The 123,044-nt window shown below is 39.4% G+C and overlaps 1 protein-coding gene across 1 annotated transcript; it reads left to right on the top strand.

Moving 5' to 3' along the window:
- Positions 1–9,208: 9,208 nt before the first annotated feature.
- Positions 9,209–122,063, top strand: kiaa1549la (KIAA1549-like a). Its single transcript, XM_073472740.1, has 23 exons — positions 9,209–9,461; positions 59,229–59,969; positions 61,171–61,980; positions 62,711–62,826; positions 67,146–67,368; positions 71,036–71,169; positions 72,093–72,261; positions 79,981–80,040; positions 80,943–81,103; positions 82,946–83,117; positions 86,551–86,711; positions 88,769–88,804; positions 96,152–96,345; positions 103,641–103,786; positions 110,183–110,307; positions 111,957–112,174; positions 114,091–114,223; positions 116,605–116,846; positions 117,105–117,273; positions 118,998–119,095; positions 121,532–121,677; positions 121,768–121,922; positions 122,034–122,063. The coding sequence occupies exons 1-23, from the start codon at positions 9,209–9,211 to the stop codon at positions 122,061–122,063; spliced, it is 4,692 nt and encodes a 1,563-aa protein (XP_073328841.1).
- The last annotated feature ends 981 nt before the right edge of the window (positions 122,064–123,044 follow it).

Here is a 123,044-nt window from a genome sequence, read left to right as displayed (position 1 = left end):
TAAATGGGCTTGCAGCACTTAACTTTCAGACTCTGAATACGGCAGGCTTATTGGATGGATATGAGGATAATGCTTGTGGTTATGTTTTAATATTGTTGGACTCGGTTTGCTTTCTAACTCAGAGAATGGATTTACTTTAGCTACAGGCTGCACATTTAGGGCTTTGACTGAATGAGCTTTTTATGTACATAAAGAGTGATTTGATATTTTGATAATCGATTTCTATTCACTATAGTACTTAATTCATAACAGTATTGTCACTGTTTACTGTAACTGCAATACAATCTAGATAGCCTCTGGGTTGCTGTGTTTTTATCGTTTTGCATTTAGGCTAGACCTGCATTAATGCATTTATGTTTTAGTTTTTGGGAGTGGCATAGACTAAAAAAATTTTTTTGTGTTTTATTTCTAAATGCTTCTCAGTGTTTGAAATAACCTATCAACTTACAGTATCATTGCTGGGCTATGAGTGTTAGAGGTGTATCAATAATTGTTTCAAATATTCGTGTGTGACGATTACCTTTTGTTCATGTATTGAAGCCTGTTTCTCAGTTTTGATACATTCCTTCAGGGTGGATGCATAGCCTTGATTTTCTTGGTTTTGTTTGATTTCCAGTGTGTAGTAGAGCTGCGTCTTTACCTGTCATATCAGCTGGTATTTTACTCCAATCAGCACCAAAGACTGTTTATTAATCATTTCTGAAGCATGGTCGATACTATTTCTCCTTTCACCTCCAGCATACTGTTGCAGTTATCAACATTGGAATATATTGTGAGATCTCTATTTTAAAAATGAGGTTGAGGTTTTATTTTTCTGAGCTATGTTTGGCAAATTGTATTTGGAATGTATAGATAATAAGCTGCTATGTACTGATTATCTGCCACTTCGTAGCTGTGAATTTAGAGGATTAATCTGATTCTAGCCTGCATTCTTTCTTTTGTATTGTAGTTTTCACGACGACTAGATACAATAGAAGTGGGTTTTATTTTAAAATATATTGAATGCTATTCCTATATGCTAGTGCCTCTGTATATTGGCTTTGTTGTTTTGAAGTGATTGTAAACTGCTGTAATGGAAGTTATGAGTTTCTTTTCTTTTAAATTTTGTTGCTTTTTGGTGTGTGTGTGTGTTTGTTTTTGTGCGTGTGCATTTAGCATCAGTATTTCAAACGTAGGCTGGGTTCACTCTTGGATTCTGTAACCGGTGTGTCGTTGATGTATTATCGTTTTCTTCTGATGATATGGCTTTTTTTTCTGTCATGGACTGTATTCGCAGCTCTTTGTACTGTACAACTAGTGCCTTTCTTCAAACGTGGCTGACGGATGACGTCTTGCATTGATATCAAAGCAGTTGGAAAAATGTGTAGACTAGTTCCTTACAAGGGGATCAACTCCTATTTTCACATCACGAAACCCCAAAGTTCTTTGTTTGTTAGACTAAGATGAGGTCTGAAAACAATCTTTTTTTACAGAATCCTAAGAAAAGTACAAGTCAGGGAATGTTTTATTGCGCTCACCAAGAACACCGTGCAGTACTCAAGAACATAGGGCCTCAATATACACAAATGCAAAGCTTTATTCTCACACCTTGAATGTATTTGTGGAAATCGAGACGGTTTTTGGTTTGCAAATGAGTTATTTGTTGCATTTCTGATGGCTACACAGAGTTTTCTCTCATTTTGTGATTGGGTTGTTGATAGTTCCTGTATGCAGCTATTACCATAGGTAGTTATCATCATGTGTTTCAGTCAGGGGTTTTTTCAAAATGCTTTATCCATCAATCATACTCAAAGTTTAGGTCCAAAGCTGTCCCATCCTTATCTTCAAAAGCATACTGCTGCCACTGTGACAAAGATATTTGTTCAGTGTCTTGTCATGAGAAACTATTCTTGTTTTTCCAAGATCCTACAAGAAACGATTTTAGTAAAAATGAAATAATTTGGTATCTAGTAATAAGGAGAAAATCTGTCATAGTAACATGAAAAATATCTTGTTAGAACATGAAAAGGATCCTGGGAAAAACTATTAATGTTTCTCATTTTAAGTACAAATATTTGTCATGGTGGCAGCAGTACGCTGCCGTACTCATTTACGTAATGTACTACATTGTAATGGTTTTGCTTTGTTGCTTGTAATGGTTGGTGTATTTTGTGTACTCGTCTAATATGCTACTGTGTTGACGATCCTTAGACAAACAAGAGGCTGCACTGTTCGGCTTGGAGTGCAGCGTAGAATTATAACTGATAGGTGTGTGTCACGGAGCAGTAATCTGTACTTTGAGGAAAATGTGCATTTTTTTTCACCCTGTAGTGTGGCATCTCTCCTCTATTCCCATACGTCTATGTACTTTATGTCAGCTCAGCACCTGTGATGAAATGAACACATGTCCCATGCTGTGATCCCGCCCCCACTTTGGATTGAGGGCTTGGGATAGATAATCCTGCCTCCCTGGGGCCTTTACGCTGACATTCTTAAAGTCACCAGTAGATCACAGTCCCAGATCCAAAGCTCAAAAAGCACATGGAGCCCAGCAGCCTTAAGTAACAAAGCAGGCCTGATGACTGTTAAATAAATGTAAATCATTAGGGGGAAATTCAGCTTACTGTTCTCTAAAAAATAAACAGGAATCATTTTTTGGGATATGGCAATAAACAAGGATTGGGGTCCAGTCTATGTTCATCAATTCTTAACAGGGTAGGCTGTAGTCTGCTGTCAGAAAATACGTTTCTAGTCCCTGTAGGCCTGCTTTTACTGGGACCTCACATGACGATTACCAGCTCAACAAACATGGGTCTGGGCATCTCATTTGGGTACTGGGCTGAAAAATAAAAAGTGCGACATTTGACTCCTAAGACATGTTTTGAGGTAGATTTTGTACCACAACTATCTAATTATCTGGTTGACATTTATTGTATTTAGACACAATTATGTAGACATGATTGCTAAATTGAAACTGTTACTGTTCTAAATATGTGTAGATCTGTGTGGCTTTATGATTTTATGTTTTGATTTTTCTTAAATGCTACACTAGTTTGACATGTAGCAACTGCACTGTGCAATATACAACAATATGAGGACTGGGAAAATGATTATTGTTTGGATGTAATAATGTGTGTCTTACCAGTTTGCGGTCGTTTAATTTTCCCCCCTCTAGTTCTCAGTGAGTTTCAATGTGACCAAGCCTTATGTACTTTGTCACAAAAAGCGGGTTCCTTCTTGGTGACTCTTATTGGTGAGTGTCAAATTATGAATTGATGGTGTACTATGTCAAGATTCACTTTGAATTAAAAAAGATCTTTTGCTTCAGTCACTGTTGTCTTTCTTGATGATACTTTCTTGATTGCCGCTGCCATGTGGTAGTAATGGCAGAGGTTAACAGACGTTATGTATGTTTGTATATTTAAATGTCAATAATTTTATTTCAATAATATTTACACATTTATCACCAAGGTTTCTGTCCATGTAGCTATTTACCTAAATGAAGCTGCCACATTCTTTTTGTGGAAAGTATAGTAATATATTAACATAGAAATGATGGTAACCTCTTTGGTTCTACTGGTCAATGGTGTAATTTCCAAAAGAGATTGCATTTCAAAATTGTACATTTGTCCCCTCACTTTTATTGTTTCAGGTTGTTTTTCTTACTCAAATCTCTTTGAACTTTGTCCTCTTACTGCCAAGCCGCCAAAGTCCAGAGAAGAGAAGATCTGAGATGCTAATAATGTTAGGTACATGTCGGAGTTGCCCTCAGCTCAAAGCAATGAGCTTAACGAGCAGCAGGGAGCAATGCAAGACTGCTTTGCCTTGGGGTTCACTGCTCAGGCTGCACTACAGTAACAATTATAAAGGCTGGGGCTGTACGCAGAACTTGGCTTGAAAAGGCACTGCCAACTTTGTTTTCAGTTTAATATTTAATCTATATTTTTGTTTACAGTTAATATGTGCCTTAAAAAACAAACAACAGAACTGAACACTATTAAATGCAAGTGAAGCACGGTGCTACTACAATACAAAGGTCTGCATATTATTTGTAGTATTTGTTTTCTTGAGTGTAAGCTTGCTACAGATGCTCTATTTGTGTGCTGATAGCAGATATGTGACTCAAGACTTTGTCTCAAACAAGTCGCAAGTCAAGTCACTTTTTCCCCACCTGGGAAACAGCAGTCTCACCTGCAGTTTCTGCTGTTAATAAAGAGAAAGGACAAGGTATTAGTTCCTGTCTAGTAATGATTATATTGATTGATTTATTTAATCTGTACTAAAATTATGAAAAAATGTAATTCTTATCCTTATGTTCTTATAGAGTATATAATCATTGAAAATTTGTAAAATAATTGTATTTTATGAATATTTCATAAAAGCTTATTTATTTCCTAATTCTTCTCAATCATATAACCAATCGCTTCAAAAGTGTTAAACCAAAAAAAATAAAACACTTAAAAAAACTTAAATGAAAACAGATGCCATCTTATCTCAAGACAAGACACAAGTCTTAAACATCAAAGTCAAGTTGAATGTCAAGTCATGTATTTTCTGTCAAGTTAAGCTGCAAGTCATCAGAACAGTGACTAGAGTCCACATCTCTGGCTCATACTGACCTTGATATTTGAGGGTGTTAAAGGGAAGGACATTTAAACATCAGAAAAGAAAAAAAATCTTCATTGATTGATTTTAATGACTTAATAAACAAACTGTCCTCACACCTGACCTTCACATTTGCAGGACCCATTTAAGCTGCCACCTTTCTAGCTTCAAACGCTGTTCTGGGGGCCTGATCTCGCTCTTAGGACTTGGTTATTCAGTGATGGAAAGATATTCATGACAAAGATTTTTGAGTTTGTATTATTACCTTAACAATATTGTAAATATTACCTTTCTGAGTTTGAATGTCTTTCCCAAAACTACATAGTGCACCTTTAAATGTCTTTAATGCAATTTCATGTCACTTGTTGGCCACCTGCTGACACCAATACACCTGTTATGAGCTGCTGTAACATATATCTAACAATATAGGCCAATACGTACGGAAGCCCTAAAGGGCCACGCATTCATATATTTTATTTCCTCCGTTTTCCCGTGATGACGATTTAATTTCATTTGTTTTCTCAAGATCTCAAGTTATTATCTCGAAATAACAACTGCCGTTTTCCCGAGATAACGGGATAATTTTCTCGAGATCTCGAGTCGTTAACTACATAGCTGACCAGCAATGAGGTCCCGGGCGTCTCCATAATCTCAGGCCGATCATATCACAGTCATTATCTCGAGATCTCGAATTAATTATATCGTTATCTCGGGAGAACAAAGTTTCGTTATCTCGAGATCTTGAGAAAATTAATGAAATTAACTCGTTATCACGGGAAAACGGAGGAAATAAAATGTATGAATGCATGGCCCTTTAGGGCTTCCGTAAATAGGTTTGCATGTTTATCTAACTCTGTTTCTTAGTCTTTAACATGTTAAGTGAATGTGTTGCTCTGCCCCTGTTTCATTTCGAAAAAGCAAAGTGAATGCTGACATTTAGCACGTTGGCTAATAACGTCAAGCTTTTAGAAGAAACTTTAAACCTTACCTTGTTTTATAGGCATGGGTTCGGCTACATTAAAATGGAAACAAACTCAAACCTACCCGCGATAACAAGTTAATTTCATTTGTTTTCTCGAGATCTCGAGTTATTATCTCGAAATAACAACTGCCGTTTTCCCAAGATAACGGGATAATTTTCTCGAGATCTCGAGATAACGAAACTTTGTTCTCCCGAGATAACGACATAATTAATTCGAGATCTTGAGATAATGACTGTGATATGATCGGCCTGAGATTATGGAGACGCCGGGACCTCGTAGCTGGTCAGCTATGTAGTTAATGACAACATCAGGCTCACTTAGATTGCACCACCGATATAGCTGAAGCCTTGCTAACCGTCTTTTTAGATTACGCACACTAATGTGTATATTATCTGTAAAAGCAAGGCATAATGCTATTTCAGCCTGTGTCAGGCCTTGATTGAAGAGATATGTGACGCGGTGATCGATATGCTCCTGCTCCTCTGACATTGCTACACTGAATGATGTTTCCTGCAATGATTTAATATACTACACTATCGTTTTGTTTTCTCAAGATCTCGAATTAATTATATCGTTATCTCGGGAAAACAAAGTTTCGTTATCTCGAGATCTCGAGAAAATTATCCCATTATCTCGGGAAAACGGCAGTTGTTATTTCGAGATAATAACTCAAGATCTCAAGAAAACAAATGAAATTAACTCGTTATCACGGGAAAACGGAGGAAATAAAATGTATGAATGCATGGCCCTTTAGGGCTTCCGTACAAAAGTGTCACTTAAATACACTTTTTTCACTGCGCACATCTGCAGGTGTAACTCACAGGCTAATGTGACTAGCTGCGTCGCATTATCGCAATGCAGGCTCGTTAGCTCCACCTGCAGCACGAGAGCGGACAGCGTGTGGCGCCAAAACCAACGTCTCTGCTGCCGTCAGTCAACTCACATTCAAGTTCTCCACACAGATAAACAACAGGCTGGTGAGATATTTGCTTTACCTAGGGCCAGAATATCACACATTAATCTGAATATTTTCATTCCAGTGAGCAATTGCTGTCAGTCTCCCATGAAAAGCGTAGTCTGTGACAAAGTACTAAACGAGCAATTTATTTTACAGGCTGTTGTTGTGAATGTCATAAAAGCTGATTACTGTCGGCTTTTTGCTGACAGGGCCTCAGGTCCTGTTGTCCGCGTTATGACCGAAATGATCTAGCCTTGTTATTATTATTATTATTATCATTGTTTGTTTGTGTGTGTGTGTGTGTGCGTGTGTCCGTGTGTGTCCCTATTATAATTAGTCTGTTGCGTTTTGTTAAGGTCGGCAAAAGTTAGTCTTATGCTAACGTTTTTTGTGATGCTAAAGACAGGCTGGTCAGATAGGCAGTTTAAGGCTAATGCATTGTGATTACACAACACAGTGTTTGAATGTAGGGTCCTACAGAGAGTGTCCCAGCCACAAAATAATGATCACACCATTATTTTATTTTACAGTAAATAGGCCACAACAAGAAGAGGACTAACAATGAGTCGTGTTTCTCCCCGGGGATGGTTGTCATCCTACTTTCGTGACGGTGTCCAGGCAGTGTGACTGTGCCCTGAGCTCCCACCAGGGGCCGCCTGTCTCCTGCTGGACTCAGATCTGCCGGAACACATCTTACAGCAGAGCAGCGCTGGCGTCACTGCGTGTCTTGATCCTTGGTCCCTTAATGATGCAGCGGGCTTTATGTACGGTTTATTACAGAGGAAGCACGGATTCAAGCGAGTTGTCTCATCTCCCTTCTCTGTTTTTTTTTTTTTTTTTTAGAGGTGGAGTAATTACTCTGAGCGTTACGACCAGCCTGTTCCTGCCATTTTCAACATAATTACACCAAACACGCAAGCTGTCTCTACCTGCTAGGAAGTGCGTCAAGCTAACCGCCAGTTAGTCATAACAAGACCGGAAGTTGGGTAGGTTACCTATTAAAAGTGAAAGCTGTCCATTTATCTTTCCACAAAGTAAAGATTGTCATTTACAGAACAAAAATATATGATCTAAAGCGGCACTGTGTAGTTTTGGGTAAGAAATTCAAACTCAGAATTTTACAATATATATAGAAATATATTTAGCCTATATTTACAATTCTAAAAAAAAAGAAGTAAAGGTCAAAATTGTGATATCCTTTATGGTTTATTTAGTTTGTTAAGGCATAAAAAAACAGTCAATGAAGATCTTTCTCTTGATTAAAGTGTCTTCCCCAAAACTACACAGTGCACTTTTAACAATCAGTGCTAAAGACAACTTGGACCAAAGGTAACTGTGCTCACAGGCTTTAGCTTCATATAGAGCTCTTGTGAGAAGCCGCCAGAAAGTCAAGTGTCACGGTATTTATGTTGGAAGGTTTCAGCGAGGGTACAAACATTTCTTGTTAGTGCTCCAACTCACATGTGCAATTTTTACCTTACATACGCCCAGCATTTCACAAGCTAATCTATATTGTAGCCCTACTTTAATCATAAAGATTAACAGATCCAGATGTGTTAAGAATAATTCCCTTGGGACAGCACCACTGAGGGTAAACATACACCGTCATCTTTGTTGATCATGCTTGAACGGGTACTCCAGCTATTGTGCTTCCATAAAGTTGAGGTGCTCCCAAGAGCCAGATTTAAAACAGAATGGGTAAAATGACATGAGTAGAAACTGAGATATGGGTGTGCTGAAAATGCTGATTCCTACATTACATCCATAATGCCGCTTGATCACGTTTAAATGTGTTGTCTCCAAACCCAGACAATCCTAATAACATCATCATGATCTTCTCAGCTATGCCAGAGCCATTTCCCAGCCCGACCAATACTTGATTTTTGGGGCTGATGTCGATACCGATATTGGGGACTAAAAAATAATCCAGTATTGATATATTGGCCAGTATTCTGGTATAGAAATTTTTTCCAATGATCCCTCAAATGTGGCTATCAAACATTTGTGTGAAAGATACATAGCTACATAATGAAGGCAGGATAACTTACAAATAAACAATCAACTTTATTGTCCAAAATTACATCACTGGACTAAAGCAGTTAGCTGGTCATTTACTAATTTTAAATTACCTAAGCATCTTATTTTTCATTTGTTCTGTCAAATCAAAAATTTAAAAAAGCTTCTGCACATCAGTTTTCAGACAACATACATGGATACCCGTTCTGACAGGCCAATATGGGCCGACCTATAAATCTGTCAGCCTCTGAGCCAACTTGTTGAAAAGGCTGATTTGTAGGCTACCTATACTAGACAGACAGTGAAGTGCCTCTTTAACCACACCATGCACTTCAAACAACTTCAACGTGTTTATTTTGAAGGCAGCAGAAGCTTGTTTCCGGTCCTGTCCCAGTGTATTGATGCATCTGCCAGCAGAGATGGAGAGCGCTCTGCGGTCGCAGTAGGGACATCAGACTTCACAGCGCGCGTACACACAGAAACAGACACAGTGAGACGCGTGAAGGAAAAATAAAAATCTCTTTGTCTTCTCATCGATCCCCACAGCCTCCAGCCGGCTCATGGAGAGGGGAGCCCTGCTTGTCCGCACCGGGCGCACGTTGATCGGATGCCTTTCACCACAGCAGCGCCGTTAGATGATTTCCATTCAGGATTAATTGGTTGACCAATGGCTCCCAAACATGCGCCCCTCTCCAGCAGCGGCACCAGTGGCCCCCGGGTTGGAGGTGTAAATAGGCCGAATAAAGGAGCTTCCTGCTTTTCTTCTCCGGCGCCATGGATCATGAATGCGGGGATGGTGGCCGTCTGTTCGCCGAGGAACGGGAAGAGGACGCGGGCACTGGATGGGATGCTGGCCCGGTGGATTGTGACCATCGGCGCGGTGCTGATGCTGATGATGCAGAGCTCATTGGCCGCTGACGGTAAGAGACTGATGCTGTTTTATCTTTCAACCTGTAAGAGTGGTCCTTTTATTCCTTATTATCAAACAAATCATAAACACCACATGAGCCTGTGTGGCGCTGAATACTCTGACTCCCATTTCAGTCTCAAGATGGCTTGATATCCTCATATTATATTATTAATGCAGTTATTTATTAGGCAGTTGAGGAGAAAATACGTGTGTGGAAGATTTCATCAGACTCTGTTAGATGTAAATGATAACCATTGAAAACAACAGCTGGGTTGTACAAGATATGGGGGTCATTTTGATGCGTCCCGAGCTGTTTTCGTGATCTCTGAGGGCTTTGTTGTTGTTTTTATGGCCTATATATTTTTTTGTAATTCGATGTATTGCTCTTACTGCTTTTAAATATGGTTGTCATTCATGTAAAACATCGGTGTGGTCGCACAAAGGCCCTAACCGATGTCACGTCCCCAAACACGCAGCCGGAGCGCACGGTGGACCGCCGCGCCGCCACTAGGCTACACACTGACCGCGGCCGTGCCTTTGCATTCAGGAGGAAACTTTTTATTCATTCATGAAGCATTGAGCCCCGAGGTCGCCAACCTCGAACAACATCCATAGGGGACGTTTCATAGTCGGCACGGATAAATAATTGATGATCTCCGTGTCTCACAGCCATCCAAGGAAAACACAAAAATAGCATCAAAGACGTTTACATATTTGAGTCATACTGCTTTGACTACGGCTCTTAAAGAGGACAAGACATTTTTAAACCTCAGTAAACAGACACGTTTGTGGTCTTTATAATATTGACAATAAAACGGAATATATATAGTTTTGATCCCTACTTTGACATTATTTTGCCATTATGTATTATTATTTAAACTCTACAAACATGTTTTATTAAAGGGACACATTTTTTTTAAAGAACTGCAATGTGCTTGACTGAGCTCTCTGGCAGCTTAAGCCTGAACTCCAACAACCTCCAGGCGTCACTGTTTTTTCATTAGCATTCCGTTTTGACTTGGTTAAATCTGGGACGAGTCAAGTTTGAACTGATTGTGTTTGTGACAAGTTCTTCAATAACAAATGAATATCAAGCGGCTGAAGTTTTAAAAATATCTATCAGCTTTTCTCAATCATAATGACCCAAAAAAAAACAAACCAAAAGAAAAATATAAGTCTGTATGTATGTTAGTTGTCACTCTACATTCTAAAGTACACTATGTACAAATACAAAGAGGCTAAGTCAGCTCCTGCCGAAGCTCTGCTTTAAATATCCTAACATATTTTAGGTCAACATCACGTTTCATCACATTTCATACAGAGTGAATACGCTTCATGTCATCTTTGATAATAATTGTATTTCAACTGACCTGAACGAAACCCTTGACTGTTTACCATTTGTGATGGCAACTTTGCAATGCAGTGGCCCTCAGGTCCCCATAATACCCTTCTCCTTACTACTAGGCCCTAAATGTCACTTGAGATCTATTCATTGGGAGGTATTTGAAGATCTTGTAGTGTCACGGATAAATTGAAAGAGACTGCTCTTTCATCTATTGAAATTATTTACTTCCATGGACAACAAAATAATACCTTCGTAGGCAAACAAAATTTGGCACCACATAACAATGTATCATGCTTAAACACACCGCGCACATCCACCCAGCAGTCCCACAATACTTTATAAAATAAGAAGCCTTTGACATCATCCTCCTCATTTTTCTTAGAGTAATATGAGGACAAAAGCTGAGCAAATGGCCCGTTTCTGTTTTACACTGACATCAAGTCTGGTTAAATTGTTGAATGGTTTAGTGGCAGCTCTGCAGGCTTGATTCATATTTTGATAAGCATTTAAGTGATTGACTGGCTTAACTTGCGCACTGGGAGTCTGAAAGTCAGAAGAACACTCTCTCAGTACCACCGTAGCAATCTCTCTTATTAACTCTCAAATTGGAAAATAATGAAATACTGACTCCTCCTGCCACTGCTCCTCACTGTGTCATTTGAGGGTAATGTCTGCACCCCTATGATTAGCACAAATGCACTGAACGCATGTCTCCTTGTGAGGCTCTGGTTTGACAATGAAAGCAGCAATACAGAATATGGAGAAGATTGCCAAAGTATTTGGAAAAAGACAGTTTATCTGCCCAGCCTACCCGTTTAAATCAGAGCAAATCGCCCACTCACTCTCAACATATCCTCTTTTATATCATGCTGCTGTGCCACTTAAAAGCGAGCTTTTCCACAGTATGGCTTGGGGAGATTTGACTTTTTCTCTCTTACCTGGTTACTCAAGCATTCAGCTGTTTCAGGTCTTTGTAGAGAAAACGTTCCCAATGTATTTTTGTATTCTCCATCTCCATTTATAACAAAAAAAGAGATGTTTTGGAGGCTGATTCCTAGCTGGTGTGTGTGTACGTGTGCGTGAGCATTTGTGTCTGCGGGCACACACAGAATATGTGTGAGTGTGTGTGTGTAGTTGTTTTCTTTAATAGGTCTACAGAGATCTTCATCCTCAGTCAATAGCTGAAATCTATTGGTCCGTGTTACCATGGGAACAGATCAGCAGCTAGTGCTTTACTCACAGTGTGTCTGTGTTTGTCAGCCAGGGATTGAAATAACATCTGAGTAAGTGTCAAGTCTGTTACCTAATAATCAGCGCTCTCTGAAGCACTGGGAGATTCGAACTCAAACCTTTCCAGCTGTTAAACATCCGACTCTCTGGTCATCTGAGTCATCCAGTGCTGTTGCTTTCTTAGAATTAAACATCATTTGTGTATGTGACCCTTTTCTCACATCTTTCTATACTCTAAATCTGCTAAAGACAGTTCAAGTTAAACCAGTAGCATAACAGCATTTCTTGCCACAATTTAGATTTACCAGTGATTTCGAGAGGGCTCTGGGGACTATAGGAAGATAACAACATTGGGCTGCAGCCAGTAACTAATTTGTTAAAAATTAATAAGAGCATGTCGCAGGATGGGAGATCATCTTTTCTTTTCATACTTTTCCTCCCATAAATCTGTAATAAAAATATCTGAAAAGTCTAATGTTATAGTTGCTGAAGACAACATATAAATATGAGAACATGAATTATAAAGACATACATCAAACCAAAAGATCATGCAAGTAATGGTAAGACTAAAACAAATAAGTCTGGGTATTATTCGCGAATGTTTGATATTGCCAATATGATATCTAAGTTTTTCATCCGGTTAACAAAACTTTTTTCGTTACTTCATTTTAACTTTTACAAACTACTCTTGATTTAACAAGAAGCAAAAGTTCTCCAATATAAAAACTGTGCCTGAGTGAAATACAGTCTAAAATTATGATTTAAGTCTATGAATGGCTTTAGGGCTGAACTAAATTATTATTTTCATTGTCGATTATTTTCTCGATTAACCTAGTTGTTTGGTCTATAAAATGTCAGAAAATGTTGAAAAATACAGGTTTTTACAAAAAAGCACAAAATGAAGTCAGGGTTTCGTCCAGGATTTTTTTAAACCATGGGGGAGGTCTGCCCGGGTGGAAGAGGGGGGGTGACGATGACGACGATGAACATCGTAAACATCTGTTTGAGTTTGGAGAAACCTGAAGCGATGACACGTCTTATGTGTTTCATCAAAAAAACGCAGTGACTGCTCTGATGCTGTAACTGCAATTCATTTTAAGATGTTTTAAACCAAAAGCCTACCCCACTTGATTTTCATGATATTGGGAAGGACGGTGCATTCGCTTACTGACTGAGCACAAAACGACATGTTAACATATAGTATTTTATTGGCTTCTAATGAAGGAATCAGACAAACCCTTGTAGTCTAATAACCGGGGCGGGACAGTGAGGCATTGAATAGCTGGCGACATTGCTAAATCTTCTGCTTATAATAATTTATTTGCTGTCATCAATGAAAATGATCGATTGTGCTGTTTGTGTACGGTGTAGCCTGGCTCCTGTCTGTTTCCTGTGGATTCTGAGAGTGAAGGAGTTGGCCGAGGATCAGAGCTCTTTAGAGTCTGCACTCTCACAAACCTGATTAAAAGTTTAGTGTCTGTACACAGACCCAAAAGTTTCTTGTGATGCATCTGACTGTTAGCTGTTGTGTTACCCGCTTATACAAGAGAGAAGGAAAGAAAGAAAGAGAGCCGGTAATCAGTTACATTCAGACACGCTCTGAGGGTGAATTTAATTGTGATTGCATGGTCGATACTATTTCAGCTCAAAGAAAAGATTGGCACTGAGGTGGTCTTTGAGCATGCTGCTGTACCACATCCATTCAATCACACACACACACGCACGCACGCACGCACGCACGCACGCACACACACACACACACACACACACACACACACAGTCAACAGTGAGATCAGGATGTTTAAAGCTGATTTGGAAACAGAAATATTGTAACAACGACTCATACCCAATCTGGGGTTGCATTGAATGATTAAAACAATATAATCTGTAAATATTTATCTTGGCGGAGCTTTAATAAATGTGACAGGATAATGACTTTACTGTGTATTCTTCTGCATATGTCAATTTTCAGTAGTTTTGACTCATAACTGTGGTGATTTCCACAAGGTTCATGGAGCACTTAAGCGCAGAGCTCGTGCTTAATGCATGGAGACTGTCAGATGTGGAAACTTTGATGACGGTTGACAGATGAGAACGCTTGCTGTGCTACAACCAGCTTTATTTGATGTCAGCTACTTTGCTTCATAAGGATTCTCACTCACACACCATCGCTCAGTTCATCGGTTTAGAAACCCTGACAAATTGAATGAATGGCAGCACACTCCGTTCTGTCCTCCTCAGCAATGAAGTAAATAACATTTCCGATATTCATTCCAAAAAGTTCCCTGAAGCCACAGTTCACTTCTGCTCAATTTCACTTGTGTCAAACCTTGTCTCTTAAATGTATTAAGAAGGATATGTCACAGAAAATTGGAAAATAAAGCACAGTGCTGTGGTTAGTTTGGTAAAAGCTAAGAGATGTTTTCCAGACTATAATGGCAACACTCAGGATCCGTACATAGGATCCTCACTCTCTTATTTTCTATTCTGTTATACATTTTTGTGGACCATAGACACAAAACCATCCTTCATAGCTTAAAGAATCAGGATTGTAGTGGAGTGGAAGTCTCCTGATGTACAATTTTAAGGGACTTCAAGTTTTTCTGTGGATACGCTATAAATATCAGTTTCATAGAGATGTAATCATAAGAGTTAAGTACGGTTCCGGTCATTAATCAGAAGAACAAGAAATTTTCACACTAAATAAAGAGAAAAGAGAGAAAATAATCGACAGATTAATCAACAATGAAAATAATTGATGATCAGGATCTATATCAGACCGATACATTATCTACCTAATATTGAGAATTTATATTGTCGGCGATATTGGTACTGGTTAAATTCTAGCCAATGAAGCCAAATTGCTTTCATTTACTTAATAAGCGCAGCATCTAGACATTTCGATACAATGGGCAGATGTTTTTTATAGTATCAGAGGAAGACAACGACTGCAATTTGCAATACATGTTCTGCAAGGGTTCTTAACCCTTGGAAAAAGAAGGGAAAAATCTCCAAGTTTTAACACAACAAATCTTATTAGAGCTGTGGAATAAAATAATCAATTTCTGCTCACTACATCTTAGCCTTTCTTACCCTCAGGTGTGCAAAAACTAAAAGTTAGGACCTTCTTTTTAAAATATTACTGGTTATCGGTATCGCCACGAGAAGCAGATAATTATCCATTATTGGTATCAGCTGAACAAAATCCATATTGTGCGTCCCTATAGATGAGAAGTCTTATATTGTTATTAATTATCACATTTAAACCATGGCCACAATCTCTATTTCATTCAATAAACACCTGAAAGCCCTTTGTAAGCAAATATTTTGTATCTTTGTCTTTTGTATGCTATGTCTTTCCACAAGTGAATCAAGAAAGCAGACAGGAAGAGACCGAGGCTAAATGTTTCCAAACACTCAGTATCATTACCTCAGTCTCATGCTAGATGTTGGAAGACATTTCATCAAGATGAGTGACAAGAGTTGGAGCAGAAACCTGACAAGAGAGGGAGGAGAACAGCATGATCAATAGTTACTGCCTCAAGGATAAAAGTTTCATGTTGCAGCTTTAATTTATGCCAGCTACTCAAACTCAGACCCCAGCTTTCCACCTTTGCCTCATCATACTGCTCCATTGTTTCCCATGTCTGAAAGAGCTCAGGTGATCAGAGGTGTAGCAGTGCATCTAAGAGGAGGATTGCAGTTGGAATTGATCCAAGGCCAAAGACCCTGCATGTGGTCCCAGAGGCGGGGGGCGCGAGCACTGCATCATCCCTGCACATGTTCTTGGCATTAAAGCAGCAGTGGCTCTTTTTGCATCGCTCCGCTTGGCTGATCTCTGCTCTGTACTTCTTTGTGCTGCTCTGATTATGCACTGCTGGAGCTTTTCACACCAACAAGGAAATAGAAATCGGATGGAAGTTTTGCCTATTACATTCTACAGCAAACATACAAGGCAGAACTATGAGAGTATTTGGAAGGCATTCATCAGAATGCAGTAGAAACGTAATTAAATTATAAATGTTAATGATGCTGAATAAGAAAAATGTTTTAGAATAAGATGCTTGATGCTTTTTTTGCCTAACACTCCCATTTTCTCATAGTGTTGTCAGTCTTATGTTCTCGTTCATGACACATCTGTACCTCAGAGGTCTTCGTCACTGCAGGTGACAGTCATTTCTCCCACTGTTGCCAGGCAGAAACACAGAGAAGCAGCTTTATTATACAAGGAAGATAAGCTCTGATGATAGGACTCTGCTCTAGTTGCGACTTGTATTTGTGATTGTGACCAAGCGAGCCAGGCTGAATGTCTGACAGAGAGTCCTTATCTGAGCTGTTATGCACCTCAGCCTTTTACCCTCTTTCACACACATAACTGCGCGTACACACATACACACACACACACACACACACACACACACACACACACACACACACACACACACACACACACACACACACACTCTCGACTCAAAGCACTCACTTTCATCAGTGTAACAGACATCTCCTCTCTGCTGCATTGTGGAGCAAATAATTTCTGGAACGTGTGTGTGTGTGTTTGAGTGAGGAATATGGAGAGAGACTGGAAGTCAGATGGGGGAGAGAGAGGTTTCATATGCAGATCATATTTCCCCAGCTTGTACATTTAATACATTATGCATGGCAGGGCCCTGTTACAAATCATACGGGTAGGCAGAAGCCTTTTTGGATAAATTGATTTTTATAATCCCAATTAGCCACACTTTGTATTTTTCTAATCTGTGGGGGCTGCAAGAGGTTGCGTGTTTCCTCGCTGGTGTGTTTTCGGAAGGTTAATTATTTTCCGACAGTCTCATGCGAGAAGCACTTTGATGTACAAAGGCGTCTATACATGAGAACACTTCTCATGTTCAAAGCTCATTCATGTGTGCACACAGTACACAATGTGGAGTCAGGCGATGCAGTTTGTAAAGTGTGTCCAGAGAGAGTTCACAGCATGGACTTCTACATGCAGAAGTGTGCAGGTTTTTTAGTAAACTAGAGACATCTGCGTGTGTGCATGCTTCATGTTTCCCTCCAGATGTTGTGTCATGTTAGACAGGTGCTGCATTTCCATTGCTCTGTTTGTTGACCAGTGAACCTCTGCAGTGTGTGTAACAAGGAAAAAGAGTAAAATTGATATTTCTTAGAGGGTCAGTTCACACCAATTAGGCACTGACACACACACACACACATACACACACACACACACACACACACACACACACACACACACACACACACACACACACACACACACACACACACACTTTGGTGCAAAGAAAATATAATTTCTTACATAACTTTAGTTTAACGTTTATTTGCAGAGGTTTTGAGATACCCAGACCTTTCAGGTTGCTTATGTGCTACAGAAAAGGTAAACAGTGATGACAAAGGTTTTTTTGTTTAGTTTTTTTCTTTTTGATAATCCTTTCGAGACTAAATTAACAGCTGTATGACAGCTTTTCACACCTCCTGCATATTATTGCAATCTTGTGAAAACCATTTATCTATGTATATGTATACCATTTATATATGGATATATTTACATTGTGGCTGTGTGCAAAATTCCTCCCTTGTTCACTCATGCACCACTCACTTTACAATGAACAATCAATAATTCACTCCACAGTGAACAGTCAATACAAAAACAGAGTAGGACGTCTATAAAATAGACCGGATTGGCATTATGGGATTGTTGGCACAAAGTAATGAACGTGCCATGAAAACTAGTGTTCTAGTGTAGAACACAGTCCTAGTGTTGTTCATGCTGACTCTCTGTAACACTTTCATCACGTGGTGTAGAGTAACACCTGTGATTTTCCTACTGTGACGAGTCCAAATGTCTGCTGCGATAAAGACCAATAAGTAGGCTACACAATGTGTGGTCACCTCATGAACAGAGGTCCAATCATCCAGTAAAGTTCACAATACCTGCAGAGTACGCAGAGAACAACACATCTTTTGAAATTGTCTAATTATTTTTTATGGTTGAGTAATTGGAGAATTTTCTATTGTCTTCAGTTAATCTGAATCTGAATTAACAAATTCAAAGATACATAGATTTTAAAAGACGATATATTTACATTCCTTTTTTTGGTAATTAAAATTTAAGTACTTAAAATTTTACTTAAAATGAACTTTGTTTTGTGTGTATAGCTCAGTGTGCTATATGTTCAATCTTCCCATGCAGAGACTGATTGATCATGTTTGTCCTGTATTGATTACTAATATTATTGATTGTTTAAAGTCAAACTTTACTTTAACACATTATAAATTATCATATAAACTGACATGTTCATGATATTTCAAAATGCTGACATGTATATGAGAAAAGGACTGTTCGAGATGGACTAATAATTACAAGATTGAGGTGGCTGCAGGTTTTTAGATCCAGGCGAAAAGAAACTAATGGACATTTGGACATTATTCAGTCAGAGGTCAGTTTCATAAAAATCAGGTAAGAAAATCAATTTTGTACCAGCAAGTTGCGAGAATTGTTCAGTGCTGGTGGAGATTTTTTGCTGTTAGGAGTTTTGTCTAGGTGCGTGATTGAATTGACATGAAAAGGTTTAGGCATGACCCCATCCTGAAATGATTTTCATGAGGTGGCGAACCCACCTGTACAGGCAACAGATAATAGATGGAGAATGATAGAGAGCACACACTGTCCCTGGTAATAACAACTTGAGAGATGAAGTGTCAACCCTGGAATTGGAAATGTCCTTTCGGAGTCGGGGTGGACGTGCGAAGCCTGAATGACAGCGCCGTAAGAGTTTCATATCCTGATTGGTTAAATAGGAAGTGAAGAGACAAATGCCAAATGTGGAAAAGACTGACAGCATGAGACAAAAACAGAAAGCGGAGTAAAAGAAGCTGACTTCCTGACTCAATAATTCCATCACTCCACAGCAGCGTCATCATCACCATCACCATCATTAGCACTGTTGTCATCATCAGTCCTCTCATTGCCATATCTATTCAAAGAAACGAAAACCACAGATTTTAGTCACATAGAATAGGTAAGAGATGAAGAAAGACTCTGTCCTTTTTCGCCCTTCAGAGTCTGCATGTTGCTTTTCATACAATGTGGCCTTAGTTGAAGCCTATAAAAGAAGAATTTGAGACCCCTTGAGAGATCTCTCCACACTTTTGCCTTCAGCCAGCGGACCCTGAAAAAATATAATTTTTCGTCTGTCCCTGAAATAAAATGAAATGAAAATGAGATACATTGCTTCTGTCTGAACTCCCTGCTGTACTTGTGAAGCTTTTACTGTATAAAATCAGACTGATTGTGGAGTGCGCCTTCAAAAGTGTTTTTGCAACGGGACTCACTCTGCCATCCTGTCTTCAAGGTGTGTTTGTATCATTCATTTGAGCCTAGTCTCAAGTCGTTCTGCTATTCAATTCAAAATCTGCCGCTTTAGAAAATCTTCCAGGACACAGGAAATTCAATCCAGCATGTGATGACTGTGAGAAAAATCAATTTGTTCAGATGAATCCTTTTCAGATGAGGCTTTTTTTTAGCTAGACATTGAAGAGTTCCTCATACCCACAGGAGGTTGTTTCAGCCTCCAAACAGGCCAACAGACAGGCGGCAGGGATTTGTTTCTGCTGTAGCATCTGAAAGAAAAAGAAGGGGGAGAGGGAAGGAAAGCGAGAGACAGAATGAAAATTTAATCAGCCCTCGCTTCTTAAGGGTTGACTGGGAGCGAGAAGGATTTATAGTTGCTTGGTCTCCTCTCCTTCAACTCACCATGTATCAGTGCAGCTGCTCAGCTCCCTCCTTTACTCCTTCACTGTGTGCACCCGTCTGTCCAAGTGTCTTTCCATCAGTGTGCGTGATGTGTCATGTGGCCTTGAACTCACAGTTGCGTGTGTGTAACAGCCACATTTCTTTCTCCTTTCTCAGTATGCTATTCAGGAGTAAGCTTCATTCACTGCGGCTGCATTGGTTTCAGAGAAAGAGGACCTGGGTCTGTAGTATTTGGTATTGTTCCTAACTGTAATAACTAGGCACTCACTAAGTTATTTGCTGAGATGTAAGAACAGGGAGACATCACTAAAAATACGTCAGGCATGTCAAGAAACACAAAAGGTTGGACGATGAGGCAAGTTTTAACCAACACAGTAGGAAACCAAATTACTCAAGAAGAGAAAACAAAGGCAAACTGAAAAATGTGTAGCAGTTCATGGGCTGGCATAATTGGTGGTTTGACAAATGCTGACGGTTGAGGTGGATGGTTGGGCTTGGAAGCAGCTGTTGTTGACATGGTAGGCCGATGCTTCTTTCCTGTCACCTACAAACTATCAACATCACAACCGTTTTTATAATAGTGATGTTAAACTCTTGTGGAAAAATTGTTGCATTTTTCCTGTTGGATTATTATTGACATTTTTGTTGTGCTCACTTTCAGTTTAAACGTGTAGTCTAGATAAACTGTTGGCTTAAAGAGTAAATTCACCCAAAAATCAAAATTCAGTCATTATCAACATAATTTAACACAAACCTATCCCCTGACAGAATGTTAATATTAAACGGCTCTGAAAAATCTCTAATGAAATGTAGGGATGCACCGATGCATCGGTTGAACATCGGTATCGGCCGATGTTCGCCTCGTTAACTGCCATCGGCCATCGGCAAATAAATATGACATTCACCGATGGCGGTGGCCGATGATTATATGTTGATTTACGCGTCGCGTGAATGCTGTGCTCAGGAGAAACCATTCTTTTGTCCTTTTTTCTTTTTTGGCGATGTAACTGCCGAGACGGAAGAGGGCGCTCGCATATGTTGATTTACGCATCCCGTGAATTACGTGCAAGCTGACCAGAAAAGGAAAAATGAAGCCGCCAAGAAAGCGCAAACAGCCACAGTAAGACTCAGACGTTAATTGACATGGCGTTTGAGAAAGCCAAACAGCTGCCTACAGACAGCGCCAAAGCTAAACAAATAACCAGCAAGGTGATGGAGTTCATCGCGTTAGATGACCAGCCTTTCTCTGTAGTGGAGGACGTGGGGTTTCGGAGTCTGATGGAGTTTATGGAGCCACGCCACACCCTGCCCAGCCGACGTCACTTTGCCGAGGTCTGTCTCCCCGAAATCCACAACATTGTGGCCACACACATTCATGAGCTACTGGCCCGTGACATCGCTGCAATCAGTTTTACCACCGATATATGGAGTTCAGATGTCAGCCCCGTGAGCATGCTTAGCCTCACGGCACAGTGGATCGACAAGGACTTCAACCTGATGAAGGCAGTGTTACACTCCCAGGAGTTCACAGGTACCCACTCAGCACCTGCCATCTCAGGGGCATTTGAGCTATGACGGATAGTGGTCTGGCTAGTTTTGGCTGCATGACACACACACTGCAACTGGCAGTCCATGATGGTGTTTTTAGCCAGCGCAGCATTACAGATGTTGCGACTATTTGCCGAAAAATAGTCGGCCACTTTAAACACTCACCCCTCGCCTATTCGCGTCTTCAGGCTGTGCAGATCCAGTTGGGGATGAAACCAAAAAGGCTACAGCAAGATGTTTCCACTCGTTGGAACAGTACCTTTTACATGATGGAGAGCTTGTTGGAACAAAAGCGCGTACTTGCTACATATGGCGCAGACTACGACCTCCCCGCCACTCTCAGTGTGCACCAGTTTTGTTTCATAAATTTGTCTGATTGAATTTGTGCTCATTCAAATATAGTATGATGAAGAGCTGAAAGACTTTTAAAATAGTTCTGTAATGTTTCTGTGGTACAAAAGAGGGACTAAATAATAAAAAGAAAAAACATCGGCATCGGCCATCGGCCAAGTTGTTATTTTAAACATCGGTATCGGCCCAGAATTTCACAATCGGTGCATCCCTAATGAAATGTAATGATGATCACTGAGAGCCATCTAGAGCCTCACAGATATATTGGTCCTATCACAGATATATCAGTAATGGTGGATAAGATCCTGCCTCCTTCACATATCTTTGTCACAACAGTTTGATAACCACATCTGAGGGATCATTGTGTGTAAATTGGCTGATATATTGATATCGGAATGTTTAATCCCTAATATCGGTATCGGTCGGGCTCTAGAGCCAACCTCTCTGTTTAGACAGGAGTGCCCTGATCACACTCACACAGTTACACACATTCACACCTGGAAGCTTCCCAGTGCAATTCTGGAGCAGTTGTGGATTAAAAGCCTTGCTCAAGAGCACCTCTGTGCTGGTATTGAAGGATGGGCCAGCACTGTTGTATTTGTCCCATAGATTATGGCTATATCAAACAAAGTATGTGTTGGGTAAGGTTATGATCATAGCTAATATAATAAGAACAAAACAACAAAACAACAAAACAACAATAATGAATAATTGGATTGGGACAGGGCTTGAACACCATATTTCAGCTCAAAAGACCCATCTGAATATGATGATATAACAGCTGCAGTGTGGTGATATTAGCCTAAAATTACTTTACTTTTTTCATTAGATAAGCTCATGTTTATTTCAATATGTCTCCTCTGTTTCCATGGTGATGTTTGAAATATTCTCTCTCTGTGATGGGAATATGAAGATGCATATAAACAGCTTATCCCGAATTTGACCTCTGCCAGGATTTTGTGTATTATCCTGCACACTCAGTGCATGTAAATAGCAGCAAAATCTAAGCGCCTTCAAAACCGGGGTAATTCAGGCCACAACATGTTTGGATGACAGATAAACGGTAATATTCAGAAATTATATTGAGCTTAAATGTCAGTCGAATCATTAAAAAATTATATTACGTTTCAATGCATTTCATTTGAGGTTAAAATCAAAGTCCTGCAATCAGCAGCAATTAAGTGAATCCATTTCCACATGGCAGCTTGTTTTCCTCATTATGTCTGTTTGCTGGACCGAGGTTGCATTGCTGTTTAAACAGAACAATTGCTTTCGATGAGGAAGGTAATTATTTCCCCTGGGTTAATCAAAGTCAACCCGTATAGTTCTGACCTCCCCACACACTCTGCCGTCTGCAGACCAGCCCGCAGAAAAAATCTTCTCTGAATATTCATAACTGTGCATAATCATACATGCTGTTCAAGACCTAGTTTAGGTGTGAAGAAGCTGTAAGATGCCAATGCACTCAACAACCCAGATTAGATTGTGGGTTTGTGATGTTGAAATGTTAAAAAAAAGAAACACAAAAAAACAAAACGAAACAGTATGCCCGTTGGTTCAGATGGCTGCATGAAATTCAGAGTGAAGATCATAGGCAGTTAGCTACAGAGGCATTATGAAGCCTGGGCCTAAGTTTAAGCACTGAGAGCCTAAGATGAAAGATGAAAACAGTGGAGAACAGTGTCTTTGGTTGAATTTTTCTATGCTAGGAATGAAGTAAAGTGGTGTTTCTGAGTTCTGCAGTAAAATCACTTTTTTTTAGAGACTTTAGAAGTCTGTGATGTCTTCTTAACAGGCACAAACTGTCAGTGAGGATGTTGAACTCTGTCACATACTGTGTATGTGCATGATTTTATGGTTCAGACAGTTACATAACGGGTAGAGACTAATTAGTGTCGACTTTATTCTCTTTACTGTAGTTTAAAGAACTGCAGAGACTTTATTTTCATCAACATCCCCCTCTTCAACATCTCAACATCATCATAGGGAGGAGGCAGCAGTGACACAGTATGAGTCAGATTAGGGATAACGACGACTACGCTAAATCAGATTAATGTCTACAGCCAGTAATGAAATGGCACTTTGTACTCACACCATATGTGCCTTTATAAAACACACACACACATTAGTACACACACATAGAGAGTGTGCCACCACAGGGGACACAGTAAGGGCAAACACACATCAGATGCTCAGGGCCAATCAAATTCACTCAGTGCACTTATTGGCTTGTGCACAGTCACATGGTGCATCCTGCAGCAGTTTTGGCATGTGTTTTACTGAAAAATCAATACTGTGTACACACAGCCACAAATACTGTATACGCACACACACACACGCACACACACACACGCACACACACACACACACACACACACACACACAACCACACACACACACACACACACAAATGTTTAAAAATCATCAGCCAAAGTGCTAGAACAACCCACTATGATTATTGCTTTTGCATAAGCGCGTGTGTATCTGAGTGAGTGAGTGTCTGAGTGTGTATGAGTGTTCACTTGTGTGACGACACGAGTGTGATGTGTTCTGTTTTGAGGGTGTACTTCAGTTAATAGGAATTCATAAGCAAATTAGTGATTTCAACCTCCCTGTGTGTTTAATGTGTATAGAGCAGTAAGTATGTGTGCGTGTGTGTGTGTGTGTGTGTGTGTGTGTGTGTGTGTGTGTGTGTGTGTGTGTAAAGGGGGTTAAACCAGAGGTTGCCAGGCTGCCGTGCTGAATCATCCCCATATGGCTCACCTCTCATCAGGAACCCCATCTGGCTGCTGAAATACTTTCTCTGTCCATCCATCCATCCATCCATCCATCCCCTACTTCATCTACCTCTAATCTACCTCAACCTTACTCCTTCCCCTCCTCTTTCTTTTAATCTTTCTCTCTGTCTCAGGTTCCTCCTAGTTACTGAACATTTTAGTAATTCCTTCCTCTCGCTCTCCTTTTGCTCTCCCTCTTTGTATGTTTTATTTCTCTCTCTCCACTCTTACCCTCCTCCTTAATCTCCTTCTCATCATTGTCCATCTTTTTGCTCTCTTCCTCCCTTTTCTTCTCAATCTCCTCCTCCTCTTTCATTTTTTCCTCCTCCTGGACCATTAGTTTGGTGAGTTCCTGGGGAAAAAGGAAAGAACAGTATATATTGATTATATATATATATATATATATATATATTAGGGCTGTCAATCGATTAAAATATTTAATCGCGATTAATCGCATGATGATCATAGTTAATCGCGATTAATCACAAATTAATCGCATATTTTTCATCGGTACATTAAATTGATTTTTTCAAATTGTAATACTTTTTTCAACATGAAAATAGACAAATGCTTGCTTTGTGCAAAAACAGGTTTATTTATTGCTACAATGAGAAATACTCAGTTCAAGTAACTAACATATGCAAACTGCATAGTAATGTTTATTACACAGTAGTAGCGGATTATTTCTCGCAGACCGTCGTCCTCCACAATACTTATCGGCCTGCACGCTGTAGCCACCCATTTAGCGACTGCTTTTGTAAGTTTGCGGCTTGTAGAGTCGTCCACCTGTTTCCCTTTCAAATTATCCAGCGTGGTTTGCTTCATGCGAGGAGGGGGCGCCGGCGTCTCTGCATCCGCTGTGTGCTTGGCCGACAAGTGGTATTTGAGACTTGACGTACTCCGGTGGTAGGTAAATTCACGGTGACAATAAATACAAATGACTTTTGTCCTGTCACGAGAGCCATCTGGCAAGACTTTGTAGCTGAATTTGCCATTCAAAATACTACCACTTTCCATTACTGCTCACGGGGATGTAGTCTGTTGGCGGCATCGACCTCGGCGCATTGCTTCCTGGTTTTCCAAGCTACGGAATGGCCCGAGGTTCAAATGTCACTACGTTAATCGCGCGTTAAAAAAAATAGTGCCGTTAAAGGCATGCTGCGTTAACGCGTTAATAACGCGTTAACTTTGACAGCCTTAATATATATATATATATATATATATATATATATATATATATATATATATATATGTAAATATGATTATTTTGAAGTAAAGTGATGATCTGAGGCAGCATACCTGCAGCTGTAGCCTGTATGGCTAGAGATGAGGTTAGAGGATGTGATGGAACTCCTCTCACATCCTGATAGGTTTTTATAGTACATTGATTACTGAATGGAAAACTATTCAATTTCTCACAAGGATCACTTCAGTCATTAGGATGCATCCTCTGGGAACCATCAATGTCTGTACAATATTTTTCAGAATCTATCACGGAGATGTTGAGATATTTCACTTGTTGGCTCTAGGTGAAGAGTCAGGGCTTCACCAAATACAGGAAAGATGAATCCTCTGGAGAATGTGAATGCCTGTATAAAATTTAATGACAATCCAAACCACAGTTTGTTGAGATATCTCAGTGTGGACCCAAGTGGTGTAACGAACAATTGGCAGACCGACATCGGCATCCTGAGAGCCAAACTACTCATCTATCTTAAAACATGTGGAAAGGCCCCTCACATCAGTATTTATCTGTTTATATTCACTGTCTGTCTGAAGTGAGTAAACTTAATACTCTCCATGAAATGCATCCAAATATTAGTATTTATATCCATCCAAAGACTGGATTTAACACTTACACTTTTCACTACAATACTCCATTGGTGTTATTATGTGCTACTGAAGAAATAATTGTTTTTTCTGTTTGCTGAAAAAGGTATTTGGGTCACTCCATGCCAACTCATGAGTGCTTCCCAGGTCATGTCGTGGATTTTCTTCAGAAACTTCATGTTGAAACTATTAAATTCATTGGACCTTGTATAATCCTACAGCTGTACTCTATACTTTTTAAGTTATGGATGTTAAAAGTTTGGTCATTTCAAGTTGTGAGATGCAAATTTCCAAAACCCAATGAAAAACAGACTCAATAGGTATCAGACAGATAAAAACCTTGAAGTCAACGCTGTACAAATATACACTGATGAAATAAAACCACTGAATGTGACATTACCGCCAGTGAAACATGTTTTTTTAAAATCAGCACTTTCTTGACCAGCTGCATCATTAACAGCAAAAACAACATGAAAACAAGACTTATTTCCTCAGCGAGTCCCCCAGTTTAGGGCTACCAGGCTACCAGGCTTTTTCCAAAGTGAGCCCCTCTGCTTCCTCTAATCAAGGGAGTAGGTTTGATTTTGAGATTGGTGGGGACACAAAAGTGCTCCAAGGCAGCACTCCTGGTGGATCAGTTTCCTTAGGAATAAACCACAATATAAATTTGACATCTGTATAGCAACTACTGTAAACACATACACACTAGTAATACATGATGAGGCCTCTTAGAACACCAGACTTGATATAAAGCTCTGATTTTAAAGCCACATGGGTGAAGCATTGCTATTCAGATCATCATCACACTAACATTTGTCACAGTGCTGAATCTCATGACTAACATATCCATCATTATTTAACCTCACCTGTGAATTTCCAGCCTCTCCTCCAGCTTCTCCTCCTCTATCTCCTCCAGCCTCTCCTTCTCTACCTCCTCCTGCCTCTCTTCCTTCATCTGCTCCAGCCTCTCCTTCTCTACCTCCTCCTGCCTCTCTTCCTTCATCTGCTCCAGCCTCTCCTTCTCTACCTCCTCCTGCCTCTCTTCCTCTACCTTCTCTGGCCTCTCCTCCTCCATCTCCTCCAGCCTCTCTGCTGTCTGTCACCTTACAAAAATATGTTGATGCATGACATGAACAGATACATTAGGGATACAATGATCATAGAGCTTGATGGTACAGTTTTTGCCTGAGCAAAAAAGGCTTTTACTAAATATTAAGATTACTTAATATTAATTAATTATATTTTATAATTATAAAATCACATGATCATCTAGAATCTGAGGTTTTATTGTATTTCCACCACAAATTTTCTTTATTTGTGTTTTTAAACCGTTGCTCTCTTCTACACAAATACATGAAAATAAGAATTAAAAATAACTTTAAAAAAGTGTATCTCTTTGGCATTAAATATTCTTTTATTCAATATCTGTATTGTTGAGCCTCTACCTATACACCCTTGAAGTAACTTACACTTTGACTCCTAAAGAAGTCTCTTATATCCAGTTTTCTTTTCTTTTGACATCCTTCAAATCCTATACAGCACACACGCACGCACACACGTACACGCACGCAAACAGACACAAACACAAATGTAAATGACGCCACTGATATTAAAATCCATCTAGCTGACGTGACCCAGGAAGAACAAATGCCGAACATGTTGACAACTTACACTCGTAGTTGCAGATAACATGCGCTGCCTCTCGTCCGGTCCAACTAGCAGGTTGCAGGTAGTTTTTACAAGCAGAAAGAGTGACAGTGGGGACAGCCAATCACATGTAAGTTAGCGAGAAACCGGCAGCCGATCAGGGAGCGGTATTTAGGTTAGAGGCGGGACTTCTAGCAGAGACCGACATTTAACCCTTTGTGTGCCATAATCATTGACTAAACACAGCGGACAGCGGTTGTATTGATAGTGACAACACAGTAGCGGCTGAATATTGGTAGGGACGTGTCCCTAGCGTCCCTACCCAATTCTACGCCCTTGCCTCTAATATAGAAGACACACACGCTGTCGCCTGATTGTTTTGAATGTTGTCTCACACTCTGCCGCTCGTCTCTGTCTAGTTACAGCCATGATGGATGGTTCCCTCTAACTGTAGCATGTGTTAGGGCCGGACTCTGCAGGACTTGATGCATGGATACAGACTGTACAGGTGTTGCGTGTGTGTGTATGTGTGTGTGTCCTCTTTGATAGGTAGATGTCGCTGAAGAATGCAAGTCCTTTTCTATTCTATTTATGTTTTTTCAAAATGACCAGAAACAGAGGCCCCCTCTTAGATAGTGGAGAAATTTAGTGCCCTGTTAGCAATATTGACATGTGTGTGTGTGTGTGTGTGTGATGTCTTTGTGTGTCACACTACAAAGAGGCCTGTCCTCCTTTCAGACATTCCTCAGAGGAAATGGTGATCTTCGATAATTTGACAGTTTCCACATGTTCTTAGAAAAGCAGCACTTTCCAGCTGACAAACACATGACAGGAAGGCAAAACCAGATGTGACTGGATTTTAAAGTAATTTGAAATCTGCTCTCCATATAAAAGTGAAAGGCTGACATGGTAGGAGTGAAATCACAGAGACAATTTTGTGGATTTTGTGTACTTTGTTTTGTGCTGTACATTATAGTTACGTTAATTCGGACAGAAAAACACTAAGAATTGGAAAATCTATAAAACTGAGTTAGATTATCTTCACCAGAATTAGAAATTGAACCATAAACAAACTCATGTCATTCATTGTTGAGTTTGAGATGGTGTGATCTGCCTTTTGAATACTACTGGCTGCATGTGTTTATGTAATGGCATACTGATTTTAATTAATTATAGTTCTATTCATGCTTTGGCAGTGTGGATATTTTTGTTCAAACAATGGATCATGACCATGTGTAACACATACACATAGTATACAGAGATTCATTACCCAATTCTGCAGTTCCCCTCAGCTCTAAGGAGTGTGTAGTGTAGCTCGTTGTTTTGGTTCCACTGCACTTAGGAGGCCTTTTAGAGCAAGAAAGCTCAGAATAAAAGCTCAGAATACTACCTGAACAGCACCAAACGACTGACCGACATGGTTGCAGCATTTAGATGGTAGAGAGCCAGCTATTTTTCTCAGGGGCTGGTGGAGACCAAAACAGAGCTAAAAGGAGAGTAAACAATAGGAATTATATTCATCATTCATCTGTATATAGGGAACTGTTTTTTACAGCTTGTTATGCTGTATGCTTGTTATGTTATTTTGTCTCAGAAACAGATAGTGTTATAAAAAGTTATAGGTTTTTAACGTATAAATTCACCAATTTTCTATTTACACATTTTTAAAATCTCCACATACAAACCAATGTATTTTCAATGGAATTTAAAATTAATTTTCTACCTGAAATCACCTGCATGTCAAGCAATAATCCAAACCTTTTTTATGCAACTTTCAGTCTTAGTTTGTTTTTATGAGACAACATTAAAGCACAATCCTTTGATGAGGTAAAACTGAGGCTCTCACACTATTTTATCAGTGTGTCTCTGATATTGCTGTCCGGATTCAATAAAACAATATTGAATTTCCCCCCAGTGACAGATCCCTGCTCCAAAAACAGACACTACTTAATCTAACAGACTCTGGCTCTCCATTTTACCTTTAGCAGGGTTGAAAATTGAAACCTTAAAATAAAACAAACTGCACTGTGTGTTGTTGTGTGGAGGCAGAGCACCACTAAAAGCCACTAAGAGGTATTTTGGAGCGTTCAATGACCCGTGTAGTGTATTGGGAAACATCAGCAGCTGTTTCCCGAACTTATCAAAGTTTGTCCGAACCAACAGTAGCAGTTCATCGACTTTGGACAATGTGCACTTCAAGTGGAATAACTTTTTGACATTTAAACTCCAATACCCAGAAATTCTGTAAGGTGATGTCAGTCAGTCGCATCCAGTATGTTCAAGTTTACCATCATAGCTTATTAGTCTTTGATGCTTTTGCTATGTTCACATCATCAGGACCTTTCTTCATTCATCATTTTCTGACATACAGCTATAAAACTGTCTTCCTCTGGGATATAAACAGTGTATACCAAAGGGGACTATAAAGGAGCCAGGTTTTGCCTGGACAGAGCAATTCTCCCTGCAGTACAGTTGACAAATTGGACTTGTCACTTTGTGTGGGTGGAGAAGATTTCCTACCAGTGACCATACCCAGCAAACAGGCAACACTGTGGGCTGTGTGATAGGCAGGGATGATTCCCAACTTGGAAAACCTTCCCAGTGGCTTGTTAAACCTGAATAGGCTGGTTTATTTGGTCACTCTGGGACAGCGTAAAAAACAGCTGTAAACACAGAACTGACATATTATCAATTTTAAGTTCTTAAGACAGTTACCTATTTGCATATTCAGCAGATACAGAGCAACATTGGCATTCATTTGGAGTCACGTTTCTGTCCAACTGGTGAACTCTTAGATTTATTCTTGTATTAACTCTATTTTGGAATCCTCCAACTCCTGAGGGAAATACCACACTGCTTAGGTGCAAAATGCTTGACAATTTTTGCAAGCTAGGTGCTAACTAGCTGGTGAACTAGCTAGTTGCCAGGCAGGTAGTTCCCAATGGATTTTTGGAGCTTCCTCCCAGGAAGCAGCTGCCTGCCTCATCTGAAAACAAAACTGATGAGAGTGTGAAGAGTAAACAAAAATAATGAGGGTTGTTAAACCAAAACAAGAAAATGTGCTACAGAATTAACGGTGCAGAGTTAGGTCAAGTTTGTCACTTCAATTGACTTCTTTGACACATACATTGTCATTACATCAATTGTTATTATTTATATAGTAGCCTTCAGACCTCCAGTGGAAGCGAAACATCACTTCAGTTACTATATCTTCAAATAAAAGACTGTAAGCTTGACATCAACAACTTTCAGCAACTTCCCTCAAAACTTGGCTTCATTTCCGTAGGGAGCATAAAATTCTGATAAATCCACAAACTCTTCTTCACTAAGACAACACTTCACTACTGCTACACTATCAAATGCAAATGTGCAGCAGCAAACGATACTCAAACATACACTCACATTTGGCTGGAGACAATCCAGCTTTCGATTTTTCTCACAAAAATGTGCTCTTCTTACTGACCAGTGTGGCAGAAAGGTCTTAGGTCACTGATGAAACTTTGGAAACTCTTTCTTTTTTTAACTGTTTGAATGTTTTGTGCATGTTTATGTTGTTGACGCAAGTGAATCTCCTGAGGTTTGTTCAGACTTTTCAGATACAATTGTTCTATTTTACTTACTCTGCTTCTCTTTTTAACCACATTCTTTTTTAGTTTGAACAGTTGCTTTGTTGAGCCTCAGGGATTGGTCCTGGTGCTGGAAAATACTGTTTCAGAGGATGAGCAGCACTGACCCATGATGCACTGGGCTCCTCTTTCCTTTTTGGTTAGCAGTACAAAGTTCTCTGTTCTGCTTCAAAAACTGCTCCATTTTCTCTACAGTCTTTAATGTCAAAACTTCTTCACTTTTTTTCACAGACTGTTAATTAAAAATCTTTGCTTTGCTCCACAGCAAGTTCAATTTCTCAGCCTTTCTCACATAACTCTTGCCTTCTGCTTTAATTATACCCTGTTTACACTTTGGTTTTAAGTTACATTTGCTTAAATCCATTTTTTAATCCAAATCTTTGCCTACTGGGGTTGTGATGAATTTTGTCTGCAGTGCCAGGTTGCCTGACAGATTTATTGGTACACAGCACTTAATTGGATTCACATAGTCCACAGTTCTACTGTGAGATTGTTGGCTAAATCCAAATGTGTGACTTGTTTCCTTCCTGGTATTTTCATATGCTTCCTGTTTGTTTTAAAAAAGATTAAAAATTGTGTTCAGGCTGTAGATTAATCAACACCTTAACAAGTGTGCTTTCCTCCTCTCTCAAACATCTGTTTTATTCTACTCTGTGTTCTCTGTTGACTCGAGGTGGCTGAGATTCTTTAAAAACCTGAGAAACCTTCAGTGTTTTAGTTGTGATGCTGCTGAGATGGCAAAGGTGAAGGCTGAAAAAGACAAAGCCTTTGAAACCATCAGAGAAACAAACAAGGCCTCATCCATTAATTCACCTTATACTATGCCCACACTCACCCACCCACCCACACACACTCACACACCCACACATATATGAGCACTTCCACAACGATCCGTCATCATCTGTCATCATAGAGTTGCTGTCACGCAAGCGAGGCCTCAGCAGCAGCAGGTTGGCTCTGGTAAATGAAGCAAGAGATGGGATCAGAGCTGGCGTATATGCATGAGTACGCGTCTGTGTGTGTGTTTTTTCTTAAATTTGAATGTGTTTCCTGTTCTTAGACTTCTGTAAGTCTCTGTGCTCCTGTGTGAGTTGTCCTCTATTTTCCATGTTTGTGTGTCTGCATCTGTGTGTGTCACTCCATCCCTGCTCTGATTGTTTATGTTTGCGCGCATGGATGTCTGGGTTTCTATGTGTGTGTATGTGCCTGGATTTGTCATTGTCTTTGTGTGTGTGTGTGTGTGTGTGTGCCTGAGTAAATGGATTTAGGCAGATGATGTAATAGTTTTTGTCCCCTTGTGTGTTGCTCCACATGAGCTAAAGGCTTTGGAGTTCTGTGTGTGGCACATAAACACACACTGATGTACAGTGTGTGTTTGTGTGTGCATGCCTGTGCGTGTGTGTATGCGTCTGTGTCAGGCAATTTCACTAGATGCATCTTGTTAAAAAAGACAGGAAGGTACTCAGCTTAACGAAACCATAATCCCTAATTGTTTGAAGTGCGGTATTAAAATGCTGAATCTCATGTTGACGTAAAATGATGTAGCTAGATGTTTTTTTTTTTGGTTTATTCTTTGAAAGAGTGTGTGTGAACTCAAAGAGAAAGCTGCACCCAATATTGAAGATGGATTTTAATATGTTTACAGCTATTTACAAGGCCAAGTGGTGTGTATTTTAACAACCATTACAGCCAATAAATAAAACATAAATTTGCATAATTGAAGCTGACATCACTGACTGGTCTGGAGAAAAGAGGTGAAATCCTTCATCCTGAACCTTTATCAGGTTTATTGTTCTGCTGCTCTGCAGTCACTGAGCTGCAGTGTTTCGTCAACTTGCATAATTTTAGCTGAAAGGACAACAGAAATGTGTAGCGTAGAGGCTAAATACAGTCTTTTTATTCTTTTTAATTCATTTAGCTTTCTGTTTCTGTACCAGACTCTAATGCATATGATCCACAGTCTCCACATGTTGTGCAGAATGACCAGTTTAGGGAGCGGATTAGAACATATTAGATAACAGAGAGAATCAATTGACCTTTTCTGCTCCCATTATCTACAGCACAGTGAGCAACAGTATTTCCATGATGAAGAGAGGCTGTACGGTATTGTAAGTGACGAGGGCTTTTTAGCAGCGGTTTGAGAAAATGAAATTCAAAATGGATGTGCCTCACATAGTAAATTAATAATGGAATGATAAAAGTGAAAGCTTATGACGCAGAAGAACCTTCTGCTCTTTGTGCCTCTGTGTCTTTGTGCGCCTGTGGGTTGACACATGCATGAGTTGATCTTCGTGGAAAACAAAATAAATTGTTTCTGTTATCGACGGATGACCTTTTTTTACTCAATCTCTTGTTGTATCTGAAATATCAAATCCTGCAGTGAGTATAATGGGCTTAATGCAAGAACAAAACACGTTTGTTCTTACGTGGCATGTGTGAGTGATTTAAGAGAATTCGTAGCATTCACTAATTTTCCCATAGTATAAATGTTTACTCATGAAATTCTCAAGTGGTGTCAGTCCAGGTCATGTAAAGACTTGCTAAAACAGACATAAAATTTGTTTACTTTAAGAATTGTAATTTGTCAATCTAAATTAATTCGTTTTTGAGTTTAAATATATTAAAATCAACTAAAATAAAAAAATAAAATGAAGTTAATCTATAAAATGAATAATGTATCACCCTCTTCATGATTTGCAAGTTTAATGAGAGGTTTTTATGTGCAGACATTCATCATTCCCAAAGGATAAATTCCAGTGACTTTTGGTGATCCTCTGACTTTTCTCTAGCTCCACCATCAATTTACATTTGTGGTGTTGAGTGAAGTGTCTTAATAACTAGCAGATGGATCACCATAGGTACCCACCGATTGAGTACACAAATTCTTGCCCACTCAGAATGAAGACTAATGTTTGTGATCTATTAACTTCTCATCTGGTGCCATCATCAGGTCAAATTTTCAGTTAATTCAATATAATTTTGTCTAACAAAGTACTTGTAAAACTAATGACATTCCCATCAGCCTCAGCTAGACTTGTTTTAAAGGTTAACTCCACGAATTTTACACATCAAAGTATGTTTAAAGGTCTTGCATAGTTGGGGAGTACTAATGGATTTGTGACAGAAGTAGTATAAAGCCTTTTTGTTGCTTCAGAGGAAGCTGCATGTAATCTGATAAATTGCCTCCAGTGATGTCACTCAGTGGCTAAATTGCATTGAGAGTAATGTAGGTGTCAAGTTTTAAAAAGGAAGAAGAATTGTCCATAATGAGTCCAACAGTGTTGTAGGAGTGCAGTGCTAGACCAGGGGACTGCTTTTCAAAACGTATTTTATCAGATTACATGCAGCTTTCTCTGGAGCCACAAAAGGCTTGAAAGTACTTTTTTTCTCACACGCAGTAAAACTCCCCAAGACCTATAATGTGTAAACTTGGATTACCCTTTATGTGCTCTGCAGTAAATGATAGCATGTTAAACTAAGGTGGTGACCATGGTAATCATTACAAGTACCAAAGCTGTATAGCACCTTTATAGCATATCATTTTGAGGTTTGGCATGGCAACTTAGAAAATTCCATAGTTGTGAGGAAATGTCTCTCACTCACAACTCATGGTATTAATGCATGCACCAAGGCCAACCTGATCATGAACAGGTGGCATTTATTAAGTTGAAAAGAAACAAATGGAAAGAACATTTGTTATTGAAAGGATTGAAAAACAACAGGTGTAGTGACAGTGGTGGAGAAAGGTAACATCACACACCATAAAGACTTGTCTCGGATAAACTTCTCTTAAAAGTCTTCTCTGACCTCCTGCAGTTTATCTGCAGACTCATGTCCAGAGTGACGGTGCCATAATCTCCCTGCTCCATGGGCCATGCCAACATTTTAAAAAAGAGAATTGTTTTTGCTTCCTCTAAATGCTTTCAACACCATCCAGCCCCTCCCGCTGGGGGAATCTGCTCAGGACAGCGAGTGTTAAGGCCCCCATGGTGTCCAGGACTATAGATGGTCATGCTGGCAGCCAGTGGTTCATGAGCCTCCACAGCTCGTGTGTATAAGCCATGTGTGTCAGAGATGTCTCTAAAATCCAATGAATAGCAATAAGCATTGATGCTTGAATTTATTTGGTTTTAATCTGTGTTGTTTGATATTTTGGGTTTGTTGAGTTTTTTTGAGTCTTTTAAGATATGAGAATGGAAAAAGTACACAAAAACTGTATGATAAATATAAAACGAAAATCTCCACAGTCATTGCCAAGACTGCTCAGTCTCAGTATGTAGAAAACAAATTCAGAATTCCTGCAAACTTTTATCTTAGTCTGCCTTTAGGATGGAGGCAGCTCTATATGTGTGAAACATTGATTTGAGCTTAACTAAGGTTCTTGCTAGTATAGCTGATAATAAAGCCTGAAATAGAAGTCAACCAATAGTGGTATTTTTACTTTTTTCACAAGGTAGATTTTAAAACTCTAAATAAATTAATATCTGAAAGTTGACAAGTCTCTACTTAAAGGAATAGTTCACTCTAGAATGAAATTCAGTCATTATTGTCTCACCCTCATGCTGATGAGAAGTCCGGTGTAGTATTTACATCCAGCTGTGAGCGACCGAAACTTTGAAACTCACAGCAGGATGTAAATACCGGTGTGTATCTATCGCGAGTCTTGTTGATCTTGTCTGGCGCGGCTTCCGTAGTGCAATCGGCTGTGAGGGAGACTCGCGTGCACGTGGGAGCGTGCCTCCAGGCAAATATAGTATAGTGACTGTTTAGGCTAGAAAAATGTACTAAATGACGTCGTTTTGAGTAAACTCTGGATGTCGCCACGTCAGGACACTTGGATTGCAGCCGACGAGCAGTATGGAGGAATATTACAAAGTTTTTGTGTAGTTTTATGGACCTTTTCGTCTCGGACGCTGCAGGAGGGTACCCCGGCGGGTCTCCAGCTGCACTTTGAGGAATAAGAAACTACACCGGACTTGAAGGTGAGGGTGAGTCGATAATGACTGAATTTCGTTCTAGAGTGAACTATTCCTTTAAGCCACTTTCTGATTGTAGCACACAGAGTTCATCAGCAACTGTCACAAAACTGTAGATGTTCAAACCCTCTGAACATTCTGAGCACTTGTAGATCTTTTAGTACTTTTTTTAGGAATTTTGCTTTTTCCAAGGTCAGGAATGAGCTGTAAAGCTCAAATGTCAAGCTCCAGAACAAGTGAGCAAGTGGACTTTGAGTTGGGATTGTTTTATCGCCTGCTGTTTCCAAGGTCAAGAATGAACTCACTATTAAAAAGAGATTGACAGGATTGTCATTTGTGGCATGTGTGAGGCTTGTTGCTGTTTACTGACATGCACATGTTGACAAGTGGATTCAATGTTGTCAGTGGCATCACTGGTCGGGATAAATGTGTTATTGATTGGTTAATACAGGATACGCATTATTTCTATCATTATATCAGAGAGATTCTTATTTTTATTTTATTTTTGTACCATTGACACTTGTTAAAGAGAGATTACTTTAGGCCTATTAAAGCATGTCGAGTCTTTGGTTATAGAGTAGAGAGAGATATTTTGTTGTAGATTAATTTTTAACTGTAAAACCTAATTTTCTATTGATAGAGGAAACCCGATATGTTTCAGATACACGTTTTGAACAGCACGACATAACGTTAGCTTAGGTAATAATGCCCAGGTAATTTTCTGCCATGACTCTTTTCTGGTTACATTTTCAGATGAGTATATTAAACTATTTTCAAAAGAAGAGAAAGGTTCCAGAGGAAGAGAGTCAGGTAACGTTACATAAAGGAGAGGCTCAATGTTCTTGATTTATTATCGTGATGTTATTCCCTCAAGTCAATAGAAATGATAATGATGTGTACCGTGATAAGTGTAATATTTAAATATTCCAGTTTCAGTATAGACTAGTTTAGTTATTTAACTTGGAAATATATCTTTAATTTGTTGTTGTTGTTGTGTTTGTTGTTTTGGCCTAGTGATACTGCAAGATCCTATTTTCAATTATTATTTTCAATTATTATTTTCAATTCATGTACTGGAAACCCTATAGTAAATAATGTATTTAGAAAAACATTCAGTTTGAAATAGTCATAATTTCACATTTCAAAATTCATGTTGTCGTCGTCATCGTCACCCCACCTCTTCCACCCGGGCAGACCTCCCCCACGGTTTAAAAAAATCCTGGAGGAAACCCTGAAGCCAAAAAAAAGGCATCAGAGAAGAGTGTTTTAATAAGTGGTCTGCCTTTGTTGCAATCCTCTGTTCAGTCTGTGCTGTCCTTACATCAAATACTGCCCCCGCTGTTCATGTCCCTAAGTCCGTCTTGCGTAGGCATTTGATGCACACATCTAAGCTTCAAAGGGTGCAGGCAGTAATGTCTGACATATGTGTGGTAATAATCATGTAAATTCTTAGACAAAGCAAGTGTATCAGTACTCTATATGAAGGGTTTGGGGGAAAAATAAATCAGAGACAGTAATTAAATTGAAGCAAATGTAACAGTTTTCTGAACAAGCATTGACTGTTACAATAATGTATAGGTACAATAATTAGCCAATGCTAAAATAAAACATGGTGTGGCAGTAATACAAATGAAAGGTTTCATCAAGTCATGTGTGTAAACGGGCTAACATTAGCTAACATTAGCCACCATGAGCTACTGGCCATGGTCAAGTACAACTCTAGCAGCAAAACCTGTGTGTTGAACTGAGCTGGAATGTGTTTAATTCTTTTAGTTGAGTTCTCAGCTGGAAGAGGAAGATCAAGTTATTTCTCTTTCCAATTTACATAGTCTTGGTTTTTTGGCTCAAGAAAATTGTCAGTTTATATGTAACAGGAAAAGTCACATTTAATTTCTTCATGATACTTGAATATACATAGTAAAACAGACTGTGTAGTGTGTATGGTCGATTGAATGTTTCCATCTGTGGTGTTATTAGTGCTGTTGGACCTGTGTATCAGATATCAACAACGAGACACAAAATGACTGAAAAGCTGCCAACGAACTGGGGAGGAATATGGATAATCATCTCCGACAGTAAATATCCTCCCTACTGTCAGTGACATGCTGGCTGTTCAGCATCGAGCTGAGTTTCAGGTGGTTACCTCCCTCCCACAGCAGCTACAACACTGGCCAGATGGGAGGTTGTTGAGCACAGCTCCAGCATTAGATTCAGCCAGCTGGAGTGTATTGAGAAGTGTTTAGGAATGGATGCAGGATCTGTCGCCTCCTGCATCACAGCCCCAGCTCAGTCTGAGCTTGTCTCTACACAGCTACAGCTAATCTCCAACCCTGCTGGAGATCAGAGATGTTGCTTTCAAATATGTTTGAGTCAAGCTTCCACATTTTGATGGGTTTTTTTTTGGAAGTTGTTGTTGGTGGCTATTCATCGGTAGGCATCTTGATCTGCTGAGATTCGGCATGTGACTTTTGCCACACGCCCTGCCCTCTCTGCATTGAATAATCCAAACTGTTTTGAGAAGTATTTGAGACTTATAGCACAATTTTGAAAATACTTTAAACCTTACAATGTGTGTGTGACAGATGGAAAGACAGAGGAATAAGTGGAGATAGAGTGGTGTTTTGTGTACTTGACTACTTAAAACTGTGTATGAAGGCAGGGATAGAGTGTGTGTGCCCAGTATAAGTCTATTTTTGCCAATAAAAATGTGAGTCTGTCTGAGTGTTCATGAGTGGCCAACTGTTCCTGTGCTGAAGTCTCCTTCTACGCCTCAGAATAAATGTCTGCTGGCTTGTACAAGTTTATATGTGTGTGTGTTTTGGGTGTGCATGTGTCAATTAAGGTCTGTGTGCTCATGTGCATGTGTGTGTGTACGTGCACATCAAAGCAGCCCAGGATGTCTCCCCAGTTTTGTTTATGCTAGACTGGCTGACCTACCAAGTGCCCCAGAGCTGTCACATGACTGTGTCAGCCAGTCACATGGGACCCTGCGACAGAGCAGCGCAGATGAGGCGCCATGCTGCCTTCTGCCTGCCTGCGTGTGCTTGTCTTAATTTTTGCATGACTGGATACTGTTATATTTCTTACTTGTGTGTGTGTGTCTGTGTCTGTGTAGCAATGTGCATTCTCCACTCACTGAACTTCTCAGATCAGGCTCTGTTGGTTCAAGTGTGTGTAGACGGTGTGTTTTCACAAAATCATCCAACTGAATCCTAAAGGTAAACTTCCTCCTAGAAATTCAGGTTGTTCACAGAAACCCTGGCTTCATTTTTGTGTACTGGTGCGGATCGTTTCTCATCATCCACAGGGTTGTGAATATGTTAATACAAAATCTAATTTAAAAATTGAAGGGTTCAGCAGTCTGTCATAATTTGCTATTACTGACCATAAAATGACCTATCCTGTTGTGTGGAGTGGTGTAGCAGACTTTAGACCTATCTTATACCTAGACTCTCAGTCTGAGAAGGTTGTTGTTTCTCACAATTATACAAAAAATCTCTCATTTGTCACATACTAAAAAACACAATTTGTTATAGTAATACATTTATATATATGTGTGTGTGTGTGTGTGTGTGTGTGTGTAATTAAAAACAATAAGCTCATCATGCATGCTCAGAATGTTTTTCTCTGGTATTTGACGTATCGTTAATGTAGACTTTATTGCCACCTACTTGCCAGACATTTGAGGATGCGTTTTGCGATGCGTTTGAGCACTTGGAATAATTTTGGGATTCTCATTTGTACAGACAGCTTTTTAAAACAAGGGTTGTGTGGAGAGATTTTTTGTTTTTTAAAATATGTGTGGACAGTGACAATGTGCACTAAGTGATAGCACCTTCACAGGAAACTAAAATCAATTTTATAATTAGATTTTAAAGCGAGACAATGAACCGTTTGAAAGAAAAACTAACACCTTCCTCCTCCTTTAAAAATGGAAAATTTAATTCAGTAGCAATTAAACAAGCTCTTGCTTAACTCTACACTACAGGCTTTTGCTGATCTGGTTTGACCGCTCCTGATCAAATGGTGAACTGTTTTCAAATTCTGTTCTTGCCAAATTTGGTGAGATATTGCTATGTAACTGAGATTACTGGGTTGCATTGACCTCTACTTTTGCTACTGCTACACTATGTTTTATCATGTCAGAAATAAGCATTTTTTAATCACAAAAGTAAAAGAAGTAAATGCACTGCTCCTCTTGAAGGCACATATTTGTTCTTTCCTGCTTGTGGTCCTGTCTGCTTGCTCTATGTAAGATCGGCAAATGAAGTTTTTAAAGCTACTGAGTCACCACTGTAAATTGTAGACAGTCTTGCTTCAGTGTACAGTAATTTGATTTACATTTTTATGAAGTTTTTAACATTTTCTCAGATACAAACTTATATCTTTGAAATAGTTGGTCTGACAAAATAAGTGTGATTTGTGGTAATCACTGTTGAAAGAAGTGTTTACTGCAGGAAATAAATGTAACATCAGCCAGATGGAGACTGTTAATTAATCTATGACCTCTATTAGCCTTCAATAAAAGCATGAACAGCAACAAGTGCTTAGCGCATATTAGGCTGTTGTTCCCTCTGAGTTGCCTGTCAGACAGCAGCCTCCTACACAGCTGATGATTGCTGGACATTTCTCCTGCAATGAGCCAAGCACTGGTGATCAAAACATGACACCATGATGGTTGGTCCCCACAGCTAGGCAACTAGCACACTGAGAAACTACAGGTTTCTTAGCAATATCAGTCAGACAGCAGGAAGACATGTTAAAGCTTCCCCGGGAGCCAGGCAAAAACAGGCAGCAGCCAGGCAGCCTAAAAAAATGCCAGACACTGCCAGATGCCTGATAAGAAGCAAAGCAGTCTGCCAGGCAGTTAGATACCAACCAGGCAATAATAGATATCCCAATGGACTGCCATGTATTAGTTTGCTTCCTGTTAGGCACCGGGCAGTTTCCAGCAGCCTACAAGGCGGTATTCTTATTACACTGCTGCCAACTTTCTGACATGTCTGGAAAGCAGTGAAATAATAATCTGCCACTAGCTGTTTGATACCTGTGGTTATTTTTGACCTCCAACAGTGCTGTTCTCCTTTAAAGGTGCAATGTGTAATGATGTTGATGTATATAAACTTATACAATAATGATGTCTAAACATTAAAAAAATGAACTCACATTATCAACAGCATGTAAAGAAATAATAGTGTTGACCATCTGTCAAAGATGTCTGTGTACTGTGTTGCAGAGATAAGTGACTGAAGCTAGTATGCTAATTAGCTAACCTGGCCCGTCCTGTCTTGTTAAACCACTTTGTACCTTAAGAGATGACAGTCCAATAGTCCCCGTGGTTTCAGCTGGGTATGGGCTGGCTAGTTTGCTACTTAGTCTAATTAGTAAACAAAATAAACTCAATATAAATAGAATGACAAGGAAGGATATATTCTTACACCCATTTCCTTCCTAAACAGGAACAAACAATTACACACCCTCTGAGTTCACGTTGCTTATAAAACATCCTATATTCAAAATCCACAGAAATTACATATAACTGACCAAAACGGTCTTGGTTTGTGTTTCCACAATCACTACTGGTTTGGTTGAACAAATCATCAATTTACCGAGTAAGATGTGAAAATATTCCGACTGACTGCCGTATCTTCTTGTCTCTGAATATGTAGTCCTGGTCAGAGCCTGTGCAAATTACCTGTCTGTCACGGAGGCTGTGTCTGGTCCCCATCTTGTGTCCAGCCATATTTAAGTATTTAGTATATTTGAGTCTATTGTTGACGGAAGTGGACCGCAGCCACGTCAATCTACACAGAGCAGATTGAGCCAGACAGGAAGTCAGACTGTGGAACGGCATTATTCTATCCTGTCAATTTTCAAATAAAACACCTGGTCATTCAGCGAGTCTGATCTGTATCATTTACCCAAACCAAATATTCACTTTCACTCACTGCCTGGCAATTTCTTTTTAACTCATATATTGTGTTTTTCATTTTAAGTCCTTAGTGTTTAACTCAAGGTCAGATGGATTGCCACAAAACATTTGTTAACACAGGTCATTATAAATATGGTCAGTACTGTACATACCACAGCTGAGCCCAAATTGCCATGAAATTACACAATGTTGTCCATTTGTTGTGTTTGGTTGTATTGTTGATAATCTTCACTATAACACAGCATTTTGTCCAGTCAAGAATCAGCCTGAAAGCTAACATGTCAGGGCAGAAAAATAATGAAATCTAATCTTACTAATAATGTTTAAACATTTCTCAGGGGCAGTAAAACAAATCCATGTGTGGAAAAGTAGTGTGTGACGATGGCTTGCTGTGTAGAGGATAGAGGGTTGGATATTTTGATGTAGGTCACTCAGTAGGGGGGCAAAACTGCTGAGCCCACATCAAACAGATGACCATACAGCCTGAAGTCTTAATATAATCTCCAGTTAACTCTTATCAGTTTAGTTTACATCACCACTGATCCCGTCTAATAATATATGTCCTCTATAGCTATAATGCTGCATTTTGATTTTGTCTGTTTTCTTTCTGTAGTGTTCAGTGTTCATGCAGCCAACTAATCCTCATAATTCCCCAGTCATAATAATTTTATTATGACAGATTAATAAGCAATTTATGGGTCAATTTATCATTTGTCTTTGAAATGTTGCCACAGTCTGTTAAGCCCTCGTATGCGTTTTCATCCTGCCATTAAAAATGATGTGTAATGCTGCCTCTTATCATAAGCTGTGTGAATGCAGGGCACTGAAGCGACTACAGGTTGGTCTGATCGGATTTCTGAAAAATGCTGAGGGTGATTGTCATCTTGTGGTTTATTCTGACTGGAAGCCAAGAATATCTTTGCAGTTTCCTTTATTTTATCAGCGCATATTTTCGGTCCATAAATCCATGACAGTGTAATTTTCTCCCTAGTTTTTAAATGACATGAATTCATTTTGTGCTCTGCTCGCTTGCAAGGACAAAAGTTGTTGCGTGAAATTGATATTGTTTTGATAATATCATGGCACCTTGTCGTTACAGCTGTATTCCGAGGCGATACACGACAAACAGGACAGACGTCACTCTGTTTCCTTCTTTATCTATGGTAATGGTTACCCTGGTGACAGCATCCCTGCGGTTGCTGTAGAGACCCAGCAGCAGAAGCAGCCCTGCTGTCAAGCTGAACGAGGCTGTTGATTTACTGTTACCGCAAATAGGTTCAGGCTCTGCACTGACTCTTTTCATCTAATGATAGGCGGGGCATTTTGATGGCATTTGTTGTTATGATGTAATAGGTTGACATCTTTTATTGAAAGCAACTTGTGACGGTTAGTCTTTTTAACAGGACCCAAAAGCAGCCAATCAGAGTGGGAGAAGGTCTAAGGGAATTTATTGACAAACTCAGTGGAAGGGCCGGCAATAATTAGTTGGTGTAGAAGCTGGCAGGGTGGAGATGTAGCGGAGGAGTCTGTGGGTAAAGGAGAGGAGGTGCTGGTGGCTAGGCTCAAAGAGATCCAGGGTGATTCGAGGCTGGTGGCAGATGTGCGTGAGGCTGGGAGGCTGGTGGCTTGAGGTTGGTGCTCGTGGTTAAGGCCGAGGATAAACAAAAGTTAGTTTGGTCACAAAATACAAGCGGGCAAAAAGACTAAGGCTGGGCTCAAAATAATTCATCCACCACGATGAGTACAATCTGGCAGCGAGTGAGAAGTAGACCAGGGTTTTTAAGTGAGAGATAATGATGAGATGCGCTGCAGGTGTGTGAGGCAGGAGCTCAAGACCTCTAGGGGAAACCACACCCAGCCTCGGAACGCACCTCTGAAACACACACAGGAAAACAAACACCAAGCACGGAAAAAACCCACACAGCACGACTCAGGTAATGCATTCAGGTATAGACTGGGAATCTCAGATTATTAGCACATTATAATTATACATTATAGTTTTTTTTTTCCTAACTCTTTGATTTGGAAGACATTGGGCTATCCAAGCCTTGCTATGCTGAAAGTGTCCTGAAGTAGAAACTGAACATGTTTGGTTCAAAAAGCTCTCTCTGTTTGTTCACTATAATACATGTCTGAAACCGAAAAAGGAGCAATAATTTTCAGTCCTCCTAGCAATATCCAGTAGGTACAAACTGCATGACACAGAGCTTGACACAGCAATTCTTTCATGTTAGGGCCAGAATTGACCCAAGCACCCAGAATGTTCGACTTAAACAGCTGTGAAAAATGACATTTCAGCTTGACATTTTGTGACTTTTTGTGCTTTCCCATCCCCATACCAGCCCAAAGAACACACACACACACACACACACGCACACGCACGCACGCACACACACACACACACACACACACACACACACACACACACACACACACACACACACACACAAACAGAAGTAGAAATTTACTCAGCCTCATGTAAAGTATAAAAGTATATCGATAGCCTGTTGAAGGGAGGGACAATATTCTTTTTTTAAGTACTTTATTTATTCATTTTCAAAACATCCAGGTACATAACAACCCAAACAATTACCCCTTCTTTCCCACCCCCCTCCCCCAAAGTAGGTTAGGGAGAAAAAGAAAGAAAAAAGACAGATAAAAGGAAAAAAAAAGAAGAAAGAAAGAAAAAAAAAAAAAAAAAGGGTGAAAGTTGTACTCTACTGTATTACAGTTTCTATGGCCATCCATGACTGTATACAATTATATACATTTGTGTAAATTATGGACAAATAAATACTCAATGGTTGCCATATTTGATGGAATCTGTCTGATTTTCGTAATAACTCAAATCGAATTTTTTCCATATATAAAATATTTGAGAACTCAGTGAGCCAGGCTTCAAAACATGGGGATGTTTCTTTGTTCCAGACTTTAAGAATAATTTTCTTTGCAACAACCATTCCATACTGTATTGATAAGGCTTTCCAGCGACTAAGAGTATCAAGCTGGTGAGACCAGCCAAAGATACCTGTCTCTGGGTCTGGCGTGAGATCATATCCGTAAACCTCAGAGTAGAAATGGAAAACATCATGCCAAAATCTACCAAGTTTGTTACAAAACCAGAACATGTGTGCCAGTGTACCATCAGTCTGTTTACATTTTACACATAATGGTGAAGTGGATGCATAGAATGAATGCAGTTTAACACGTGAATAATGGAGTCTATGTATAACCTTATACTGTATTAGCTGATGTCTTGAATTAACTGAACATGTATGTATGCTATGAAGACATTTACGCCATGCATCTTCTGAAATGGTGGTACCTATATCCTTCTCCCAGGACTCTCTCAGATATTGCGTACTTGGAGCAGTTTGAACTGCAAACACATTTACAAACATGGACACCAGCTTTTTGGTCTCAGGTTTCTTTGTTATAAGAGAGTAGATTTCATCTGGCGAGTTATAGGTTTCAAAGTTTGAGATGTTTGCTCTAGTATAGTTCCTGATTTGCAAGTATCTGAAAAAGTGAGATGCTTGTAAATCAAATTTTCTTTTAAGTTGGTCAAATGAGGCAAAAACATTGTCAATATACAAATCTTTCAGAGTAACCAGACCTTTCCCTCTCCAGGAAGAGAAAACAGAATCTGACTGAGAGGGGCGAAATGCATGATTGTGACAAATGGGGGCAAAAATAGAAGTGTTAGTTAAATTAAATGTTTTTTTAATCTGGTACCACACCTTTAATGAATGTTCTACTATAACCCCAATCCCTTTAAATGGTCCAGGCCTTCTCTTTGCTGTATTGAGTAGTGCTGGGAGGGAGGTACCAGTGAGGTCCTGTTCTATGGCAAGCCATGATGGTGTAGTAGCATTAAGTTCTGTCGGATAAGCTTGCTGCCAATACACAAGTGCTCGTGCATTAGCTGCCCAATAATAATGTTGAAATAAAGGGAGCGTCAGTCCACCCAGTTCCTTTGGCTTACAGAGGTGCTTCTTACTTATTCGATGTGGTTTGTATCCCCAAACGAAAGGCATAGTGATTGAGTCCAATGTTTTAAAAAATTTTTTAGACAGAAAGATGGGTACATTCTGAAATATGTATAGGAATCTAGGTAAGGTCACCATTTTTATAGCATTAATTCTGCCGATCATTGACATGGGCAGTGTTCGCCAAAGTTCAATATCAGTTTTAAGTTTATCAATCAGAGCCTTGAAGTTCAGTGTATAGAGCTGATCAAATTGTTTGGGGATTGTAGTGCCAAGATATTTAACATGGGTGGTCCCCTTTACGGGTAGATTTCTGAGAAAGTTGGGATTTAAGTCCTCACTCAGAGGCATAAATTCACATTTCTGCCAGTTTACAGTATATCCTGATAGCTTACCAAAGGTTTTAATTTGATCCAATAAAGCTGGAAAAGATTTTTCAGGCTGCGACAAGAACAGGATCACGTCATCAGCGTACAACGCTATATAATGATCTAATTTACCCAGATGTATAGGGATAATTTTTGGATTACATCTAATACTTATTGCAAGGGGCTCAATACACAAAGCAAACAACAGAGGGCTTAGGGGGCAACCCTGTCTAACACCACGGTGCAGGTTGAAAGGGTGAGATCTGTCTGAGTTGGTAAGGATTGATGCAGTTGGATACGCATAAAGCATCTCTACCCATGAGCTAAAACTTTCACCCAGGCCAAATTCTCTGATTGTTAAAAGCATATATTTCCAATCTACCTGATCAAATGCCTTGTGCGCGTCAAGTGTAAGTATTGCAGATTTTGACTTGTTTTGTTTGCTATATACAATATTCAGTAATCTACGGACATTAAAAAAAGAAAATCTCCTGGGAATAAACCCCACCTGGTCTGGGTGTATAATAGTTGCAACATGTTTATTCAATCTATTAGCTAGGATTTTGGAAAAGACTTTGAGGTCACTCCCGAGAAGAGCAATAGGCCGATAAGACGATGGATCAGTCTGATCTTTATCTTTTTTCAATATTAAAGAGATGTTTGACGTATATAATGAGTCTGGTAGTTTTTTATTCCTTATCGATTCTTTAAACATTCTCAATAATAGAGGGGCCACATCATCAATAAATGCTTTATAAAAGTCAATGCCCAGGCCATCAGGACCAGGTGACTTTCCACTCGGAAAATCCTTTATAGCCGTGAAAACCTCCTGTAAAGTAATTTCCGCATTGAGTTCATTTTGTGCATCACAGTCTATTTTAGGAAGCGAAAGGGAGCGCACGAATTGAAGAGTATCCCCTTCTGTTGCGGAGGTTTGGGATTTATATAAATTTTCATAAAAGTCCCTGAAGCACTTATTAATTTCAACAGGGTCTGTAACAATAGAGCTTGTCTGACTTTTAATTTCGTGAATAGCCCTGCTAGCTTGTGCTCCTCGTAGCTGGCGTGAAAGAAGAGGGCCAGGTTTATCTCCCAATTCAAAATGTTTGTGCCTCACTTTCAACAACAAAGTATTAATTTGTTGAGAGAGAATACAGTTATATTCATGCTTTAACTTAACGATTTCCTTCAATAAAGGTGAGGATGGAGCCTCTCTATACTGTTTTTCAAGGAGGGTAAGCTGTGGATCTATAACTGATAATCTCTGTCTCCTCTGTTTTTTTTGTGCAGTTTCATAGGATATGACAAAACCTCTTATCACAACCTTAAAGGCCTCCCACAGTGTTGAATCTGAAACATCACCTGTATCATTAAAAGCTAAATAGTCCTTTATCGAAAGCGAGCATTTTTCCAAAAATATTTTGTCATTAAGAAGACTTGGATTGAATCGCCAATTATAGTGTGTTTTTTTCCATCCGAAGTCCATGCCTACAGAAACTGGGCTGTGGTCTGAAACTAAGATATTGTGATATTTAGATGACTTAATAAATGCTGTCAACTTAGAATCAATTAAGAAGTAATCAATCCTTGTGTATGTATTGTGAACTTGTGAGAAAAAGGAATATTCTTTCCCTGTGGGATTGTGAATCCTCCAGATATCAAGCAGATTAAGCGACTTCATTAGATTATTCAGCATATTTGTGGAGTCCGAAGGATTAACTGGGCGAAGTGAGGACCTGTCTAAAATGGTGTCTAAGACGCAGTTGAAATCACCACCTGCAATCAAGTTGGTTGTTGCTAGGTCAGGTATCAGCCGGAAAACACCTCGAAAAAACCCAGGGTTGTCAAAGTTTGGTGCATATAAGTTAAGGAGGGTAACGTGAACAGACAAAATTTTGCCAGTCACAATTATGAAACGACCATTTGGATCTGATTTAGTTGAAATGTGTTGGAAGGGAATATTCTTTTTGATTAAAACTGCCACACCACGTGCCTTGGCTGAAAAGGTTGACGGGTTGTTTAAACCTCTGACATTCCAAGAAGTTAGATTAACAATGTTATTCCTATGATCATTCGTTGGGCCACTCATGACACCGCTACCACATAAAAAAGGAAGATGCCATTGTATTCAAACAAAAAAAATGAGTACAACGTGAACCAAACTGATAGAACATACCCTTCGAACTCCCTACTTTGCCCCCCCCTCACCAAAAAAAAAGGGTAATATAAACCCCACATGGCAGCGGAGCTGCTGAGAAAGGAGCCTGTACATGCGGTAAAGCACCTAACAAAGCAAACTAACATTATCCCCCATATCAACTCCTTGCCACTCTCCTGTAAGTGAATTATAAACCCTCCTTATAAATCAGGTAATATGCATTTTGAAACCTATTTTCAAAAAAAAAAAAAAAAAATTAAGAACAAGAGACAAGAGTAACAAATGTAAGTAACAAAGCAAATTTTAAAGACTGCCTTTTTCCCTTTTTTTTCTTTTTTTTCTTTTTTTTTTTTTTCCTCAAAAGCGCATAATGTCTAAGATATGAGCCAATCATAGTAGAACTGACAGCAATAACCAAAAGTGACCTTACACATACGTCATAATGTTAAGGCAAACTATGTGAACGTAAAGTCTGAGTAGTGCAATTATTGCAAAAACACGTTGGCTTTTGCCTCACCGTTCATTTTGTCCATCCATAGTGAGAATATCCACACCTGTGCAGGTAAGCCTGGCTCTTGATCCAGTCGCACTGGCGGCATCCGGTCACTCGGCATTGCCAGCTGCTGAAGGCTGTATGTGTCTGTCAGCGTAGGTGGCTGCCTCTTTTGCTGATTCAAATATCTTGGTTTGACCAGCATGAGTAAAAATCAGGCGTGCAGGAAACAGGAACCCATGGCGGATACCGGCCTCCTTAAGTTTCAGTCGAACTGCATCAAACTCCTTGCGGTCCTTCATCACTTCTGCTGTGAGGTCTGGAAAGATGCTAATGCGCTGCCCCTCGTAGTTTAGCGGACCATCGTTGCGAGCCACTCGGATTATCTTCTCTTTCACGGTGTCGTGATGTATCCTGGCGATCATAATGCGTGGTCAGTTGCTTGGAGCGCCGATGCGGTGGGCACGGTCCACTTTAATCCCCTGGGGGAAATGCGCGGCTCCGAGGAGTTTAGGCAGCAAGTCAGACACAAACGTAGTTGGGGAGCCTCTCTCAATTTTCTCTGGCAGACCCACAATTTTAATATTTTGTCTCCTCGAGCGGCCCTCTAGATCGTTCACTTTGGCTTTCAGGAGTTTGTTTTGTGCACACAGGTCATCGTGGCTTTTTTCCAGGTCGGCCAGGCGTCCATCAAACTCACCGTGCCAGTCTTCCAGGTTTATAATGCGAGAGGTGTTGGAGGCGACGGCAGTTTTAAGCCCAGCGAGAGTTGTCTCCAAGTTGTCAAACCTCGCGTTCATCGAGTTTTCCATCCGTCTAATGGCCCACAGGATGGGCGACAGAGAGGGCTCCTCGTCTAGTGCATCTGTTATAGCATGCACAGGGCTGGTGGAGCCAGGTGAGCTAGCGTTAGCATTAGCAGGCTCGATCGACGGATTGTCTTCAGTCTCTGAGAGAGACTCTGGTGTTTTTGGAGTCGGTTTCCTGGTTTTAACCATTCTTCGAGATGTTAGAAACGGATTTCACCGTCAAAAAGTGCAGAAAAGGAGAGTTAAATACTTATATCAAGTTGTAGTGGAGGAGCTGATGGAAAACACAACCTTCTACATCGCTGGCTCTCTAGCCAAGGGAGGGACAATATTCTGTAATGCTGCAGGATTTAATTCTTTTTTAAATCATTTTTAAACTGTTACAGTATTATATCATAAACATTTCTTCCATGCAAATTAACTCATACCAAAGTAGGACATTCTAACATTAATCTTATGTTGCATCAGGTTGAGCTTGGTACAATGGAAATGTAAAAAAATGTATCATAAATGGAAAAATCAATTCTAATCAATACCATGATGTAAACCCAGAACCTTAAGCAGGAAATATAAACGAATTCATGAAAACTATAAATTTCAAACAAAAAAAAAGACCAAAACCTTGATGGCATGATGCAGTGTACTTGTCCAATACTTGTTTTGATAGCTCTAACAAACAGAAATGGGTCAACAGTACATAACCTGAAGAACTGTAGGCCTGATGGTTCAGCTCGAAATTGCTAACAGAAGCTAATAGTAATTGACAGGTGTAGCAGCGTTGCTGTAGTGTTACTCATGAAACAAACAAATGGGCATCAGACTGAGTTAATCATCATTGGCTACATGTTGTGACAATGGATCTTCACTGAGAGGATAGTGCACATAAATTGAAATAATTGGCACCATACAGTGTTTGACTTACATTTACATTCCACTGAGCTCAATTTGACATCATATTATAGTATTACATCAGTTGTTAATATTAAGTCAGCTGCCAAGTCAAGGCAAAGCAACTCCTATCTGATGTCCCAGGAGAAATAACATCAAGTCAGGTTTAGAATAATTGGTAATAATTAGTAAGTCTTTGTTTAAAGCCAAGGTTAAGTCCTCCTCATAACAATTGAGTTTATGAATGTTTCTGGTTTGTGCTTTATTATTGAATAGATTAGACTAGTAGACTGCACAAACAACTTTCTCTCATTAAATATGAAAAGATTAGGAGAATATTACAGAAATATACTATTTAAATTAGGGATGCACGATACCATTTTTTTCAAACTGAGTACGGGTATTTTCATTTGTGTACTTGCCGATACCGAGTACCGATACCAATATTTCTACCACAAAAATAACTATTAGGTTACAGATGCACTGAATTGGAAGACAGGATTTTTTTTCTTCTCTGCTTGTTACAACAAATGATAATAAACTAAATAAATATAAATAATCATCATTTCCTGTGTCAACAAAAAGCCTCCACATCGGCACTGTCTTCACATTTGACAAAATGAAACAAAATATCAATGAAATTTGACAAATTAAACAATGAAACTTATTACACAGTTAACACAGTCAACTTAATATCTCAATTAAACTATTACACAGTCTCCACATTTGAATCAAACTAAATATAAATTGAACTAGTCACACACAGTCACACAGAGACACACACAGTCACACACAGTAACACACACACAATCACACACACACAGTCACGCACAGTCACACACAATCACACACACACAGTCACACAGAGACACACACAGTCACACACACACACACACACCTGGGATTGAGTAGCATTGCGATGCTGTAGAGTGGGTTTTCCTCCATGTCAGAAAATCGCTTTCTAAGGTTTCCTTCATGGTTTTGACCTCATGGTCCACATCAGTCTCCTTTGTAGAAATCTGTGCAGCACAGTGACCGCTGGAATGACGTCTGTGGCCATGGCATCTGAAGAGTTAACTTTTCGTGTTAACTCCTCGAACAGACCCAGAACAGTTAGCGTCTTCTCCAGCAGTGTCCACTGGTGAGCCATGAGAGTATCAGGGAGTCCATATTCGTTAGCGAACTCTGTATACTGAGCTTTATCATGCGTCTTCAGATGTTTTATCAAATTACTGGTATTAAAAGACGTATTCTCCTTTCCTCCCCTCGACACCTTAGCAGCACATAGCTTGCAGTCTGCCTTACTTCTGTCGTTGTCCCTTATCTTGAAATAGGTCCACACTGCTGACATGATGCTTGCTTTCCTATGTCGTCAGTTCAACTTTCTCCTAACCATGCTGATTCTGGTTCGCTCGACATCTCCCCCTAGACACTGACAAGCTGCCCTCTGATCGCGGTCTTCAGTTTCATGCAATGTACGGCCTAATGCAATAAAGTGGTATCGGTGCGTGGTATCAATGAATTTTTGCGAGTACAAGTATATGAGCGCAGTATCGGCCCGATGCCAGTATCAGTATCGGTGCATCCCTAATTTAAATCTTTAAATTGATATTTAAATCCAAATATCTTTCAAAAATATTTGTGAGATACAAGAAATTCTTCCCTTTTTCTTTTCTATTACGTATCTGAGCTACAGATTTCCTCCTTCTCTTCCTCCTGTTTCTCCTGTGTTTTCAAAAGCCCGCGCTATAGGGCCTCAATTATTTTAGATGTACCAAATACCAGTTCAGACTTCCAAAATCTTCAAGTTGGACTTGATCAAATTTGACTTGTTCAAGAGCGTACACCTGTACGCACTGTACCTGCTGGAAGACAATAGTTTTTTCTGCATGACCATGTCTGGTGACAGTGTACAGGTATCTACAGAATCTGTGTGCGTGTGTGTGTTTCTGTATGTGTGTGTGTCCTTTTCAAATGCTGAAACAGAATCAGAAATACTTTATTGATCTCTGAAGAGGAAACTGGATACATTACTGATGCTTATGATGCAACTTAGACTCACACAACTGTGTGTGAATTGGCTACATTGGCTGACGAGGTATGGCAGAGGACACACCCTGGCTTTGCTTTGAGGAAAAAGTGGAAAAAAAAGAAATAATGAGAGAGAAATTTATGAGTATAATCTTCAAATGACCTACTTTCTGATTTTATATAACTTATTTCACCTAAAAATGTACTTCCCTTTTATATTCACTGTCATAATGTTTTGTTGCATTCAGTTCACACATTTGGTAGCTGTTGTCGTCAGGCAGTTTTTCTCACACTTTGGCAATTCTTTTGAGCATTACTGAGAAAAGATGGCACACTTCCCCTTAACTCTTCTCACTATCAACTGCTCAGAGAATCAAAACTTCTCTACATGCAGTGGGAGAAATTAGTTGAAACACAATGTTTTTGATACCTGGGTATCATAATAATGATGATAGATGTCACACGTCGCCTTGCCATGATATCGTGCCATCCATCCATCCTGACACATTCTTTGTGCTCCATCTCACACAAACAGATGGACAATCTGGATCACTATGGTGTTGTCAGTCCCTGTCAAAGCGACAGCCCTGGTCACTCTAATTTGTTGGCAAATATGAAAACCCACAAATGCCTGACTAAAGAAAAAAAAATGAACATGAAAAATATCTGGTAATTTTTTCAGTATTGACATTACATTGATCCTCCTTCCATTGTCATCCATTGATCTGTTTACCTGGCCATCCATCCATTTGACAATCCATCTAAATTGTTCCCTGTTCTCGCCTCCACACAGACAGATGGATGCCCTGAATAGTTCCAGGAAATGGTTACATGTCCATCCTGTTGGATGGCCTCACTCTGTTGGACAAGGCCTACTGGCTTAGGACCATCATTACTCCCACTGAGTCTCGTACTACATCGAGTATATCTGCGCTTTGACTGGCTACCAGCACTCCCACTCTAACCACAAAGGCTTGAGGGAAAATCAATCAGTCATTTAAACACATTGGCACTGAAAAAAAGAGTCCTATTTTCTCATCCTCATACGCTTCACTCTTCTCATCAGGGACCTTACACACGTGGTTGGGACGTATGCCTGCTATTTTTCTCGCCTTTTAGAAATGAACTCAACTCAAAACCCACAACTACTGAACTTCAACACATTGGCAAGTATTTTATGTAAAAAAATATACTCGCCTATCTTCTTATTAGGAAATATTGTCAATGAGTCAAATGACTGTAAGACAAAATTATTATTTGTAGAGCTGGGCTCTTAAGTAAGTAAAGTTGTTCCAGTCAACAGTATTAAGAGTCTGCAGTCATGCTAGGAGCTCTGTGAGGCTGTACTTTGGGCAAAATTGTCATCATGCAAACATGCTTGCAATGACAATGCTATTACATGGTATTACAGGTATTACATGACCATGGCATTAGTATAGCTTGTTAACGTTCAGTAGTAAGCATAAAGTAATGTAACTAGTTTTTCCGGTATTTGGTCATACTGTATATCAAAGTTTGGACCAACTGACCAAAATTGCCATCCATAGAGCTATCATGCTAGTGTGGTCAAAGATCTTACAAATAACATTTTGTTTTGGGTGAGGTAACATTTATTCCGACAGAAAATGACAAATTTTACTGTGAGAGAGACTTGAATTTATCCTACACAGCAGTATGAAGCACTGGACAGGTTACAAAAGACGAGTGTGCTGTGTACAATTTACCACTGTTACTCATATGATTCATTCAAATGTGAGTATAAAATCACTTGGTTTGTCCTTGTTGTCATTTGGGGCTGCCAACTCATAAAGTTCTCTGGTGTGTCTTTGAGATAAGATATGGAGCTACACTTAGTAACTTCTGCTACCTAAGTGCTAGTTGGTTGTAACTGTTAACCTGATTTCTGAAAGTTTGACAGACTTTCACTGCCACTAAATCTTGGAATAACAATCTGTACAGACATTATTCTGTGTTCACGGTAACATACAGTGTACGAGTGGAGATTGTGAAGGCATTGTTTTTCTGCCCAGCTTTCAGCACATGGTGTTCTTTTGTTTCATCACTTTCAGAGGCTGCGCGATTTTCTGCCAGTGACTGTAACTCACACCACTATTTTGCTTTGACTAATGAGGTGAATCTACATCGTCTTCATTATTGTGTTTCATGAGACTCTGTACTGCAGCCCAGTTATATAAATTAGACTAGACAGTCTGGTGTGGTTCTGTAAAAAAATTGTGCCCAGAACAGCTCTAAGATGGAGATTAAGACGTATTATTTTTCATCTGTCCTGTTTAATTATAGCTATAATGAAAACTTGCCACCAGTTGGCTTGTTGGCAGATTAAGCTAACCAGACTCCCCCCCCCCCCCCCATTTTTCCCTCTGAGCTTCATGAAACTGAGAACCAGCTGGCTCAGTACCATTTGCCCACTTCCTAACCACCTGTCCTGCTCACAACATGGATCATCTCTGCTTGGCCCTCAGCTCCAAGTAAACTACACAGCACTGTGGAGGGCAAAGCCATGGCCATAGACTGTAGGCATCTAGCATTATGCTATTGCTGGCACCTGGGAACAGCTAATCTGAATGGTCAGAAAGCTTGTAGTGACCTGGCAAGGCTTTACAGGGTTGTGTTGGCATCTACAGAAATTCAGTGGTGACACAAAGCCAACTGGCAATGCACTATGGTCAATAAATAACATGACACTAGTCTAAAGCCTTGTAAATGGCCAGTAGTGCTTTGTACACCATTTCCATGTGATGATTTTCATAATCTGCTGTAAGCTGAATGTTCTCACACAGAAATAGGCAAATAAATGCCCTGTGTGTTTTGTCCAAATAGATAAAGCAGGTCAGTCCTGCTCTGATCCACATTTATCCATCTTTAATCCACACTTTCTGTTCTACCAACCATCCATCATCCATCCTGTCCATATTTGTTCTCAGTGGAGGTTCTTCTATCCTAGCGTTTTGACAGAGGTCTGATGGTAGAGTCACATATGTTGCTCTCAGCCAGAGCAGGTGGCTAGCTGTTAGAGGAGAAAACACTCAAAACACTGCTAACAGTTATGCATATGGTACAGTCATTCTATCCATCCCACCATCCATCAATCCATTCAGTAATCCCTCTGTCTATCCATTCATCCTTCCATCACTCTGCTCAAACAAATTGACAATATGTTCTATTATCAACCAATTTCTATTGTAGTAATGGTATGCTATGGTATTCTTTTGGTTAGGGCATGGATTGGTGCTAGAACAATTTTTAAGAAGAAACTTAACACACTTAACTTAAACACTAAAGGTGAGAATCATTGGTACATTGTCACTTAGGACATAAAAACACATACAAGAAAAAAAGAAAAGAAATGAATTTGAATGAATATGTAGTGTAAATATATACCCAAATCAGAGCAGGCAAGACCTTCATTTAAAGTGTAACTCTCGCCAAAATGCAACCTAGGCTTTTTTTGTGAATGTACCCGAGTCAAACCTTCGTGTAAAAGCATAATTACGACGAAAAAGACACTTTTAAGATTTACCGTAGTTTTGTTTTCAGGTCAAAATCATTTTCAATTGCGTGCTAGGGGCAATTGTATGGTAGCATCAAAATCGCTATTTTTAAAACACTAAGAAGACTCAACACAACATGAAACTTTGCTCATAGTATCACCAGGGTCTCTACACACCTTAGCAGTAGCAGTAGCCGTCCTGCCAGTCGAGAAGAGTCGATCCCTGAGTGCGGCGTAACATGGAGGAGAGAGCTCCATGTTACGCCGCACTCAGGGATTGAAGCATCTCGCCTGGCAGTACGGTGGCGAGCGGAGCAAGCTACTACTAACGTGAGTTGTTCAAAAACCTTCTTTTTAGTAAAGTCTGTGTACACAAACAATGTTCTCAATGCTTGTGTTCATGTGTAGAGACCCTGGTTGTATATGTATATATATATATATATATATATATATATGTGTGTGTGTGTGTGTGTGTGTGTGTATATATATATATAAATATGTATATGTATGTGTAAATATACGTATGTATTTTCAGCTAATTTTAACAATCATGTTCCTGTACTCTCCCTGCAGTGTACAAGTAATTACCCCAGCCTTTTCTAGCTTTGCCATTCTCTACTCTCTCAAACTGCAGGGCTTCCGGACTTTTTTGTTATCTTTTTTAAGGATGCTTTTTAAACTGAAATGTGTGGAATAAGTAGCAAACTCCTTTAAGGAATAACATCGCGTAGGTTGTTGGTGAATAAATGCTACAGCCAATTTCCAGTGTCATGTTTGCCCACTGCTGATTAAAATGAAGGGTGTTATACTGTTTGTATATGGAGTTAGCAACAACTTCAACCCAGGCTCACCTAAGGTGGACATACTGTTCTCATTTGAGCGACAAGCTGCTTCCCTGACCAAGACACTGGGCCACTGGGCCTAACAACTGTCTAAAGTGACTAAAGGAGCACTGCTGACACAAACCTAGATGGTGGATAAGGTGAAATATAAACTGTCAATAAATTAATTACCTCTTTTAATGACATATATGATATGACATCCTATAACAAGGGACAGATTGCTCAGTGGTGGTAGTTAATAGCAGGGTAGTTTCAATGCTTTATAGCAGGTGTCCAGAGGATATCCAGCAGCTAAGCCTCAAGCTGGTTCTATAAAGCCTCTCTTGCTCACAACCGCTGTCTTTTAATTAACCGATCCTCCACAGAGACATAGTGAGCGTGGGAAGTGTGCGACACACATGCACACTGAACACATTTGCAGGATGAAATGAGTGTGCGCTGGAGCAAAAAGAAAAAAACAAAAACAACTCTGCCTTGGACTCACTTCCCTCTTATGATATTTTACGTCAAGTACAGGATAAACTCAACATCAGCATGGAGCAACGCCAAAACCAAACCTTTCTACTTCAGAACAAATGAGCAGATGGAACAAACTGTGCCACCCAGTGAGGCAGTCAGAGAGTCAGTCAGACGGTCAGCCTTGTTATTTCTCATCATTCAGTCCCACTAAAGCAAGGTGCCTTTGAGACTGAATGTATTAGGCAGGATAATCGCCTAAGTCTGCCAAACCTTCAGGCTTTGTTGAGCTACAGAGAAGATGAAGACAGTTCACAGAATGGAGATAAAGACCGAGGCAAAATGCTTTGACTGGATGCTATCTTTGCTACTCCATTTCCATAATCTGAGTCATTTGGTGTCAAATTTAAAAAATGAAAAATGACTTCACAATACTGTCATTACATACAAATAACTCACACAGAACTTTGCGTAGGAACCATATTTCTGTGTCATCAGTACTGTTCTGAGTTATTAGCTGAGCTGGAGCCTGAGTGATTGTGTATGTTCTAGGAATAATAAATCCACAGGCTAGCATGGCTAACCCAACAGATCAGATTAGTATCTGTGAAATTACAGCTCTGATTAGGGTGTATGTGAGTGTGTGTGTGTCCTAATTTATGCTGTCTGGAACATCTAAATTAATTCCCTATGCTTTATCCTCTAAAAACACAAGTGACCTACTTTAGACATTATTACTATTGTACCACAATCCCTTCGGATACGTGTGTGAGACAGAGGGGAGAAAGAGGAAGAATATGCATATGTGTGTGTATTTGCCCAAGAGTAAAAGTGAAGTGCGTATGCTCTCATTCCCAATGTGTGTGAGTGCAAGCAGGGCAGTTTTAAATCACCCGGCAGCTGGACAGTTGTCGTGGCATTATGAGGACTAATGATTCGAGAAATTCAGCTGTGTGTGTGTGTGTGTGTGTGTGCGGTGTGTGTGTGTGTGAGTGAGTGCGAGTGCGTGTGTTTGTGTGTATGGAGGCTCATATTCGATGAATTGCACAAAGAAAAGAAACTGAAGTCATTGTCCAGGCTGTGGGGTGGATGACTCAAAGACTGTTCACAATGTTTATGCTGGCCAGAACTCCTAATTATTAAACACTATTTCTGCTTTCCTTTCTCCATTTCCCTGTCCCTTATGTTTTCTACAGCTGATGGAGGTCACCATGAGTCAATGAGACGGGTTGTCTTTCCTCTAGACCCCGCAGTGCCCTCCCACCTCCCAGCTACCCCTGATACTGGAGACAGAGCTGGGGCTAAAGACAAAGATGCGATAGTTGGGACTGATGTCGATCTTGGAGCTGGACCCGGAGCTTGGCCTGAGGGTAAAGTGTTTGCTGGGGCCAGAGCAGCAGTTTGGACTGAAACAGAAGCCGAAGTTCGTGCTGGGGCAGGTGGCAAAGTCTTTGCGGAGACTGAGATTATGAGGGGAACCGGCGCCTGGGCAGAAGTCGGGGCTGACTGGAGACCGAGGGCCACAGAGGGTGGTGACCTGCCAAGCATGCCCAGGGAGCCGGCTGCCTGGCTGGGGCAGCAGACGCGTCGAGTGGGCCAAAGAGAGACGGCAGCCTCTTTATCAGTCCCCACCATGCTGGCAGAGACAGTGGAGCTGCAGGCACCAGTGTTACGAAAACCTTTAGGACTGTTGTCTAAAGCTGCTTGGACCAAAAGCTCCTCTTCATCATCATCCAAGACCTCCTCCTCTTCCGCCTCCTCCTCTACAACAAAAGCATCTTCTTTGCCATCCTCCTCCTCTTCCTCTCCCTCTTCCTCCTCTTCTTCCTCCTCCTCTTCACCTAGTAACAGAGAGAGTCAGACAGCAGCATCAGGCAACGTCTCTCTGGTTGATGTCAACAGCAACTCCTCCAACAGCAACATTAGCTCCACTTTGGGTATGGTTCAGGGCTGTTTTGTCATTTAAAGATATTTCAACTTTTGCCTTTTACAGTGTAATTAATCATTCACCAAACCATCAGTCTTCATTTTTAATAACCATTGTCATCACAATGTAATTTTTCAGCATGGCAACCTAAACAACCATCTTCATCATCCCACCGCCAGCATCATCATTTTGTCATCACCTTTGTCATATTGCCATCATCATTATATCACCACCTTTGTCATCATCATCTTCATCAACAGCATCCCCTTTGTCATCATCATGACCACAACCATGTCCTGTCCCATGCCACTTCCTTCATGTCTCCCGACTTCCTGTCATTCCAGTGAATAAAAATGACATCATCAATAAGGTATTTCTTTCACATGTAGTTTAGCTGCCGACACAAGAATGAACAAAAGCTAATATTCCGTTTTCAGTATCTCCTATCACATCGATTCATATCACAGTCACAATACAACACGTCCTCATGCAGTGATACAAGGAGAGGATAAGCAGGAAACTGAATCTTTCTCAGTCTGAAAGGATTGATTGCCTCTCTCGTTCACTCCAGCCTCCTTTACACCTCTCATCGACATGTATCTGATTTTTCATTGTGTTGTCTAGAGATGATTTAGATGGATTAAATGAACCCCTGACATTAAAATGCTTCTCTGATTTGCACATTGAAATTGGCTCTCTATTTCATGCAAACTACTTCTTATTGACAAAATCCTCCTGATCCTCTTTGTTCATCATTGGGGATAAATCTGACAATTCAGTTTTGACAAGTTTTTTATTAACCGGCCAACTGTCTCATTTGCATTACTTTCTTCATATTGGGATCCCTTTGCTGGACGCTGTGGTTTGTAGCAAACGTTACTCAAACTGGATTATTTGTCGGGGACTATTTTAAGCCAATGATTAATGCACATTTGGTCTAGTGAGTATTGTCAGCAGGTTGGTGTATCTGGGATTGACTCAAAATAACTACTGCATGTGTTTTCATGGTAATGAAGAAACATTTTGGATAACAATGGAGCTCTGTGACAGATCAACAAGATACATCAGGCTTCACAGGCTGAACAGTCTTAAGAGGATATATTCATTGTTAGTTTTGGTCTTTTCAAGGCAGTAGTTGACAAACTTTGGAATGTCAGTAGACATCCTTTAATATCATGATTTCCAATGTTTTTCTACTTTTCTCCCTGCAGAGGATTCGGTGAGCAGCTTGCCAGCCTGGGATCTCCCCACTGTCCCCGAGTCGCTCCTGTCCACAGTGGGTGACCACGATGTCACACTTCCTGCCAATGTCACCAGCCCTTTCTCCACCCACCAGTGGAACACCACTGTGCCCGTGCACACCAGAAACACCTCACGGCACACAACCACATCAGCCACCACTCTATCACCCACCACCACCTCAACTTTATCGTTATCCAGCACAGCAAGAGCACAAACACCATCAACAGCCACCACAGTCTCTAACACCACAAGCCAGGACACTGTGACCAATGACAATCTTCAGCTGACGACAGTAACCACGACGACGCCCTCAACGACCACTCTTACTGTGACTGCTACTGAAATGAAGACCCAGGCGATGAACACTAGGAGCGACATAACAGCACCAACAAACACCACTGCTGCTACAACCGTACAGCAAACAATGAGCCTCAAACCGACCACAGCAGCTACAACTCAGCCTACAACCACCACAACAACCACACCTCCCACGACTACCACCACTACTACTGTTGCCCCAACCACCAGCACCACCACTACTCCACCCACTACTACTACAACTACTACACCTGCAACAACAACTACTACTACTACTACTGCTGCCACCACCACAACTACTACCACTACAACCACAACAACAAAGGTACCTGCCACCACTGTGTTCATCCCCGTCCAAACCACGCCACCTCCAACCACGACCACAGAACCTCCATCCAGTACCAGTGCAGAGGAAGGTCCTCTACCATGCAACGTGACCGAAAAGTACTGGGTCAGAACAGGTATGAGACTGAAACCCTATCACTATGATTGATAGAATAATGATGTATTTCTCAGACATTTAGACATGTGTGGGAGATAAAGAACAGAGATTGAAAAGAGTAACCTGAATGGTTAAAACATCAGGGCATTATCCAAAACAACACTGTTACCTCAGTTCCTGCATGTCCCTTATCAAATTACCTACAACATACTGTACATTATTTACAGGCAGGCTCAGTCAAAAAAAAAAAAATATTACAAAGAAATGATGAATAATCATGAAATGCCATTTCAGAAGCTCAGGCACAATGTACCTATTATATGTCCACAATGTAATTACATGCTCACAAATTAATTAAAACTTGCACAAAACGGGCAGATTTTCCTCAAGCATGAACACTTAGATTAATAGGAAGCTGGAGACTGTAACCTTTGATTACATTTACCAGAGTATTTAGGCCTTTACTGGAGTTGGCTGCAGCTTCGCAAAGTGGCAAAGGAGACAATTAGCCAGAGACCAAAGTCCAAGCTCCTGTGTCCTTAAGTGTCCTTAGGCAAGATATATGAATGCCCACCAGCTCCGTGGTGCTTGGGGTGGATCAATAAAGCTTTATATTATTATTATTTGAGGCAACAAATCTGGTTTGGTGGAAGTGGAATTTGTCACAGATTTTTAACAAGCTGAATATGAACACTGTACACAATCGCCAAGCTTTGATTTTCATTTTTAATTTTATTTTCCCTTCACAGTTCTGTCCATTGAGATGCGTAGGAACCGCCTGGACCTGATCCTGAAACAGAACCTCTCTAAAGGACTGAGCCACGCCCTGCAGAGAGCTCTGAATGACTCCACAGCCTCAGCACAGGTCAGCGTTTCTTATAGGTTCAGTAACCACAGGTTAGTGGCTTGTTAGCGCAGCTCACTAGCTCATAACCACAGGTCGATAGCCAATAACCACAGGTCAGTGACAAGTAAATAGGTACAGGGGGAATAAAAACTGTTTACTAGTAAATGGACTTGCTTTTCTATAGCGCTGTTCCAGTCTACTGACAGCTGAAAGGGCTACAACACTTGTCACATACACCAATGCACACCTAGGTGAGGTTAGGTGTGCAGCAAAAGTTGCCATGGCAGTTTACCCTGGTAAGAAGTGAACCGCCGTCATAGCTCTGAAAACCAAGGGTAAGTTACCTTGCTGTGCACAAATCCTGCTTTGTAGTACCGGTCTCAGTTGTCAATGGAATGTAAATAAAGGTTGCAGGCTAGTAAGCGGATGTCGGTGGCTAGAAAATATGGGTCAGCGGCATGTAAATAAAGGTCACAGCCAGTGGCTTGTAAATAGGGGTGCAGAGGACGTTCATTTTGTACTAAGTATAAAAGTTGTCTCACCAGAAGAACATTTGCAGATGTAAAATAGTTTTCAGAGCTTTTGAATATAATATACAATTTTTACCTTTGCATTCAATATACTCAACTCCAACAGGTCTATACACTCTTGGGGTAAATTAGATGACCACAAGTGTCTTTCTGCTTCATTACACTGAGTAAAAGTGCTTTTCTATGTAATGCAAATAAGATAATCTGAATTTTACATTTTAATTTTGCCACAGTGTTTGCTCTTCATATGTGCAGATATCCTATTTTTGAGTGTGTCATCATTTGACAGCCTTCATTAAATTATTCATAATTTTCCCGTCCTGCTCATTCACCTCACAAGGACTGATCTGAGTGGTGCTAGAGACAAACTGAGAGAGGTGACTAATGCAGACAGCGTTTGATTGTGAATAGAAATAACCTGTTGAATAATAATAATTGCTCAGAGAGGTTACACACACACACACACACACACACACACACACACACACACACACACACACACACACACACACTTACAAACATTGCTAATGGAAAAGAAGTCCAGAATAAATTCTTTTGCCTGGATCATAGCAGTGCGGTTGAAGTGTTTTTGTCTCTGTTTTGTTTGTCCAACCTCTCTTATGTTCCTTTTCAACTGAGACTATTTGTATTTCTTCTTTATCTTCTCTGTTTCTCTTCTTTCTCTGAAATGTTCACCCTCGTCCTTCGTGTTTCTCAATATTTACATTTCTCATATTGCTCCCTTCACCATTCCTCCTATCCGATTGCTCCCTCGGTTCAAGTCGATTGATTTTCTGCCAACCTGTCTGTCTCTCCTTTCTGTTGGTCTGCGTGTTGTGCCTGCCCGCCTTCCTGTCTGTCCACCTGCCTCCCTTCATCTCGCTGTCTGTCTGTCTTCTGTCTTCATCTGCCTGCTTTTTCTATTTTTATCCAGTTGTTTGTGAGCCTGCACAGAGAGTGACTAAGAGTCTCTAAGCTCCAGTCCACTTTCATCTACCCCCTGCCACACACACACACATACACACACATACACACACATATACACTCTTCTGTTTTCAGCCTCTCCATCAGATAACGTAGGCTATTATTTGGGGATCTGGATCAGTCTATCGAGACACAGCAGCAGCACCAACAAGGTATAAAACTGGCCAGAGCTTAAAGAGCCATGATATGTAGGCTGTGTTTTGAGGCATTGTTAGCGGGCAAATATCGTCCTTAGCAGAGACAGGGATAGTCAAACAGCATGAAATTAGCATGCAGCAGTATTTAATGTTTTGCATCATTGAGCAACGTGGTTAACCATAATTGCTTGCAAAATCTGCCAGTTTTACAGCTTTAAAATGTTGGCAGGGAGAAAGTAGTGACAGCAGGGGGCAAGGACAGGGTCTGGTCGGCTTCATTAGGTACAACGCTGCTTTTTAACTATGTAAAACAAAGTGAAATAAAAACCTTGCAGCTTCTGCAGGGTGCAGGGGTAGTATGAAAGAATATTAAATATACAACAATTGAGTGTTAGTAATTTATCATTCAACAAGTATGTTTCCTTCATATGAGGTATCCAGCTGGTATATAAACAGCTGATATATGCTTGTTAACACAGTATAGTTATATATGTATAATCATATATCTTCATTAGCTTTAAATACAAGTCAAATGCATTATAAAACTTGCTGTATATGTTTAGAAATTTGTGCTCTACATCAATTAAAACTCTTCCAAACGAATACAGTACATACAATAGAAATTCTATAATTGGTATTAATTTATAAATTATTTTTTTATGAATTAAAAATTCAAACCCTAACCTTCAAAGGATTTGTACACCTAATCACTTATTAAATGTTTAATACACACCACTACTATTAAGAGTAAGCTATGATAAGGATATCCTGAAATTTGGCATTTGTATAAACAATTCAAACATTGATCAACTATATTTGTCCACCCACCCACTGATTCTTTCACCTTCTGTAACTATTAATGAATGTCAGGGGTGTGAAGTTGGACAATCGCTTATTCATATAACACAGTTGGTGTGTTGTTTTCTGCTGAGCATAATTGTGTACTTATATACTTAATTTGTATATACTTAACGTCTATTTAGAACAAAGGTCTGTTACAGGAAGCAGATGTACTCTGGATAACTTTGCACATTAAAACCTGGAAGCTGAAAAAAACTGAAGCATGTAAAAAGGCCTTTTCTGGGGATGACTCAGCTAAGTTATACAGATAACTCAGTAAACCAGCTTTATGCACTAATAAATGCACAGTGTTGTAGTAACATAGCTAAGTAAGTGCACTATTTATGCTGTGTTTATACTGATAAATGCTTATATAATGTTAACTATGGATGACTTGTCAGGAGTATGTGATTGGACATTATAGTTAATACACTACATGATGTTTTTAATTGCTGATAATTAATGTGCATCTCATGCAGAACCTGATGCATAATGATACATATTTCTTAATGTAAGTCTGTTCTTTATATTGGAAGGGTCAAAAACAAATATTCAATATTGATGTATTGTTGTATATTGTATAGACATACTTGCTTACTATGTATTAGTCGGACAAAGAAACATTAAGGTAAGCATGCTTTTAAATAAACTTGAATAATCAATTATATGATATTTCTATTTCTATTATTATAGGGCTGTAACAGATTCATTAACTATTTATACATATACACATGATTAAATCACTCCCAGTGATCCATTACATATGATGGATATAGCTGTTTTAACTATGATTGGTACAACTATTTTAGGAGATATTATTTTAGGATAAAATCCCAAGTCCCTTCCAGAAATAATGCAGCACCCAAAACATGGAAAGAAAACACAAAGAAATAGTTAAAATTCCTTGCATATTGCATTTGTATTAAGACTGAAATGAAAAAACTCTGAAAGCTCTCTTTTTGTTTTCTGATTAAATGCAAAACCCAAAGGTGAGGTGTCAGAATAAAAGAATGTTGCTGATTATAATTAGGAAGTAAAGGGCTGCTTGGTAAACTGGGGCTATAGCTTCAGTGCTTGCTACAGGAATTGGGCAAAGTAAAGATGGCAGGTAGGTATCGTTTGAAAAACAGGCTGAGTTTTGTTCAATTGTAGTTGAATCAAAGATGAGAGGAGAGGAGTGGAGAGGGGAGGTAATGAGATACAGTTTCATGAAGAGGGATGTGTTTTTTTTTATAGAAAGACTAGCTTGGGGCAGCTAGCTTACAAAGGAGAGGAGAGGAAAAGAAGGATGAGGACAGAGGAGAGAGCCATAGTAACAACAGCCACAGCTGCTCAGTCTGGTTGAAGGTGGAGGGTAGAGGAAGGTGGGCGGTGTATAGTTCCAGAAATACGAGCCTTGACTCACCACCGATTGTTGTCTGTATGTGTTTTTCCAGGACACAGTTAGTCAGATTTATGACTGTTGAAGGCTCATACTGAAATATTCCCTCGAGGCAGATTTGGCTTTAAAAAAACAAGGATCATAAATATTCTTTGTCTGGTGCATTTGTATTCTAAACCTATAGCTCAAGCACAACATGTGTTAGAAAAATGTGCTTTACACCTTGTCTTTAGTGTTGCTTCTGAGCTTGTTTCACCTGGTAGCTCTGATTTGTTTACCTGATTCTGTTTGTCTGGTTCTTCTTTACAGTGTGTGTACTTTGAAATAAGAACACAAATCATGTAGACATACTAGCATCACCATGTTTTTAGGATATATCTACACAGCCTCATTTGAAATACAGATGTAAGTGCGGTAAAAACAAGGCTGCAACTTGAATTTTCCTTCTCTATTTCTCTGTCACAGGTGGAGCGTGATGATTGCAGCCCCAACAACGTGACGCTGGGTTACTACGTGACCAGCGGCAAAACTGTCTATGTTTCCTCCTTGGTGGTTGAGGCGCTGAATGTTTATGGTTTTGACAAGCTGCTGTCAGACATCAGGCAGCACACTCCGTTGGTCAAGGCAGTTCTTGTTCCCGTGGCAACCTGGGTGCCCATTCCAAGCATTCACCTGCAGCTGAAAACAGGTGATGAAAGCTAATGGAAAATAAGATAAGATAGATCAACCTTTACGTGATAGAATCAAATAAAAATGGTCTGATAATGTTCATTCTGGAGTTGGAGTGCAAAAGGATAAAGAATAAGCAGAGGTTAGAGATGTGCAGAGAGGAGGAGGGGGAGAATAGGAGTAGAGGGAGAGCAGAGAGATAGAAAATGCAATGAGAGTACAGGGAGGGAGACACAGGGGAAGAGTAGAGCAGAGACAAAATTAGAAAATTCTGATTACATGTCTGTTCTCCTTTACTCTTCTCTGATACCCTAAATCCCATACAAACTCCCATGATTGCAGAGCAAAGGCAAATTGGTCCATTCATTTAGTCAGCCTCTTAAGCCTCTTTGAAAAAACACATTTGAGCTCATGCACACACACACAGACACACACACGCAGGCACACATCAACATCGAGTCTTGTGGTAACAAGGGTAGAAAAAAATCAGCGCAATTAACAAATTGTCATTTAAAAGATACAGGTGCAGATATGAAACCCTTTTGTTGTTTTTGTTGTTGGTCCAGTGTTTAATTTTGCACTGTTGTTCTTTTAAGCAATATTACACGAGAGGATGAGCCTTGCCATCACTTGTGGCATGACAGTGATGCGGTCAGGACAGAGGTGATTGCCTCTCAAAATAAAAAAACTTTCATTTCTGACAATCAGTATTGCCAGCAGACTAAACTATAGACTATTTGAAACGAAACCTAGTTTACTACTCCAGCAAGTGGACCAACCCTTAGTAAGGACCTAGCAACAGAGATAAGTTCCAGTCCCTATCGAGTTAGCCTTTAACTGACATTGATGCTTTTTAGAAATCCTGGAATTTCCCAGCCTGAATAAGTACCACACATATACACACAAAAATCCTTACCTTTCTTCCAATCACTCCAAAGCGTTGTAAAGTCCAAAAGTCAAAATTTATTGAAAAAAATTCACAACATGTTTTAATCTAACAAAATATGCTGCTTCAATCCATATTTGTTGTCATTTAGCCTTTCACACACAACATTTTCACCACTGTCACAAAGCTGACCTGCATTAACAGGGCGGTCTAGCAGTACTCAAACAGCACCATAAATGATATTCATTAAAGAATGTTGATTGAATAAAAAAATAAGACTAACTCCTTTATTTCAACAAATGCAGTGATTAAAGGGAAACTCCACCAATTTTACTCATTTATGTGTGTTTACAGGTATTTAGGAGTATTATTTCATACGTGAAAAAATTGTAGTATAAAGCTTTTTGTGGCTCCAGAAGAAGCTAAATGTAATCTGATAAATTGCTTCCAGTGATGTCAATCAATGCTTAAGTTGCATTGTGGGTAATGTTGGCACCAGGTTTTGAATATGAAGAATAATGCGTGGAATAAAAATGGAGATATCTCTGATTCTGCTGTAGCGATTTGGAGTCCAACAGTGTTGTAAGAGTTGCACGCAGACCAGTGGACTACTTTTTTAAACCTGGATTCTACTTTACCCATAATGCAACCTGAGTGACATCACTGGAGACATTTTATCAAATTACATGCAGCTTCCTCTTGAGCCACAAAAGGCTTTATAATACTACATTTTCACATATGCAGCAGTGCTCCTCAAGACCTGTAAACACACTATAGGTCAAGTAACCCTGTAAGTTCAAGTACCAGTAACAGTTTTATAATTAAGTTCATAATTATTCTATAAATGTAACTTTAACAGCTGCGAGAATTAGCCAAACAGGAGGTCAACATCTGTAGAAGCCCACTGTGGTTTGATTTATTTTAATGAGTAAAACCTTTTCAACTCTTTGATTTTTTTCACAAATCACACCCTGTGTATAAAAATTTATATATTGGTTTTTGCTCCAGCTCTGGCAGTTCCAATGTTGCCATGGAAATTGCAAGAGTAATATTTTTAGTGATGAGCAAGGTGTGCTGTCGGGCTGATTTGAGCATGCTCTAAATGTTTGGTTGACCAATCAGTTCAGCTTACTGTTTTTTAGATCCATATGAAGGGATAGTATACTTTCTGATAACAGCAAACTATCAATTGTTGGTGTCATAGTGGAACATTTTCAAATCCTACACATACTTGGTTTAATCACCAAATGGAAACTACTAATATCTGTGCTGTGCTCTCTAATTACATATTGTATTGCTTGTAGAGTGATGTTTACTGCAGTAGAGTCATCCCATGTTAGTGTGCAGCTGTGTATGAAGTAGGCACTTGAGGCAAGAACAAAAATCCATTTCTGGCTTGTTCAGCTCATAAACCATAATACACAGTATATGCCAATTTACCATCCAGCGCACAATTTGCATAAGATTACCAACTGGGTCAACGCTGTTTGTGCCTGCAATGTGTTGCAGACTATGAGACCAGTGGAGGATGCAGAGTCTTCTTTGCCTTTTTTCGGAGATGTAGCCTGCACTCATAAGCACCACCGTGTCTGAATTTAGGTCAGAATATTGTTCCACCTATCGTGTCCCAGTCCTTTTAGAGGTTTTTAAAAAGAACAGAGAAAGACAGAGTGCAGGGAGAGAATGGAGGGCGACCACGGTAAAAGGACTGAGACAACATTAATAACATCCTCCATAATCTGCTGATGGACTCAATATTGTTTACCCTGTTCATTCCCAGTGCGGCGCTGTGTGACGCTGACAGCCAACTACTCTTTTCATTGTTCTCATTCTAGATAGTGGCAATAATCCTCTTTCTTTGTCTCACTGCTTAGGTTTATCAGTCACACAGAGACAGCCTTTATCTAGAGCGCCACTTTCAATAATACCACAAACACAGCCCCAGATACACATTCCAGATACAGCTTGAAGTAGATTGTTGAGGAGTTTTTAAACAATTTCTCTTTCCTCAGCTCTTTTCCAGCTGCTTCAGTTAGTAGTTCTGACATCAGCTTACTGTTGTTGGTGCTGTATATGCATGTATTAAACAGCTTGAACTGTAAATAATGATAATATTTATTGAGAACAGCAATCTGGTTTTAGAGCTTGGAGAACAACATCACTGGCATCGATGGAACAAAGCATTTGATACTGTTGACCATGGCTCACTGCTGAAGAAATGGGAAAGATATGGCATTAGAGGAGTTGCACAATCATGATTAAGTGGCTACCTGGAAAATCAGTATTAACATGTTGCAAAAAATAATATGAATTAGAATTAAAATAAAAAAATCGTTGCATGTAACTTAAGTGTTCCTCCAGGCTCGATGTTTGGCCCATTATTGTTTATGTTATACATAACAGATACATAAATGATATATGGAAAGTCATTTTATATTTGTATGCAGATGAAACCAATGTGTTAGTTGTCAGTGTAAGCATTTGAAATAACATTTGGATATTGTGGATAATAACACTTTATTATTCATGAAAATAACTTACTGTGTGGAAGTATGGGAAGTATAAAACAAGTACAATTTATATGCTTCAAAAGAGAGTTGTAAGAATTGTAAACCAGCCTACTTATCAAGAACTAACAAACCACTATTAAGTTAAGGCACTAATATTTTAAGATTTGTAGATATAAAACTGCACAAATTATGAATTGCTCATTTGTAGGGAGCTATTGTCATGTATTCTGTCTGAAATAAAGTTCTATTTCAGTATCAATTAAATAAAATGTTCTTTGTTTTGTCCTTAGTGTTGAGGTTCGTCGGCCCAACAGATAACATCTACTCCTGCAGTTTCGTCCAGATGTTGGAGCAGAGGCTGGAAAATGCCTTTGAGGAAGCTCAGGACAAAGTGCTGGAGACCTACAACAGACTCACTGTGGAGGTACTACATGGGTTCATGGAGGCTCTTTTTAGTGCAAAGTGCAGATAGCCAATTGTGTCATATTTGCATGTGGCATGCTAATCGGGCTAATGTGAATAATAACGCTCAAAGTGATATTTGGACACTTACAACCATACACTTTTTACATGTTCACTACATTATGGACACACTGCTCCACTGTGCAAGTGCTTTACTGCAAATGAACACATAAAACACAGAAAATGGTTCTGTAACTTATTCAATGAAAGGTCACAAAAGTCAGAGAGGTTTGATTACAATTTACACTTAAAGGAAGGGGAGACTTTAGTGGCTTTTTAATGGTTTATGTCTTCATTCTTCTACAGTGCTATTAAGGGTTTCAATCCTTTCAGTTGTTTCTCTGCCTTTTGTTCTCTGCTCCTTTTTCTCTTTCTTTCTGGTTGTGAAGGTACTCTTATGACTGCGGGATATACATGCACACACCATCATAATCATAAAGTAGGTCTCAGCAAGAAGAGGCAGATATAGGGTCCATTCATAATTCATCCTCTGAAATATTAACACTCATGGAGGAATGTGATGGGAATTCCTGGTGTCTCGTATCGTCATCCACTTTACTATAGTTACTCAGTCACATTATTTTAAAAGTGCCACTCAGGTCTTGTTATAGAATGAAAAGAAGCATTGTTCATTCAAAGTGTCATACTGTGTCTGGAGCGCTGTAATGCATTCTTCATAGGCATCTTAGACATTTGGTATGATACCATGAGATATTTGTGTGTGAATGGTTGAATAATACATGTGCCCACTGTGCCTGTATACAGTACTGTATTTATTTGCTATAAATAAAGAATTAAAAGAATATTCTAATATTGCACCTTTGGATCTCATAGTAACTGACTTCATTCAAAAGAAAAATGATGTATCTCTGCAATTATCTTCAGATCCAGAGTGTGTCCCAGGAGCCGGGCACTCCATCAGTCTCTCTGGTGTACGTGGTGAAGAATCAGGACGCAATTCTTAATGGGACGATCTCCAGCGGCCTCCTCAACCAGCTGACCGCAGAGCTGGTGGGATACTTCCTGTTCTACCCACCCCTGGTCATTGCTGAGCGTAAGTAAAACCACATTGCACCCTAAGGTCATGAGTGACAGCTTTGGTTATGACACATATTTGAGTGTGGTCTCAGCTCTCAAGTTAATCTGCTGCCTTCATCCCTCTGTGCAGTCAATCTTAAGCTGGTCTAGGTTACTTACAAAAGAGTTCGTATTATAAGTGCCCTGTGGACGTTTCTTGTTTTTTAATCAAAAATACTTTTACATTCAGTGTTTCTATCCTAGAGGTCTAACAAACATGTTTAATGTATTTCTTTCATCATAAAACAGATGCAAGGCAGATTTTTTAACGTTTTCAATCATGCAACGTTAAAATCTATATTTGCTGTCTTACAGTCTTCCTCCTCCTTACCTTTTACTTAGTTCTTTTGTACGTTTATATCAACAGCTCTTGATCAGTAGAATGATGTGAAACCAACAGCAGGAATCTGTATCAAGTCACCCGACTCAAATACAGTCTATTGTCCTTATTGTCCTTAAAACAGAAAAACACAGAATTACTTCAACCAACATGTAGTATGAATGTGCAGCTAAATAAACAACAGTTCTTCTAGTCAGTGATGTGTATCATTCAGTGAGGAAGTTTCTTAATCCTGAGTCATGAAAGTGGCAGCTTGCAATCCTTTGAGGGCAGCCAGTTTTCCGAGCTAAAGTTGTCTCTTTACAAATTAACAAATAAATTAAGCTAAATCTGTGATCAGTCTAGGTAGTCAGCTCGAGTGTGCTGTTACATTAACATGGCAAACTATGTACTTAAGCTGCCAGTGCTGTCCAAACACTTTTGCTGCCTCACCTGAAAGCTATTGTCACTCCCAACTACCTGCAGAGCTGAACTTGATGTTTCCCTGTGGGGAGCGACTAGGTCAGAGCCCAGACACCAAATCTCAACACTGTACATATTCTTCATTCACATGATTACCCATTCCTTGCAGTTTTAACAACTCAAAAGTGTTTTTTGGTATCTAGCTATGCAGATACTTTTCGTTTCGTTTTCCCAGGTTTACAGACATAGTAGGCCTATTCTTCATCCACAATAATAAAATGGCAGTGAATAAAATTTAGTTTGGAAATACTTTCAAGTAAAAATGCCCTGTGGATTAGCTAGAGCAATGTTTATTAATCCTGGTCCAAGGGCCCTCTGTCCTGCATGTTTGAGATGTTTGAAGATTGAAAAACACTGATTTAAGGTAATGGGGGTATTGTTTGTGTAAAAACATGCTTCTCTTGAAAATGTTTGATTTGCTATCAAGAATCCACTTGATTCATGTATTCCTAAAATGTAATTCTATGATTAATCCAAACAGGCTTTCCACACAATGAAAGGTCACATATTCATATGCAAATGAGCAAGTGAGGTCATCTGGCAACTTGTCGGGATTTTTTGAGCAGCCAGCAGCAACATGAGTTGGCATCACCGCTTGTGGGCATTTTCTCCCTCACTCACTGCTAATTTCTCAGCAATCACAGTAACCAAGAGTTGCTTTGCTCTTACGGCTACATAATAAAGACTTGGCTAGCATTGCTTAACTCAGAATTAATGGTGTCTAGCCAAGAAATTAAGAGTTCAGTCAGGGAGCTTAATACTCATTCACTTGATCTTCCCCCAAGCCATCGTATCAGAGGCACTACTGGACAAATATAATGCATCTCTAATTATTTGCAGAGGGCTGTAAGTGAAAATGAGCAATTTGTCTGTGGGAGGAGCACGTGGCTCTGACAGCAATGTGTAACACAAATATCCAGTTTGTGCTGTTTAGCTTAATGCTTTAGTAACACACCGACTTTTTGAGTCACTGCACCATGCAAGAGCTTATTTCCATGAAATTATAAAAAGAAAACATTATGTACAGCTGCAATTTTAAGAGTTTCATCTAAGCTGACATTAAAGTGCACTGAAGTACAATTCAACACACAATTGGTGTTGACGTTCTACTTACTTGACATTATGTTGTCCTAATGGCTGCTATTTTAGCTCACTCTCACATACAACCCAGATTGATGCTCCCTCCATTACAGTCAGCATTCATTTTTGGTTATACGGGTGACTTTTAAGACATAGAAATCTTGCACAGAATTTTCATAATCTCTTTAACTTACATTAGCTAATCTTCTTCCTCATTTGCTTCATTTTTTCACACCTCCAAGGTAAGGACCACACTTATAGACCTGGACTTGCTGATGTATGTCTTGCATCAAGATAATGTTACAGCAAAAAATCTTAAACCACTAATGAGCTTATGTGAGGGTGCCTTATGTTTTAGAAACTCAGGCTGTGGAGGTTAACTTGAAAAAACAACAAGGATAGAAACTGTGCCCACATTCATACTGTGTGTCTTATGAGCTTTTCAGAAGCTGGAAGGGAACAAGTGTACAGAGCTGAGCTTGAATCCTAAAAAAAGATTTTTGCATTCAGAGCTTTATTTCAGTCTTGAAAGACTTAGCAGACAGAGGTTGGAGGTAGGATGGAGGACTGCCAGCATTAAAAGATTACAGTATCGACACAAGAGGAACAAAGATATTTTGAGCTGAATAAGGGACAGAAAATGACTTAACCTGTCCCAGCAAGCCTTGGTTTGGACTTCTTACCACAGAACTAGACTTCAGAAAGAGCCTGGTACAGTCATTGCATAACTGTTTTCCTGCTTGTTCTCTGTAGCAGTGTGCTGCTGGGCTGAGACAGACTTACATAGCCATATGTATGGTGCCCTCATGAACACTGCCCACTGAGAACCATTGAGTCCACTGCAGGGCAATGCATGATTCATGACTTACCCTATGTTTGACCTGCTCCTCATAGGAGGAATTCATGATTATTCTACATTGTGTCGGTAAAGGAAGATGTCAGACTATGGCTTCCAGCGTAGAAGGAGCCTCAGGTTTCAACCATGTCTCCTACAAAATACATTTCCGTACTGCTAATTTACTTTTCCAAATACATGTGAAAGTAATTGTAGTTGCAACTTGGATTAAATTAACTGGCATCTTTTCTTTTCAGTAGATGAATTGTGACACCATTTTGCTCCATGGAAATTATAGGGAAGAGGTCAGCACTTGACTAAATATCTAGCTGTTATGTTTAATATAAACAAGGGCTCAAATTCCTACAATGTGCAAGAGGTCACAGATTGTCATGAACTTAGTGGAGTATTCAGCAGCTAAAGATTCAGATTGTTTTCTCAGGAATTGGTGGGGGCCAAAAATTAGCTCAAATGAGAGTTAATGTGATACTACTGTGCCTTTGCTGACCATCAGACTTATTTGCAAGAGAAAGACACATTGAATTTGCTGTATTTCCCAAGCTTCTCCTTGCTTTAATGGCATCGTCATATTAATTTGTGACATGCCAACCACTTGTCCTACCACACCAAGTAGGTCTGTACAGTATAATCAAACTTTGCCATTGGACTTCAGTACATCAGGTGGAGGTAAAACACAACTCCAAATGAATGCTAATGGAGCTCCACGTCTGCTGGATGTGTAAATAGGCAACTATTTTGTGAACAAGTTTACCGTTAGTAAACAAACATTATGTGTTGAGCTTGTTGTGAAATCCTGCCTGCAAGTGTCTAACTGATAAGTGCTGCTTGAAGGTCAGGGAAAGATCAAGATCTTAGTTAAATATTGGAGCAACATATCTTGTGCTTCAAAAAAGCATTGTCAATGTTTAAAATTGCAATCACTCCCTAACCTTAACCAAGTGCACTGAGTTGACTAAACATAACAATAGACTTTAGAAATAAAGTGATAGTGAATACTTCGCAGGTATGTTCAGTAAAAACAGTTCCCCTTTTTATGCTGATAAACAATGTAACCAAGGCAGCATAATAAACATACAGTATTTGGTAATGCATATTAAGTGTATATGAATGTAATTTATGAGAGGCAGAGAATGTTCTCCTGAATACTTCATGTTGGCAACATATAGAATGGTTAAGGTAATGTGCTATGAGGGTTACCTACAGTAGTTATAGGCCTAGGTTTTTTTCATTACTATTATTACATCATATGCCTAATGAGCAATGAAAAGACCATAGACTCCATAGATGAGCCACTTGAGCTCTGTTTATATTCCACTCCAGCCTTTAATGCCATCTGTGAGATTTTAAAAGGGCAAACAGCTGTACAGCTCCTATCATCTGAATCATGCCATGGGCAATCTGTTGTCCATGCCCCCTGAATGAGCTAATTTTAGCCTGGTGAGATTAGATTAGTATCTATTTGTGCGTGCTCTCAACACCCATAGGGCTAAAACATCACACTTCACATGGTCACATCCAAACCCACTTAATGTCACCACAGAAACCCTGTCTGTTCCCTAAAAAGACACAATTACTTACTCATCATGAAACAATGAGCGAATGATTATAGAATCATTTAAAATGATGAAGTGGATTAATGATAGGCCGGAAAATGGCTGTAAATAGACATAGACGCTTCAGTGATTACACTGAAGAGTCCAGACGTGTACTGGTACAGACACATGAGAGCGCAAATGGATAATCGATTCTCATGTGATCAAAGCAGCCTGAATATTGACCTTCACTATCAATTTACATGCAAACAAGTCTATGTGGACAGCACCCTCTATGTCTACAGCATGTACCCGTTTAGCTGGAGAGTACTCCGTACCAAAGTGATCTAGAGATTCATTCACCATCTGTACTTTGGAGGACAAACAGTACAGTTCTTTCTCACTTCCCATCCAACAATATAACAAATTTATAAACTACAAAAAGGGTGATTAAAGAGAGTCATATACTCTTATTTTAGGAACTAAAGGAGTATTCCAGTATTTTTTAATCTGGGCCCCATGTTCACATTTTAACACGTGTAAATTAATCATAAGTGTAAAAAATACGTACCAAAAGTTTTGGAATTGGTCGAGTAGATTGCCTCAGCTGGCAGCTGCAATGGCTGCAACATAATCCTTTGGGGCAACTTGGACTGTCAAAGTTACATTCGCTAAAAGTGCTTGTTTTGCCACTCAAAGGCTGAGATTAAGTGTTTGACAACATTGGAAAGAGTGAGTGTTTTTTGTAACCTGAAACAGTCTTGCTCAAGGAGATGTCTCGCTCTGAAATCTTGCAAGAGGTGAGTGTTTACCTTCATCAATGATGGAAGAAGAATGCAGCTGGCAGTATGTCCACAAATGAAAGATATAAAAAGACAAAAACTAACAGGTAACAGGTAATGAGTCTGATTCCAGTACGCCTGTGTTGCCAAAGCCTAATATTGTTGTCTGAAAACTAAACACAAATGCAATACTTACTCCTTCTTGACTTGTAAAATGTAATGCCCAGTTGATGGAAGACATGTAGGAGCCTTTTTTTTTTTTTAAAAGAAACTATATTTTTGTTGTAGCCGAGTGCCACAGACACAGCAGGGAAGTCATTCAGTGTTGAGAGACAGACAGTTCATTGTTGATCTCGGTCTTTTCTCTGTATTTGATGAGAGTGGGACAGAAATAGGATGACATTTGCCTTATCATGTAAATCTATCATCTTACATGCTTTTGTTAGAGAAGCATGTAAGAGCTTTTTCTCTCCTCTATTTTTTTGGAATTATGCAACAACATTTTCCAGCTGCTGTGTTAATGAAATGAAGCCTTTGGATTTGTCGGCCCGTTGAACTGATTCTGTAAAGGGCACCGAACACATCTGAATCTTAACACTTCAGTGCTGTTTGTCTTAAGTGTTTATGTGAGCTTGTTGAAGTTGCAGACGAGCTCAGTGAATGTAGATTCGCTCACGTCCAGAGGCATCAGGAAGGCGGCAGCAGGCAGGGTGCAGAGCAGAAACACTCGCTGGTATTAACAGCTACCACTGCTGCAATGCCATTGACTCGAGCTAAACACTATTCTCGGCAGACAGCCAGCTCGAAGGAGTTAGGTGAAGACAGATGGTGAAACAGGCAGATGGGAAATAAGGATAGATAGGTTGACGGATGAATAGCACACAGAAAGAGGTCGACAGACTGAGAGAGTGATGATGGCTGGATAAAGACAAAAGGAGACAGTTGTCTGGACGGAAAGGAACAGGCGTTGCAGGAAATGAATAGGCTGACAGGTAAACAGGTAGAGAATGAGGTGGGTACAGAAACATGCAGGCAGAAAGTAAAGGAGAGAGCCTGTGTGGATGGATAGAGAAGCAAGGGCTGATAACGAGACCTAAAAAGGAGTATTTAATCTGATTTTTATCATCCGTGCCAAGGGCCAATGTTTCAAATCTCCTCCTCTTTAGATCTTTTTGTTTCCTCATATGAGACATAACAAGGTCAGACAGAGGCATGACAACCACTACAAAACAAAAAGGGGAGAAATGATGTAGATAAGCTTAAGTTAAGGAATTAACCGTGTGTGTGTGTGTGTGTGTGTGTGTGTGTGTGTGTGTGTGTGTGTGTGTGTGTGTGTGTGTGTGTGTGTGTAAGGATACAGGGGAAAGAGAGAGTGATAAGGTGGGCCTCTCTGGTTGACCTTTCTGGTCATGGACTAAGCAGCATTAGGGTATAACCGGGACAGGTCAGGACAAACAGGCTCTGGCAGGGTTTTATTAATGAATCCACTTCTGATTTATTCACACTTTATTTTATTCATTTACTCCTCTATTTTGGTTTTATTTGATTTTGATTTGTTTTTTGTCTTTCCTTAAATACTGTAGAAAGAATTGTGATCAGTTATAAAATTCTTACAGAGGGTCTCTCCAGCCTAGTTGCTGACAGGCTGTCAGCCTAAGTCAGTCACAGTGTATGGTACCATCAAGTTTATGAGACGTTTAGCCAACTTCACTGCACTGAGTACTGGAGCTGAGAGCATTGTCACAGCAAGCAGAAACGAGTCATGCTGCCCTCCGATTCACTTCTCGCACTTCTGTTCCCTTTCCCGTCAGATTTGTAGTTGGATAGTTTTGAGAAAAGACTCAGTTTGTAATAGGTGCTGCTCTGCTGGTTATCCTTATGTTCTGTGTAAAAGGATGCTGTCTATGAATAAAAGTACAGGGATTTGACTCAGTGGCTTGGTGAAGGAGTGACATTTAACACACCAAACACACCAAAAACCTGGGGCCAGGTATTATTTTAGCACAGTAGTACTGCATGGTTTCTTTGCCTCTGGGTATTTAATGACTGTCATGTGTAGTCTGCCTTTTGAGAAAAATGTAGCTGCTCAATGGATTATGTTTAGGAGCAACATTTGTTTCCAATAAAGAAAATGTGTTTTGTATCACACAAAACTTGTAGAGAGCTGGTCAGGGTGGATGGAGAGCACAGCACTTTGACATCCAATACTGAGCTTTGCATCCCATGTGTGGTTCGGGGTTTTAAATCTGAGTGCCTAAACATAGCAGCAAACAAACTGTTAATCTTGCTTTAGTTGTGAGCAGATATTGTAAAGTTGTCAGTAAACGTTTTGCAGATATGTGATTTACTAACGTTTTGCCACTTGGCAGATAGATTTATTTAAATTGTTACTAGTTATGTAGATATACATTAAATTAATGCATGTTTTCTTCTTTAATAAAAAAAAAATGTTATATAAGTTAAATACTTTTTTAGAATATTATGCTCAACTGAGGAGAGTAAGGGAGCATGTGTGCGGTTTAGGAAATGCATTATAAACTTGTCTGGTCCTGCGAATCGAGGTTGTCTTACAAAAAGTCTTAAATTAGGCTTTCAAAAAGCTGCAAATACCTGTAACTTTACCTCTCTCTCTTTCTCTCTTCAGCCCTTGAATACCATAATCTCAACACATCGATGGCAACCAAGAACTATTGGGTGAAGACAGGTAAATTGCTCTTGTGCGGACTCACATGCACGAACACGCACATATGCACACACACACATACAGAAGTGCTGCTGGGTGATCAGCGGTAATCAGGAGCCGCATTGATCGGACAAAACAGCAGTTAGTTAAATGTCCCAGCGCTCGCTGTTGTCCGATTCAGCAGAATAGTATTGGCTCTTCCCCCTCTTCCCTCCTACCCCTTCCTCCTCTCGCCTGCTAGCTCTCAGTGCTCAGAGTGTCTTTAGCCGGTCTGTTCCTGGGAAAACCTATTGATGTATAATTCACAGCTTCCTGACTGGGGCAGAGGGAGAGATCACTTCACATCACATCACAGCCGGGTGTGAATGATGCTGAATTGTGTGTGTGTGTGTGTGTGTGTGTGTGTGCGTGCGTGCGTATCTATCTCACTTATAGCCTCTGGTAAGAAACGCACTCAGCAACAAGATTGATGCAAGCACCTGTGTGGTTGTGTGTGTGTGTGCCTGCACTAATATGTGTTTGTGTTTATTTCTGGATGAGACTCACAGTGTGTGTCGCTGCAGGTGTAATAGAAGTTTCTGAATGAGCAGCTTTTAAATGGAAGGGGCGATCATCCCGTCCTCTTCCATATCCCACTCCTCTCCTGTCTGTTTTTTCTATTTCCCTTTCTCCTCAATATCAATACTGTCCTCAAATGATCTCCCTTTTCTTACCTACTCCACCTACACACTCTGCTTCCCTTCACTTCCTCTTCTCTCACCCATTTTCTCCATCCCTCCCTCTTCTCTTCTCCTGCCTCATGTTGTTGTTCCCAAACCATCCTCCATCCCCTCGGCCATGTCCTCTTTCGCCCCTCTTTGCCTGCCTGAACGCCTCTTTACACCCTAAATCCCTCCTCTGTCGTCTTTCGTCTTTCCTCACAGTGATCCAGGACGTGGACAGCTCCTCCCTGGAGGCCAACTATCAGAGCTTTGCCAGCTTGATGGAGCAGCGGCTGGCTGAGCTGTTCTTGGTGGCCGGCAGGCAGGGTTCTCGGATGGTGCGTTCTCGGCGGGCCACCACTGTGGGGGGCTACACCGTACAGGTTGGTGGCATTCACTTAAATGGAATCAATGAATCAATCATTCACATTACAGTAATAGTTACACTATTTTAATTTTCTAGGACTAAGTGGATTAGGATCAACTATGATTTTCAAGGGCTCTATAGAGCACACAGCACTAGTTGACACAGGCAAAAATACAAAATATGACAGTCTTCAACCATGCTAGCGGCTCTGTGAGGCTGGACTTACATTAAACATGGCACGATTTTAGCTGAATACTGGCAGCATGCTCACATTGACAATGTTAACATGCTGATGTTGAAGCAGGTGTAATGTTTACCGTGGTCATCAGCCTAGTTTAGCGTGTTAGCATGCTTACACGCATGAAAGTCTTATTGAAAGTACAATGATATTCATGTGAATGTCATTGGCTTTTCAGACAGTTGGTTATAAGCAAATTCAAACAAAGCACATGCTTTTGACTCATTGTGGTGCTAGATTAAAAGTCAGGGGATCACCAGGTCAGTATGATTCATCCTTTGAGGACCCTAAATGTCTGGTGGAGCGCGGATATACAGTCTGTATGTACATGTACATGTATACAGTGAGTAAATGATGAGCCTGTTTTGAAGGCAAACTTGTGATTGTCAGTGCCAAAAAGCTCCACATTCAGGACCCTAGATAGCACCCTCTTCTCGTGGGTGTCTTGCATAAAGCTTCAAGGTCTAGAATATTATCTTGGTAACTGAGTGCTCATAAAGTAACTGTCAGAAACATTATTTACATTGATAGTTGGAATTAGACCTGGAATAATCACTTGATTGACTAAACCATGAAACTATTGAACTATTGTGATAATTGATAGATCACAAATATCTGTTTAAATAATTCATAATAACAATAATTTTTAACTGTAGTCCAAATATAATACATTTTTGTGCTGTGCTGTGTGGGAGCAGACTCCAATCTAAACTACCTCTGGTTTTAAATAGGCAAATTAATCAATAACAATTATGAAAATAATGTTAAATACATGTGAAACAGGTCTCAAGACTATGCAAGTAGATTTCCATTGAGCATTGAAATATAACAAATGGCTGTCAAATGAAAACCATGGATTAACTTAGCTTAAGCTTGTGTTTGAATAGTTTGTATTGTTCTTAAAGTATGGTCTTTTAAAATAAGGCAATGTTCGCATCAGATTGAAGTAGTCAGATAGAGGAATAAAGGTACAGAATTGATTATATTTCAGCTAAAGGTACTCAAAAGCACAGATGTACAAAAGCTTATATGTTTTTTCCTGTAATTTAATGTGTTCCATATTGTGCAAATTAAGACGAGTGACTCCTCCTGGGCTTTATCCTTTACACAGCCTCATGGTTTTATGGGAAGTCACACATGACCAGTTTTATGGCTACAGAAATGGAGGAGGGAGGGACTTCGACAGAGAGGAGGAGGGGGGGTTGTCGTGAGGGGAGAAATCATCCAACCATTTAATTCGACGCATCCCTTTTTTTTTTTTTATGACAAAATCAAATTACCAGACTTGATTAAACTGTCTGATGTGTTCATCAAATTAAAAAAGGTGTTTGATGTATGATGAAAGGAAATTGAGATTTCAAGTGACTCAGTTATCCTCGAGTGTCTTCCACAAGTGCAGTTATCTTGCAGTAAATGGCTCGTTATGATCAAAGCAGCCTAGCCAATTCAGAATTTTGACTGGGCCACTGATATAGCAGGGACTATAAATGTGTTGGTGTTGAGAGATAAAGAACTTTCTATTAAATCTGGCTGTAGTTGGTATGTTGTGCTGATGTTGTCTGTCTCGAAGAAAAACTATTATCAACTTGAGATGTTGGACACTTTATTTGACTTTTCCAGATGGTGAGCATGCGTCGACTGCCTGGTCCCAAGAACCCAGCAGAGATGACATACTACGTCCAGCTGAATGGAGCACCCATCACTGGAACCAATGCTGCCAAGACCCTCAGCAGCCTGGACTCCCAGACCATGGCTCTGACGCTGGGATACTTTGTGCAAGTGCAGGCTGAACGTAAGCTTGTTTTCTTACTGTGCAGTGTTACATAATACAGGTAGAGCTGCAACAATTATTCAATCAGTCTATCAAAGAACATTGTTACCAACATTTTTATATTTGATTGTTTCAGTCATTTTTCAAGCAACATTTTCAAACATTTGCTGTTTCTATCTTCTTAAATGTGAGGATTTGCTGCCTCGTCATTTATGAAAGTAAATGAAGTATCGGTCAAGTGCTTGGAAAGAAATTTCATGTCTCCAGATAGAGCCAAGCTTTCCAAAGTTTGAAAAAGTGCTACCTGGAGAACTGATAAACATCAGAATATCATTGTCAACTATACTTTAAAGGACCACTTTGACATTTTGGGAAATATGTGAAATATGAGAGATGCCAGAACCTTATTTCTTGGCCAAGAAATTGTTTGGCACAATCCCCTGTAAAATAGCCAATCATCATTTTAACACTTTGGTTTTTGTACAGATTAAACAAACAACCTATTAATTAGTGTGGCTAAGAGGTGCTAGTAGGTGGATTGATTAGCTTTAGACAGTGCCAGCTACGCTGTTTTCCTTTGGTTCTAGTCTTAAGGCCAAGCTCAACTGACTGGCTGGTATTCCCCAAAATGTTGAGCTATTCCTTTATATACTGTGCACTGTTACCATTTTTTGCTGATTTTCTCCAGCTATAGAAATAATCAGCATAAAAATAGGAATAGTGCAGAATGTGCATTCCTTTCTGTATTTATTCTATATTATTTTCAGTGTTCTTTGCATTAAACTAACAGCACATATGTGTACATAAAATTCACATTCAGCTACCAATGTAGAGACGCCAGTCTGCTAAAAACTTTCCCACTTTAACTACTTTTTAGGGTTTATTTGCTGAACTCAAGCATAACATTCTTGGCTTACGGTGGCATTGTTTAGCATTTGGGTTTTCCATAAATTTCTACAATTTACATAATTCCCAGTGAATCCAATAAAGCTTTAAAATATCCACACATTCAAAAATTCAAAATGAAAAATTGTGTTTCAACACTTACATGACGTTAAGTTCAGAAAATTGTAGTTGTGTATATTTGTTGTTAGTGTTTGTTGTTTTTTGTGAAGGCCTTAAGAGAATGTTTTCCCCATGCAGCCGGATGTTCATACTGTCGCTGCTGAAGAGCACTAAGTGTTCCCTCTCACCTTTTCTCCCTGACATTTCCCCAGAATCTATAATTAACAAAGTGGAGAGATACCAAGAACCATCACAACCCTTCACAGCTCCTCCTAGCAGTCCTCAAGCCGAGAACTGAACACAATGTTCCTGTAAAATTAATTTAGTTTGCTGTAATGGGCTCAGTGGAAACAAACTGAATTAGTCCTTCAAGAGAAAAACATTTCCCTTTGGCAAGCTCAGAGACATATGTTCCATAGAAGATATTCAAGTGAAAAAAAACTTTAGGTTCTAGTACACATTTTTTTAAGGTTGTACACTAAATCCCATCTTTAATCACAATTTGTGTCTTTATAATGCAGTTTTTGTATTAAAGAAGTTGATAGCCAGCCTGGCATAGAGTACATCCCAATTCCCTTACATTGCATCCATGTTTCCCTAAATTGCATCTAAACAGTGTGAGGAGAGAGGAAACGAGGAAATATGTTTTAAGAGAAATGAGACGTCCTTTCCTCTGAAGTATAAATACTACTGTAAATTAAACCTGTTATTAATGTGCAGGTGTTTGTTAAACAGGTATCAGGCTACAGAGAGAAAACACAGATGCTGATAACTGTGGGCCTTTATTAGTTTGCAGACTAACATTTATCAAAAGGTCTTGACATCTGTTAAAGCCGACTGACAGCTTATCCAGCTGTGATCAGCTGCAGCCATCATCAGCAGTGGACATCACTTCACATGAAGCTGTGCACTGTGTCCTGCTCAGAGCCACAGGAACCACTGATATTCTGATGGTGAAATCTCAATGTATAACCCAGAATATGATTATGATGTCTTTTAAAAAATATAAATTATTTGCTCGGCTAAATGTGCTAAATGTTTCAGGGAGAATTGAAATTAACATGAAACATGTCAAATCATTATCATTATCAGCCCCATATGTGACTGAATAAAAATGGTGTGCTCCAAGAAATTACAATAACTAGAGTGTTTCTTGCCGACTGACTTTCCTACTCTCTCTGACTTTAATTGTATCCATAGCTTATTAAAGTGAAGGGGGTAAATTACAGTCAAGTCAAGTCATTTATTTATGTAGCACATTTCATACGACAGGTATAGACTGAGTATGCTTAAAAATAAAAATACAAAGTAAAGTAAAGTAAACACCATACATGACAAAATCGTATACGATAAAAACATAGATCATGAAAAGAAAAATGTTGTTTGGACCTACAGTTAACACAGAACTAGGCTAGATATTGAAACAGAAAACAGAATATAAAACTTGGGAGAAATATACTTGAGTTTAATCTGTCTTTACTTCGTTATGAAACTGATATCCAATAAGAGGGGCGTGTCATCTGGTTTAAAAGACTTCTGTGAAGGCTGCTCTCATGTATCCTTGCTTGTCGCTCCGCGGAGATCCCTCCATGCTCCCCAGAGCACAAATAAGAGCTCTGGGACAGCCTGCAAGATGGTTGATCAGCACAACTTCTGGTTCAAGCGAGGAAATGTCAAATAAGGGAATTGGGATGTACCCACATAATGAAAGGGTCAGTAAACGGGGGACTGTAGCCTAAGAGGTGATACCATGGGGTAATTAAAGTCTGGAAATCACTCACTGCTGCTCTGCTTATTGATTTGAGTGCACGGTAATAACTGAAGGACAGCAATAATTGAAGGCAACTCAGATGAGTGTACCAGATTTTCATCAGCTCCTCTTTTTCCTCACCTGGATTTCGAGAGATGGATAGTAAGAAGATATTGTGTAGAAAGATTCAAGTGAGTTCTCTAAATCTAACGAAACTGTAAAAGTGAGGGGAAACATGCCCCCCCATCCCAGCAGAAATTACGCCCTCCTTTTGAGCCGATTTAACAAATGAGATATAAAGTTTTAATTAATGAGCTTTAGAAGGGCAAGAAGGATTTTTCTTAATGATCAGACATAACCAGGCAAACTGTTTTGCCTTGTATCCAGACTTTATCCTAAGCTAAGTTAACCGACTGCTGGCACTAGCTTCATACACAGTGTTCAAACATGCGAGTGGTATCAGTCTTCACATCTAACTCTTGGCAAGAAAGCAAATGAACATATTTCCCATATTTCTTGCACTAGTCTTTCAAGTGTGTACAAACACTGAACATATTCAGCCCGACCTGAAAAATGTGTTGTAGTGTATTTATTTCTGCCTGTCTTTGTAATCACTGAAGGGTCACTTAGTGGTTAAACTGCTCAGAAATGATTGAATGCACAGTCAAAGTCTGAAGAATTATATCCCTATGTTTATAGCTGTGGTAAAGACGCCGCCTGGCAACCTGTGGATCATGGCTGTTCTGACGCCTCTCTTCCTGTTGGTTGTGGTGATCGGCATGGTGGCCTTCATTCTTTGTCAGAGGAACAGGGTCATCTTCAAAACTGGCGCCTTCAGGAACTTCAAAACCCGCTCCAAGGTAAGATTGTTTAACTTTGTGACATCATGCTGTATTACTTTCTCCAGCTTTTGTTTCCTTACCATCTTCTTTTTCCTCTTTCTACTTGCTGGTCTTCCAGTTCTTCTTTCTTCATTTACTGTTAATACAAATCAACTTTTGCCTCGCTCTTACGAAGTAAAGTCTCAACCCAAAATATTAAAACATCACTGCTTCAAACCAACTCTACAATGAAATGTCAATAAGCTGATATAACTTGGTTCTGAATGAGTGACACATTGCACAGCAAACCGATTGTGTTAAATTGTTCCTTCAGGTCAGAAAAATGTAATCCCATATGTGCGGGCCTCAATCATTTATTATGTTGCTGCCCAGTAGCCCGTGGTCATTTCTAATCATGCATGCTGTGAAGGCTAATCGGCCGAGGAAAACTGGGCAGGGCTTAGTGTACTGGAAGTAAACCTTAGGGTAGTGTTGGCCCTTTCACAATAATAGCGCTCACTCAACATCAAGTCATTAATGGTTCGATAAAAATAATCATTTCAAAAAAAGATGAGTATAATAGATTGCTGGCAGCTGGTTTGATCAGCTCAGGTTGTTATCCTGGTCACAGTACAGTGCCTGACGCCAGAACAACAGCTGCTTGTGTCACTGCAGTCAGTCAAGTGGTAAACAGGCTCATGAAGAGGTTTTGCTTTGTACAAAATTCTATAATCTTGAACTATGTTTTTACATCCACTGAATAACATATTGACCATCTTTTGGTCTTTTTCAGGTCAAACTTTTGATACCCAGCATAGGAATCTCCCTAATGCTATGAATAAACCAATACACAGAATATTTCTGTCTCCAGATCAAAGACGACTTAAAAGTTTGACTATCAGCAAATATTCCCTCCTCAACAGAACAGTAGTAGAAAAAAACTATCTCTACAAATATCTGTACAATGTTTCTGATGTTCCTGACAAATATCCTGGTGGAGCAAGCAATCATACTTATAGGCTGATATAGAAATGTACCCATAAGCTATAAGATGGTTCATACCACAGTAACTGGGCATTTTAATCAGCTTTCTGATACCTTGAATTTGATCAAACCCGAGGATGTTAACATCTGCCAGCCCAAGATAAAGTTACTGATATCAACAGGAAAGTATTCACTCTTATCCTCAATGAAACAATTGAACACAGCTGTTTTGCATTGTAGGTTAATTGTGTCAAATTTGCATCAAAGTAGGCAAAATTTGATATATATTGAATTACATTTTTGTAGTTTTGATCATCATTTCTCTCAGTTTTGATACCCACCAGGTTGCTGTCTGGGAACAGATAGTTGACCCTATTTAAATGATCTATACGACATTGTCTAAATTGCATGGTGTAAGTGCATTTATAGTGTGTCCAACTGAGTTGCTAGTTTATTGCAATATCTGGCCGCAAAGGAAGGCACAAATAGGTTTCATTTAGCCTCTTAATTAATCATAGGTCTGTTTTAAATGTTACATGAATTAAACCAGTCATCAGTGAGAATTAACTGAGGAGGAGGTCTATCGATTTTACATTTTATATTTATTGTCTTTGTACAACAGTGACACTGAGCTGTGCTCTTCATTATCTGATATTTCTCTCAGACATTCTGAACAGAGTTAGGAAATCAAGAGATCCATACATCGAATTGAGACTAACAAAATGTTCATGGGAATGTTGACAATAAAAAACATACTTAAGCCTTAGCCTTGAAAACCTCTCTGATCATCTGACTGCATCCGTTTCTTGCCCAGGCACACGTCTTATTAGCAATGTCATGGTCTTCCCAGTTAATTTGGTAACAGGAGTAACTGGAATGATGGCCAAACTATGAAAATTATACATGTCCTTTCCTATCCTATCCTATCCTATCCTATCCTATCCTATCCTATCCAATCCTATCCTATCCTATCCTATCCTATCCTATCCTATCCTATCCTATCCTATCCTCCCATTTCTTATTCTAATCCATTCTATTCTTTTTATTATCTTATTTTTTTTATCATACTAACCCCTCCATGACGTTGTCCCTCTGACTCTCTCCCTGTTTAGACCTCATATCGAAGGGAGGGCAGTTACCACCACCAGGTATTAACTAAGACACTGGCTGGGTGGGATTACTGAATCAGTTAATTATTGTTTTGATGAATGAATGAGTTACTGCTTTTGTTTCAGAACATGACGTATGACTGTGTTGATCAACTCATGTGCTACTGCCTTGCTGGCTGCATATTTCTGTATGTGCTGCCTGTCGGTGTTGCTAGGCAAATTCTTGCATGTAGCTGCTGTGCTGTGGACATGACTTTTTCCACTGTCTTCATTGGCTTTTGGAGATCAATAGGAGGACCGAGGAGGGGGACAGTGGAGAATGATGAAAAAAACTATAATAGGCATGTAAAATTCACAAGCACGTTCCTTAAGATTTAAATTGTTTAGCTTTGAGTCGATTTGCTGAATTACCAAGGAGAGAGCTCGTAAAAAAGGCAAATGAGCTCTGTTCTGCCGGCCAGAAGAGGCCATATTTAACCAGGGCTCATAAACATGAATAACAGAAAGGAAGCTCGACACCTGTGAACCGAACAAATCTATTTTATTTTGTAGCATCCGTAAAAAAGTGACTCAAGCTTGTGTCATCAGCCTAGACTGCCTCTGTGCCAGTTCCCCTCCTTTCAAGCCAGTCGTTTTATCCTCTCAGATGAAGCCACTCTCATCCCTCAGTGGCTCAGCAGGAACCTTATACGGTCCCCCAACCCAATTCTTTTTTTATATGAGGGTCTCCACTGGATTATGGTAGCTATTTTATCATGGCTAGACCCAAAAAAGAGCAGCAATGGCCACAGAGCATGGATAGAACATGCTTAAAAGATTTAAACTACAAAGGACCATTCAGAGGCCGGCCCTGTGGTTGATTTGGCTTTGGTGGAGCATGTCAGCTGATTTACAGGTTATTTTTATTTACATCATCCCTCGAGAAGCAAAGTGTGCCTAGTGAAGAATGGTGGGACAAATTAATGGTGTAAGAAGGACATTTTTGGTGGGTAATGGAGCTGGTGTAACACCACAGCACAGAGTAAACACCCCAAATATGTGTACATGAGTGTGTGTGTGTGTGTATGTGTGTGTGTGTGTGTGTGTGTTTTGTCCCTGCTTTAGCGTATTTCCTTGTACAATGGTATAACATGAACATTTTAATTTCTGAGATCAAAGGTTTTATTTGCTTTCACAATCGTTTGTAAACATTTAATATCATTTGTGTTTTGTTTTACCCGAGCGCATCAAATATTAAAGGGCCCCGAAATGAGATTTCACAAGTGGTGCCGTGAGGCTACAATCACTGTTCTTATCCACAGTGGTATTTACTCTCTTCCAATCCCAAGCAGTGGCATGCATGAGCAAATGAGATAAATATTTCACACAGGGATTTAGTTTAGGAAGAGCTCGTGGCAATGTGGCAAACTTGAGATAAACACTACTAGTTGTTTAAAGCGTAGGTCAATTTTTTTTCCAAGTCTTAAATCTTAATACGAGACTCACATCTTACATTGAAAGAGTTAGTGGTTGCTGTAATTGGCCCTACTGTCAGTACTGGCCTTGAAACATTTGCTTTTTAAACTGAAAGATGACAGTTAATGAGGTGAAAAAGGGAATGACAGGGAACAAAGGCCCACAGCTATACCCAAACTGAGGACATTGTGATTACATGATCATCATCTTAGACCTCTAAGCCATCAGGATTCACAAAGCAATCCCTCCCTAAAGGTGATTCAGGTGTAAGAGATGGGGCTCACATCAACTCCCATTTGTTGCAACATGTGTTCCAAAATAATGGTTGTTTTAGTACGTAATTCCCCCTTTGTGTTTTGCTAGTCAGGTTTTCCTTGCCAAGCTGCAGTGAAGTGTTAGTAAAGCGATTTATGCTGTAAAGAATGTAATGTTGGAAGAAACCCATTTGGTTTGATTCATTTGGCTTTCTTTGGCTTTGGCCAGTTTTAGAAGTCACATTCTTATATGCTCTACCCCCAGGTAATTAAAAAACAAAAAGGTCTGTTGTGGTCAAAACCAGGAAGGAGCGTGAAACACTGCTTCTCAACCTGGTGTTAAGTGACCTGTAAAAGGACAAGTACTCTGGATTGTGCTTGTTTATCTTGATTCTGCATATTAATTAGATTCTCAAAATGTAAATTAGAGGACTTGTGAACAAATATAGCATCTCCCAAGTCAATGGAAGTAATGCCATGGACAGGCATTGTCTATTTTTAAACCACTTTTAGCACGACTTGCTAAATAGTGCTACTACTTCACTGTGGTCACCCTGAATGGATTACATTTACACTTGACTAAGATCTGATCAGAATGTGAGCCAGAAAACCTCTGATCTGGTCTGGATGATTCATTACATTCTGATCACAATGCATTCTGCCTGTATTTAAACCTGCTTTTGCTTATAATTTTCCTTAACCAGATCAAATATCCCGACACGTTATACACGTTAATGCCAGGTGTAAATAGGGTCTATGTCAGAAGCCATCAGCAGTGACTTGTGTATACTATAAAATTCTATAAATACTAACCAGACCTAAGCAGAGTAATAGACTCCATCAAGTTGATCTACTGTGTGTATGTTTGTGTGTCAGTGCATGTTTGTGTGTGTTCTGCTCCCAACCCACTCAGACATCAGTCACCATGCAGGACAGGCTAAAGCTGCTGATCAATACTGAGGTTTAGACTAGGTCTGCATGTGTGTTTAAGCATCAGTGAGTGATTCTGCAGAGTCCGACTCACTTCATCACTCTGCACGTCTTGTGTGCAGCCGGAACATTCTTCAAAATGGCTTTTACTCCCTCTGTGCCTTCATGTATAGGCGTGAAAGCCTCAGATAGCAGGCTTCCATGTGGACTACAATGGAAGTGGAATCAGCAAAAGCAGAAGCAATCCATTTTTCATTTGTAAGGTGTTCAATGAAAGCACAATGCAGTGGCTGCCATTTAAAGGGCTCAAGCTATTTTGCATTTTGCTGCATCATGCCATGAGTTTACCTAACCAGTGCAGCACCATGCTGATGTGCACCGCAGTCTACTACTTTGTCTCATTTTACTTATTGTACCAACTCTTGGGGACATTTTTGTTTCAATGCAGCTCTCTGGTGCGCTTCCGCCATTCGCCCTGCTAGAGCTGAATTTAAATCAATATGGCCGCAGGGGGAACAGAGCATATCTCATCCATCTGCTGTACCTCATCAAGCTGCTGTTGGCTGTTGCTCTGAGTTAAAATTAGACATGAGGAGAAGCTTCTGTTTGATAGTGAACGCAAGGAAAATAAGAGCAGATAATTTGGTGCTGCAACGGGGTCATGCTCATGTTATTTCACATGACATCTTTAAGTAAAAGAAACAGCCCAAGCCTGTGTCACCACCTTTCTTACTTCTCTCATGCTCTTTTCCTCCATTGCTGTTCTAGATAGATGTGGAGAAAACTGTCATCCATCTCTGACAGACTGATCAGAGGCTCAGGCTTTACCACAAGCCCTGTCCACAGCCAAAGTCTTCATTAAACTGAGCTGCTTGCGCAAGATGAAAGATGGCCATTTGCTCAGTCAACATGCTGTCAGTGGACAGTGGAAGAGAGGGAGAGATGGTGGTGGAGACAGGGAAAAGAAAAGGAGGATTAAAAAGGAAGGAGATGCAGAGACAAATGGGAAAGAAGGGAATGTGAGGATATGTGTGTGTGAAAAGAACAGAGAGAAGAGAGAGAAAGACCTTGAGCAAGTGTAGTAAAACGCGAGTCGCGAAATGTCAGGCACACTTTTCAAGGTTATGCCTCACGGCTCTGTCATTTCTGAGAATCCATACTGTCTCCATGCACGACAGCCATTACCCATCAGCCAGTGAATGACACATCTTTTAAAGTCCATGTGCAGTATGTGTCAGGTCGTCTCTCAGTTCAACAGCCCTGAAAGCACATCTAATGATGGCTCCTCAATAATCCATACACATAATGCATATTGGTGGAGGGATATGTTTGGAACAACACATTTAATTCCGACCCTCCCTCCTACCTCGGCTGCTGCCGTGACACACAGGGCCAAACTCCCCCTCAACCTGTGAACAGCATGTGGCCATAGGCAAATTACTGTTGCACTCTCCATACATCTTTCACACGATAGAGTCACAACTGTCATCGTACATCACTTCAACGGGTAGAGGATGTGTGCAGATACAAGCACACTCAATCCATATATTCATGGGGAGATGGTTTTTACCCGCTCTCTCTCTCTCTCTCTCTCTCCTAATTTGTGTGTTCTCTATATGTATTGTATCAGTTTCCTAACACTCATCCACGGCTGCAGCCACGTGTGTTGGAGCTAGCTGATGGCACAGCGGTGTATATGACCGATGAATTATTAAAAATGCCGTCAGCCAGATGCCCACGCTGCCTAACCTCACATGCACTCAGAATTTAGCATGCATCATCAGATGCATTAGGCGTCCCATTTTAGAGCCGCTCAAAATAGAAAAGGGGAGGCAAAAAATCAGGGTTTCATCTGCTTTGTTGTGTAACCTAAAAAGGGTCTTTCTCTCCTTTTTTTTCTCTCGTTCTCTATTCCGTAAATTAAAAGGCATTTAGCTTTACAAAGAACGTGTCCAGGCCTTGGAGGCTTAGCAAAACTCGTCTTCTGATGCCTTTTTTTCTTTGTCTGTTTATGCCAAAACCCCTGACTTCAAAGGTGCTGTTAAGCTTTGATATTTAGTTATTTTTCAACTTTTTTCTTTATGCCAGTTGTGTTGGTTGGAGACTGATAAACCTGGTTCGGAGGAGGGAGGTCCATCCAATTACCTTTATCTAAAATGGAAGAAACACTTATCTGGAGGTTTTTCTTTAATATTCAGGAGACCCTGTCATTTTAGCTGTAAGCAACTCTGACATCTGTTCAGCAGTGTTGGGCTGTCCAGTGCTACACCCTGAAGGACTTCTGCTGTTGATCAGATCAGAGTAACAATAGACTCAATATGATGTTCAACCAAGGACAGTTCAGTCCCCTACTTAGATTTTCAATATTTATGCTTTAAAATCTCACCTTCATGGCAGCTACTGTGCTTATCTATCTCTATCTTAATTTACATATAGAGGAAAATAAATCCTAAAATTGAATTTACATTATGAATTTAAGACTACAATAAACAGGAAACCTGTGTTGTGATGCCAATTAACTCCAAGCAGCAGGTTAATATTCATCAGCCCAACCAACCTGTGGTGCATTTTATCAAAGTATATTAAATAGTTAAAGAGTCAAGTGATTTTATGATGGAGACAGCTTTTGGAAAATGGAGCACTCACTCACTGCCAGTGGTGGAAGAAGTACTTTGTGTCTTTATTTGAGTAAAACTAACAATACATCAAAGTAAAAATACTCCCAAGTTTTTTAAGTTTTTCAAGAATAAAGTACTTAAGTATAATCATCAAAACATGCATAAAAGATCAAAAGTACATATTTTTGCAATTATTTCTTTATTGTTTTATAGTTTTAATATGAATATAGCCACAGGTAGATGCACAACAGTTCTCTTGAATATACCACATAATTGTGTTGAGAGATGGTATTACATCATGGTGTAACCCAGCCAATACATCATCATCATCATCAAATACAGCAGCCTGGTCAGTGGCCCTGCGCTTCTTAGTTTGACACTGTAGTTACCCCTCAAGCTTCACTTCTTGAAGTGCCTCTCTAGTACAGTGGTATAAAGTCTGAATCCGACTGGAGTTCGTGATATAGTGGGGCCAAATGTTGAGAGTGATTTGTTTTCAAGTCATAGTCTGTAAGTAGGTCAACATACATTAATGAAATAACTAACCTACAGTACTTGTTGTGACTTGTCACTAACGTAAGTTATGTGACTGAACATAGTTATTTTAACCCAACGTATAACGCATCTTTTCCTAAATCTAACCAAACCGTGACTATTTCACATCATAACAATGCAAAAGTCAGAATATGTGAACTATTAGTCAGCAAGCTTTATTTTGAATAAAATAAATTTCTGATAATTTTACATATTATTGCTACTTTGACCACTTCACATGCAAAACTTGAGTTAGAGGTATAGGTAGAGCATCATAGTTTGATGCTTAAGGGCACTGACCAAGCTGCTGTATTTGATGAGATGGATGTGACCCCAACTATAGATAGATTGATTCTCCTTCTGAAGCTGATTTTTCACTTTTTTTTTTGGTTAGATTGAAGTCCAACTGAAATGAATTTGGATGTTTGTTTTCTGCTCCAGCAAATATCCTGTTGGTGAAAAAGATTAAGCAGAAGAGGCAGAAATGTATATTTTATATTATTTAATTTCAACCAGACAGAATGCTGTTACTATTCAGAACTTGTTTTCATACAGTGATTCATACTCAAGTTGTTTCTTGTGGTAACTTCATTGTTCTATCTTTGGCAGAAGGTCATACTTACTAACAGCTATGAAAAACAAGAGCCACAGACTTTGAACAACAACCCAACAACAAAGGTTTTCTACTTAAGTTTTCTTATTATTACTTACAAATATGAATACACAATTAAGCTTACACATCTAGGAAAAAAGAGCAGACCAGTTAACTAATTGTTTCGCTGCAGCACATCAAAAAAGCTTAGATAAGAAAACCTATATTCAAGTGTCATTTTGTTCAGGATAGATACTGGTCTGGTCCTTACTTTTCTCTCTCTTCGGATTCTTTTTGATAATCATACTTGACACCAGAGTTGGGGCAAATACTGTGAGTCTACAGGGTATTAATTGAGGAAATGGGACACATTTCTTAAACTGGATCACCACTTAGGGATTCAGGCTGATTAAATAGGATTGTTTTGTATGAAAAATAATGCCTGATACATCTTTCATTCCTATAAAGATGAAGATTTTCAGGAGAAATTGTAATTTAGTATTTCCTCAGAATGTCTGGGGAAATAATATCCACACTATGTGCATCTGTCTGCTGTCATGTGCTTCGATTGTGGAATTATTCTTGTGACTCCATACAATCGAGACTCTCTTGCAAACATTAGCTGCAGTTTGCTTTACTCTGCTACGCTCCTTTGAACCATGCGTCATGGTGTAAGTGCTGTATATTTTGTGACTGCTTTATCATCATTGCTCATTATTGTTGATTATAAATTACATTGGCCTATCAGTCTGTGATGTGTAGTAAGGATGTAAAACTTTACTGTACTGTGGAATACTGCTGTAATTTGTGTTGCCTTTTTCCTGTCTTTGCATGTGCTTTTAGTCCTGGAAACCAATGCTTGTATTAATGCATCAAGTTGCTGTTGGTTAATCAATCCAACAGGCAAACTGAAAATGAAGCACAAGAAACAATGCTGCATCTCTGACCTTTCAGTCAAGTTAAGGGTTTCTGACCTCTGCTGTATTATCTTTTTCTCTGCCAGCCTGTCCAGGGCTTCGACTATGCCAAGAAGCACATGGGAAGAACGGGTGATGAGGCTGTCTCTGTTACCAAGGAGACGCTGGTGCTAGGGCTGCCTGTACGAGATGCTCCACTGTCAATGTCATTGGATAAGAAGGTCCACCAGGATGGGACTGCCAGCAAGAGGCCTCCATCTGCTGACATACACAAAGGAGGGTAAGACAGTTACTGACTTTGTTTGTTCACATGTTTTCTTGATGGTGTTATATTTGTTTGTTTATGGTAAAGACTTTGACCTCAGGTCAAAATTCAGTAAGTCGCTAACTTTGTTTGTTGTTTAGTGTTTGGCAGGTAGTGTACAGCAGGTTTTAAAGCACTATTCTCTGCGAGTGGTTGCCTGCTGCTGCTAGAAATAGGTTTGTTGTACGGCAGTAAAACAAAAATTAGCTAAAAGATGCTAAAACATCCCATCAAGCTGATAGAAACTGCAGAGTTGTGTGATGACTTTCGGTGAGATCCTCACTACGACTGATACCTCTTATGTTAAACAGCCATTTGGGTCATTATTCATATAAGAATATTAATAAAACTTTGAAACTACTAATCACTAATTAGTGATAGTAAAACTAGTTCACTAATTTGGTTTATAAACATTACAGAACACCAATTTGCATATTCAGGCCCAATCCCAACACACCCCTTGCCCCTGACCACTTAGCCCTACTCCTTCGTTTTGCGTGTCCACGCCTAAGAGTAGGGTGTCCCGATCATCATCAGAATCAGAATACTTTATTAATCCCCGGGGGGAAATTATTTTTGTTCCAGATGCTCCGTGCAAAGTAGAAATAGAAATATAGCATGAATGGAAACAAGAGATAAAGATAAAGATATAAATAAAATAGTAAAGTAGACAATCTCAAGTGTTCAACGACCACTCCAAGTATTTACAGATATACAGTTCAATGCTGTATATATATGGTATGGGATCCTTGTTGGGATAGAGATGTAGTGCGAGGTGTTAGGACTACATGACCAGGTTTTTACGGTTTGCTTTTGGGTGTTACAGCAAACTATTTTAATACATAACTGCAATAGGTGCCACTCACAGACTTTAGCAATAGAACAGATCGCCTCCATCACACTGCTGATATCATAATATATAATTCATTACAAATGTAGCTGTTTTTGCAAGTCTGCTTATTCCAGTCATCCCTGTGGCCTGTGATATTGCACAGGTAAAGAGTTGAAATAATGAGCTGATTACACATGCTGTTCCCAGCTGGAAGCTTTGTGAAGGAGAACCACAGAGTTCTCAAGCATCTGTTTCAGTCAGTGAGCAAGCCAACAAACAAACCCCGAGCTTTTCAGCAGGACGAGCCATCAGTGTTTGTTTGTGCATCACAGTGTTAAGCCAGCAATAAGCAGTGCAGAGTCTGACAGATTGACATGATCTAAAGATAAGTCCAGTGTTAACGAGGAGCTGTTTGAAGACAATAAAAGGAGATTTTATCTAGCGCTCAACTGATGCTGGATTTGAGGCCGATACCGATATTGGGGGGTAAAAAAATTCAGATATTGATATATTGGCAGATATTCTATACATACTATATATATTCATGTATACATACACACATATACAGTATATATGTGTATATATACACAGAATATATACTATATGAACACATTTTTTGCAATGCCTCAAATATGGTTATTAGACACTGTCCAAAATTACATTGTTGCACCAAAACAGCAAACTCCACTGGGAATGTAATAATTATAAATTACTGTTTTCTCAGTTTTGTTCTATAAAATATAAAAGATGACTATTATTTTTCCAACACAACCTCATACATAAATGACTGAATAGGTTGATTGCCAGTGACAGCCAAGAGGACATACTGTATGTAACCATTTCCAAAACAACATGTCCGTTGCAGTGTAACAGTGACAGGCAACCCAGATCTTCGTCGTACGCAGTTTGGTTAGGTTTAGGAAAACATTGTGAGTTTTGGGTTTGAATAACGATGTTACTTGTGTAACTTCAGTTACAAACATGGGTACGCTAGGTACAAACCTAAGTAGTGTCATGTATGTGGTGTAATTTAACTCCGTTAGTAAATTGAAATAACTTATTGTTGACTTTTGCTTTCACACTGGACACTAACAACGCCTTCATTGGTGAAAGTCCTGTTCTTGTTAATGTTGCATAAAAGATATTCATAATTTTGTTTGTTTCATAGCTCTTCTGGGCTGGAAAAAGTTTTCTTTGACCTGCAAATTATAAGAGTATATGAATGTAAATGATTGTGATGAACAGATTGTAGTAAATATTAAGATCCAGAGGGTTTATTGGTCAAACATTAAGGGAGGTTTATCCTGTACTCTAACTTTTCATCAAAGTTGTCGCACTGGGCAGAACAAAGCTTGACTTATGTTGCACAGGTGGTTTTACACTTGTAGTAATTATGGGACTTTTTTTGTTCAGTATCTCTCACATTTTTTGAAAGACACTTCAGACCAACTCTGCACTTATCCGAGCCTCCAATCTTGCCATGTGGATACAGTTCAACAAAGATTAAAAAAACAGTCTAGATTATGTCCAACAACTTTCACACCCACTTCCAGTGTAAATCAGAATACAGATGCACCAGTATTGCTGTGTTAAAATTCATTTGGGAAAGTAGAAACCCCAGATTTGCCTGTTTAAGCCCAGGTGATGTTTGTGGTTAAATAACATTTTTGCATGAACAATTTTCTCATCATTGTCAGTACGAAAAGAAACTATCCTCTGATTGGCAAGAATAACCAGCACTGGATTTAATACACCCTGCACACTAATGAATATCAAGCCTCAACTCCTGCCCACACAATTTTAAAGATGCGGATGAAATGGGATTAGACAGATTCTTGGTGCCAAACTCTTCATCCCCGACTGACTTTCAGGAGACTTACAAACCATTAGGTAGTGTGCAGATAATTATCTATAAGAAGATCTGCAAAATAGTTTGTCTTAGATTTCAGAAGGAACAAGTTTGATGTCCCTCTGACCCAGTGTTAGTGCTTTATAAAGACTAGAGCACAGAATTTTTTTGCTACTTAGTTTCAAAGGTAAGTGAAGGACATTCATGTTGTCTAAGAGATCTTTGTTAAAAAGTGTACCACTCTTTTTCAAAGTCTGTGAAAACATGTATCCATTTCGTGATACAAAATTCCAGCAAACCGATCAGTTATCAGCAACACATTCTGATTTCTATTCTGATTTTATGAAAAAGCTAATTAAATCCTTGTAATGACCTAACCCTTAAGCTAAATAGACAGTCATTTTTCATTACAGGCACTGAGAAACTGTGGTGAATTAGACAGGTTTGCTGCTATTTTTCTGTATGTCTGAGATAATACAAGTCACAAAGATGGATGATGCATTTGACTGCTGCTAATCTTCTGTTTTATGTTATCTGTCTCAATTCGGCATCTAACTGAGCGTTGAGTCTTTTCCATATATTTCATCTGTGATTTTCTTACTGTTCAGTGTTTTTTACACTAATCTTCGTTGTTAGTGTCTTCTACATTTTATGCATGAGCAATGAATATGATTTGTAAACATCTGTCAAAATCACAGTTTTAAATGTCTTCACCAAAATGTGAAAACAGTCTCATTCCCAATAGACTGCACTAGGATTATGAGTTATAAACTGCTCTGTACATTAACATAGAAAACATTTAGTACAAAATGATGAAACAAATTTTTATAAAACTTTTCCTTCCCCAGACATTTCTCTACTACAGTTTACACCCACACACACCCACCCACATTCAGTGGTGACATCTTTCCATAAGGAAGTCATAAATGAGATGCATCATGCCTCTTCTCACAGAAATGCTAATTCAGGACCATGCACAGAAGACAGTGCCTCATATTTACACACCACTAAATGAAGTGAATGGAGGTAGGATTAGTTGTGCTCTGCTTCTTGAGTATGATAAACACATGTATATTTATAACCCTGGCTATAGCCATGCCAGAGGGAGCCATTCAGCGTAACAATGATGACAGTGTAAAATCCTGAAGGAGCTGGCATAGTGCGATAATCAGCTTTACCAACCTGTATATAAGCACATGTATATCTTATGGGGAGCTATTCTTCAAAGAAGGGTGTATACTAATTAGAAAATGAGGCAGTATCTCATCCACTAACCAGTGCAGTATGGAGTGCAGAGGGTTGAGAGGGGAAATTTCAAAAGCAAAACAACAACAAAGCAATTATTCTCTGACTTTATAGTGGTAACTGAACAGAGAACAAGACTTCTGAAGTGCTTTCTCTCTTTAAATGTACAGCCGCTATGTGCGACATCAGAGGAGAAAGGGAGATAAGAAAGGAGCAAGACAGATGACTTGGACAAGAAAACAAAACTAAAGCTGTGTCTGAAATCACTCCCTCATTTAATCAGTAATTATCCCCTTTATATATTTGACACTCAGTAGGTTACTCTATAAGAAGATGTAGAGTAAAGAGAGTAAAATGACTCAACACAGACAAGTACAGAGTTGTACAACTGTCATTTCCACATCCATAAAAGTGAGAGTTTGTTTTTAGCAAAGAGTACTGCAGAAACTCCTTTCCACTATGTTCCACTGTGAAATCTTTTTGAGGGAACTCTATTGTGCATACATTTCACTTTCAAGATTCAAACACTAAGATACAAGTAGATACAGTGTAGTGCACAGTAGGGAGTGATTTCAGACAGACTCAGTCAAAGTTTAGTCAAAGGAAACGTAATATGAGTGAACAAGTAATGTGCGCAATGAAGATGAGAAATGTGAATAGTGTTTGGCGATTGGATTCCATCATGACGTCATCGTATTTTAAGGGGACAGTGAAGCCGTGCATGATGACCCTCCCCTGATGGGTCACTGGTGGTGGTGGTGAGTGGATGAAGAGAATGGCTGAGATCTGGATGAATGTGAAGAGGATTGGGCTATGGTGAGCTCGCACCAGGGGAGCTGGAGGTGAATCACAGTAGAGGTGAAATTGCACTGAAATGACAACTGACAGCAGCAGAAAGGAGAACAGATTTAAATGTTGACAGCAACGATATGATTGGCTTTAGAAGACTGTGGCATAATCTGTCAAGTCAAGTCAATTTCATTTATATAGCCCAAACAGTTATTGACATGATTACAATTCATCAAGTGAGGACATAAATGTTTGCACCACATTTGTTTATTCTTGAGAAATTTCACTTTCCATCTGTGAATTTTCCGAAAATTTTAAATCATGGTTTATTAAAGTCGCGTCAGTGTACACTTCCAATATAGGCCTACCCATAAATTTACTGTAATCTAAAAAATATATGATACACATTCCATGAATTTGAATTAAAGTGTCCAAATCCTAAGTGTGTAAATGTATCCACTATATAGTGCCCTCACAAATTCCACAACTGAACAAAAAAAGTAGTTCCTGTGACATGGCTGCCTTCTGCTAACCATCCCACAGTATAATGCTGTGCATTTTATAGAGAAGGGAAGAACTGTTAATATAGTGAATAAGTGAACAAGGGAACGATTTTGAACAAAGCCATAGATAAAACTTTTTCCACAGCTGACATGTTGACTTGTAGTGGGAAAAAAAAGTATCAGCAATGGCTCCGTTCTATTCAAGTGTCCCAGTAATGCATGCACAGTGCCAGGACCCTAAGAGTAAAGCCACCTTTTGCTGCAAATATGAATACACAGCACACACACAGCATATCTGATTGATCTCCATACAATTCATATGACTTCACTTACTGAAATACACATCAGCTAAACACAGTATGTGAATACAAATGATTTTAGTATTTGACATGCCCTGAAAACTTCTCTTCAAAATATACTTTTTTTCTTAAATGTTTTTTCAGTTTAGTCTTGTTTTTTTCTTAAAATGATTGAACTTGTTTCTGAAAACACTGAGATAATTGTAGTTGGCAGTTCTGAAGACTGTAGTATTGTCTCGACACAATAGGTGACATGATTCGCACATTCTGTTTCAAGATGCAAGATTCAAGATGTTTGCTGAAAACCTAAAACAAGTGTTAGAATCAACAGCAATAATTTCAGCTACAGATTGTTCACTCGTCTGAGGACAGAGTCGGATGCAGACTGAATGCTAACCGTGTGGGGAGGTGGAGAGATGGTTTATAGGTAGAGCATTTATTCTGCTCACTGCATCCTCCAGAGAACTACAATGTGTGAGGCACAAAGAAGAAAGAGAAGCAGGGAGTCGAACATGAATTTCCAGCAGTGTGATTATTGATTCTGTTGCTCCTCTCTCTGGCCTTCCTACACAGATTTACCTGGAACACACACACTGTTTTTTTTTACCTCCATCCCTCCGGCTCTTTGCTTAATACCACAATTTTTGCTTACTTGGCCAGCCATTGACCGTGGTTCAGGCTGCAGTGTGTGTGTAAACCTGTGTATCTGTTCACAAAGACAGGGCGTTAGCCTTGCCTGTGGCTCTGTGATGTCCGGTCTTGCTGATCTGTGCATCTCACACCACCTGTAGACATGCCTGTCACATTGTGTAGCTGCTGTGGCTTACATGCCTCAAGGCTGTGTGTATGTGTGTGTGTGTATGTGTGTGCATGTGTGTGTGTGTGTGTGTGAGAGAGAGAGACCTGTATGTGGTTTACATAACCGTGTGTGAGGCAAGACAATACACATTATATAGGTCTACATATATGCTGTTGCATGAGTTTATTGACTCTTCTGTAGTCAAGTGTGTGTGTGTGTGCGCGTGTGTGTGTATAAGTAGCATACATACTGCCCAAATAAATCAGGATTGTTTCTGCTTTACTTGTCCTTTACATTTGTCCTGTATTTCCAAACGTTTTCTATGCTTTGATGTAACATGTTTTTCATGGGATGAATTCTGTGAATAAAAGAATCCATCCCAAAATAACTGCAACCCCAAATTATTATCATTGCAAAATATGACATTGAGCTACAGTACAACATAGGCTACAGTAGAACAGAAGATATATGGTTGCTTCATTTTCAGGTAATAACCACAATCATATCACTGTTTGTGCCTGTTCTGTTGTCTGACCACCAGAGGTGGCATGGGCCTGATTGCCCCCTCAATAAACTGTTAAAAATTTTGGGTTGCTGTTATTTATCGATGGTTTGTGATCGCACAGTTTTTCAGCATTTTTATTAACAAACCAAATTAACAATTTAATTGATTGTTTGAATTAATTAATTAAAAATAGCCCCTAATTTTTTGCCAAATTTCTATTATTTGTATGTGCTTGTCCATTACATAAATGCACACTCACTCTGAGTTAATTTAAAGCTCAATTAATGTAAGTTTCTTAACTTATATCTAAAGTTAATAGATATTTTTTCACTAGTATTAACTGTGAGGTGATGCCCTGTTTGTGTACTGACTGAGACTCATAAGCCGTCCCGCTCTTCTTACTTCCTTGCCTCTCTCTGTTGCCTCTCTCTGTTGCCATGGATACTACAGGCGGTTGCCAAGCGAGGAGGATGGCTCGATGTCGAGCAACGGCTCTGGGAAGCTGAACACTAGCAAGAGCTCTTCGGCCCGAAGGACGACGACCGGCAGCAGCAGCAAGAACGGCAAGGAGGAGCTGCACAAGAGAAGCACCAATGGTGAGGAGGACGGGGAAGAAATATGGAGAGCGGTTAAAAGAGAGAAAGAGAGAGAAAAGAAAACAGAGAAGAGAGAAGGAGTAAATGAGGGAGAGGACAGAAATGATTAAGTAAAGAACAAAACAGACAGACGGACACACTGATGGATAGATCAAAGACAGAAAATCTGTCACTCCTTATGTTTGCCCACCACAAAATCTGTCATCAGTAATTAACTAGTGTACATCACAAAATACTGAAACACATACACCATCCTGCCTCACGCACACACATTTCTTACACAACTTGCGTTACCCCAATACACACAGACACACATTGTCTTATACTATATTTTACCAAAGGACAATTAATATGAGCTGATGAAGTGCACATTAGAGTGAAGACACTCATACATTAAGTGACTCAGCCACATGATGACACAGTTACTCATATCACGTAGTCTCACGTGTCTTTTTATTCACACACACTCATACACGCAAACCGTCGACAACCGGCTCTTAATCAAAAGAGAGGTTTCAGGTGTTTGTATTTCAGTATTTAGAGTGTTTTAAGTCGGATTACCTCATTTTAGGATGTGAAACTCAAGTGATGTATAAAGATAAAAGCCAGCAGTTGACAGTGACTGTGCCTTAAGCACTGCATCAAGTTACTTTTGAGTATAATCACAGAGGAAGGACAGACACGTGGGTGGAAAGTGAAGCTGTGATAACATACTGTCAAATTAGGTGTCGTTGTAATCCATACAACCTGCAGCATATGGTTTATGCATTAGAAGAAGTACTCACTGTTTAATCAGTGACACTCAGATGAATCATCATCCTGGGAGATAACATATTGATACACTTTGTACCTTTTAAATCAAATTAGCAATGTAATAAAGTAAAAGGATGACTTTTCCCCTCAATAAATGTATTGAGGATCATATTACCAATTATGTCCAACTTAAATATAGAAACACATTTTCCATCCTAACCAACATAAACACAAAGCACACAGAAAAACACATATTGATACATATTAATTACATCAAAAAGAAAAAAAGAAAAACACCACTAGGATTTGACAGATCTGCAGTGAAAATGTTACAGGTAGACATGGGTAATTTTTATAAGAAGCTCTTTATAAAGGACTTTTAATCTGTAACTACTAGCTTGATTAATGATGAATACATTTCTTACTGATGCTTCTTGCTGATATTTATTGATGAGAGTAAAATCTGGGTGGCCAGTTTGTGTGTTTCAGCTGGTCTTTATCCTTCTTCAGACACTTTAGTTGTCTAGCACACCCATTTATTCAGAAGACGGAATGTTAGCAAGACATTAATAGTGGGTCATGAGAAAGCATTGCTAAATTTTTTATTAACCACTACTGAATTCATTACTTATTACTTATAAACCTCACAAAGGAAGTCATATTTGAAAGTGGGGCCACATCTTGCCGGGACCATACTGCAAGAAACATGATTAATATGTCACTCTCAAGTCTTCCTTTTCCTTTCCCCCTCATACTTGAATTGATATTGAGCTGAAAAATTAAGCTACACAAAACAACAATTAATTCTTATTATGAAAATGTCAAACATGCAAGACATGCTTCCACTGTTGTGGATAACGATTGAAAGATTTAAATAGTATCTTTAGCAGCAGTAAACCTGTTGTAGTTAAACTTTTTTGCAGTAATGTGATTTTTGAAGTCTGGGGTGTGTCAGTAAACTGTAGGGTGTGGTTACAGTAGCAGCGGAGCACACTACTGAATGGCATGTTCCATGCATCATTTAAGTTATCAAATGTACGATATATTGAAAAATGTATCCATTTATGATGGCTGCTACATTAGAGATAATGGATTATCGAAATTTTGCACACAGCTAGATACTTGGTATTTTGGGAAGTATAAGTTCCAAGGGCGTGTTCACACCAGCCTTGTTTAGTCTGGTTAAACCGAACCCTGGAGCGTTTGCCCCATGGTGCGGTTTGTTTGGGTCGGTGTGAACGCTGGCCTCGAACTCTGGTGCGGACCAAACAACCGCACCCTGGTCCGCCTCGTAGAGGTGGTCTCGGTCTGCTATCAAGCGAACTCCAGAGCGGATTATTTCTGGTGTGTACAGTATAGGGGCATTCATTCATTCATTTGTTCATTCATTCAAGGAGATGCATGGATTCTATAAACAAGAGCTGCTTTTATCATGGTAGGCCCTCATTATTGCCTGTCGTCTACTCCGGTATGATCGACGGATCGCATAGCGTCTTCGGCGAAATGCATGGATCAAGACATTATTTCATGCCCGCTGCTCTATGAGGCGTTCATACGCGCGGTCCATTGAAGTTTGCGTGTAAGCGCTCCAGATCAGCACTAATGTAAAAAATAAGCAGACGCTCCATGATGTACAGTAGGCTACCGATCTGATGTACAGATTTGCTGTCTACCCGCCTAAACAGTTTGACCAATAACAGAAGGGTGTTGCGGCCACGTGAGTTTGGTTTACAGATTTTGGACCGTTTGAGTTTGGCCTTTGTGAACGCAAACCGGACCGACTCAAAATTGAAACAATGTATCATCCTTGCGTTGGTTCGGATCAAAAAACGGACCTTTCACAGACCTTTAGGTGTGAACCCGACCTAAGACTAGGATTTAAATTAAATTCTATGAATTTGTACAACATGTTACTGCAAAACATTCATTTGTAATAACAGTCTTCTTGAAAGGTCAGAGCGGTTCAATAAATTGGTTAATCAAAAAGAATTTCTAGTGCTGTTGCTTCATCTACAAGCTCCCTCTACAGGGTCCAATGAATATACTTTGTAACCCTATTCTTACTTTGATAAAGATTCCTCTTCAGATGCAGGATTATGAGCTACACATGCTTTTATCTACAGTACCTGCTATCAGTGGTAGCAGTTAATGTACTGCATCCTCAATACGACTTGTTTAACAGATCACCAGGCATATCTTGTTTCAGCTCTGCACACGCTGCAGCTTGTTTCTGTTCAGTGACAATCTAGGACGCTGTGATTTTCAATCTCTTTTGCATCAGCAAGACAATGTTCACAGTAATTTGTGTGATTTATAGTGTTTATGCAAGCGAATGAATGAATACCCGGAGGAGAGCAGAAGAGGATGAGTAATTGTTTCATTTTCTCACTACTGTTAGCAGAGAATCAGAGATGGACAGAAGTAGTACCGTTCTCGGAAGAAAAATTGTCTGGAGCACACTAGAGCTTTGGTCATGGAAATGAAAGTTTGATAAAAGTGTAAATCCAGGAAACCTGAAATAATAATACCCGATACATAGATAAAAAATAGGGAGGGGGAGGTGAAGAAAAACTTTATCTGTAGACAAATTTAAATGTATCCACAACCACCTGTGAAATACAACAGGAGAGAAGTGCAAGTGCATATCCTGCAGATACAAAGATGCTTCCTTTCACCTGTTTGTGAAGTCTTGTTTGACATTTTCAGCGTTTGTTATGTCCTTGAAGGTAAAACTGGGGTGATGTATCAGTCATTTAATTACCTTTTTAAAGATATAGCTTGACATGTCAAGAAATTCATTTACTTGCTTTAAAGCAGAGAATGAAAAAAAAATAGAGGATAGTATTTTCATGTCTCTACACTATTACTTTGGTGTACATGTCTGTTCACATGTACACTAAAGTGTTAGTGTAGAGACGTGTGTGTGTGTGTGTGTGCAATAAAGGATAAAATCAATTTCAGCTAGTTTCTGTGATACATTGAGAATGTCATAGCTGTGCTTCCACTGTGCTATCAAATCAACCTAATGATGATATTTCAGCTTCATTTTTTCTTTCTTTATTCTGAACAGCATTTTGGTGCTGATAAAGGTGACTGTTAGACTGTAGGGGGAAAACACATTTAACTGTTTGAAAACAACTTTTAATTGAATGTTTTTAGTTCCCACTTCCATATTATTTGTCAGATTATTTATGAATAATGTAGTAAGTAATGTAGTGCTGTAGGGTGGTGTGAGTCTAAATCAGACAGATTAGTCTCTATTACTCACCTTCCTTATGCTGATATGGACAAGCCTGAAAAGTCAATTCAGTATAAAAAGAAGGCAATAGTTGAATCAAAATGTGTTACAGGATATCATTTTCATTATAGCTACATTGCAGAGGACTTGACCTTTAACAGTTGACTGTACAGAGAAATGGTGAAGGTGAGAGAAAAGGAGGATAAAATGCAGTAAAGGTCCTAGTATAGATCATATTGACCTTCAAATCGATCTTTATCCTCAGATTGATCCTTGGCCTTTTGCTGTACAGCTAAATGTTAATGACACTGGCCTTTCTGTAATTAGTGAGATGCAATTTAAAGTATTTTTATTTCCATTTTTTTTTCTTTTTTAAGACTGACTTTGCCAGCCCTATGCCAGCCTGATACCTCTATAAAAGTCTTCTGGTAGTTGTCAGGGAATTAATGTAAATAAGATATTGTTCTTAATGTGTTGCCTGGTATAGTAAAGGTTAAATAAAAATAATACCCAAGCCATGAGTGCGTATAAAAAATGTCCATACTTGTAGGCAATTACATCAAGTACATCACTGGAGACTTAAAGCAAGAAACTGTCAACAAACAGATTGTCAGATGAGTCACAATGTTTATCTCCTCCTGCACAGTTAAAGTGGCCCTTAGTAACAGTTGCTGCAAAATTAAGTTATTATATTCCAGTAGTGGTACAATGTATTTAGTAGCAACCTGATGAGTTGACTCTATTCCAGCACCACTCAGCCATCTCAGAAAAACATTTTACATGTTTAATTAACACAACAGACCAATGTTCAGCATCTGTTGTGACAGTGGTAGAAATGACCTTATGGCAGCCACCAGTGCTCAGAGAGCATACATTATTTACATGCAGTGCTGTGATTTCCAATGTGGTTCACAGCCTCTGCTGCTTGTGACGCCACCTGTCCTGCCCTCAACTGTCACAGTCAGGAAGAGCAACAAATAAAGCAGACTGAGCAGCAGCCAGGGTGAATGGTGACAGTGTGGGTTTGGAGCTGAGTTAATGGCAGACTGTTGTAGCCGAAGCAGTAACGAAGCAGTCTGCCATATGATGTCAGTCAGGCAGTGAGTCATGGTGGACCCAATAAAAGATAACACTGTCCATCTGCTGCTCCCCACAATAACATAAATACTGAGAGCCTCATATACTGTAAGAAGCAGCTGACACGTCATACAGCTGATGTTTCCTCACCAAGGCACATAAAACTGCAAGTGTATTGCTGTAATCTAAATTTGCCATGACAAGTAAAACTTACATTAGACTTATGACACAAATGTCATTGTTTTGATAACATAGCAAGGGCCAATATACACATAAAGAAGACACAACACCTGGACGAAAGCAGACTTTCAGAACTGTGCATGATGAACCTAGTACAGATATATGACATTCTCTGTCACACACACACCTGCTGTACATACACACTCTCTATGCAGTCCTATTAGGTTATTACATTTTGAGGAACTTACTGTATTTGTTTGATAACTTTTCAGCACATTTTTCATTTACTGAGGCCAGGTAGTGTTTAAATATTTTGCTGCTACCTTACCTTATTTTGTGTATTATTTTTTCTTTTTTCATTTAAGAATAGGAGCCAAACTTCTCATGTGTTTAATATTATCCGTACCCACAACAGAAAATGCACATACTGTAGCACGCAGCACCAATCAGCCCTCAGTAAGCTCAATTATAAACTCAGTTTTCTGAAAAACTACAGCAACATACTTTGCTTACATCTAAAATTTGGTAAAACAAAATAGCAGTTACACTCTTCTGTCTAACATCCCTCTTTAAAGGAATAGTTTGACGTTTTTGATTTTGTGCTGAGAGTTATGTGAGGCTTATTACCACTCTCATATGTGTTCATTAAATATAAAGCTACAGTCAGCTTAGCTTAGCATAAAGATGGGTTGATAACAAACACAATATAATTCCAATTAAAAAACAAAACTTTAGCTTGATAGTTACTATACAGTCAATCCTCACAACTAACTCTCAGGAAAAAAATGAATAAACCTTTTTTCCCTAAATTCTCTGCACTTCCCTTCTGAAGAATAAAAAGGATGCAGTACACACAGTTCTAGGAATCATAAAACACAACCTTACGTGCATTCAAACAGAGGGTAGGACACCCCTTCTAGGGCTTCTTGGACACAAGTTTCCAGTTTGTCAGAAACTGCTGTAATTAACTAAATTTGCACACTTTTTCTCACAATTTTACAATTATACTCAGAAGATTGAATGAAATTGTTCTGTGAATGATTTAGGAATAGGTCAAATATATAATAATTCCTATGATTACAACATCACATCCTCCTGTAAGGACTGTCTTATTCTTTCTAACCTACTTGTCTTCCTCTTCCTACCAGACCCGTATGACGACCATTCAGGCTCCCTGCGTCTCATCACCATCAAACCCATGACGGCCCAGCCAACCTACTCCTACCCCTCCTCCTCATCCCACAGCCAAGACTCTGTGGTCATCAACGGGGAGGTGAGTCTACACACACACACACACACACACACACACACACACACACACACAGTATATACGTAATACTATACACACACTTTCAAGGCTGTAGCACACTCAGCTGTTAGGTGACTTAACAGTGTTGACAATAAAGGGCAGAGCAAAAACTAGAGCATCATCATCATCATGAGTCACAAATACATACAGTATAGCAACATTTTATAGTTCGGTACTCCAGTGGTAGATATTTTTTGGAAAGATTGTGTTGTGCCTAAACTAGTCTGAAAAAAAAAAAAGAATGAATAAAGAGAAAGATATCCAGTTATGGAGTCAGCTCTAACAGTGTAAATATGTAGCTAATATAATAAACGATAAATGGTTCAAATATTTGACTAAAAGTAGTGGATATATGGAGAAAACATTAAAAGTAATGGAGAAATGGTTGAAAGACTTAGGAAATGATTGAATAAATGGTCAAAATGTTTTTTAGTATTGAATAAATTACCAATTCTCACTCTGCCCAAACAACTTCACATCAATTAATGGAAAGCCACAGAGCCAGTCCTTGTTGAAAAATATTATACATTTTAGGCCTAAACACGACTGATTTTCAGATCCATGCATTATTCCCTGAGAAATTAATACAAATGTCCAAAAACGCCTGATCTCGCAATGTTAAAGAACGTGAAAGAAAATCCTGGATCCGTCCCTTTCTCTGGATACACACCAAAAGTTAATGGGGTCTATTCTGGGCTGAGACCCATCCTCCATCCAGGTTTAATGGAAATTTGTTCTGTGGTATTTATGTAATTCTGCTAACAAACCAACCAACCAACAAACAAACAAACAGACAAGGTAATAGATAAAACTAATGGGTAAATGGTTGAAATAGTGAGCTAAAAGCAGATCGACAGTTTAATTGTATGACAAACAAATTGTAAAAACACCCATCTGTATATATTCACTAGCATCAATTCTCTTGAACACATTAGGAGTATGAGGGGTGGCGTTGGTGAAGGGGTATTTCAGTTCATCTGACTAGGCTGTCAGACAAAAAGCTTGTGCACCACTGCTTTATGTTACATTCTACAGTTTCAGGCGTCGCTTATTCTGCCCTTCCTGTACTGTAGTATTATCATAACATCTCCTCTGGGACACTGATACTGAATTTAGCTGTTGTTGCTGCAAACACAATCCAAAGCCTCCTCTCCTCATCTAGTCTCTCACGCTTCACTTTTCTCCCACTCAGCCTGTCACCTCTCACTCTTCTCTTCCTCTTTGTCCTTATTCCAACTCAAACTCTCTGAACCTATCTGCAGAGGAGACAGCAATACACAGCCTGATGATAAATTATCCCTCAATCTATTAATATAGGACCCGAAAATCCCCTCAGGGGCTCTCCAGTTTTCCAGTTCATCTGCAATTGATTGGTGCACATTAGCAGAAAATATCATGTTCAGGGTGTGACACATTCTCTGATTATTGAGCTGTAGGGAATGTTTGTTCAAACACGTTGATCTGCATGAGCGCTAGAAAGAAAACAACGAAGAACTTTTAAAAAAAATAAAAAAGTTAATCACGAAAAAACACTTAATTGGCTGTAAGTGTAAGTGTATGGTGCCAGGAGAATATGATTTCTTGAGTTCAGAACTTGAATGGATTGTTTGCAGGCAAACCATGGTGGGTTGAAGCAAAAGTCGGACATCGAGCACTACAGGAACAAACTGCGACAGAAGGCTCGGAGGAAAGGGTACGGCGAATTCTCCCTGTCTGAAAGCGGCAGCCATGGGTATAGTCACCGTGACACCAGGCACAGTCGCCATGACGGGGTCAAGGAGCCGATGACCGCAGAGGAGAAGAGGGCCTCCTTCGCAGGATGTCACAAAAGGTATGGAGTAGACGTTGTGGGAATAGCGACACTTCACTGTTAATGTACCTCATATGATTACAAATAATATTGATTGACTGGATTGATTTTTAGAATCTGCGTATGAATGTCCTTTTAATCACAGGTTTCATTGGCCTTCACTGCACAGCAGATAGTTAAAATCAACAAATCAAAACAACCAGAGACATCTGTTCAGATGATGGCAGACATGGGACAAAATCTGACTGGATGTTATGACAGTTAAATGAAAATGTTTGACAATCCCAAAATTAGAGGATTGGACTTCACGATCAGAGATAAATCCTATTTCATTATTGAAGTGTCTAAAATTATTCTTATTTTGTCCAATTTCATTTAATCATATTTATACAGTAAACTATGAAAAAGAGTGCTGTACAGCTGACTGGTGTTGGCAGAATGAATCTGACTTTGATGAAATAGTTTTATGAATTAATTATTCGTTTTTTGTTTAATAAGTAATATTTAAACTGCACTTTTCCACCAAGAATTATAATTCTACTGTAGATGTGTAGCAGTAGAGTATAGTTGCTAAGCAACACATAAGGAGTGAGTGAGTAGTGAGGGGTGATTTTTAGTATTTTACATTTCATACTGACAAGAGTCTGTTTTGCTTCTCCTTGTCAATAGCTGATGAAACACTTTCAATCTTTGCACAGATCATGAAATCCGTTTACATCCGCTGTTCAGACACAGAAGAAACGTTTATTTCCCCTCTGAAACTCAACTTAGAAAATCCATGGATGTCACAGTAAACATAGCAAATGGTGCCTGGGATTTAACCTGCAGAAACACCACAGCATTAAGCAGTGCCAGAATTTTAATGTAAAAATAAGAATTTGCCTAAATGTCCATTAAAGTGCATTTTAATCATGTGACACATGGAAGGCCTACAGATGTTTTTTTGGTTCTATATTCAGTTACACTGTGGATGAAATGTATTGTTTGACACAGATAATCATCTCAGAACATTTTTGCTTTTTTCATGTAAAGCAATAAATCATGAAGTTAACTCCACAGTTGTTTTGTTTATAGGCAAGACCAAACAAATGTTCCAATTATCTTTAGGTTTTAACCACCCAAACCAAAGTCAGTGGTGACCTTTTTATTTTGTTTTTTGTTAGCTGTTAACACCATCTAAAACATTATCATCAAAACCACTAAATGCTGTTGTATCATACATACATCATTGTGTCAATTGGTCTCCCATCCATAAACTCCCAATTAGAGCTGCAACAAATAAACTATTAATCGATCAGTTGTCAACTATTACATTTCTTGTCAACTATTTTTAAAATCAGTTTGCGCAATTTTTTAAAGAAAGCCTCCAGCCTCCTAAATGTGAAAATGTTCTGGGTTCTTTACTCCTCTATGACAGTAAACTATCTATCTATCTATCTATCTATCTATCTATCTATCTATCTATCTATCTATCTATCTATCTATCTATCTATCTATCTATCTATCTATCTATCTATCTATCTATCTATCTATCTATCTATCTATCTATCTATCTATCTATCTATCTATCTATCTATCTATCTATCGGTTGTTGACAAATAAAGACATTTGAGGATGATTGATTGAGGAAATAATCAACTGATTCGTCTCCAGTGAAATCACAGCCCTATTCTCAATGCAACTTCGCGTCCCTTATTTTTTTTTACCATGCAGAATATAAGTTGTTGTTTTTTATTTCTCAAATTTTAGAGATTCATTAAAGTGAATTCCTCCACGTGTAACCAGCTAAAGTAAACTTGTGTTGCATTTAAATTATCCTCGCTCTCTAAAACCCTCAAATCCTCCCAAAAAATATCCCAGGATGTGACGTGATTGTCAACAGAAGTAGCTGCAGTATGGCCCTGAGCTGTAGTTAGTGTTAAAGTGTTTCTCCTCAGGTACTCCCACCCACGAGAGCCTACCTATTGGAGCCGACAGTCTCTGAGCAGCCCGAGCCCAGTAGAGACAGAGATGGACCTGCTGGTGCTGAGAGAAAGATCCAGGAGGGGCATCCGCAACAACGGCTATGATGTGAGTAACTGGATGAATCTTGGACCTTCTAATGAAAGGCGAGTCAGTGAGCCTGAAATTAACTCAGTAGTATACAGGAGCACATGTCAGATACAGGAAAACTACAGTGAATAGAAACTGGTTAAAGATGAGTCTTAGAAATGATTTGAAGACCTCTATTACCCTTGGGTTTTACAAGAGCCAAGATTGTGTGAATGGAAGATGTGAGGGATTTACTGTGGAAGATACCCAGTGGCAAGACCATGCAAAGCTTTGAGGAATTGTGGAGTTGGATCCTGTAATAAACTGTAATATAGCAGCTCAGGCCTGACCTCTGACCAGGTGAGTCATACAGAGCGATGATGAAACCATGGATGGATCCTTCCTTTTCCAAATAGATGAAGGTTGTGGCAAAGTAAAGCTCTGCCACTTTGTCAAACTAATAAAATAATCTTCTGAAAGCATTTATAATTTAAATCCTTCCTTTACCCTCATTCTGATACTCCCAGCTCACACATAGAAGATTAACAAATCACCTTTCGATGAACTTTATAAACCTGCAAACAGAAAGATAAAGACAGGGGAAGTAAGATGGAAAGGGAGGAAATGACAAAAAGATTAGAGAAAAAGTGATTCCTTCATTTTAACGACAGAAAAGGATGGAGAAGGGAAAGAAAGAGTGGAAGAGAAGGAGATAAAATGGGGCCAGATAGAGTGAGTGTGAGCAAAATCTCTTTATGCTGCTTCTCTGCTGCACCACGGGAACAGCAGCGACCGTGCTACCTAGCTGAATGTCAATGACTCTGAATATGATTATAGCCTGTTCATGGATTCAGATGGGAGGCTCGATAGCGGTTAATAGCCTTGGATGCAGCAAACTGTTTGAAACGGCACAAGGAGAAAAGAGTGTGTTTGTGCAGGAGCATGAATGTGTGTGTGTATACATACAGTAGGTACATAGCTTCAGTTTCTTCAGTTTGGTTTCATGCTTTAGGATTGTTGCTACTGTATGCAGCCTATTATAGTGTACTCAGTATTTACAGAAGTATATTTATGTTGGTTTGTGACTAAAGCTGGATTGCCTGCTACATGTTAATGTGTGCTGCTTTGTATTGTATATGTTTGGGTATGGTATGTGCTCAGGCTGCCTGATCATTTTTTATTGGAATCCTTTTGTGATGAGGGTCAGATTCCAAATTAATAAATCCTTGCAATTTAATGAAAAACTGACAAAATTAGTTTCTGAAGTTTTCATTAAACATATCTAATGTTAATGTTCTGTGAATTTTAGAAAATATTCAGATTAAAAATAATGTGGTATTTACTCAGCTGTACTACCTGCTCACAACTCACACAATGTGTTATGCATCTTACACGTTCCCTATTAAACAGTGATTTTCAACTTGTGAGCAAGTCAAAGATACATAAATACCTATGGTGTGTAGCGGATAAATGGTAAAAACTTCTGCCACTCAATGTGGTACTAGTAATGCAAAAAAAGGAAGAAGCATCAAGCCTAAAGATTGAGCACTATTACTTACTTATCAAATCCAGTTAACATTTTGAACATGCGTCCTTGAATTATAGACAAAAAAAGGTTGGAAACAAGCAGTTCAGTGAATTAATACATGATTAATTCAATAGAATATATAAAAAAACACCCAGCTGCTAGTTGGTAAAATGGCACATTTAGGTCAAATGAATGCACTCCAATACAACTTTCCTGCAATAAATCCTCCGTTCGTGGAGGTTATAATGTTCAGTTTTATTGATTTTGAGAGGCGTTTGATTCAACGTTGTTATCAATTTGGAGATGTAGTTTAAGGTGCTGTTGAATGTATTGTTTTGTATTCACAGGGGTTTCAGTTATTTTCTTCACTCTGTTTCCATCAGTGAGGGTAAGCTGAATAGCTGAAGAATATTTCTGTATAATGCAATACAGTTTAAGTTGCATCAACATCTAATGCACTGGCAAATGAGGTGTGCACTACATTGTATTGTAACTGAAATACTCATGCAGTCATATTTCAGGAGCACCTGCTCTGTAGAGGGTTCAGGGAGAAAACATTGGTTCAGTTTCAACTCCCTTTTTTAAAATGTACGAGGAAACTGCAGATCTGTAATGCGTTTTCTCTGACCTTCTGCTCCTGAACATATTGACTCTCTTTCTGTCTGTTTTAAAGCTTATTCGTGAACTGATAAGACCATCGACTCCAAAATCCGTTATATATTGCTCAGAGCATTTGATTCTTAGGAAACCAGAAGTTCGATACAGTTGTCAGATATGGAGAATTGATCTGTCAGGAGCACGTGTGATTTCATTTTCCATGTCCTTATGACTTAATTTACAAGATGATGAATGCATCCCTGTCATCCTAACTGAGTTTGTGTTTGCTCTGCAGGGTGAACCAGAACCGTTTGAGGAGACCAACGTGGACCGTCTGATGAGCTCTCTGGGTTATGGAGGTGGATCTACTGGCACTGGGAACGGCAGCTTGGGGGTGAAAGCTCACCGCGGCTCCGACTCCTCCACACTCAGCTCTCAGCCATCCATTGACGAGGTCCGTACGCAGATGCATATGTTGCTAGGCAACGCCTTCAGCCTGGCACCCCCGGACCATGACCCTCCTTCTCCTCCAACCAAGTAAACTTGTGTTTTCATATAATATTTATTTCTTAGCACATCTGCATGATTACAGTGTTGTGTAAGAAAGAAAAAAAGAGATGTGCCCTGAAACACAATTTGAAATCCCAGTGTTCGTCCCACACAAGCAGTTTTTCAAAAAGTAGATTTTTCTGAACATGTCGACTTGATTATGCACTGTACACTGGGAAACTAAAGAGAGTAGGTGTGAATCTGTTGACTTAACTTTTTCTTTTTTGTTTTTGGCTTTCTCTTCAGCAGTCACCACCATCACCACCACCATGCCCACAGAGCCTACAACCCGTCCCACACCAGCCACTACAGTGACGGGGTGACCAGCGCCCCAGGGACCATGAACCATCCCTGTGGAGGCAGGCAGAGGAGCACAGGCTATGAGGACATGCACCAGTGTAGCCTGCCCAAACCAGTAAGCCCTTGGAGGAGGAGATCACTTAAAAATTTAAAAACTCACATTATCATCCATGAAGTTATGACAAATTATACAAACAATACATACTGTACATGGTCTATGTGGCTAAAGTCTTAGCAAACAGTTGCCTCAAGTTGAAATGGAGGAAGATAAGCATTCATTTGGAGTTGTGTTTAGCCACCTGACGTTTGTCAGGTGGATAAACACAATATTCACTCTCTTTTAGCTCTGCTTTGGTCTCCAATAATTCCAGAGGGAAATATTTGGCTCTTTAGCGGCTAAATGCTCCACTATGTTCAACAGAAACTTGCTTACTTTGTCTTTTTGCTGTTTGGCGCTTGGCAGGTAATGTACAGACAGTTTATTAGAACTGACTAAAAACAACTGCATGCTGCTGCTGGAAACAGGGTTGATGAGAGCAGTGAGACTGAACCAAAACTGTAAAGTTGCAGGTTGTAAAACTGAAACGATTAACTAAAAGGTACTAAAACAATCTGAGGAGAATTTTAGAGTTGGATAATGATTCTCTGTAGGTTCACATTTCCCAGACACCTTTTACCAAAATATTATAGTAGCTTTAAGGTATTAAAATAAAAGTCCCCAGCAGTGGCCTGGGTTCCAGCCTGTGGCCCTTTGCTGTACGCCTTCATCTACTCTCTCCCACTTTCCTGTCTAACTCTCATACCAGTCCTATCACCGTAAAGGCCAAAAGCCCCAAAAATAATCTTAAAAAGAAAAAAAAGTAAAATAACTTGTATAATATAACAAATTAAGTAGGAGATCTATGTCAGGCTCATTTTTTACTTCTAATGCTGCTTAGTTTTATCTTCAACGTTTCGTGACATTCGTGAAAGGTTTTGTGTGTGAAGTACCTTATTTATAGGAACCAAGCTGCTGTCACTAAGTTTTTAAAGGGTTATGAAAAAAGTACAAATATTTCTACAGTATTTCTTTACTGTACTTTTAAAAAGTACTGGAGTAGTACAATGTTGCACAAAATGTGAACAGGTACTTGAAAATTGCAAATAAGTTTTGTAACTAAGGTAATCCGCCTACAGCTTTTTATGTCATGAGGACACTAAATGACCAGAGCATAATACTATGCTTGTAAAAACCATACAGAGCAAGTCAGAGGTTGTCAAATAGCACTGCCAAAAAAATAAAATAAAGCCTCTATGAGCCTGTTAAAGTCATGCAAATATAGGTCCCCATGCATATGGGAGTCATCATGTTTTAATGCATTTTTGCACATCCTGTTATCTGTATCTAGACACAAGTATGTTGAATGTTCTGCAAATTCATAACATTCCATAAAACCTTAAATTGTTTGAGCACTCACTAGATCCAGTGAAATGTTTGCACACAGACTTGCACAAAGAGGTTGGACATCCAGAAAAGCTGTCGTTAGTGCTGTCTGTGTGTGCATTGCCAACAGCTGATCAGTCAGAGAGAAGCTTTGCAGAGATTAAAGTGACACAGGATTGAACACCCACCAACAAATACAATTGCCTCGCGCAGCTTGAATCTGTGTCTTCTGTTTTGCTCTGATCAGACACCCGTCTGAATTCTGAAGCCCTCTTTATTTGTCAGTGTTGGCTTGTTTTTCCTTACACTTTGGGAATTATGACTTTCGCTCGTTATAGTAGTATATTTTATACTCACACTACAGGGTCCAGATGGTAGCTAAAAATATGTCTAAATGACATTTGTGACTTCTGCAGGGTTTCCGGTTCACACAGCTTCCTGATATGGGCATTGGGTCTCCCCCGCCACTGATCCCCTCAAGACCAGGACCACCACCTGGGACCTCACTACGACGGTAACACCCACACTCACACAAATACAGACTACAGGTGCTTGAATCATAAAATACATAAAAAACATTTTTTAAAAATCAAAAGATCAAATTTCAAGGAAATGTTCACATGTGGCATTTAAAAGTATTCCTGTATGACTTCTCAGCCAATCAAAATGCAGCTCTGCAGCTAACCACTGTGTCAGATAAATATATAAATTCCTAGCAGAGAACACGCAGGAGAACAGAGTGAAAAAACGCTACAGAATATTAATGAGCATCGTTTGAACTGACTGCCCTCCACATTCACTCTCTATCTGCGCCTTTCACTTCTCTCTCTCTGGCCCGTATGTTCGACTGCATCATTTGAACTGAGCAGCTTCTTCATTTAAATGCTGTTGCTGTGTGCACCATGTTGCTGGGCACTTTAGCACTGCAGAGAGTGATGACTGTTGAGCTGCTGTGGCTCATGTGGTGGGACACGTTTGCCATCTAGTGGACATAGAGAGAAAATACCACTCAGGAGTAAACATGTTCCAGCTGCGATGCACTGCAGACTGACTGGGACAAACTCAACACTGCAAGAAAAAAACACAAAAACATAATGTATTTATTAAATTACTTAGATATAATGAAAGATTCAGAATGTTTGTACTTTGTCTGGCTAATTAAATTTTGAATTTAAAATTTTGAAACTACAGGTGTGTGACCATTATTCTTGCTTTAAAACCAAACTCAGAAATGTTTTAGTCGTAAATCAGTCAGCTCGTCATACATCAGTACCTCTGTAGTCTCGGGGGGAGAGAGAGTGCAGCATTTTAATTCCTCTTTAGTATGCACTGTGAGGCATTAGTGTGCACAGTGCATTATGGTCTTGAGCCCTGGCAGTGTCATCATCTGTCCTCCAGTCTCTTACTGTGGTGTGACATGTACAGTTAGTACGTCTATAGTGAGAGCAGGATGCTGCACTGTGGAACAGGTTGTAAAGTATAACGATAAAACCACTGAAACCACTGTTGCACTGAAAATAGAAAACTAGTCTACACAGACAGCAATAACAGGTCTGTGGAACGTGGACATAGACAGGAGATCATGAGTCTGACTACCCAAAATGCCCCGACATTTCAACCAGACACCAAAAAGAACTTCTCAAATGTTTTTCAATTGTTTGGAATTGTTTTATATTGTGTTTATAGAGTCAACTATTCAATTATATTTCTGTAATTGTTCCCCGACATGAAGGTCTAGTTTCTGAAATAATTTCTTTATTGCCAGGAAAACAACTCTATCGGGGAGATACTGAATCCTTTATTTATCTTTGTTGGTCAGAAGTGGGGAAATTAAAATATATGGAGATTAACTGTATCATGTATATCATGTAATCAGCATAAAAACACCTCCAGATATGTTTCTGTTGAGTGAGTGTAAACTAAGGCTGCTAAAACTTCCTACATTCCCAGAAATGCTTGTTAGTTGCATCTCTGCTTTCAAACAATAAAGGATTGACAAGTGCTAAATGTTAATTTTATTTTAAAATAAAAAATAAAATTAACAACATTAACAACAATAACATTAAGGTGGTATCAACCTTAGTTCTGCCTTGAGTACAGTGTGTGGTTATATTTTTACCCTTAAAATAATACACCTTTTCATACAAATTAAACTATTGACTGTCATTGGACAAAAAACAAATGTAGATCATTTTCTTTCTGCTGGAAAAACAATATATGAATAAATACTGCAGTATTTCTTTACGAAGCATTAGTACTGCATGTTATACAGCAGAATCTTACAGACCTTGGCTTAACTGTTTTTAGTATAATTAGTCCACATTTGTTAAAAGGAAAATGCAATATGATAAAATATATCTGATTCATGATGTACTCTACGTCTTGTCTTCTGTCTGCTGGTGGTGTGTTTGTTTTGAATGGAAACACATCCACTGACCCAGCGCTTCAGCTGACAGTTCAACTGCTGCCACTGCTCATAAAAACCAACTGACACTTCAACTATCAAAAATATGTCACCCCTCAACTTTAACTGAAATTGCTTGTATTTCCTCCTCTTTAATGAAAGGTCTCACATACAAAATCACATCTCAACTGCTTTGAGGGCTTAAACTAAAAACTCAAACTTCAAATGCTTTCAGTGATTATACTTCAGACACTTCACACCCTTTCAGTGCTCCACCTGTAATTGACCCTCAATTGTGTGTTTCAGCCTAAACTGCAACTACCATACATGCAATTTAGTCACATTTTTTGAACACTGTAAAATGTTTGCGGAGTTTTAATCTAAAAATGTGATGTAAGCTAGAATTATTATTATCACTATTTATTTTCTTGATTTAGTTTTGTACTGCTGTATTAAACAAGTGCTGTAAATTGAGTGCTAATTTGTTTAATGGTTATCTAATTACTGTACATCAGGTTAACATGTGTCGCTCCTCTCCACTGGCAGTTCCACCCCTGATGTTAGCCTGAAGCCTCGTGTGTCAGAGGCATCAGACCTGCAGGCCCAGCAGCACAATGGTGCCCCATACCTGCCGCTGTCCAGGACCCCCTTCCCTGCTGTCACTGTCGACCAGTCCATCACCACCTACTCAGGTAAGACAGAGAGGTTGTGTGTTGAAATGAAGACAGTAGCTAAAGTAAGTAAAGTCATTGGCTAAATCCATCTTCTCCCACCTCTCACAGGAAACCCAATAACAGCAGTGTACGCTATATCAGCCAACCGTCCGGGTTACTCAGACTACTTTGTCATGTCACCGCCGTCCTCATACCGTAGCCCGTCCTGGATGTCCTACCCACCTGAGCCAGAAGACCTGCCGCGGCAGTGGAACGACACACCGGTGAGACACGCACCGTTTCCACTTCATGTAATTTGAGACATTAAAAGCTGCAAACGCTTTTTGTAACAGTATTTTTCAGTGTGTGAAGCAGTCCTTCTCTTCTCCCTGCAGAACTCACGTCATCTTGAAACCATCTGCTGAAGTCGTCTGCCTGTGACACTGAGTGGAAACAGCCAGTAACTTGGTGGGTCAGATCAGCTCAGCACTGCTGTGTAATGTTGTCGTGTTTGTTTAGTGAGAGGGGAAAACAAGTCATCTGTCTTTTCGAGTGTCCTCTCACTGGAATCTGTCCTGCACTGAGTTAGATGTGTTGATTTTTTACTTTTGTATAAAAACAAACAAACGAATATATAAACTGAAATTATATACTTATTATATACTTATTAACATGTTGATAAAGAAATACAACCTACAACCTTTACCTCTAATAATCAAATTTAACAAGTTGACTCATATTTCTACAAACATGTGAGCTAAATTTCCTGTGACATGACACAATGGTAGCACAGTAGCACTTCAGTACAGCACACAGTTTTTATATATATATTTTTTTAAAGATGCCCTCAGTGAATTATTCTGTCTAGACAGCAAAAACATTATCTCTTTTGGAGGTCAGATTGCAGACCAGCCTTCAGGTGAAAAGCTGATGGGATCAAATGTCTGCAGTGGTGCTCAAGGGAAGGCATCGCTTTACCTGCACAGCCTTTTGAATTCACTTTCAACGATTTCTAAACTGAATCTGTGCAGGTTAATTAAAAGCTGATGTAGTAATAAAGTATTGAACTGTATTTACAGGAGAGGCATCCATCAAATTAGATCAAGGGGACTTGCTCACAAATACTAAATAATTGAAAAGAAGATTAAAATTGACAGCATCTGACAAAAAACAGTCTCTAAAATGAATTTACTGATTCTGCTGACCTTTTCCTGTCAGCAAGGCATCAAAAAGCCCCTAGACCGAATTATGAGATTTTACACTTCATTAAACTACAATCTCACCACAAAATGACATTTACTTGTCCACATAAAATGGGTGGAGCCAGAAGATTGGTGACGTAGTGACTGCTCACAGGACTAGCTGGTATACTGCTGTAGCTGGTATGCTAACTGTTAATTGGCATT

The sequence above is a fragment of the Pagrus major genome, chromosome 8 (assembly GCF_040436345.1).
Source record: "Pagrus major chromosome 8, Pma_NU_1.0".
NCBI classification, from domain to species: Eukaryota; Metazoa; Chordata; class Actinopteri; order Spariformes; family Sparidae; genus Pagrus; species Pagrus major.
This window is presented reverse-complemented; position numbering and strand designations above follow the sequence as displayed.

Bases quoted from the DNA above. Each gene is read 5' to 3' on its own strand.
- kiaa1549la (XM_073472740.1), top strand. From the start codon at position 9,209: ATGGCTCCCAAACATGCGCCCCTCTCCAGCAGCGGCACCAGTGGCCCC. The intron at 81,104-82,945 runs GTTGGTGGCATT...TGACTTTTCCAG, and splicing joins TGGGGGGCTACACCGTACAG to ATGGTGAGCATGCGTCGACT. The intron at 103,787-110,182 runs GTGAGGAGGACG...TCTTCCTACCAG, and splicing joins GCACAAGAGAAGCACCAATG to ACCCGTATGACGACCATTCA.